The sequence below is a fragment of the Pelecanus crispus genome, chromosome 4 (genome assembly GCF_030463565.1).
Source record: "Pelecanus crispus isolate bPelCri1 chromosome 4, bPelCri1.pri, whole genome shotgun sequence".
Taxonomy (NCBI): Eukaryota; Metazoa; Chordata; class Aves; order Pelecaniformes; family Pelecanidae; genus Pelecanus; species Pelecanus crispus.
Genome location: NC_134646.1, coordinates 5,339,747 through 5,483,925, shown reverse-complemented (window position 1 = coordinate 5,483,925; position 144,179 = coordinate 5,339,747).

The following is a 144,179-nucleotide window of genomic DNA, read 5'->3' as shown; positions in this document are numbered from 1 at the left end:
AACCGGATTCTATAATACAGAAACCGAGCTTGGTATGGTACTACTAAAAAAGCGAAGGTTTCTTATTTTGGCAGCTTCAATAACTTGATGCTTTCCAATCTGCCTTTAGAAAGAAACCGGTGTTGAAGTCAGTGTGTCCAAGCAGCTTGCCTCTTCCAGGCTGCAAGCGCTGATTCAATGACTTGTACGTCAACCACCGCACTGGTACACCAATGAGCTACTCCTATAGCTACGCTAACCCCGTTGCTGTTTGCATCTGCGTACAACTTTTTTATTATTAAAATAAAGTCTTACATGGGGGATTAATTGCCACCACATTCAGACTCTCATTTTAACTGTTATTCACTGCATGCTAATTTGTAGTTACAGCATAATTTCTACCCTTTCCCTACAGTTCCTCATCAATGTACTATTCATCAGCGCTGTTTTCCAGCCAGAATTCAGTTGGGGTAGGCTACAACTGAGTACGTAAAGTAAAGAAGAGCTGTATGTAAATGAAGCAAACATATCTAAAAGTTGTGGAAGATGATATCTATGCAATTTATTTGGCCTTTATTTTAGTTTTGTTTCAAAAAGTTTCCTGCCCTGTCTACTCTGCTAATCGTCTCTGTTAAATTATACAAACCTACCACAGCTACCTTGTTAAATGCTTTCAGTAGGACACCATTTTGCCCTTTCTGGTCTTGACAAATAGCAGACAAACACCAATTAAAATGCTCCTGGTTTATGTTTGAGGGAGAGAAAAATAATTTGAGAGTTTTTTCCATCTGTATTACATTCTGTTTTGTATGCTTTCCAATACAGTTTTTCTAACACCTGTCAAAAATAAAGGAGATTACCTGATCCAGTAGCAGAACAACTCCCTACTTAGTTAAATTGCTTTCACTGAATATGAGGAAATCCCAAAAATATCTTTCCAAAGCAAAGATTTTTGATGAAACTCTTCATTTATGGACTCTTGATTATCCACAAACACCACTGTTCCTTTTTTAAATAACAACCAGGAGCCATAATAATAGCTATTATCTATTTCCACAGTGAGAAAAAATGCTCAAATTAGTTTAATTATGGCTAAACGTTAGAGCTGGGTGATTAGTAATATGGACAAGGAGAAAGAGCATGTCTTTAACAGATGCAGGGTACCTGTGGATTGTGTTTCTTGCCATTTTCATAAACCGGTCCTGTTTGTTTCTCAGTAATGATCTTCTTCAAACTAATGCATGACTTTGAAAGGGTATCATATTTTATTATCAATTTCTTATTAAAGTGTGACAGTCAGTAAACAAGAATGATCAACTGAAAATGGATGACAAATACATTCACCCCAAATTATGAACAAGGAAGAATAAATTCTATTTAAGATGCTGGAAATTTCTTACTTTGAAAGAAGTCCTAGAAGTTATACTTTACAAAATCAAGAAAAATAAATGTGTTCCATTTGTCAAACAGAGACCATAAGAAAGTAGACATTATTTGTCCAAAGATGGGTCCATCTAGGCCAGCAAGAGTCTGGCAGTAGCCAAAAATGGACATTGGGGAAGAGGTGAAGCTTGGAGCAAGCAAACAATTATACTTCCCCCAAATCCATCTCTTGACATTTTGTAGCTTTTTGAAGTCTTTGTATTTTATAACCTTTGGTGGATTTTTCCTTTTGACTTCTGGCAGTTTCTTTTTGATCATCTGCGTGTTTATCATCCAAAAACTTGACAAAACTTGCCAGCTCAGTTCCAAGTTGTGTGAAGATCGGCCTCCCTTTGCTTGTTTTGAACTTGTCCTTAATGCCTTCATTCAGGAAGTGTTCTAGAAGAGATGGGGAATTACTATTTTCACTTCTGCCTGTAACTGTACCATTTCTCTCTCAGTTACTTTCCCTGGCCGAAGAAGTCTTAGGTTGCTTACTTGCTTCTTGTGGAGAAGATGCTCCATAATTTTGATCATCTTTGCTGACTCTCTCTGAACTGTGTCAAGTTTTTAATATATCTTCTTTCTGAGACAGAGAGAGACCAATGCTGCACACCACACTGATGGATCTGGGCACACACTCAGCTTGCACAGTGATCGAAGGAAATTTTCTATTTTGTACATTATTTCATTGCTGGTAATTCTTAGCATTGAATTTGCTTTTTTGACAACTGAATGATGAGCTGACATTTATGGCAATATCTCATTCCCAAGTGGTAATGGTTCATTCAGAGTCTACTATTTTACAGAGAGAATTTTTTCGACCCTGTGTGAATCACTTTGCATACATCTATGCTGAATTCAATCTGCCACGTCCTCTCCCAGTCACCCAGTGTCATAAGGCCATTCTGCAGTTCCTTCCAATAAGCTCTTGTCTTTGCTGCTCTGAAAAACTTGATATTACCAGAAAACTTCTTTTACTTGCTCACATTTTGAGGAACACAGAGCCCAGCCCGGAGCCCAGCAAGAGGATCTCCGCTGGCAGCTGCCCTACACAACAGACCACTTACTCCTCCTCCACTGTTTTCCTGTTGGGAGCAGGAAGGATGTGGCTGCTGCAAATGGGAGGAGGAGAAGCAGAGGCAGGACACTGCCCTTGCTGCTCAGGGCACAGTCCCACAGTCCTAAGCCCCAGCAAGGCAAGACATGGGTCATGTCCTGTGACTCCCCAAGCAGTCCCATTGGAAGGAGTAGGAGACCGGGCTGGAGATAGGGCTGGTGACAAGGGTTATCTACAGTGTAGGTCCAGAGCCCACGTGGGGAAAGCAGGTGGAAAGCCAAGTCTGGAGGAGACAGGGCTGGGCAGAGGGGTCCAGCTCTGGGTGCTCAGACCTGAGCCTTCGTGGAGCTCCCAGCCCCTGGGCAGAGGGTGTGTGGATGGGGGTCCCCAGTGAGGCTTCTTAGGGACGTCAGGGCATGTTAGTGCAGTCGGGATCCTGACAGGCCAAGGCAGTTATTCTTCTACACAAGGAGCTCTTATTCCTTGGCTGTCTAACTTCTTAATGGCATTTTGGCAAGGAATTTTGTCCAAATGCTTTCCGGTTACCCAAGCAGACTGGATCAACTGGCATAAGCTTGGCAGCTCCCTGAAAGAACCCTGAAAAGTTTCTGAAGCACAATTTCTCTTTCCATAAACTATTTTAAGAACTCTTCCCAACACGTATTTACCCATATGAATACTAATTAAATTATTGCATATTATATTTGATGGTATACTAATTATGGTGTCAGACTAATGCATATTGATACATACCAATGATCTTGTCAGGCTTAGTGGTTTCTTTTTGAAGCTTTGAAAGGTCTTGATGTCATTCACACCAGCTGAGGGATTTTTTTATATTACGAAAGCTTTTTTTTTTTACGGTAAAACAATTTCTCACCTAACTATAGCAGCACATCTTGTGAAAATGGCAGATTTAAGTTGGTCACTGTGGTGCAGCCGCAGTGGAGTCAGAGACCGGGGGAACTGCAAGGCCTCTAGCAACCTGCCAGCACGCTGCAGAAACCTAAACTATTTCCTTCCCTCTTCTCTCTCTCTGTATGCCTTTATCTGTGTATTTCAGCAGAATTTTGCCAAATGGGTAAGTATCTATGAAATATTTCCTATGAAACAGCTTTCTGCAATATTACATGGCAGAACTACGTAAACAGCTGAGATCTCTTGACTGAAAGCGTTAAGGCTTGACAATACGATCACCTTTCATCTCTGCTTTGTTTCTCCTTCCTTGTATTTCTTCACTGAATTAGCTGGAGAAACAGCTGACCAGTTAATAATAAACTTTTATAAAATCAGTCAGTCGAACTAAAGAAATAATGGCATAAAACTGCAAATAATTAAGTAAAACCCCCTAATTTTGAGGATCTCTAATACTATCAGATAACAGATTTCATTTCCTCCATTTTACTCAGTCACTACAATAGTGTTTGCAGCTTTTTGCCTGGAATCAGGCTGCTTTAATTTGGTTATGTACATTGGTTCTTATTTAGTAAGAGAAAGCAACACATTGATAATGTTAGTTATAGAAGTGTCACAAAACAAGATGAACAGTGCTCACTGCACCAGAAACTGTAAGGCACAAATAAACTTGCTTTTTAAAGCTCCCTAAACCTCAGAAAAGGTGTATTTATGCATATATCCGAGATCAGTAAACTTGCAGTATTAACAGTGGTAAATCTTAGAGAACTTAGAGAACTCAAAAACATACATACTGGTCTGGCTCACCTATTATTTATATATTTACAAATGTTTTAAGGTAAAAGATATAACTTCATTGAAAAAAACTTAAGTAGAGAGACGTTATTTCTGCTTTACATGAGCACTACAATTGAAACTTGGCCACAAAAACCATATTCCAGCTCCAGATTGATTTTCATTTCCTCTGGAAACTGTCTGAAATAGTATGACCATGTATCTATATCATTCATCAGAAGTGTACTTTCTTATAAAATCTTTCCCTAATGAAAGTAGTCTAAGTAGTCACCATCATTTGGAGGCAAAATATGAAAAATAAAAAACGCCTACATCAGAACCTAGTTGATATTTTTGCATTAGTTTTCATCTTTTTGCATGTTTCAAGATGGCCAAAACTAGTGATGTAATGGGAGAATCAAAATAAGCAGGTTATATAACTCACTTGGTTACAGTACAAAAGCAGCAGAAAGACAGTAGAGCACTCAGGCAGGTTCTGTTTACCTGTATTTACACTTGACCACAGAACTGTTCAGGATTAGAAATGCAAGAAGCACACGCGAAAAAGGAAGATGTACTTGAAACAGGATGAGAACCTTTTCACTTGAGCCAAGCAAATACCACGATTCCTATTAAAACAAATGTCAAACCTTAAGCTGCCATTTTCCGTTCCAAATTTATACCCTCAAATCCCAGTTTCTGCTCACTTCTGGGGACTAGGTATTCTCTTGCCACTGGCTCGTTTCCCCCTTATTACTTCTGTTTTCCTTACATGATTTTACCCACACTTGGGTATGTCTATCACTTCTTAATCCCCTAAAATTTAATCTTGTGTTCTCCAGTTCTTTTCTCTACATATGTGCAGGGCCTCCCTCTAACCACCATGAGCCATGCTTGCTGATTTGTCTATTTAGACCAATTATTTCACCCTTGTATCTTTTCACCCCTCCAATGGCTGCATTCTCTGGCAGCTATGCATTTCAACATACAGGTAGCATTTGCAGAGAAGTCCTTTGTTGATCTTCTGAATTGGACAACAGGATATTTTCTTGCTCTGCACAGCTGAATCCTCAATACTTTCCTGAAGTATATAATGAGGAACAGTAAACACTGATCGCCAAGGTCCTGCATGAACCAATAGGTTCTAACCGCCGTGCCCAGCTATACCATCCCTCTCTGTAATTTTCCTCCGAGACCTCCTCCCCCTGCCCCAGGGGTGTAGCTGCCTGTGTTCAAGGTCTGCTGATGTGGTATAGCTATGTAACTTTGGACCAGACTGTGGAAATAGCTACATTTGCTTCCCCATTCACTGACTCAAGAGTTGCATTTAAGCTTGGGCTGGGCTATGTTGTAGGTATGCCTGTGCCCAGCCCAGTACTTGGCTGATCTTGCCCTTGCCCTTAGACCTGAGCTCTAACCTGAGGTCTTGGGCGTGCCTCAGCACTACGCATTTGTCAGGCAATCACTGGACTGTGGCTGACCCTGGTTACTGTCACCAGACCTGCCCTGCTTGCCTTGCTGTGGTCCTGGGGGATTGCACCCCTTGAAGGACTGCATCCCTCAGCTTCCCCTCTGCTGCCCTCCGAGCAGCCCACTTTTGCTGCTCCTTGAGACTCATCAAGTAGCCAAGGAACCCCTTAGCCAACGGTTCTCTTTGGGGCCATACTGTAGGAGTGCACTTCATTGCTGGAAAGGAAGGCATTCAAGACCAATAAATAGCTTTTACACACCTGGTATTTGTATGAATCAGTGGAAAACTACAGTTGGCTCTAATTCCGTATGGCTTTAAAAAAAAAAGGCAAAATGAGACACTGGAGGGACTTTTTTTAGAAACTCAGGATAAAAAAAAAATTTCTCTGAAATAATCTTCACATCAGTTAGTTACATTTTCTTCTCACCCAGAAGATGGCATTAATGATGTGCATTCTACCTGCATCTGTCTTTGATGACCACAGGGATTAGTAAGCTGTTCCGCCCGTTAACTTTCTGCTACTTTATATTATAACAAATTCACACTTGTGCCAAACAGAAAGTACTCACTTGTCTACCAGCTTCTTTCAAGGTGAAATCCAAGTTGAATAGGAGAGACATATTCTTTGAAAAACTAGCCCTTCTTCTGGAGCACGCTACCATTCTGTAAGCGAGAGAGAGAAGGAGAGAGAACAGAGAAGGGGAGAATGAAAAAGGGAAAAGCAAGGTAGAAAATGGAAGAGGAAGAGAAAGGAAAGTGGGAAATAGCATGTCCTTATATATATTTTAGGCCTCAATTAATACAAAACTGTCTCTAGCTTCTAGATGAACATCTCCTATAATTCTTCCCTAAGCACAAGCTTTAGAGCTATGGCACATCATGTTGATAAGTATCTATGCAACATGCAATTCAGGAGTAAAAATTTCTTTGTAACATACTAATCTGGATCTAATAAAAGACAGTAGTGTAGTTCCACTTAATAAACATCCTTTAAAGCCAACCATAACCCCCTAAATTGTTTTAAATTGCTATGTGCCATTTAGTAAACAGAATTATCAGCCTTCGTTTCAGCCGCTATCTTGGTTGAACACGCTAAGTTGGCAATCACTCATCTGTGCACCATAACATTCTGGAACTCGTTGCTACAGATTTGCTCTTGGCCGATGATGTAAGAAATTGATTCCTCTGTAATCAACATAAAAGTTTAACCAAAAACTATTCATATAGTATGTTACACAGGCTGTAGGGGAGAAAAGTCTAACATCACGATCATTTATGTTACCATTCAGGTGTTAACTGAGCTTTTAAATAAACTTTTCAAGTGTCAGAACATTTTGCTCCAATATTTTTGACATTACAATAGCGTATGATCTGAAATCCTAGCATTCGGTATTTAATAGCTTGGAATTCCTTTAAATCATGATACCTGTGATGAAAGGAAAAAGGATCATCTAAATTCTACTCATTAATTTAGGCATAGAGGTGTCAGGTTATGCTTGCACAAATTTTACTATCCCTTAACATTTCAAATTCTTTGAAGATCCCTAAATCAGGGCTTCTGTTATCTTTTTATTAAAAACAATGGAGATGCAAAGTTGTTGCAAATAATCTACGCCTAAACCTAAGTCTGTTGCTCTTGTATTCAGGTCTTTCTGCTGCTTAAAATTTATCAATAGCAGCTGATTAAACATTTATTATATCACTGAGATCACAACACTACATTCCAAGATCTGTTGGTATTTCCTTGCTAAATCCCAATTTTCAGGGGTTTATTACTCCATTATCTTATATCTCACTGAGGTCTCGTATAATAATAGGGGATTATGTCTGGAACTTAATTAGTTCAATTTTTATTGATAGCACTTATTAGCAGGTCCCCAGTTTCTACTCTACAGCTAGTGAATAAAGAAGATAGAGCCAGGAACTCGAAAGAGAAAACATTTTAAAAACAAAACTCAATCGAATAACATAGAAAATTAATCAGGATATCCTTAAAAAGGCCTGAAGGGTTTTTTTGGGCAAATATGCAAAATGAAGCAGTGATTGCAAATTCCTGTGCTGGTGGGTATCTCTAGAGCCACCGGCAGAAGGTTCACAACTGTCATTTCCTGGCAGAAACGTTAAGGCCAACTGGGATCAGTTCCTCCTGGGGAAAGCAGGCATCACTTCTCAGGAGATGTTATGCACTAAGACTACATATGACATTTGTGATTCTTGTAACAAGCTCGGATTAATCTAAGCCAAAGCAACTGACAGATAAAGAAACATGCATTTGCTTTAAACATACTATTTACTTCTCCATAAAACATGACAACAAATATACGTTGGATCAAAATAAATCCAACTGATCAGACTGACACCTAGAAAATATATAGTCTGCCACGTGAACAGAGCTTTAAAGCTATAAAAGTGACTTTTTTTCTTTTAGCATTGTAAATACTCATACACATTGCCAATAACTAGGGAGCATACCATTCAAAACCTGCTTTAAGTCACAAATGAGAATGAGTTTGGACACAGCCTAAGCCACAGACAGAAGTGAACGGTGTTATCCCATGGAACAATACGACCTGGTTTAGAATGCTATTCCAGGACACGCTTATTCTAGACATTAGTAGGCTTGGTTTGGTCAAAGATGCAGTTTATTGTGGAACAGAGAAATGGTAAACCTACGACAGTGCCAAGGACTCTATGTAGTACTTGCATTTTGTTAGGGTCCTTAATACTTTTGGAGTAAAATACCAATAGTGTTAGGCTATGTTCAGCTTTTCTCAATCTTCAGAGAGCTAAGAATTTTCATCACTCTTCAGAGGGTACCAAATAGGTGCAGTGACTGATGCTGCTTAGACTCCTATGATTCATTCATTATAGCAAAATGCATTAAAGAATGATTACTGCATTTTAGACACTTCCTTTTGCAATTCCCCCCGCTACAGTAATGTTTCAGTTCCTGTATCAGGAGCAAGGATCAAAGCATTCTCCTGAAGATGCTCAAAACAGAAGAAATCAGAACAAAAAAACACATTTCAGAGAAGAAAAATGCACTTACAGTGCAGAATTTCATTACACTAAGGCATATATTTCTTCTTACAAACTGATTAGGAAAAGGATAGAGAGAAAGCATCATTGTTTGTTGGATGAAGAAGCTTATCAGAGACGAGTATAATACAACTTATGAAAAAATAATACAAAATATAGCTTAATGCCCATAGATACTGCACAGCATGCCATGATTGCATTACTTAAAAATGTATAGGGGATTGTCCTCAAAAACCAAATTTTAAACCAAACTACATTATATTAACTCCATTTCAAATTAATTGCAACACACAGGACATCTTAAAAATTCTATATACATGCCAATAACTTCCACTTTTGGATGCTGCTGTAAACAGGAGGGAAAAAAATGCCTCTTTCCCTTAATAAGACTTAGGGATTTCTAAATACAGTACTGAGAGAGAAAAACTGGAAGGAGTCCATAAAAAACCGTAAGTTCTGCATGCAGCACAACATAGGAACAGAATTTATGCAGAATAGCCACAGAGTCGCTTTGTTGTAGTGTTCTACACTCTCACAAAGTAGTTTTTTCTCATTTGAATTTGCAAGTGAATCCTGTATGTTTACATAAGCAAGCACAAACCCACCACTCTTCCCAAAATCAAAGTAAACCCAGCTGCAAATTTCGACCCCACATTGCCATGCACTATTATTCCATCCATCTTACAGCTAAATACTCAGTATCTCCCTGCGAAGGCTATCTGCAGCCTTAGCCTTTTCAAACTGATTTTACTACAAGTCTTTTCCTCAATAGCTACACAAATTATTTTGTACCCTGCTATGCGAAGTAGTTGTGAATTTTCAGATTCTAGCCTTTTCTGTGTGTCTTTTTTATTACAAAATGGAAACATAAGGCTCAGTTTCAAGTGGCTAATTGGCAATATCTTAAAGTGCTGTTAAGAGGTTCAATTGTATGTATAACATCTGATAATCTGTATTTTATTTAAGACTAGAAAGTACTTCAGAAGTCAACAGATGGCAGCAGATATACTTTAGAGAAAAAAAACCCAGTAATTTACTTCTATTTCTTTTACAGGGTTGTCTTGTCCTTTATTGAAATAGAGTTTGAATGTAGGGGCTGGAATGTAATGAAGAAAATTTCACCAGTAGAAAAAGACTAATAGTAGATGGGTTTGCTTTATTCATTAAGATAGTTTCAGTTAATTACAAATGTGTTTCACACAAGACATACATATATCATAATCCAATCGCTATATATAGGCGCAAAACTACGCTTCATACCATATGCTGCAAAAGAAATTGCCTTAGTGAATGGGAACAGCTTCTCCCTCGTACAGCTTCCATACAGCTGAATTATATACTGCAGATGGGGTCACTACTGTTGTAGGATTATACATTGGCATGCAGACTCTAAGTAATTTTGACGATTTAGGTCTCAATTAACCTCAAGAGGATTTTGGTATCCATAAACAATAATAAATCTTAATTACTTCTTTTAATTGGGATAACCACTACCTTGGATAACCAACAGTCTAACAGACTTTGTTGTAGCAAAACAGATGATTTTTACAAGGTAGCTGATTACAGAACTGAGATCAGCAGGTAAGTGGCTCTTCCTCACATGAGCTACTTAGCAAGGCGTGCCCAAAGATATTTCCGAGAAAATGCCTAAGACAAAGGGCAGTCCTCACCAGAAAGATGCTCCTTCTGCTACTTCTTTCCGAAGTAGCTCTATAGTCTCCCTTACCATAAGTGTTTAAATGCAAGGTGTCATTCTCACTGTACTACAACAAGAAGAGAGCTTCAAATGACAACTTGCCACTACACGGGCCTCAGGAGTAAACACAACTGCTCAGTACACCGCTTATTTTGCTTTTGAAGAAGGTAAAAACGCCACACCACTATCTTCCATAACGTGCCAGAGGAGGTATTTGTCCGGGTCAAGTATATGACAGAATAGCAATTCTGACAAATGGAGAGGAAAAAGTAATCCCCCAAACAGGGAGAACAGGTGACAGACGGCTGCTATGCTGTTGCGTGGCGTTATATGGCCGCTCCCTTTGTCCGGTGTTTTCTCTGGCGTGATGCTCTTGAGGTTTATGAGCTACCTGCTCAAATTAGGGGTGGATGGGAGGAAGGGAGGATTTTCAGTTGCCAAATTCTGCACAAGACATGCCATGACACAGAACTGCCCTGTTCCCAACTGTAGTTGGAATTTTTAAATGGGTACAATATACCTGAAAAACCAAATCAAACCTTGCATTTTCAAGCTTGATCATTTACATAGCCCAATACAAACAACTGACATTGTGAGAGACAGCAGACAATGAAGCATTATAAATATCTTCGGATTTGAACAATGAAGATGCTCTACACCTTGTATTAAAAACCAAATCACTAGCTTATAGGGTCTTACACATTTTTCATTTAAGACATGTATATAGAAAAAACGAAGAGTGAGGAAGTTTCAAGATAGTTCTACTGCAGAACATCAAACTCTTTTGTTGAATCTGGCATGGCAATTGTATTGCCTTTAGATCTTTTAGGAGCATCTTTTCAGGAAATGTAAGCAAGTGTTGCTTTATAAATATGCAATCCCCTTTTGCTAATCTAAAAATATCATTTTTTAGAAATTTTTAGAGAGTAATTTAAAGTTTAAATGCAAAGGAGGGATCTTTTGCTTGTCTTATAATGCAAGGACATTACTGATAAAAATATAAAGTATTTATGCTCTTACAGTTATTTCAGACATTTTATCTGATTTTTTTCATAACCACTCCAAATCACAAGCAATTTAAGCTTTTAATATTAATGCTTTAATATAGTAGTTGAAAGAGAACAAACCAGAGCATCACATTGTTTGAGAGACATGTTGCTCCAATGCTAGTTTATTAATCTTAACAGAAAACACCTTTATCAAAAAAATGTGTTTCATTATAAGGGAAGAAAAAAATCAGTATGTTCTTTGAAATGCTCCTTGAATTCGAGGTGTGCTGTGAGCAAAGTATTACATATATTCTCAGCTCATGCATATATTTCCAAATTGCCATCTGGTGTGCATATATTATGCATAGCTATTATTGTTTTAAAATACAAGTTATGAAAGCGAAGTAAAATATATCATAGCTGACAAGTCATTTTTCTCAACAGCTTTTGAACAGGCACGTTTATATTATCTTAATGTCATATTGTAATGTTCAAAAAATAAGATGTACTGCGTGAAAATGAATTAAAGAATAACTAACTTTCAGCCCTTTGTACATGCTTTTGGCATTAGAATATGCAACTGGTTTAGTCCTTTTGCCTGCATGAACTAGACTCAGTTTTGTCATGTTTCAGTTAAAATCAGGACAGCAAATTTATCTGCTCTTGGGGCTGTTGAGGGTTAACTCTACTCTGCATAAGATCGTGACACTTTTTGACTTCGCTTCAGACCTCGCCATGGAATTGCACCCAAAATACCTCACCCTGCTGAGCAGAGCATGCTAATACAGCTACTCTTCAGATCCAAAGCCAGTGCCTACATGCCAATGCGCTGTCTCATGATGACGCAGCACTATGCGGTCACAAACTGAATTTGTAAAAGCAGATTTTAACTTGTGGCAATATTCACATTACTGGAAGCTTGTCTTTATTAATTTATTAGTATTTGAAGATTGTCTACTGGATTCCATTCTATTCCAACAAACTTCTACTCCTTCAACCCTGCTACACAAATGCTGCAGGGAACAGACTGATGCCTACTAGAAATAAGACCCAAGTTAACTACAAAAACCTTTTGAAGCCTTCTCCCTTCTTCTGTTCCGCTGCCGTCTGGTTTTAACAATGAATAAAGTGTTTGGTGGAGGTTTTGACCAATGGAAGAATTTTGTCTGCAGAAAATCTGGATTTTGTGCATACTTACAGCATGAGTAAGGGGCAGATAACGTGAATAAAATTTAAATGACATCAGAACTAATACTTGTCTGAGATTCTCATAAATCCTAGAGGTCATGCTAACTTACATTATTAAGTAATAATAAATCAGGTATTCAGCACTAAGTTAGAAAAACTTCAGCAGTAAGTTCGGAAAAAAAAAGGTTTGTAATCAGAAATTTGCTGCTCCACAGCAGCTCATGAACTAACGGCACAACAATTTTGACAAGAAGGATCCCACAGTTAAAGCAAACTATTAGATCACAATGCCAGAACACAATCTGGCAGCTTAGAAAATGGTCTTGAATATTCTTTTACAAAGTTTTTATTTCTTCTTATGTTTTCATAGAAGATATTTCCAAAGCACAGAATTTTGTGTTTAGGCTGACATGCTGGCTCTATGATGGTGCAACAGAATTCTGTCAGATGCCTTGAATTTTTTTTTGCTTAGGACAAGTCCCTGATTCATACATGTCATACATGAAGACAACTTCAGACTTGTGAAAAGAAGCCCAGCAAACTCCTTCAGGGGAAAGTAATGAAAATTCTGTAATTTTCATTTGCAAGCTCCAGTGTATACAAAACAATCCTGAAATCACCAGTCATTATGAAATAGCTTTACAGCTATGGATGGAAGCACATTACTGGCAATGTAATAACTATACTTAAAACCATCAAGCATAAGGATTTGACAGCTCACCGATTTTCATATACAGATATTGCAAGGTATATAAACAAAACTCCAAATAGTGCTTATCTGGAGATACATTGCCTTTGTTGTTCTAACACTAATCAGATTTTAGCCTCCTACTTCCTACAGCTTCTTGAGGCCTTATACAAACACTCACAAGCAAGTATATGGTCTTACTTTTTACACAAGTTACATCACAAGGAAAACAACCCTCACTTGTTTGTCAAGGCAGCCAGATGCGAGAGGGGGAGCGAGAAACCATGTGTGAATATGAACTGGACACATAACTAAAACTAAATTACAAGACTGTCATCACACTCTTTCATTGTCTGATGCAGTAAGTAAATTATGACAACAGAAATTTTTTAACAGTGAGCAAGGGGTTCTTTAGCTTCTTAAGAAAAAAACATCTTCTGCCTTTTTTACAAAAAACTAATGCTACAAATTCAAGAGACATGAAAATTGGACATGAAAGTAAAATTGACAGAGGACTTACGAGGCAACACTATGTCATATTTTAATGTGAACTGGGAAATTGAAAAACCTACTATTTTGAATCATATCTACATATCCAAATGGTTGGTTTAACTGAAATACATTTGTGAAAAGAAAAATATTAGTATTCTGATCAAAAACGTGCTAAAATACAGTCTAAATTATGATGATGATTGGACAGCTAGTTTGAGCTTTAAAATCTCTAATTCACTGTCACTAAAGAAATACATTATCTAAACCTTGTAAAAAATTTCAGTCTCTCAATTGGTTTCTTCTATTTCATTCCTCTTTTTGAGGTTCAATTGAACATTCACCTGATACTGGGACCTGCCACCCTTCTGTTAACCTTATAATAAAGGTAATACGTATCAAAAAGGCAAAAATATAACTGAATGACTCTCCTCAACTAGATCAACTCGTATCAACTCACTGAACCTTGACCTGATATAAGCTACAAAGCCCTATCAATACTGGTGGGGATTTTTTCTTCTAAGTTTTTGGTAAGGGGCAGAAAAAATTTATGGTGCAAAGTGAACCAAATTCCTACTCACCGAAGATTTAATGTAGTTGAAGGAATTCAAGCTGCTTCAACAGTGCGCATTCACCATCACCCACTGCACACACACAGAGGACATAAGGCTATGATGCGTTTTTAACTTTTTTTGAAGCCAAGTCTTCAATAGTAGAGATACATGTCTTAGGTGCATAGAGACATTACTGATAATATTCAAAACCAAACTGCATTTCATACATACCCCTTTTTATCTTCATTCAATTCTAGTATTCTTTAAAAAAAAAAGAGTAGTTTAACTCTTTTTACAGTATGAGCACTGTGTACCCATTGAGAATGTGCATATAAATACAGATGTGGAAGAGAGAGTAAAACACCATAGCTGAAACTGGTTATCTGGGGAAACATTAAGGCATTTAGCTGTAGCTATTGTTCAAACACAGATTTTGCTGCATACCATTATGCAAAATAAAACTATCATTTTCATTTTAAAATTACAAGGATTAGAGAGAGATTGTAATTAAGGCAATGTTTTGATCTCCCAGTTTCTCATGATCCAAACAAACCAACGCAAAGATTCCCATATGTATTATAGCAGATTCATTTGTGTGTCAGCAGAAAGAAACCTAAGACCAAATGCAGTATCTCAGCCTTTCCTCCATAGCTTTTCTTAAGCTAATAAAACTTCTACGTGTACTAGAAGAAGACGCCAGGCTCTGTACTGGCCTGACAGGGCAGGATCTCAAGAACTATCTCAAGGCTATTATTAATGAGGCTTTCTGATATTAATTTGGATTGTGAGTGTTAATATCATTGTAATTGAACTAGTAATATTTTGCTGTTGGATTTTGATTAGATAGTGAAGACTTTAATTGGGCTAATTCTTGGCTCTGTATACGCCTTGGTCCCTTTTGGCCACATGAGTGTAATGCTTCCTTATGATGGAAAATGGGAAAGGGAGACTATAAAAAAGAAATCTCAATTCAGATAGAGCTTTTACAAGTCCATATTTAGTAGTCTCCTTTCATATCCCTTATTTATTCTTTCCAGTTCTGAAATAAATGGAGATTGACTGTTTTGGTAGGAAAACATTGTCAGATCAGTATGAGCTACAAATAAGTCACAAGAAAACAACAAATGTTCTTTTACAGTATGAAACCTTGACTTCCCCCAAAGGAGTCAAAGCTGAGTTCCATATTTATTTAGATTCAGGTCTGCATTAATGAATATGATCCATATGATGAAGCGATAGTATAATGGCAATGCCCTGGCAACCACAAAAAATACTGAAGAGTGACGTTATCCAAAGTAGCCAGGTCAGCTTCTTTTGAACTTTCAAGTAGCACCTTGAAGTGGGAATTGCTTTGCATTCATTTAGACAAGGAAGTGAAACCCGATTATTACTGGTCACAAATGCTTATTCACTTATCCTGGAGCAAATGATCTCCTGTTGGCAATTAAGAGGTAATTAGCAGTTTCCTGACTAGAATAAACACATCCAGCCAGTAATTTTCCATTCTCAACCTTAGGGCAAGTGAACTATTGCCAGCTGCAGATGTTTAACGCTTTCCAACCTCAAAACAGCCTCAGCCCACAATGCTTTAAGCATGTTAATTCAGGGAATGGGAAGTTTTACATAATACATTAATTTGCTAAAAGACAGCTTATATTTTCTGTAAGTTCTGATTTCATATCCTACAGCAGATTCAGGCATTGAGATTAGCATTCAAGTATGCATGTGAATGAAGCACTACACTCCAGTTGCAGTAGACAAATGCTCATATGAATAATTAGTATTTCTATTTGTTAGTATGGAAACACACAACCTATTCCTGAAGACAGAAGTAAAATGATCAATAAAGGGCAGACATCAGTGTCTGCATCTGGGAATCTCCACTCTCCTGGAACAGAAGATTTTCTATTTCTATTATACCATTAACACAGAGATCATTATTCCTCTAATACCTTGCCAACTGTCATTAAATTAACAGGACACGGCTGAAAATCTCACCTATGATTTCTATTTTCTTCCGCTTACATTTGAGCAATTCACTTATTTAGGGAGCCTCTGCATCAAGGCACAGAGCACAAGCACGTATCAAAGAATAAACAGTTCATGAGCTGCTTAATCGAAGTACCGACTCAAAAATTATTTTGTTAGAGATGCAATCTGGAAAAGTACATTCCACACATTAGAATGTTTCCAAGAAAGATACTGACATTAATATTGAAGTATACAGAACAGTAATAATCAAGAAAACATATGATCTTCATAAGACATTGCTCCAGAAGCATACAAAACAGTGAAAACGCTGTTTTTCCTAAAGTTTGTGGTAAACTTCTAATTAGCATACAGGTCAAGAACTAGTTTCGTAAGACTCCTGCATGCTACCTGTACTACTTCCAACTGGCTGTCAGTACGAAACAACTGCATCCAAAGGCAACCTATCATTTTTTACCTCAAAAATGAACACCTTAACTTGTATTAAAGCAGTTTGTTACGTATCTCCATATATTCAGCATGCAGACTAACCTTTTATTACTGTAGTGTCCTGAATTATTTCAATTAAAAATAGGAAAATGTGGCAGCAATCTGATTTAGGAGAGAAATGTCATTAATCCATTTAACAGCTAAAGTTAATTAGACACAGAATCAGAGGTCATGCACTCTGCAAAGATGGCAAAGTAGTCATGTGATTCAAACAGCAGAAATCAAAAGCTATATTACCATGTTCAGCATGTACAATGAAGCTACTGTGCATTTGATATTAGATGCTTACTTAGTAGTTCTCTTCATGCAGTAGACACACAGTAGCATATCCGTGGGATCATTCCTAGGAACATTTCCCCTACAAATCTGAGATGACTACTGAAGTGGTGTGCAATTCTGCTGGTGCTTATTGTTCCCACTCTTTCCACTTGAGAGGATCAATAAAATGCCTCGGTGACCAGATGACATACAGTGCAAGCACACATAGAAAAAAGAATCTCAGTGGAAGAACTTGTTATGGTAATATTTTCTGGATAAGTTACACTTGCTCACACTGGACAGTAGAGAGTGAAGTTTTGAAGAAACAATCTAGTTGAAAACGAGAGAATGGGGGGTGTGCAGTCTCAGTATACTCATCTTTCTACCGTTCCTCCCATGAAAACCAATGGGATGTTTGTCTAAACAAGGAAATCGAGCCTACATCTGATACTTGTGAAGATCTATCATGCAAGTAGCCTGCTCCAAGTGTTTCAGCACGTTCCTCCCAGAGGAAAGAACAGACCCTCCTTCTGGAAGAGCCGCGTGCAATCTCTGCTTACACCTCTGAACCTCCGCAATCTGCCTGAAACACGAAGGGACTGGGTTAACCGTAGGAGACGAGTGAGTGCCTCTGTACTGCAGCGGTAAGCTACTCAAATAGAAATAACTGACAGTAGATTTTAGAAATCAGAATTTCAGATGTGTAATTCAGACAATATTTTTTAATGAAAAGAGACTCATATACTCAAATGAAACTGTGTAGGAAAATGCAGAGGGCTAAACAGCTACTCTGAAGACACAAACACAATGGGAAAATTTTGAATGACAACAGATGCAGAATTTACTTTTAAGCAATTTTTAACTTTTTGTAATCCTTTGGCATAGAGATTATTCCCCCTTTCCCTCCCCTTCTATTTTAACAAAGCAACAGAGTGTATCAGGAGTACTTTTGATCCCAGGATGGTGGAATGAGTGTGAGAGCGGAAAAAAACTATAGAGTTTTTTAGAGGCTCCTAAGAAATGTTAATGTACTGAGCAGGTATTAGGATTTGAAAAAAAAAGGATAAGATTTTTTTGGTATAAATTATAAATAAGAAATGTTGTCATGACAGAAGAAACCAATTCTTATGTTTAAGTCTCCTTCATTTTCTACTGAGCAGTTCTGTTAAACTTAGCGAACCTTTCACAGCCCATTTATTTTATTGTTAAGCTTATGGCATTTTTTAAAGCAGTGATTCAAACAGCCTTTTAAACTTCCCTAAATAGTGCATCAAGCACATTTCTTAAGATTACCAACCAGTCTCTGATATAAATTAGGTAGTTCTGAAAGTTTATTTCCAATTTCACTCTAAATCAGATTTTTAAGTTTTAGACAGAAAGCTTAAATAAAGCCTATATGGAATCAAGCATGAAGTTAATATGTACACTATATGCTGTGGAGTTGTGTATGGTTTCGGAAATGACCTTGTGAAACTATGCTTAGAAATGAAAATGGTGAAATTTGAGCAAGGAAGGGATCTTAGGAGAAATAAAGACCAGGCTTTAAGGGGGGTAGAGGGAATAGGATGGGGAATCCTCAACCTTTTTTTCTGATAAAAATAATGTAACAAAAAAGAATGCAGTTACCTTGTTTCCCTAGAATAGCTGCTGATACTTAAAATCCCATATACATTAATTGATTTAATAGATTGACTTCAGTATCTGAAGCAGAATTTGCCTTGCATTTCAGCATTCCAGTGAGGAGCACCAAACAGAAATGCATGCGTAACAACTAAAGATTTGCTGCCTACTTGCCTGTTATAAAAGAATCTGCCTGTTCTTTTAGCAGGGAGAAAAATGTTTGTTCCACCTAAGCTAAGTCACATGCCCTACATTTTAGGGAGTGAACACACAGCTAAGCAGGCCCTTGATCCGGAAAGCAGCCAGTAAAAGCATCTGCAGGACCTGCAGCACCAGTGTCTGCTTCCATTTCATAGAACCCATAGCAAATAATGCTGGGAAGGACTTTTATTTCATCTGCTCCAAAGCAAGAACACTGTACATAGCTCATTCCTGGCAGCTGTTTGAACAGGGAAAGTGTGAAATCTTGATAACTTCACACCTATCTGTTCCAGTGCCTTCTTAGTATTAGTGCCATTCTTAGTGCCGTTCTTAGTATTAGAAATAAATTATCAATCTAAATGTTCTTGGCTAGGTTTTTTAAGCCCATTGATTATTTTTCTATCTTTTATGATTAAAAAGAAAGTTTTAAACCTCTCCTCTCCCAACCAATCTTTTATAATTTCAAGTTTTTTATAACCGCTCAGACCTCTAATCTGTAGACTCAGGAGCCCCAAATCTTTTAGTCTTCACTTGGTCACCAAAAAATGCACACTCTGGCCATGTTACTAGAAAGAACTCTTTTCCAACTCTTAAGAGGCATATTTCTGCTACAGTTTGCAGAACTTACCTGTTAGAACAATTTAAGGAACTAGTAAGCAGACGTTGCAAATTTATCAAGGTTTCAGCAGTTAGGTTAGTCTGGTCAGAAATCACAATTAGTTCCATCTGTTCACCTGCACATGGAGCCACCTGGTATGCTAGGTTGTAGCTCCATTTAGCTGCTTTGGAGAAATTCAGTGTGGATTTGAAATTTTACACTTCTGCATTAGCAGAAGAATTGCACAGGAATCTTTAATTTCGGTACATCTTGAATGTCTAAGTTTTGACAAGCTTTTGCCGGGTAGAACTAGCTACAGGAAGCTCAGAAAACAGGCTATACAACAGTCCTGCAGCACCACTCTCTCCTAGCCTGCTTATAAAGGCATGTTTGTTTTTATTGAACCTGAACATTTCCTCATTTGAAAGCTTGCTTAAAGGAAAGTTCCAAGATGTAAAATCTCAAAGGTTCTTTTCACTAAACCATTTGCTACTCTGGCAGCATCTTCCAAATCATGTGTTTATTATGAATTACATCTCTAAATTAAACCAACTACATATCGAATTCACTTCCAAAACTCAGCAATTAATTAGATATGGATTGAGTACTGAGGTCCGTGTGAATTGCTATTTTCTTTTCCTTTTTCAGGAAGCTAATAATAGCACATTTCTTATTACTTTGTGCTCTGATAGAACGTCAGATAGCCAATCATTTCCTCAGTAATGAACAAATATTAGTAGCTGAGCCTGACTTATCAGCTTTCTCTGAATCTTTCATTTATATTTATTTTAGCTTTTAAATACATAATGTGCTTACCTACCACCTCAATTGCTATTAACAAATACAATACAAGCTAGAAAATTACTGCTCAGTTCATTATTTTCTTGCATGTATTTCTCGTTATTTTCAGAACTTTGCCTATAGTAGACATGTTTTAAAAAGCAAACTAACTGCAACCACTTGTATTTGATGAACAGCCATACCAGACTTCCTCTAACCCTCAAACAGTATGTGCTGCTTCAGTAACACTAATGAACACGTACATATGTATTTCATTTTGCATAGCTGCATGCATTAAGGTGAAAGAGAAAATGGTATGGACTGTTCCTTACTATGCTTACCAAGCCTCCTGCCATGACCTGTCTTCAATTTACCTTCACCCTGTCTTAATCTCCTACAGTCCTTGAAATAACTCAAACTCTGGTTTTGGTTTCAGTTTGGTTTGCCCAAATTCAAAAGCATGAAAAATGTGCTAAAGAGCCTATGTTTCTTTATACCAAAGAAGATGAATAGTAGGTACACAGGCTCTTGCAAAGTAAAACCAGAACTTCATGTAGTTTTAAGTGGTGCTTGCAAGAATTTAAAAAAAAAAACAAAAAACCAACCCACAACACTTTTAGGAAATTCTACAACTCTATTAGTAATCCAAAACTGAAGTTGTTCTGGCAGCAACCAGGAAGTAAAATTGAGGCATGAATGGGAAAAGTCACTGATATTTCACACTTCTTGGAAATGTGATTATGATAGAGGAAGCTAGCAGCCAAGCCTGTTAGAGTAAGTATCATAGATCTGGTATTATTTGGGGCAAAATTTAAGTTATGCCTATAAGAAAATTCTCCATAATCCAACTTTTGTTCTCACTAAATCTTATTTCTGCTGGACTTAGGAAACATAAGCAAAGTATTATCCACTGGAAATGTTCTTGTGTGCAGAACCAGCTTTGTTCTCTCAGAGTCTTTCATTTCAATAACTGTTTCATGAACCAGCTACAGCTGGAGGCACTCTGTTATTCCTTGTGTTGCGTTTGATGGACTGGAAGTTAGAAGTGGATAGGAGCATACAGTTTAACATCAAAGCCTGAAACTGCTTGGATTGGAAATATTGGGTTATTCTTCAACAGGAATATAACATCGCACCACATTTGTCCCCTCAGGTTCCAAATTTCTCCGATTCAGTTTTTATGGGCAGAGCCCATCTTTACCTCTTACATTTACAGAGATTAACAAACTGTGTGAAAGCATACTCCCCTATTGTGAATGAAAGACACCAAAACTCCAGAGCACAGGACAGCAGAGTTCAGGGAAGCCTCAGGCATTACGCTGCCCCAGGGAACCTCCAGTGTATTTCCAGCCCAGCTTTGCTGGTTCTTTATTCCACCGCTTTACATTTTTATTTCTTTTTATAGATTGATGAATCCATCTGACAAAATACAAGCATCCTGTTACGACTCACTTTATGTATATTTTATTCTCATTGATTTTTACTTCCTCCTTCATCTTTCTCTTTTCAATGTACCTTCTTTTTAATCTTCATATATCCGTTTTCCTTTCATGACACCTGTCTCTCTCTTTCCGGACATCCACCACTTCTGGCTACTTTGTTTTAGTGCTGGTTTTGTTTTTTTTCCTTCTGTCTGTTAACATTCCTAGATATTGGCTTCTTATGTTTATGACCACTGGTCACAAATTCAGTCATTCAGTTTCTCTTGCTTATCACCAAAGTATTAACGATACTCAAAATTCCAAAATATGTGCTAAGGGAGACTTTCTGTTGCAAGTCAGGCTTTCTCTTTCACCAGACAAAGAGTTCAGTCTGAGTGGGGCTTAGCTCTGACACTCAGCCACTCTTAGACCATACAGAGCTACTTAAACCCTGAGCAATCTGAGCATTTTCCAACTACTTCTGCTCCAGTGCCTTATAGTGTGTCAGCCTTCACCTGCTCTTTTCATTTCTTTTCGTGCTGTACTATCTATTGTAAATGGAAAGGAAGACATAGGGATAAACCAAGAAAAATATTTTGCTAATATGCAGGCTTTTATTATTCTAGGAATCTCTTTACACCCTGTGAACCTGTCCATAACAGGCATCTAGTGGATTATTTATCTGTCTAGCAGAGAGGGATTCATAAATGTTCATAAACATTCACAAATTTTAAAAGTAGTCCTTTTGGGTTATATTTTCTGGATAAGAAATTCACTGTTGTTAAGTGTTTCTAATTCACTCTTAAAGGTGGACATTAATCCTTGGGAAATTCCAATGTCTTCAATTATTCTTGCTTAGAAGCCTGATTCTGCAGCCACTAAAAGTATGACACAATTTATAGTAGACCTTGGTGGCATTTTTTGAAATGGAAGCAACATTGTCCTGAATTTTCTTTCATTTTCCCCTGATGAAAAACCATCTGAATTCCTGCATGTAATTAAGAAATTTGTGCCCGCCTTCACAGATCTAAGCATATATGTATTTTCATTGAATAGCATACAATACATGTTGTTTGGCTTGATGGGAACAATCAGCAGAAGAACGAAAATGGCATGAAAATGCTTCCAAAACCAGCAGAGTTCCAGACATAATAAATCTGTATTTCAGCCCTGATTTGCAACTGGGACATTCATATGTATTAAGCATTTGTTCAGATGTAAACATCTGTAGGCCGTTTTAGATATTTCCACTTGGCTCTGAAATTGGGAATAATATTTATGAGAAAATGATAGCAGGCAAAAGAAGAAATTTGTGCATGTTTTCTAATATTTCCTGCCTGAAAACACGTCATGAGAGAAAGACAATACTAAAATGAAATGTTGATATATCCAATATTAGCAATTTATTCCCAATCTTTCTGCTTTTCCACGTTATGCTATTTTCACTCTGCTTAGGTAAAACAAGATGCTTCAAATATGTAAGTAAGGAAAATGACTACTCTGGGATAATCCAAGAAAATGCATCTGTACTTGTGGTTTCATTCGGTCCACAAATAGGAAACATATTTTCATCTGAGTAGATAATGCCTTTCAGTTAACAGTAAGCGGGAGTTCTCAGGAGTAGTAACAATATTCTATATATCATGAAATTATGTAAAGAGCAAACCAAAACAGATATGAAGAACATTACTAAGAATAAAGTTCTAAATGAACCTTCAAGACCCTGGATTTTTATTTCAAAATTAAGTGCTATGAAATTTTTCTTTGGATTTTCGTTTTAAATCAACACTGAAACCAACACATGGATTTCTGAAAGCTTGTCACAAGAAGTTATTTTGATGAAAACCACCTGCTCAGCTCAGCTTAAACAGCTAATCACTTTGCAGGAGGAAGAAATAAGGGTAAGGATAAGCAGCAAACATGTCAAAATTACACTGGTTTGGATCTCATTTTTATGAATTCTAGCTCATCCAGTACAGAACAGGGATGATACCAAACTGTTGGTTTGACACAATTTGAGTTTTTCGTATTCAGTACTGAGTATCATTTATAATGCCCAAGAAAGCAGCCGGGCTTAAAATTAACAGGTTCTTGCTGGACCCAGAGAATATGCATCAAAAAAATACAGATAATTAAGAGATGGTGAACATTCCAGGTTTCTTGTTGAGTGCTTTTTGTTCAGGACTTTTTTTCAAATCCAATAAGCGATTTAATTGAAAAATAAATAATTATCTTTTATAAATTTCAGCTGTGGGCTCCTGATGGGAGAAGCTGTTATATGAGGCTTAGTGACATGAAACAACTGGCCATAATAATTTTCTGCATCTGTTGGTAGAACTTTTCCTCATTAGGCCTCCCATGTGAGAAATGTCTGTCTTTGTAGATTCCTTACAGCAGTGATGGCTGGTACTAAGTTCTCCTGACATCTTCTGGACTGTTTTATACTAGAAGGTAGCTATTATTATTTAATGCCGCTATGTTTCTTCCCATGACTTAATTGCTCCACACTTTCTAATCTTTGGAAGGCAGAGCTTGAGCTAAGACAAAAAAAAAAAAAAAAGATGTGTTTTGCTCTCTGTGCTTTGCTTATGGAGAGAGAAAAATGAAGCATGCTGAGTTCAAAAACTTTGTATGGGAACACTGAACTGTATTCAATACTGTAAAATGCACTAGAGAAAAAGTCATTCAGTAACACACTTTTTAATTTAGGTATGGAGTTAGAGCTAGGGCATAGGCCCAAGTTCATCATTAATATCAATCCATGTCAGTGGATATCTGAAATATGTTTGACAGAAAATTTTCCCATTGATCTGCCCCTAAAGACAACTCAACCTTGTCTGATAAGCTGGTATCTGATCTCAGTTACAGCTGAATAAATCTGGCTAAGATCTGTTGAAGATGACAATATTACTCTGAATTGCATGGGAATACCTAAGTTTATTCTGCTAGTTCCAAAAAGCAAAATGACACATATAGTTAGCCACTAATTCAGAGGCTGACTGAATAATTTATTTCATACTGATATCTAATATTTTTTGGGTAGTTAGTACTATCGTCTCCCACAAGGCTATGTATTCTGCTTTCCTGTTCAAACGAGTAATCATATGTAGGAAAGAAAACACCGATGATACAACCACTGATAAATAAGCCCATTAGGACAGACTGAGAATGGACACAAGTATCAGCCAAATCTCTCATTCAAAATTAAGTTCTTACTTGAATGAACTGATACTGTAGTCTCCTGGATTTTCAGTGAAAATCTCCTACTTGCAAAAAGTATCTTTGGTTGGTAACCGAGAGCTTGGCTCTGTTTGTGTACGTTTCTATTCCAGTTCCAGGCAGCAAAGTATCTGAGCTTCTAACCTTCCTTTTGCTGTTAAAATGACACTTAATGCACTTCATCTAACTCTTTAATGAGAATTCTCTGAGGACTCTAGGTGCTTTTATCACCGCTGGAGAAGAACAATAATCTCATTTTGAACTATTCATATGACTTGTATTTTCAGTCTTAGAAGTTGATTAAATAATCTTGCACATACATAATATGATACATGATATATTTCATTTTTTCCTCTTTAAGTAATGTGAGGTTGCTCAAATAAGTTGTCCCACTTAAGGTCAAAACCAGATAGCATAACAAACTCTAGCATAACAAAAAAGTGTATTTGGCTGCTTGCAAAGAGCACATCTAGCTAACACAGTCCCAACACAGTCTTAATTCTGTGTATTTACAGTAACTATTTCTAAAGACATTGTTTTCAGGCAAATTATGCCAGGCTAACTCACAATGAGTAGTGCTTCCTTCCAGAAATACAGGTAAATATTCCTGTATTCCTGAGTATTCCTCACGCATCCTCACGATGACAAATGTGACCTGAGACTCTGATCCTCAACAGACAATTTGAGCACACTAAATCACTGATGTGAGTGGGGCCTCACAAGGACGCAGTCACCTTTTAACATTAGGGCTTTACTGAGTTAATGGCTTTATGGTTACAAAAAGAATCCCTTTATTCCATAAAATCCTTACCAGTAAAAAGGAAAGCAGACTGTCCTAAATCAGCAGGGGTTGCCATCTGTTCCAAAGATTGAGAGTATCATGGAGAGAGAGTAACTTTAATTTCTAAGTATTGCTTACTGTGACCAAAGTTGCAAACTATGTTCAGAAGCACCGAGTAGCAATCTATTAATTGGTAATATAGCAGTAATTGAAGAGAATGTATTACTAGAGAACTAAAGATTGAAACAACACATTTTGTGACCAGAAGGAATTACATTATATCTGCAGTGTAAATATTATTGCATGTGAGCATTTTATCCTTACAGGAATGGTCATTCACTTGCACAGATCTTTGTCTTCTTTGTACCCATGGATGATATTAATCTGAAGCTTGATGATAGCACTGAAAGAACCAAACTAACATCAGGGCATCAGCACCTGAAGGACTATGCACTTACTTGAGGAAGAGGTATGCCTTGGGTCAAAGAATGGATGATTTAAATAGACCAAATATCCAGGCGAGGCAGTGGCTTTCCTCGGTCACAAAGCAGGTCGGTGCAATCTGAGAACACAGGTGTCCTGACACGGGCAGTCATATTATGCACTCTACCAGTTCTACCTAGCTCGTCTTTATTCATTTGAGATTTAGTTATGTCAGACCTCCAGCTGTTTTTCATATTTCTCCCAAAATGCAGTTAAGTCGGAGAGTTGACCTTGTGATAGCTAATTATTTTTAGTTGGCACCTATGTGCTAGGAAGCATAAAGACATGCAATATAATTCATGCATTTCTTCCTGAAATACACAGTTTACTAGGCTGAAAGAAAACTGATAAACTGTTTTATTTAGTATGAGCATTATATGAGGGTATAGATGCTATAATATGGATTTCTTTTCTGGTGTAAAATGCGGGGGGTTGGGGTGGGCGTAAGATAAAAGGCAATCAGACAGATTACTGTCCTTAGTGTGGGGGTATAGTGCGCTTTATTCCCCATATCATTTTTTCACTGACAGACTCCTGTTTCCCAAAAGGTTTGATTAGGCTTTTAATTAACTTGAGCTGGAGGTGATGTGACCTCTAATTAAGTTTAACTTTCTTTCTGCTGGCAGTATTATAAGGAACATATTCAAATGAGACTCACAGATCAACAAACGCAAGCAAGTTAGCAACTAATAATGAAGATTGTCAATAGATGTGGAAAAGGGTTAAAAAGCCCTAAGTTTTTAGTCTTAAAATTAATCTGGTTTTTTGAGCAGAAATTACTGAGGCAAATTCCCATCATGTATGCATGGCAGTACTCTGTCCAAATCACTGCAACTCCCCAATTAATATCAGCTAAGTAGCTGGCCTGCTACTAAATAATACAGTGATGTCTCATGATGCAATTTCATTCATTTTGTATCTGCCTGCCTATATCCATTTGTTTTCTTTTAATCCTTAAAATGGGTATGAATTTTAAAAACACACATGAGAAATTTTAATCTGCAAGGCACTGAATCAGAGGCAGAAGAGGAAGAATGAGAGATCCTCTTCTACTGGAAGTTTTAAAACTGTTGTCACTGCAGGTACCTGACAGCCAAGTGAAGCTGACACCTGCTTCACAGGCTACGAAAGTTGTACCATTCACTAAGGTATTTCTTCCTGTCAGGTATTTTTATGGTGGTTATTATTATTTGCTCTCTAACAGCGCAACCAGGTAGACATCCCAGGTAATATGAAGTTCCCATGATTCTCAGCACTGTATAATGATTGACAATTTATACCCTAACAAGTTTAAAATCTAGATGGATGTTACTTCTCAATGAGACAGAAGGAACAAAATAGTATTTTCATGGGTGATGAAGATTGACTTTTCCAGGACCACAAATGAAGCCTGTGGCAGTTCCAGAAAAAGAACTTTGAAATTTTACAGGAAAGGATGAATTCTGAAGTATGAGATTATCCTTCCTTTTCTAATCTCTATTTAACAAGCCCCTGAGTTGTTTCAGGCAGGAAGAATGTTTTTTAAAAGCTTATCTACAATTAAGAGGTCGCTATTTCACAGTTGATGCCAATGTTGCTACAATAACTTCCTTGATGAATGTTCTTTTGAGTGTGATGTAGGAGGTGAGTGAAATTAAAGAAAAAATTATTAAAAAAATGTGGGCATTTTTCAGATTCTTTCAGAACTTAAATATTTCTTTTTTCCTTAAGAATTTTACTTGTACTGATTGCATGGACAAATGGTTTCCCTGGAAAAAGTATTGCAAAGGACTGATGTATTTTCAAAGTCAAGTTGCTATCTATGCGAAATTCTACAAAATGTTTGGTAGGAAAGGTTCACAGTTTTTTGTTTGTGGTTCCTGCACAGCAGTTAAACTCTCTCTTCAGTTAAACTCCTACAGAATTCTTTCAATTTTTTTATTACAAAGGAGGAAAATTAAGTTACCCTTATAATATGAAACTTAGCAAAATTATATAGAAGGCAGAATGACATGTGAGAAGCACAATTTTATTCAGCTTATTTTGTCTTTTTTTTTTTTCCTATTTGTCTCTCCTGTTGTTGGGATTAACATCTGCCTTACTATACCACCTGGAGAATCAGCATCTTGAGTGCTACCTGTAGTTTCAGGTCTTTTGGAAGGCTACCCTTTAATTAGCGCACTAGAGAACTGTGAAACTATGTTCTGCAGCTATTGGGGGGCCGAAATGGGACTGTGATTTGACTACAGCGTCAGTGTCTGTTCTACAGATTATTTCTGGGTACCTTTTAATATTTGTGTTCTTGTGGCTGTTGCTATAACTTGCAACTGACTGCTTTTTCCTGAATGCCTTACTTAATAGGAATTTCCCAGGTGATGGAAAAGCTTAAGAGAATTACTCAAGGATGTCAGCAGTTGGTGGCAAGGATCTGCTTCTTCCAGTCTTTTTTTTTTTCCCCTGCTTTGATTTACATGTTAATTAAAGTAGGGATGTTAGATGAGGGTCTGTCTGTGAGATCTAAATTAGCTCAATTAAATGCGTCATCTTTTTCATCAAGCTAAGCAGATGTTACCATAAAGAAAGAAAAAGAATGGTATGTTCACTCCTGCAAGTTGACTGCATTTGGGGTTTGAATCTTCACACCTGCTGTCAGTGTGGCCACCTTGTAATGGCCCACAGACTGACTGTTCACAAACTGGCAACAACAGCGTAGCCCAAGAGGGATTTGCACGGCATGAGCAATACTACAATAGAGGTATGGAGTAAGCAGGGTTAAAAAGACCTCAGAATCACAGAATCATAGAAACACAGAATCATTTAGTTTGGAAAAGACCCTTAGGATCATCAAGTCCAACCATAAACCTAACACTGCCAAGTCCACCACTAAACCATGTCCCTAAGTGCCACGTCTACATGTTTTTAAATACCTCCAGGGATGGGGACTCCACCACCTCTCTGGGCAGCCTGTTCCAATGCTTGACTACTCTTTCTGTGAAGAAATTTCTCCTAATATTCAATCTAAACCTCCCCTGGCACAGCTTGAGCCCATTTCCTCTCATCCTGTCACTTGCTATTTGGGATAAGAGCCCAACACCCACCTCACTACGCCCTCCTTTTAAGCAGTTGTAGAGAGCAATAAAGTCTCCCCTCAGCCTCCTCTTCTCCAGGCTAAACAATTCCAGTTCTCTCAGCCGCTCCTCATAAGACCTGTGCTCTAGACCCTTACCTTATTCCCCCATTATTTAAAATTAAAAGTTTTCTCAGTAAGTCTTGAAAGATGTGTCACAGTTTCAAAGCAAAACTTTGGAAATATTTACATAGGTTCTTCATGAAGAATTTTTGGCACATTGAAGCCTTGGAGCTACCTTTGAAAGAAGACAGTTTGAAGGAAAAAAAAAAAAATCTCCTTCCTACAAGGTGCCCAACAGGTGACTGGGAACAGCACTATCTGGAAAAGAGGCTGGAAGTAATTTTGTAGTTAAAAAAAAAGGTGGGTAGTCCTAATAGGCTGGAATGGGAAGGAGAAGATCACTCTTTCTGAGGCAGTAAAAAAGGGAAAGCAAATGGAGACATTTTAAAAGGAGTGACCAATCAAAGTAACAGACCTGGTGAAGGAAGGCCTGAGAAATAGAAATTAATGCTACTATAAGTGTCTATGTAATTTAAGAGTGGAGAGAGCTTATGGATTAAATTGGTATTTCTGCAAAGTTATTGAGTTGTATATAGTTATCACTGGTCCTTTCTTACCCTGGGTCATAAAAGACCAATAGAATAACATTAGTCCTTTGGGACTTCAATTTATTGGGTATGTCTCACCAATTTAACAACTGTTTAGCAGGTGAGAAAACGATCTTATCTTGGGCACAACAAAAGGAGTCATTAACTTAAACTGCCAGTGGAAAAAGAAGTTCTATTTATAAAGTTGGACATGTTTGGTTGATTTAATTTGCATTCTGTATTTATGAACTCTTCTATTTTGGAGCTACTTTTAGTAAGTTAGTAAAACAAGAATGTTATTATGTCAATAATAATAATAATTTCTCTGCCACTGAAAAAGCAGCGATCAAAACAAAACGACAATTCCTAAAGCACAGCTTGTTGTATAAAATGTTAAATCTAATCTGATCATATTTACATAATGTTGGAATTTCATTAATCATAAAAAAATTTGAAAGCTTGCCTTTTAACAATTACCCCACCATACCTGGCAACATAATTTAGCTAGGGCTACATTTTCTTGCTTCAAGAAGATGCTATTTTTACTACTTCCCTGTTTTTCTAAATGCTTTCTGCCATAACATTTGACTCCTGGTTATTCAGAATAAACTATTGTGCATTGAATTATTTTTCTTTTTTGCAGAATGTACATTTGTTGTCTAGACAGCTGCAATGTACAGACCTGCATTATGGAGACGAAATGTAAATAGAATTCTTTCTGTCTTTCAAAATAATTTCAGAGTTCAAGAACATGGAAAATATTTTGTCATTTAATGGAGTTACTTTGCTTGTGTCATGTCTCATTTTGCTTGCTAACGTAGTGCGCTGCTGAATGTTGTAGCACAAAGTATTTAAAATGTCACTTATATTTGTAAGCTGACTGTTTCTTTTTAGAATGAAACAGAAGTGGTATCTATTGATACCTTTGATTAAACATTCAAGAATGTCTTGGGGATAAATCTTGCTAACCTATAACAAAGTTCTATGCTTTTGCACAGAAAGTGAAAGGGAAATTGGATTTTTGGAAAGGAAACTTCAAGTACGCTCAAATAGATGAAAAATTAATTTTGTTTTAAAGGCTAATGTGCATGGGCAAGCAATGAAAATTAAAGATTCATGCTAGCTGTAACCATTTTACAGTGAAGAAAATTTCATTGCCTCTAAAAAAGAACACACTACAAATTCATAAGTATTGCATTTTTTGGCCTTGATTTTATGAATTCCCTAAAATGCTTTGGAGCAACCTTTAGAAAAATAAATAAAACCAGGACACTATTATATGAATAGACTTGTGCATAATACCACTTGATGCCACTGAAAAAGCAGCTACTGAAACAAAAATACACATCCTAAAGCACAGCTTGTTGCAAAGATATTGGCATAAAATATAAAGTCTAGCATTTTAACTCTTACAAGTAGACGCATAAAGACGACTTTAATGATCTAAAAAATGAGACCTGGTATTTACTCTTTGTTCCCAGTAAGCTTTTCCTTCTTTTTTTCTGAACTATTCTAATGTCAAAGTTTTTCCAATAAAATTTCATACCACCATAGGAAATTTGAATGTCATCCATTTGTTCTGTAAATTAGCGCACTATTATGCGACTACTCACTAGAACTCACTAGGGTCTTGATGGTATTATGGACCATTTACATATGCATGATTTGCTTGTAATACTTAACTGTTTTGGATAGCAGGTGATAAGTTCCTCAGTTTCATTTCCTGAAAACTTGATGTCTGCTACAAGTTTTGCCATTACTTGGGGAACTGCAGTAACTCCAGCAGTGGATAGTGTTCTGTCAGCACTGAACATTTAGTAGCTGAAGGAGTGTTGAGAATTTGTATTCAGGGTCTTTTGCAATCACATTTCAAAAAATTTGCTCTTTCTGCTAGAAATGTTCTACAAAATTGACAGAGAGTCTCAGAGAACAGCCTTGACAGCACCTCATTCAAAACCTCAGGGGTTTCATCCTTCTGTGGCAGAACCATTACTTCCTTATGCAGGCAACGTATGCCCAAAATGCCATGGAATAACCACAGGAAATAATTTCCCTTCCCACCATCTTTCTCTAGCCTGAGTCCTTAGGTTGTTTGTTTTGTCTTTCTATGGTACCCCTGGTTCTTCTGAAGCAAACCCGGATTGCAGTGCTCTCTAGTTCTGCAGAACCAGCACGCAGAGGCCTGGCAAGCCAAATTGAAAACACAAGTGAGAAACAGACTTGGACAAGTATAGAGCAAATGAGGCTTCAGCAGCTGATTAGTGCAAATTGGCTAACAGTCCCTTCTTTCTTAGTACACATTGAGCAGGTTAGAAATGTAACTAGAAAACAAGTCAAATCAAGATCTGTGAATACAGACAAAAAAATTCTCTCTTGATGTAATCGTTGCAGAAAGTAGGTATCTAAAGTATTCAACAGTGTACTTTACAACAGTATTTTTTAGCTACCGTAGCTTTTGGATTAGCGATCTGTTTTTTATGTTTCTGGGTTTATAAATTGAAAAATTATTTGTGAAACTAAAATAATGGAAAACTTATTCCAGTTCTTCTTTACAGTTAAAAAGAAGCTAATCAGCTCAACATGCCAAAACATCTGAATTCTAGTGATGCTATACTAAATCAGATAAATGCATCTACTTTATAGTTAATTAGGGAAAATAAAAATACAATGAATCGGTGAAATCATTGAAAGAAGGAATTAGTTTCCAGTAGCTTTAGAAAGGCACCTTGTCTTTTTAAACAAATGGGAACAAATTTGCTGCCTCACAACAAAAATGTTGGTCTACATTCTTTCCCAGTTAATTTAAAACGTTAAAAGACTTGACTGAGAGTTAAAAGAGGAGGGAGAGAGACCTACAAAAGACATTTTGGGATTTATGTGTTGCAGTGCTCTCTAGAGGCCCTTTTATTCTCCACTGGCTATAGAGGGAGTCCAGGGAAAGCAGACTGCTGATTTAAACATCTCAGTTAGGGGCCTCCAATTACATGGGAAGAGGAAAGGAAAAAAAAAGTGAAAGAAATTTGTAACGGGGAAATTACATATCCAGTTACTTTGTTGAAGAGTCTGTAAGTTGTACCGATTTCTTTTCTCACGTGAAAACACTGCAAAATTTTAAAAATTGGCATCAAAACTTATAAGTGTTGTTTCAGCAGAACAACGGGGGTGAAACAGTAGGCTATTTAATTTTTCTAAAAATTAGAAAGATAATTTTCCTTTCAATTCCATTCTTCCTCAGTCATGAAAAAGGTAGTTTAATTATTTCAGATGCCATTCTGGTACTATTAAACGTTATTTCAGATGCCATTCTGGTGTTATTAAATACTTAATATTTTTTTTTCCTTGAAACAGTGCGCTGTGCATGCAGTACGGTTAATATTTTTGCTGCAAGTAAATCACACTCCATAAACTGTATACTTCTGTGCTCTTTCCTTGTGCTTATAACCTGTAGTGGCTTGCTATATGGCTTCTTGCTGTTTTCAGCCACGAAAAGATGAGCTACTTGAGTTTTAGGACATGCACTTGCATTCTGAGCTAACTTTCTAAAGGTCAAATGCTAATTTTGTTCTAGTATTTAGGAACTGGTGTCACAGGCTTGAGATGGCTGGCAGGTGAGCATGTGGTATGAAAATAACGACAGGCTTGTCAAAGAGTACAATTGAAATGAAACATTAATAAGCCTGTCTTTAGTCAGCAAGAGCACCCGGACCAAGTAATCCCCTTCTATTAGTGTCCAAAGCTGACTGTTAATTGTTTGTACTTAAATAAATTTTGCTATAGTGATAATGTTTTTGTTGTGTTAATCTAAGGTTTTTAAGATAGAGTAAGAATTTTAGGTAGTAAATGTCTGCAGATTATCAGCCCATAATATACAGTGTTACTGTAACATCAGTTTTAATTTGTGATGGCTGCATTCTAACTGCAGCTCAACAAAGCATGAGTGTGAAGTGAATCTTACTATTTCTCTTTGTGGTGACAAAAATATTAATATTTAAGATGAGAGAGAACTGGCTAAGAAGTCTATCCTAACTAAAAGAAAGTTTCTTTTGACTAAAAGCTAACAGCCTGTGATTGTTTCCAACTCCCCACTTCTGAGCCAAGAGAATATTGGGTGTGCGCTCCTATAGGCTCCATCAAGAACCATCACTCCATATTGTCACGTTATTTACTTTTCCTTTCCTTCTTAGAAATGTGGCAGTTAGCAAGCTACTTAAGGAGTCTACCCCTCCCAGGGATGGATGCCTGGCTTTGTTAACATTGAAATGATTGTTTTTCCTCACCTTTTTTTTTTTTTTTTTTCTTAAACAGTATATAGGTTGGGTCTCTGCAAACACTTGGCAGAGCGCAGAGGAGCAGAGGGGGAGATGCTGTCCAACTGTTCTCACTATGATCGCAGTTAATAAAGCTTCTGTTTGACCTGTCCTAAATTAGGCTTGTTACACACTTGGAGTCCCCAGATCCCGTCTCTCACCTACTTTTATACAGCTGTGTTGTTCTGTAATCACAAATGCAAAGAAACCCAAACTTCTGATAACAGTGCCACATCTTTTCTGCACATTTTTCCTTCAATTCCTAGGTCTTTACCAGCTGGAGATAGTAAAGCATGTTTGTCTGCTGCCAGCTTGGTTTCCACCAGGAGCCAGGAAAGTGCTTAAGTGCTATACTTTGCAGAACTACCCGCCTCTTCTAATTTCTGCAATTGTTCTTCTATTTGTCTAAAAACTTTGAAGCACAGACAGAATTACATTTCTTACAAAAACTGTAAGATGCCAGTAAGCCTTCTTCGTATCTCTAGATTTGCACATTTTACTACCTTTGAAAATTCACCCAGCTGAGTGTAAAACAATCCAGCGTGCTGCGGCTCAACAATGCATGCTGTAGTTTCAAAGTGCATCTCAGATCTTCTCGTGTTTACGCATTTTCATTTCTAAATCCATGTCTGCTGAGACATCATAAAAATATTTTCCTGTTTACTACTGGAAGTTATTTTTGCCTTCTACTCTTGTCTGTCCAAGTCTGGGGCGATGCAGCTAGTCGGCGTACTATTAAGACAGGGAAGGGAGAAACTGGCATTTTGACAGCTGCCTCGGGTCCCTCAGACTTGATCCAAGTTGACACTTCATATAGCAGTAGAGGCTTTGTGTACACTGCCACTTTCTTCGTTCATACGAAATGTTTTATCCAGGTGGAAAACAAAAAGCATACTCCTCTATTGTTTTCTCAGCAAAACAGATGTCCGCTCCGTTTCATTGTTCAGAGTATGCCACTTTTCTAGTTTAGAACAGTGCTTGTATTAACTTCCGTTTTGTTTTCTCCTTTGCATTCATGAAGCAGCAATTTTTATTTTTTTAAAAAAATCTTATAATCCAGATGTAAACACCTCAGGCTTTTAATGTCCAGTTAATCCTATTGACAGCAACAGGCAGAATTTAGCAGCATGAGAGGAAAATCCATTTTGCATCACCATTTATTACTAGGAAATCCTGTCCTGTTCCTGATTTGTGACAATGAAAAATCCTCTTTTGAGGGCATTGCTTGACTTCCGATTTAATGTAAATAAATCTTTGTCTAAAAATCCCCCAAGCCCTGTTTTGTTTAAACAGTATCATCTATTAACATCAGGGTTATTAATAGGTTGCTTTTGAATATGTAAAAACAGATATTTAGAATTCGCTTTTGTCTGTTTCAACTTCTTCATCACATAATTGTTTTAAAAGCTCTGTGAAAAAAAACCTGCTCACTGGAAGAGTACTACTACCACTTTTGTCCCCTTATTATGCTTCATTTCTGAGACAAAGCAAAATGATTGTAAACTTCTTTCACCAATGGCACTGTTTTCCAGTGTTGTTTCCAATTTGGGTAGCTAGTTCTTAGTATCTGAAGCAGTCACAAGTGTGATTAAACATAAGTAATGAGCAAAGATTAGTGCTCGAGTGAAACTCCCAACTATGCACAGTTCATGTTTTTACTTAATCACAATTTATTTAGGACAGAATCCATGTCCTATGGAAAGGTTTTAATGGATTAAATTTGACCTCAAGGGGTTTAGGTAGCATCAATCCTGTCCTTTTTCCCCCCAAAAAGCAAACTAAGACAGAAATCAGTTTGCAGTATAAATTTCCCTACCTTTTCTAATACAAACAATTTGCTTTCAGAACTTCATGAAAAAAATAACACAACTTCATTAGAAAAATAGCTGTTATGAAAATGTGAAATGTGAGCGGAGGGAAAATGTTTTCCTAAGTAAATCTGGACACTGCACGTGAGTCTGATCAAACCACAACTAACGAAACTAGTCTTCATTTCAGTGCTGAATTTGTAATGTAAGAATGCAAGGAAAGATGCGGGTCAAATCGTATTGTTCATTAGACCCGTGAATCTAGTTTGAAAAAGCACATAACCTTCTGAGGGCACAGAGCTCCTTACCCGTGCAAAGGTCTCCAGTCGTGCCTCGGATGCAGAGGCCACCAGTGCACTCAGGCGTTCAGGACAGCAGCCCCTCTGTGTCCATGGCGTTGCGTACACCTGAGGGGCTGGTACATGGGGAAGCATGTTAGCTGTGCTAGGGAAACTGTGATTAGCAGACACGCGTGCACACACACACACATAATCTAAAAATAGCTTACTTCAGATAATTTCAACCATTTTATGCGAGTAGTTATTTTAAACAAGCTGAGACTGAATTAGTCCGAGCCAAAAAGGCTTAGCCTTTTGGCTGAACGTGCAGCAGATTTGGAGAACTGTTTCTTATACATGTATCTAATACACACACAAACACATGTATACGTACATTCACATGTACGTATCTATATAAACACACACACCCCTATATGTTTATGCATGTATTTGTACACACACACACACACCCCCCGACAAAGGAAAGAAGCAGTTTTCCAAAGCTGCTGCACGTTCAACCAAGAAGCTGAGCCTTTTTGGACAAGGCTAATTCAGTGAGACACTGTGTGAGGCCGCAAATTTATCTTTAAATTTAGTCTGCCCAATAGCATGTATTGTGGGCAGAAAGAAATACTTTCACAATGGGATCATTTAGATTATGTTAGGATATTGGTGAATGTAAACACCAGTATGTACTCATACATAAAATTAGAGACTAGCATATCAGCTCTTGGTAATACTTCAGTGAGATCCAAAATAACTACTCAAGCCCAAACTTTACCATAAACTTTTAACAGCAAGTTAGCAGAAATAGTTATCAACTTTAATATTAAAGTTTTGTTTTCTTGTTGGGTGGAAAAAATAGCATAGGACATGTTAGTATATCTAAATCATCTTCATAGTCCTGTTTTTAAATTGTGTGTCCAAACTGAGCTACACCTCTCACTTTGGCACCTGGTAAAACCTAAGCAGGAAAAATGAAGGTTTTCTCTCAGATAGGAAAGACTAGATTAGGTATCATGTACTTCTTCATACGGATGGATAAATCTACACATATCAGCAGAAGAAAGGCAACTTCTCTGGCAGCTAAAAGAATAACCTTTCCAGTGAAAGGGTTTGGATTGGGAATTCTATTTCTATCCTTCATTTTTTCAAAGATTAAACATATAAGCATTTTATTAAACCTTTCTCAGCTAGGGAAAGCAGCATTAAGGTAAAACCTCCTGACCCTTCCTCTGTAGTTTTCTAAGACCACTAGATTTTGAAACAACTGTTTGCACACCTGAATGCTTAGCTGCTTAACATACTTAGTCCTCAAGTATACATTGCTGCTGTAATGACTGATAATAGGAAGATCTCGTTTCCTTATAATCTTTAACACATTACATAGTGATCCATAGCACCAATAAATGTGGATATCTTTTCAAGAAATTCCCACCCTTTTTTGACCATTGCTGCAGATGATCCCTATCTTGAACAGTTGTCCAGTGGATGCAGCACTACTGCAGTCATGTGCCGTTTGGGCCACAACTAACTAACTAAACAGCTTTTGCTGGAACAAGTTGGGAGATCCTTCTTCAGACGTGCAGTGAGCTGACAGAAGAGCTCACAAGGCACAAATGGAAGTTTTTCACATTTCAGTCATGAAAAGACAATATGGTAACTCATGGGAAATATGGAGATTTTAAATAGAATTTAAATTTTATATCAATGGAGACTATATGAGGCTAACCCAGGATTCCCCTAAGCAGAAGTAGCTGTTTTCAGTTATATGTTGTCGCTACTCTTCAAAGGTAAGAGGAACCAATTTACAGAGAGGAATAAAGTGTATCAGAAGCCCATTTAACTAGTGTACAGTAGGCAGACAGGAATAACTGCAGAAATTTGTTACAGGGAAAAATAGTTCATGTTACATCAGAATTCAGGGGTTTTTTCTTAATCTTTTGTCTGAAGAGATTTCCCCTTTCTCTGCTTGTACAACGTACATAGGATATTATTTTCTGGATGGAAAACCTCTGCATCATAAAAGCAAGGGCAATCCTCTCTCATGGTATTTTAAAAAATGATTAGATCTCAAGGGAACAGAGACACATTGGACGATTATTGTATGTAGGAAATTGATGTTTCATCTTGAGCCTTAATGGGGAAGCTTCCATCTTCTTCTGGTCAGTTAACTTCAGCTGAATATTATTAGTTGCACACAGTATTGACCTTAAAATGAATCTCCAAGACAGTAAAAAGCATGTCCACTTAAGAATGTCTAAACAGCAGATGAACGACAATCATCCTTTTTGATCTCAAGAGACTGTCATAATTTTTTGTAACAAAAGGCTATTTGTGTATCTTCTTAACGTGTTAATGTGCTCTTTCAAGAGAGAAGCTGTGGGGTAAGGAGCAGGTAAGACAAAGGTGACTTAGAAGATAAAGACTTGGATAATAGACAGAGAAGATGAAAGTAAAAGATAGGCCATGCAATGTCTTTTATCTATTCAAGATCAAGGGGGTTTTACCAGATTAGCATGAAAAGAAGCCTATGCCTCCTACATCATGTAGCAGCAGGCTGTGTTAGGCAATCCTAAACTTCAGAAAGGTTACTGCAATACAGTTCTACAGTGTAGACATGCTTTAAATATTTGTGTTGCTTGAGACTGCTAATTCCTAAGATTTATTTCTCTTTACATACCATTGCATTAGATTTACTTTTTATCAGCTGAAGGAGAGAAATACATAGAAGGAACTCAGAAAATGCTATCAAATAAGTTGCTAAGACATCATTCAGCAAGGTGTTTCAAGATGTTGAGGTAGAGGACTAATTTTGCACTCTACGAAGAATCTGAGTTAAGTGTTTCTGTTCTTGAAGGCTTAAGACGACACTCTTCGGGCCAACGGATGTTTAGGTGGGCTGCTTAAAAGCTGTCAGTGCAACAGCTAGCTAGGAGGTCATTCATGCCCTTACAGCATCCCACGTATCAGTGAAAACTGAAGACTGGGTCTTAAGATGCAAAGTTTAAATCCTTTCTTCTGCTCGTTTGCATAGTGTCAAAGGCTAAGATCTTTGAGGGGAGAAATTAATGTTTTTATATTCGTTGAATGGTATAGGTTTCAATATATATTAAATATTTTAAGTATTTTAAAATATTTTACTATTTTAAATGTCAATATGTATACGAATTCACATTGAATACACTCAAACAAAATACAGCAATGTAGGGGAAACTCTAACCATGAGGGGTCTTTATCTACGTGAGATTATGTAATTACTTTTAATGACCAATATTTGGAGTAATTACCATTTAGGTATTTCATTTTTTATACAGAGAGATACTTTATTTGAACACAGACGTGTAGCAGCAAACGAGGTAGTCAGAATCTTCCTCAACTGTCACAAAATTTTTTCACTGTACTTATTTATTTTAAATTACCTCAACTTCCTAAGGCTCTGTTCAAAGAGATAGCCTTCTGGTTAAATTCTGATATTTTAGTAGCTTATACAGGGGAAAAAAAGCTCATCTTTTTTTTCCCTTAGGTGAAATCATTGCCTTATAAAAATATATTCTTTTAAAGTGCTTGTATTATTCTTAAGCCAGTGAAAGCCAGCTCATCTGCAATCATTTAGTAAGGTACAATGATCATTTCCAAATTTCCTTGTGGGGAAATCATGCTATAATCATGGCTTCAAGGCAGAAAGATCTGGCCCTACCATATAACAGGCTGAAATTTTTAAGCTACTGTTACATCTAACATCCAATATCTTGATTTAAATAGATCAGCTGAAGAACAATTTATCACGTGACTCCACAAGTTTTTAAACTGCTTGTTTCCTCTCCATGCTGTAGCTTTATATTGAACTTCTAGCATGAATTTACCACTGTCAGCTGTATTCACTCCTTTTTCTTCTTGTACTGGGGCCGCTTTATCAGCACGCTTCTTCACAAATAAGCACTTCTAAAAATAATACATGGGCCGCTAAGCTTACTCTTTGGTATACTAAATATACTGAGCTGCTCAGATGCCTCCATGTAAGACATCTTGTTATTTCAGATTATCCTTATAGTTTATTCCTGAACGATATTGTTATAGTCATACAGTCGTGTAATTAACATAGAAGATAATTCATCGGTATTATAGTAATGAAGTCACTACTGATCTATACAGGGAGGGATATTTGACCAGGCACTAATTATAACAGGGAGGTGACATGACCTGTGAAATGTTGTCAAATAGTATATATTTATCAAACCCACAGAGAAATAATTCTCAGTGGACTTTCATGCATTTTCACCTCTGTGTTCCACAATTTTTTTTTTTTTTTTTTAGTTAAAAGCCAAGAGATTACTTGGGAGTTGACAGATGCAGTTTAAAAACCTTGACTGAATTTGAGCAAAAGCTTTGACAAAAGCTTCAACAAACCAGTCATCACTTTTTAACTTTTTATCAACTAACTTCATTGTCAACTGCGTACTCTCTGACTCCTACTGTGGAACTCATTCCCAAAACACAATGTAGAGGCCAGAAGTACAAATAGATACTTAAAAACTGTAGTAAATTAATTGAGAATGATTCCATCAGTAGCTTTTATACAAGTTGATCTGGTTGTAACTCTTGGTCATCTGTTTTGTTGCTGGAAGCTAGGACTTTTATCAGGAAAAGGTTCCCTTTATATACGTCTTTTACAGTCTTTTTAAACATCTGCCTCCAGCTGCTATGGCAGATACATACTGGGCTATACAGCTACTTGATATGATTCAGAATGACCTTTGTTCAAATTAATTTTCACAATAACTCTTAGATTTATGATCAATGTGCTCCTCTAGTCTCCTGTGAGGTCACTTGTTTTACAATTTTGATTCTGTTATTTTATTTAATCTCATGTTATATTTTAGTTTTCACAACTGGGCTTTGCAGTGGTATCACATTTCACCTTCTCCCCTAGGCCTGGTCTTTGTCATAAGGATTACAGTTTTGTAGCTATACAAGCCAGCATGGTTTTTATTAAAACCAGCTGTAGCATCATTATCAGGAATTTCTTAAACAGTAAGTTATACCAAAACATTTTTGTTTCCTCTTCTAAGTTTTTCTATCCATATCCATACAGGCAAACTAAATTTTAGCTGATCAGGAAATTTCAACATTGAAAGTGGTTTCTTCTTCTACATTCCTAAATCCATGGTTAACCCTTCTTGCTTGTTACCAGTTTATCTGGTCAGTGAATACTTCCAGCTTCATAATGTCAGCTCACTGATAAAACCTTCCCCTGCAAAATGCTTACCTTTGTGTCAGATAGTGGTAAACATCTTCCTGGGAGAGCCTACACAAAGAAAGTTCCTGCTGCTGAAGTAGGAGGACTTTGTGAGGCTCCATAATGTATCAGGTCCAGACTTCCAGGTAGCCATGACCAACTTATCGTTATCTGAAAATAAAATTTCAATTTGAAGTCTTATTATTATCATTCTTTCTATTATAAAGAACAAAACCAACTCTAGATATAGAAAGCATTGGGTAACATTTACTTCCCTCAAACTGAAAACTGTGCTCTGCCATATGATCTGCATCCACCTGACTACGAGAGGGGCCTTGCAGTCAACATTCCTCCTTAAAAACAGAATTTGCCTGAAACACTTGCTTGAATCCTACCTTAAATCCTTCAGCTTGACAGTTATATAGAGAGCTCTCTATACCATTCAGCTGCCAAGACAGCCTTACTGCTTAGAACCGTGACTAGATGAAACACAAACCCCTTTTTCAATATGCCACCCAGATTGCTGGTTTTGGTTTTATGACATTCATGCTTCTCATTCTCTTTTTCCAGCGCCTTCTTTCAGACCTCACTATTGCAGATCCTCATCAAAGTCACTTCTGTGTTCCCTCTTTGACATAGTCTTATGACAGGAGAGGCTTTTCCCACTTTATGACAACTTAATAATACAAACTGTGAACCCAGAAGAGCTTGTCTGTGTTTTCTGAAATATTCACTGGCACTCAATATGTTCAGTATTTAAGATCTGGTATCACAGATAAAACATTCAAAACAATCTGGCTAAGAGACTGAAAATGGTTAATAAACATCGTGTTTAAAATGTACTTTACAAGATACTTTAAAATCACCTTTCCTACTTGAAGCAACTAATTCATTATGCAATAAAAGCCAAAAGCACTTTTTTTCAGAAGCAATTTACTATTTAGTATATGAAATAAAAACAACAGGATTAGAATTACTGTTAATTTTTAGAAGACCCTATATCTGAATGATCAATTCCTTTGAAAAATTCTAATATAACTATTGAACAAAAAAGTATGATTTGGTGCCAGTTTCCAGTGGATGCATAAGCTACGCTAGACCTACACTTATGAAAATCTCCCTTAATCAGGCTTGGAGTGTTACTGTTTGCTGTGTTTCATGGAGAACGCTTACAGAGTTCAGCTAGGTTAGCTTACAAAAATATCAGCCCAAACAGGTGATAGTGAAACGCTCACGCATAGTCTCAATTCAGTGTCATATTGCTATTTAATGAGACACAATTAAAGACAAGAATCTGTAAAAGAGAGATAAACTGCTGCAATGTAAAGCTTGCCTGAACAGTCAGCTGTAAGAAACAAACAGGGCATTTACTTGCTTTACTTTTTTTTCAGTTTTCCAGTCATCATAATGCAAATATATATGAGCTTAAGGTTTTCATGCAGAAGTAGTTATCCTGTCAAACATCATGCTTGTAGAAAACAAAAATAAGTTGTTAATAACTTAATAACCCCTAATATTTCTGAATGAGAATTTTCCTAAGCCAAGTGTCTCAATCATGTCTAAGTACTCGAAATGTAACAGAAGTGTTCGTTACTATAAATACATCTCCTTCAACTTGGGGAGAAAGGAGATGAAGTACGAACACAGTTGTAATGCACCAGTTCTACTGATGGTGGTTTGGTTTTGTACCCTTCTATTGCAACCAAACGTCATTTGCAAAGCACTAATTCAGGCTTTTCCTTTGAAGTAGCTGTCGAGTCTTCTGATTGGGTTCATTAAGTTCTGTATTTTAGAAAGCATCAAGATGTTTCAAGCAGGCTACTATTGAAATTAAATGTGCATATGCAGCTACAGATACTTTGTGTAAACACAGTTCCAGTCCTTTTATTGTCAGCTTTATCCTTCACGCTTTTCATGGAAAATACTGGGTTTCACGTACATTTGTGGAGTGTCTAACACAAATTATTCTTGGTTGATTCCCATGAGCTATTGTAATACAGTTAATATATTGAATAATTCCTTGGCAGTATTTTCATTAAGACATCTGTGTATGAAATTGCATTTGTCTGTAGAAAGTAAGCTAAATATTATGAAGTGCAAACAAGCAGAATGAGGTCTTGCCAAGTGGGTGAGTTTTGGCTCATTCGTGTGAGATCCTTCATGCTATTTTCACCTTTTCTGGAAGCAAATCTATTGTAATCCAAATGATCTTACTTGTAACACTGACAGAATGATAGTTGCCTCCTTCGATCAGTAAACAAGCACAATGAACTACAGAAACATTAACAAGAATCTGTGGGCCACTCCACTCTCTGAACCAAAGACTACTGAATGGGTTTTTTTGTTTGCTTGCTTTAAAATAATTTATGTAATGCTGAAATATTTAAACTCTAATTAAGGAATATAGAGACATTCACTGGGGGAGGCAAAGAAATACTGTTGAGAGAAAAAGCTGTTGTAGGAAACAGGGAAACTTGTGGAAAGTGAAGCAAGCCATTCATTGCTATTATATGCAATTTATCTCTATGAAGCATATAGATGCACAACAGTTTTTGATGTAATCGTAGTACCCAGTTCAGCAATTAGGGAGCTAACAGAGTTAACAAGCAATGTATAAGGAAGCAGGAGACATACAGATGAGCTGCTAGTACCAGACATGGGGTAGAGGAGCGTGGAATCACAGGCAGGGAGAGGACTCCCAGCTCCAAGCCTGAACACCGAGATGAAGGAAGAGTTGATGTGCACACTTCAACGAAGGTGTGACCATTCTAGGGAAGGAGGAGCGGTGGGGAAAAGAGTTTGCTGGATACACATTGTAACATCTGGCTTGGGAAACAAGTGTGATCTGGACGAGCAGTTATCTTGAGAAGTCTCCCTCACAGCCCTGAGGAAAGCTCATTTTTGTTTGTAAACACATGCTCAGAAGTCTGATGTCTGTCTGCAGCCAGCACTGTTTATCCACATGGACTGAGGAGTAAGTCTTGTACGACCTTATGTAGCTATTATACTCTTTAGATAAAGGATGGCAAAGATTGCAAATGAGGTAATACCCTTATCAACCACGCTCTCCCACAGGCAAGACTCCGGTATGAAAAGGTGCACCCCGAATACGAGCACGTAACTGCATATTGTGTCATCAGAGAAAGAAGAGACTGAGCAATAACGGCAATTGTGCTCTACTTCTGTAGCCAAGAGTATATCCAGGATCCACAAATTCACCTATAAAATGTAATTCAATTTTCCAGGGAAAATCAGCTCTGTGACCTAGACAGTAATAAACAGCACACTGCGCACGCGTTAGCCCAATGTACAACAGTTAAGGCTGTAATAAATTTTGCACTTAAAGAGAAACTGAGTCTACTGCTTCTCATTAATGATTCAGACTTCATGCTGGAGGCTGCCATTTGTGGGGGCCTTTTTTCTTTTTCTTTCTTTTTAATATATAGAAGTGTAGTAAGAGGCAGAGCTTTGTGCAGCACTGAATTTCATTATCACCAGTGCTTTGCAGTTCTGAAGTGCTCAGGGCTGTTGCATCTATTCGCTGGGGATCCAGAGCAACAGCAGCAGAGTAGCTCTACCCCAAAAACCCAGTTGTGCTCGATACATTCCCTTCCTCTTGCTCACTGTGAGATGCTACGGTATTTGTACAAGAAAAATAAAACATGGTGTCGCTTCAAGGACCACTACCTGCCGCTCTCTGCTCTCTGGTATGTGTATTGTAATATCCAGAGAGGTTTGCTGCCAGTAGGAAATGGCTCCAATAACGGGGCGTCACCTGTGGAGAGGAGAAGCCCAGATGTACAGGCTGCTTTGCAACTTACACTCTACTGAACTGTGATTTCCACTTAGGTAGTGATCCTTTCTACTGGACATAAATCTGTTTTAATAAGCAAGGAGCAATCAATCAATCACACAAACTCTTAAGCAAGGAAATTTAATATTTGAGGGAGAAAAAATCATCCTATCTACTCTCGTAATGCCGAGTCTAATCATCTGGGCACTCTTTCCATCTACCAGGAATGGTGATCATTTTTCAGATTTTATGGAAAGGAAGAGGATGCATAAGCTTATATGGGGCAGATTTATTCCAGTAAGAGACACTTCTGTCTATTTTTTCCTGTGCCTACTTCTATATTGCGTCAAACACTTTTATATAAACTTAAGTAGGTGAAAATTAACACTGACTTCATAGGACTACTCAGAAATGTAAACTCCATTTATACTTGCTGCACAGATCTGTAAATATTAAATAGATAGTAAACAATATAATTAAAAATTTCAAGATGAAAACAAAACCCCAAATCATCCTGTATTCCCCCCCCCCGCCCTTAAATCATAGTGATCTTGGATGAAATGATAAGTGAAAAGATTTGTGATTTATCGGTAAGTCTTTAAGATATACCCCATAAAAATGCTACAGTTGTTCACATGATATTTACTTAGCTAGTAATAGTATTTCATAGATATAGCCTGTAACTAGAAATGGAGCAATTCTCATGTAGGCAATCCTCTTTGAAATATATTATTCTGCCTATTTCCAGAAGCAATGGAAATTTCAATACGCAAAGTCAATTTACCTAAACAAGCTCAAAGGACAGGACCTTGCAGGTGAATTAAAACCCTCTCTTTGTGTTTCAAAATTCAAAGGGACAAACTGATGTTTCATAGACTAGCCCACCAGTGCAAATGATTTTCTGCATTGTTGATTCTTGGCTAAGAAAGCCTGAAAGGAGAACTCTGACTCTCGGCGTTTAACCGGCTTCTGGGTCTGTGCAGCTCACTATTAACAACATAAAGCTGCAAAAAAATGGAACTTGAAAGGAGAAAAGGAAAAAGCATTCCCAAATGTTTTTGAAGCTACGCATTTCTAAAAGCCAGTGAAAATCCATCTTATGGATCCACATGACAGCAGATCAGTTTTATCCAGTCAGAGCACATGGTGTTTGGTATTCATTAATGATTTTATGACAAATCGGATATATTTTCATCTGCAGGTATAAATACATCACTGAAGGTTTCATTTCTCAAAAAAAGCATATAGTGCATGAGGATCTAAAATTTAAGTTTGATTTATTTTTCAGCAAGCCTTTGTGCATTTCATTTAAAATGCATTCATATTTGAAATGACAGCTCAGGAAAGAAGCAGCACCTTCAGCTGTCTTTGTCGACAGTCTGATCTTATACCAGAGTGCTCAGTTTTTATGTTAGTTTAATCCTGCATCCTCCAAACACATTATACTTACTTAATCTCTTACGAAGGCCTCACTGCTTTTAAACTCAGCACATGGTGAGCAGTCGGTAGAACTGGTCATCTTGTATCAGGTTAAGCTCAGGATAGTTTTAACACAGAAAGAAATGGGATGTGAGGGCTCATGATTGTCACAGTGCTAGCACAGTGTAACAACTACTTTCCTGTTGGTTCATTACTCATCATCCTTGGCAAGTGACACTGGTGCTGCCTCATGAAGTGAGCAAATGTATGGCCTGGGCTAACGTTGTGGAGGGACTACATGGAGAACCAGCGCACAGGGTATAGCAGAAGGCTCTGTAGCCTGTGCTCTCCCAGCACTCTGAGCATATCTGCACAGCAGATATTTTCAGATTAAATAGGACACGTAGATTTAAATGGCACTGAATTGTACATAAAATCAAGGATCTCCTGAATACATTAAATAAAATAAATAATTTAAACCCCAGTGCTGCTGGTTTTTGTGTGGGCAGGAAGGGAATAAGAGAGGGCAATCATACCGGGGAGCTGCCTGCTGTGTTGTGTGCGAGAATATTTGATATCGAAGCCAGACTTTTACCATAAGAGTTTTGTCTTGTTTGATGTCTAAGGATAGGATGGAGTGGATGCTCAGTTCCATTAGTAGCACAATCACTGTAGTTTACTCATCCAAAGGCACCTGTTTTCCCCATCTGAGGGAGAAATTCGTCTCAGTGTCATGCAAAGTAGCACTTTTCTGAGTTGATTATTTGAAGATATTACCCTTTACTTTGTTGTTGGTTAAGCCTCCTGTTGTGATAGTAGTTACTTTTATTCCAAGATACAATATTTATGCATTTTTCCCTTTTTACATAAACCTGTCCTCACTTGCATGGCCAAATGTGACCCAAGCCACACCTAAGACCAATCCTTCCTGGACTAATTCAGAAGGTGGAATCTTCCTTTAAAATTTTCCATCAGCAAGACCCAACAGAGGAAACAAATGTATTAAGCAAGCTGACACACTCTAGTATTTCTTCTAGTTTTTGTTTGCTCAGGAGAGTAGATTATTCACCAGCTAGAACTCTGGAATGCTCTTGGTAATAAATCTTGCATGACACAGATGACAGACACATCTCCATAGTCATAAAAACACAAGACATGATCACAGACAATTCAATAAGCCTCCTGATTATTACGTTTCCAGATAACATTACTATATTTACACTGTCTTGAAGTACTGGACTTTGATGTGAACATAAATGTATTACCTAGTCAGCTCTATCTTCTTTCATAGACAGTCAGAACACTCCATAAACCTGCCTGGCAATATGCTAACATGACAAATACGTTTGGACTCTAGAGCACTTCCTCTACCTGCATTTGAAGGTTTTACTTGCAGAGCTTAGGCTACTGGAGATTGAGGAATCTGATCATGAGAGTACTGTTTAAAGACAATGAAGACACATGCTCAAGGAACAAAAATGCTGGCCTTGTTTCTTAGTTTCTTCATCAATTTATACTACATTTTGTTACATAGTTAATACATGATAGTTGATAACATAGCATATGGCCCCAGATGCATTACTTCTGATCTTAATTATGCTATTGTTTTTAAGACAAGTAAGAGGAAGAATATGCTGTGGATCGTTCAAGAGTAATTTTCCCAAACAGAAAAAGGTGAGTATAGGAGACACACAGGTCTTGCTGGAAAATTCAACAACTAGGTGACCAAAATTACATTCTCAGTGGTTATGACCATCCAGATGGATCTCTCAGTGGTATGTGAGAGTAATGGTGTGGCAAAAGGGAGCCTTAAAAGGGGGGACACAAGTAGCTTGTTCTTCATAATGGTTTTTGGAAGGGAAAGTTGTAAAAGAGAAACAGTCAGTTAACAAAATACACAAGGAAGAGAACAGTTAAGCTTAGTTTTACAACACTTATTCAAGTGGCAAATCCTTATTCATTTGAATACTGTCACTGAATTCACATGTGAATAAAGATACAGAATGTTAGAAATCTGAACTCCTAGCTTTCCTGTTAAATACTTACATAGAGAACTACTTACTACTTGTTAAAATCAGCTTATAAGGTACTTATATATTAGATATACTTATATCAAGCACTGTTAAACAAGCCAGAATCTGCATTTGAAGAGTTACACAGGTGTTTAATTCATTTTTGAACCTCACAAGTAAAATTACAGAGGCTGTTATGATAATGGCAACAGAACAAGAAAAGAGAGATTATATCCTAAATTCTTAAAATTACAGGTTTAGTTGTTCCTCCAAAGTTGCTTCACTGTAGCTACACCGGTCTAAAGGATGTAGGAGAGACAAAGCTTGTAGATGAAGGTAATGTCTATTAGACCAGATAATACAACTGAAAAAATCAGACAAGTCCTTCTTCAAGTCTGAAATAAAAAGAGCAGACTTCAGAGCTAAATGCAAGTCCAGTCCCACTCTAAAAGTTTAGTTGTGTGCGTTATCAGCCGGCCTACCCTTAACAGGAAAGCTTATAACCCCCCAACGAAGCTGGAACAAGCTGTCTTGTCCCATCCTTCTGTGAAATATTTACTACAAAGAAACTAGATAAGCAAAAATATTGAAAGATATTTATGATTTGCATAACAATCAAATAGTGTAGGCCTCTTAACAGGCATTTCATTATTTTTCAGTATTCTTTTTAAAGTTTTAACTACAGCACTCTTTGCAGCAATGTGTAACATACAAAAATGCAGATTCCCAAGTTCTGTAGTTTCTGATTCTTTCCTGCAATAACACTATCTGGTAGCTTAGCTATATACAGTGGCTAAAGTCACAAAGCAGGCATTACTGACCTTCAGCAGTGAAACCAAACATTTACAAACAACAGGAAGCATCTCAGCACCCCAGGCCACGTGCAATCAGATAAGCTACACCTTCTGTTATACCTTTCCTTTAGTATTCCTTAGAAGAAAGAAACTATGTCCCCTTATGGTATCCTCATATTGACTGCTAGGCTAAACTCTATTACAAAACTGTGCCCATTGAAAAAAGTTCAGTAAAACCATTTAACAGCAGGAACTTCAAACCCTGTTCATTTTCCTTATATTAGTTAAAATAAAAAAATCCACCAGGGATACCTGTCAATCACTGCTTGTCTATGAACTCCTCAAAGCCAAAAAGGTGAAAGAAAATTTTTGCATTGTCCTTTAACTGGAGGGCTGTTACATAGTTCCATCAACAAATGTATAGTTATGCATACACAAATAGACACTACATATTCATCAACATAATTGAATGAGAAATAATAGACAAAATAAGTATTTTTCCATCCTAGACACATTAGAAGAACTCTGACAAGTAGCAGCCTGTATTTATGCACATTCCCTCTGCAAGTTTAAAAATGTGAAGCTGGAGACTTCTTTATAAACTTGTGCTTATTTCTATTCTGTTTTTCCTGGTTTATATGAATAGTTTCTACCTCAAACAAGTTTGTTTGTCTAATTTATGTTTTAATGAAACTTCAAGCTACCTTCGCAGTCTCTTTTTTATGTTTTCGGTTTAGCCCAGAATCCTGCCTAACCTGACATACTGCCACAGAGAGTATCAATGGCTATGAGTCACATTTTGGTCTGAGAAAAAAGTAACACAAACCATCCTCTTAGCAGCTTTAAAAGATTCAAAACTGTAATTTTAAAGGTGAGAAAAGGATAAGTATGCTTTACTGATGTTTAAGATGACAACTAAAATGCCCACTTTTCTGGGTATAGGGTGTAAAGATTTTGTGAATGGTAAATTTGTAGGCCATCCGTGCCTATTTTTTTTGGTCAAACCTTAGCAAAAATGTCCTTTGAAGATGAGATGTTAATTCTAAAAAGCTGGAAGGATGGAATCATACTTAGATTTCAAACACTGTGATAGTAAATACAAGATAAAGCTGCTGTTAGGCACCTTTAGGAAGTAATCAGCACAACAGTGTGATCAAAAGTGGAGACCACTGGCTTAAATACCGTGACTATTATGTCAAATTAATTTTAATACACTCAGACTGAGGAGCAGGACTTGGCTCGATGTACAAAGTCTAACGTCTGTCCTTACGAGGGTTCCACCTGCTGCCATTGCCAAATACCACTTCAGAACAGAGAGGGGCTTTTGTTGTTTTCATCGTTTTGGTTTTGTTTCCCAATTACAAACATGATTTGCAAAATGAACAGAAATCTGGAAGGGATTTAAGGATTTAAAACAGGCTTCCCAAAGGCATTTGGCAGCACTATGCCAGGGCGAGTTCAGTGTGAGAAAATCAGTCTAAATTAAAATTCTTATCTGGTCTTATCCAAAAGATAGACAATGGTTGCTGAAGCTACACTTCCAGGATGATATCCTGCAGAAAGCAATTTAGGTTATTAGCACAGAGAGGACAGAAGAGCAATTTTCCAGCCTATACAGTTAATCAATAGGAAGCTCTCACTTCCTCTGGAGGGAAGGGGGAATTGTGCTTAAAGGACAACGATTCCTAAGTTGGCTTGAAAACTTTATAGTGGCACAAAATAGGCATCTGAGAATGGAAAAAATTGAAGAGGAGAGCTAGAGATAATTTATACCATGGGCTCAGGTGCCCAAGGATATTGAGGAAGCTGTCAAGGCCTACTGCGTATGCCAAAAATGAAGGCCAAATTCATAAAGCTAATCCACACTGCTGACATCGCAAAACCAAATGCCTAACACAGAGACTTGTTTAGGATTAATGGGAATGTATATGTATTTGCTCTAAACTCTTATCCCAACTCCTTCAACATAGTCTTAGAAAAAGAAAATACACTTAAACAGATGATCATGCCATTCAAATCTGTTTATCTAGACGTATCAGACACAGTAATGCCTATCTGCGGGCCACCGTTTAAGAAGCAGTTTACTGTGAAATATGGGTTTAGACATAGGACCTCTAGTTTGTTATCCCCTTTCCCAATAGGCTGGTAGAAAATGGTGTCAAAATAATAAAGTGCTTATAAAGGTGGCAGTGGAATGAGACAACAATCTGTATTCAGCTCTGCAAAATTGTAAGATGGCACCAGTGAAGCATGGGTTGATACCTGGTGACATTTTATTTAACTGAAAACAAGATGAGCTGGTTTTGACTGGGACAGAGTTAATTTTCTTCACAGTAGCTACTATGGGGCCGTGTTTGGCATTTGTGCTGGAAACAGTGTTGGTAACACAGGGATGTTTTAGATATTGCTGAGCAGGGCTTATGCAGAGTCAAGGACTTTGCTGCTGCTCACCCCACCAGCGAGCAGGCTGGGGGGGCACAAGGAGTTGGGAGGGGACACAGCCAGGACAGCTGACCCCAACTGACCCCAGGGATATTCCATGCCATATGACATCATGCTCAGCAGATAAAGCTGGGGGTTAGAAGGAAGCAGGGGACATTCGGAGTGATGGCATTTTGTCTTCTCATATAGCTGTAATATAAGCAGGGCACGATGGAGCCCTGCTTTCCTGGAGATGGCTGAGCACCCACCTGCAGAGGGGAAGTAGCTAATGAATTCCTTGTTTTGCTTTGCTTGCGTGTGTGGCTTTTGCTTTACCTATTAAACTGTCTTTATCTCAACCCAGGAGTTTTCTCATTTCTACTCTTCCGATTCTCTCCCCCACCCTGCCAGGGAGGAGTGAGCAAGCAGCTGGGTGGGGCTTAGTTGCCAGCTGGGGTTAAACCCCAACACAAGATTACTGGCACTGAATAGAAGTGGATGTCAGAGTCATGGAGGAGCTGCAGAAATACAGGGATGTGGATAAGGCCGAACAAAAGTATTATTCAGTGTCCCAGAAGACACCAGCTTGGCTAGAAAATGACACTGAACACATCTATGGTGAGAATGTGTGACTGTAACATGCAATTTTGTCTCAAAAGACCTTTGCTTCAGGTTTATGAGGCTGTCATCCCCAATGGACATCTGCTCAAGAAAACTACAGCTCCACAATGAAAGGCAGTGGTAATGGCTACCAAAAGTGAGGGAAGTAGCAGTCAGGCAGCACTAATTACTGTCCAATTAAACAGAGGTACAGAACATTAACATCAGAAAGGAGACTATCAAGTCCAAAAGCCAGTGCAAATCACCAAGAATATTTATTTTACATTGTTCAGCATTTTGCTTATTAGGCTAGCTCTAAGTACGTAACATTTACTGTCATATGGTTTGAGATTTATTATGAAAAGTGACTTTTAATTAGCAATTCAGAGGCAGTGGGAACTCAGAAGCTCACTATAGTAGACCAACTGCAAGCCCCTTGTCTCAGAGAGTATGTCTTTGTTGTCAACCACCACCTATATTCTTGGTCCCCTTATTGTGCACATTTGCTCTGCAGTAACTCGGTTTCCTCAAAAGCAAAACCTCCATGTGTTTCTGGGAAAATTTCCCTTAAGGCCCCCCAGTAAACCAGCTGGACAGCTTCCAGAGAAGGAGCCAGGAAGCAGAGCTGATGGGAAGCGTCCCCTCAGCAGGCCTGCCGGGGCTGGGCAGCCGGCGTGTCCCCGCGCTCCTCGGCCCAGGCGGGTGATGTGCAGCACCCGCAGCTCCCACGGACGGGGGGTCTCACCCTCAGAAGGCAGGGTGGGCAACACCACACCGAGTTTCTCTGCCTCTGCCGCTCCATCTGGTCTATCCCAGCTGGATAGCACTGGCTTCTTTTTATGTTTTTAATTTTACTTTTGCTGAAAAAGTGTGGGGTTTTTTTTTGTTGCTAACATCATCCTCAATAAAAGAAAAACAGAAACTGAATATTAGAAACCATATTTTACAAGTTCTATTTTATAAGCATAAGTGATATGCAGAGCTAGTTTTACTTTCTTACATGAGCCCCTGGCTGAGCACATTTAACCCTTTGCATATGAGGAAGCTTCTTGATTTTAACAGCATTAATAACTGTCTAATGGCACACATCAGTTGTACAAAAGTATTTAAATCTGAACTGTCTGAAAAGAAAGTATTAGTGAGACAAAACATTGTCTTTATTACAAATTAGTTTTTGTAGCTTTGCTAGACAATTCTTGGCCCTGTTAATTACACTAGAAAGTACCTCTTTATGCTATTCTGTGACGGCAAACTGTGGGTTTTTTGAATAATCAAACTAAGGAAGACAGAAAAAGAATACTGTATTAATGGAAAATGATGAATGATCTTGTTAAAATTGATGCACTTTTTACAGAAATTGAATTAAGCTACTGTTACCCTGTCTGATTTTCTTTAATGCTGTACAATCTGGTAAGTACCCCATTTCTCTTTTTTTTGTGTGTTGAATAATCCATGGCCATGTATATAAAAATAACTTGGCATAAAAATAACTAAGTATATTTCTTACTGACATTTGTATAAAAATGTTTAACCTAAGAGTGATGTTATAATTGCTTCCTATCATAGCAAGTGTCTAGTTTTCCTAGTCTCCACTGAAAATCCGATCAATGAATAAACATAAATGTAAATATAAATATAACTTATTTATTTACTGATATTTCTGTGTCGAAATTCTATATTCTGGAGATTGTTTTATTTATGAGAATTTGACTTTTATGTTATAGGCTAAGATGCTGATGTTTGTTATCTCTAGGCCCAGTTTAACTGAATCCTAAAAACAATTTAGAAACAACTTCATTTACTGTCTTGGCCTGCACGCCTCATGGTGCCTCAAAAAATTCACAAGATTTTAAAAGTCAAATAAATAGGCTTAATTTATATTCTATCCACTAATCAGGTCACAGCAGAAGAGTGATACAATGTGGGATTCTCAGTAATTAGTTATAAATAGGGTATTTTTACCTTTTCATGTTTCTAATGATTAAAGAAAAAAAGGAATTGTCAGCCTTGAAAAAGTAGATATACTTGGATTTAGCTGTACCGTTGTCCCAGATGTCCTGCACTGTACTATTCTGTCTTCCAAGATAAAACTGTTTAAAACCCAATACAGTCAGAGGATATCTGAAATGACTTGTAAGCAGCCTGTTACCTTTGTGCTTAACAGTCCAAGCACTATGAAAAGTAGAGAACTGAAATTCTGGATTTAAACTATCCTATAAGCAATTATCTAGTAGTACTAGCAGCAGCAGCAGTTGCTGTTGTAGCACTGTGGTACTTGTAGTAGCAGCAGTAGTAGTACTTACCTCTTTGGAACCTTAGAGACAAGGTAAGGAGATGAAATCTCAATTAGGAACCCTTATAAAACTGAATCTATGATGTCTGAAAGTTTGTATCATAGATCCATCCTTTCATATGCTGTAGACTTCTCTGTTGGCAGAGAACCAACTCCACTATTTATCTTTACCTGTCCATGTTTCCTTGCTAGGATTGCCTTGGTACGCAATGTACCTCACAAAGTGATGGGATAGCGTAAAGATTTCAAATTCAGGATCATTTAAGAAAAGACTTCACAAAACCCTCATCAAATTCTTCAGAAATTATGGTTTTGATCCGTGAGGTGCAAATACACACCCCCAACTCCTCTCTTGACCACAGATGTAGAGGACTTAAGGACTCCTTCTGTCACTGAATTGAATTACAGCTTCCATCAAATCCTAGATGCAGTTTTAGACAGATTACATTTTTTGCAAGGATTCATCTATAATAATAGGAACTGCCATGTTGCTATTTTTCCATTCTCTCTTCCATGCAATTGTCAGTCAAATTATTGCTTTATGTAAAAAGTTACAGCCATTATATTCAAATATAATTTAAAGCTTATGCTAGGTGTCATGATGTGACATCAGAACCACTCTCAAAGCTACAATAAACTCTTTTGTCAGTGCTATTCTTATGAAGTCTGTTTTTCATTGGGTTTCTAATTTACTCACAAGTGTGTAACCAAACTTCAGATGCATTTGTGCATAAATATAATTAAAACATGGTTATTTTACATTAAGAAATTAGTAATGTAATGAATTGAAGGTCAGAGCAATCATGTGCATTTTTACTTGGTTTGTACTTATAATTCTAAGTATCTGTGCACGTACTATTTCCTTACTGCTCTGGCACACTGGCTTACAAAATTTCCATTATTCCCCATTTTCAATTTCAAATCCTATTCTAATAGGTTATTGTAGCATGTCTATTCCCACTACTGGGAAACTGCCAAATATTTAAAGCATAAAAGGCTTTTTATATGGAGTAAAACTCTTGTCTGTCTAGGTCCATAATACTTCCTGTGTTGCAATCTCTTTCAATTTATCTTTTCTTATATATCCAAAATCTGAATTCATTCTCAAAGGAAGTCTCTTTAGACCCCTAATTTAAAAAGGTACACTAGACACATGATTTCAGGAGTTTCTAAAACCTAAGTGAAAACTGGAAGAATCCAAAATGTATCACTTAAAACCAAAAAACAAACCCAAAAATCTTTAGCTTACGCACTTTTTTTACAGTTACAGTACATGGCTCTGAAGCAAGCTGTACATTTTTCTTCTGGTACATACCACATAATTTGTCCAGCTGTCTAAATTAAGTTAGAATTATGCTTGCAGGTAAATATTTATACCTATACATTTACATATCAAAATAATAGTTCCCACAATGTTGTTTCAAAGTCTAGAGCTACGGTTTCTGAACAAAAATGTTTCGTAACGTAATGTGGTAATTGTAAAAAGCTAATTTTCTTCTAAATGTTAGAGCAGTATTAATGGATGAAATCTTTTGGATGGACAACTGGATTAAAAAACAGACAAATAAGTCAACTTTTTTCTTCTACACAGCAAAATGTCCACTCCTAAGACTGCTTACATGGAAATGGTATAAGAAAATTTTACATAGTGAATTTGTAGAAGTGTAGCACACCCTGCTCAAATATATGCATATAACTAATATAAGAACATTATATACTAAATATTAATCTATTCAATATAGAATACATTTTAGAGTAAGTTGAATATATTTTCCTGTTAAATAAATCTATTTCCTCTTGTAATTTCTTCTGAAATTCAATGCTGCTCAAAGTTTCTTCTAAAAAATGTTTCTGTTTCATCAAACTGGACTGTATTTGGCTGCAAAAACATAATTATAGATTTTCTGGGAAATTTATAGGCATGTAGGTGGCAACTAGGGCCTGAAGCTTGATCAATAGTAAAGACTGTAGTAAACAGGAAAATCCCCATTGCCTCTCCTTTTAAATAAGTTTGTATGTGTGTGTCTTCCCTATCTGTTCTTCCTTCTCTTAGCCCTTCCAATCCTTTCTGTTCTTCTGATCCTTATTTGAATTTAGGTGTTGCATGTTTGATTTATTTCGGATCATTCATTCTGTTTTCAGCAGGATATTTATCTTTCAGGTTTTTCTCTGACAACAAATATAAGAAAATGTGATAGTGATGAACTTCATGAGGAAAAGTGGTTTCTATTTACATTAACAGCACATTACGGGTGGAAAAAATAAGGGAAAGGAAAACCCTGCTTTTTGAACAATTCAAAGCAGGTTGTTTGTTAACATTGACATTGATGTAAACCAGAAGGGTAATGCTGACATTATATAATCTGTTCTCTGCTCTAAGCAGCAGAGAGCCATTGTGCATGTCTCATTGTACTCCCCAAGAGAAAACTCAACCACAGAGGAGTGCCCTATGCACAGCAGTATGCCAGAATACTCTATATTTTCTTTCTTATCAAAGAAACCTAGAAATAGAACATATTCCTTAGGAAAACAAGACAATTGGACTTTTTTTGGTGGGGGGTAGAGAAGTAAGGCAATAGGACCTAGTCCAAAACTCCAATACAAATATCAATTATCATGTGACACTTGGTCCACAGAACCAGAGACTGGCTGAGGTTGGAAGGCACCCCTGGAGGTCATGTTGTCCAGCCCCCTGCTCACGCAGGGTCACCCACAGCAGCTGCCCAGGGCCAGATCCAGATGGCTTTTGAATACCTCCAAGGATGGAGACTGCACAACCTCTCTGGGCAACCTCTGCCAGTGCTCGGTAAACCTCACAGTGAAAAAGTGTTTCCTGATGCTCAGAGGGAACCTCCCGTGTTCCAGTTCATGCCCATTGCCTCTGGTCCTGGCACTGGGCACCACTGAAAAGAATCTGACTCCATCTTCTTTATAGACTCCCTTCAGGTATTTATATATATTGATAAGATCCCCCATTTTTTGCAATCAGTAGTTGGATCTACACAAACACTTCTTTGGGATTTTTTGGGGGGGTTTTGTTTGGGTTTGTTTTTTTTTTTTTTCTTTTTTTAAGGAGCATGGGACATTTGAGAGCTGGCCTAATCCTCCTTTATGTGTATTAATGGATTGATTGAATAGGGATGCATGGTCTGAGGGGGACTGCCAGAGTTACCCTGCTTCAGTTTCAGTATAGTTCCTGTACATTTGATAATTACCAAGTGAATCACGAAGCCCACATGTTTTAATCAAGACAGACTGTTAATTTAGTCTCCTCACGCTGTGTTACTTTGCAGGTTTAAAGGTTAGTGCAATAAACTGACTTGTAAGTTCAGTTTCTTTTACTAGAACTACTAGGTCATTTTTCTCCCAGTTCACCTAAAAAATACAATTCCTGAAAATACATGTCCAGTTTTTCACACTGGTGGTAATAAAACACTAGAACAATTTGTCCAGGGAACTTGGGAACTTTTCATCCTTGTAGATATTTAGAACTTGACTAGACAAGGCTGTAAGCAGTCTGACCTACCTGGCTCTGCTTTGAGCATGAGGTTGGACTACATGACCTCTAGAGAGCCAACCTCCATTTTTCTGTTTTTTTGTGGTTTGATTCTATCACACCTCATATCATCAAGAAATCCCTCGTGTTAGAAAGAAAGATGGTAATAACTAATATACAATTATCATGTTGTGAGTTTCTAGGTACCTATATTGCCTTCTACATTAGCACCAGAAAAAGAACAGATGTTCACGTTATCACAGCTGGAAGTTGTGTTGCTCACCAAACAACAAAAACCAAAGTCAGTATACTACAATCCTTAATGTATAATACAAATAAAGCATTACAGAAGTAATAATTGTTTAGAATCTAAATATGATGTTAAATTTTTACTGCAGTCCAGAACAGCAAATGCTACAGCAACACCATTTTTAAGGTGTGCAAGCAGTCCAGTTACCAGAGGCCCTGCTACCTGACTTTTTTGCCCTACACAGCCTGAAAGAGAGGTATATTGTTACTAGTGCAAATAACACAGATTTATAGCTACATGTTTTAATCTTAGGAGCTTTAGCATGGATATAAATGCATAAATAGGTCTAACTAGAGCAACTTACTAGCACTTTTTTAAGGCAGAGGTGGTTTCAAGACAGGAAAGGCACAGTTGTCAAGAACAAGGCATTTTAATAATAATTTAAAAATAATAGGAAAAGGAAACAAAGCATTTGTTCAAAATGTTTCACCTTCCACAAGAACTAGGCCTTCTCTCTGCTTTGCTCCCCCAGCAAACAACAAACACATATTCAAAAATCATTCCTTTTAATCTGCCTTTAAATTCTGAACTATAAGAATGCACAATCTGTAAAACACAGAGGGAAACAGATTTACTCTTAAAAGTTAATTTAATTCTAGTAAACCATCCATTCCATCTGTCAGCAGGAATATAGTGTTCTGTGATACCACAAAAACGTGTAAAAAGTGAAATATGCTCTTGAAAATTACATTAAGCTGATGCTTGAAAGGTGAAATTCCCTCCATCTGTGTGGGATGCTTGACTAATCAGGCTCTGTGGTACCTACTCCAAACCCAGACTGAAAGTACAGAGCTTTGTAAGTGACCTGCCCACTGTGAAAAGGTCTGAATTCACAGACAGATGAATCCTGCTGATCCTTTTTTGGAGCATGCACTTTACCAAGTAGTGCAGAGGAAGAGACTGGAGCTTGGTCTGGTGCTCCATTTTGCAACCATAATGACAATGCATGTTTACTGGCAATGAAATCCACTTGGTTGCTTCTCTTGAACACTCACTGACGAGTTGAACCTAGTACATGACACAAACCTTTCCTTTCTAAGAGGTCCCAACTCATGGCCAGGGACAAGCCACTGGAGGACCTTATGTCCACCCTCTGACGATGCTGCAGGACAGGACTCCCACCTTGACTTCACTGGGAAGGAAACAGCTTTAAGTGCACCTGTGGTATATTCTAGTGCACACAAGGCAACTCCAAACTATAAAAGCAAGTGGATTTAACACCTAAAAAGAACCATTGCCAAGTGTTAAATTGCTAGTTCAGATACGCCTGCTGTACTCTCTCACATTAATCTCTGTAGAGGCCATTTTGGCAGCGTGTAGAAAATGCAGCTATTCAGTTGTGTTCCCACGAGCAACTTTATTAATAGGTAGTTAATTCAATAGTTAGGTAGGTAAAATTAATGCTGAATGGAATGGTTTGGGGTTTGGTGTTTTCTGATAAAAACTTAATAAATAAAGAACATAACTAATTCCAATTCTTGTAAACTTGGTAGAGATCAAACAAGAGAGATTTTCTGTTGGCTATTGGAGGTATCTTGTCAGTGAACAACCTAAACCCAGAATACACTTTACTTATACAAAGGATCACGCTACAGTGTGTATGAATGTCTTTCCAGTGTGCATAAAACAACGTGTTAGTTACTTGCTTCTGAAATTCAGACAAGGAGAATTCATCAGATTACAGTTTTGCCTGCAGCTCGTGTTATGGCCAATGACTGATATTTGTACTGAAAATGGACAAATTACTTTCTACACTGAACAGGAATGTGATGGTTATGTAACACATAGTTTATACATGGTTTCATCCAATCCACATCTTCCAACAGTATACAATTGTTTGGTAAGATTTTTAAAAAGCTATGAAATAATTTTTAGAAGTAATAAAAACCATCCTGCAAGATTTTCAGCCTATTATTGTTCTACATTAGTGGTCCTATGCCTCAGTATGTGTGTCACCATGATTTGTGCTAGACACATCCTCCTTGAAAAATCTGTAATCCTAGTGGTTAAGAAAAACTGAGTTCATAAATTGGGAACTTGACTACAGAGAGATTTGGGTAAGATTTCTAAACCCAAGTGATTTAACACTCTTACCCCACTGCTTTCCAAGTATCTAAATGTCTTTTGCAAATGGAACTTAACAACATTAAAACACTAATTTCTCAAAAGTATCATGGGAATTACAAAATAAGGAGCTAAACTCAGATCTCCTGCAACTCAATCAGTTCTCTATCAACCCAATGTTTGCTAGTGAATGAGAACCAATTGATGAAAGAAACCAGCACTTATGAATATAACTACAATGAGGAGAAATATAAGGATTAAATAAATCATAGATAAGTGAAAACTAGATCACTTCTGAAATTTTTTTTTATCTAAAAGTTCTAGTAGCAACTGAAATAAAGAAATAGAAGTTTACACTGTTTCTTACTTTGTATGAACTGTTTCATTGATTGCAGGGCTCTAGAAATGAAAAATTAGTTTGTTCACTGTAACACTTCCAATGAATCATCTTTAAGGTGACACTGTGCTATTATACTACAAAGTCATGTAGCAGAGAAACATAATGACCTCTCTTGTAATCTTAAGAGTTTTCAATGGAGTATCCTCATACAGCAGTAATTTGATATTTTGCAGTTTTAAAATATAATTGAAAACATTTTTATTGGATACATTCTCATTACATAGCCACACAGCCTTCATTTGATAAAGCTGTTTAACAGCAGACTGAAAATGAATGATCAGTTAGAAGGGAAAAAAACACTGATTAAAAAGGGGAAATAAAAAGCTTGGAAAAATTTTAATCACTAAATTTTGAGATAATGACATTGCTCTTCAAGGTATTCTGTTTTTTTTCTTTGCCAGCATTCAAAACTCTATTTCATTAAATGCTTCACTGCAACCTTGCAAGGTTTTCCTAAAATTTAACCTGGCAATTCACTGAACCCACACTGAAATAGCAGCACTGTCTCCCTTGCCCTATGTGCTACCAGCTTTCCCCTTTTCCTTATCTGTTTTCATTCACTAACAGCTCATTTGATACCACAGCCTTCATGTCTGTTCTGAGCAGCGTTATGAAGTACTTACAAACACCAAGTAAAAGTTTAGCTGTCTTTCTGTTTTGACAGTCTTCGCACCTCTTACCTCTCTTTGTAATTCTTCTTCATGCTTTTCAGCTTTCCTGTTAGACAAAAGACCTGGCACTACTTTTATGCCTCAAACTCACATGAATGACGTGGAAGTTAGGTGTTCTGTAATTAAGGATGATGTGCATTGCAAATTCAAGAAATTGGCCTAATGTCATAAGAGCCAGCTGGATTCGGCAACTGGTTATGTACTATGATCCATTTACCTAACATCAAATAGAACAGAATTATGCCACTAATTCAAAATAGCAAGCTCCTAAACTGCATATTTTCTAGTAGAATAACAAACTACCATAGATAAGAACCCCACAAGAGGGATAAAAAAATAAACAGATTAGGAGACCCATCATGCTTCATTTTTTTATCCTAAACTGTTTCTAGGTCAAGACTTTCTTTTCCACACTAAAGCAAGTCATGCAAATTTTGAATTCTTGTTTTGCTAATCTCCAGACTCTCAATCTCCCTCGATTTTGTTAATTCATTTCAGCAGTTCCCAAGAGACCATTCTGATTTCCAGAAGCGTGCTCTTATACTGATTGATTCAGAGACAATAGACAGAAAAGGTATAAAACCAAACAGCTTATAATAGAAAAGTAACTTTCGTTGCTGTAATTAAGGACAACCTTCTCTCACTTAGCAATAAACTACATTTAGATTTTGTCAGTAATTGGCAAACAAACGAGCAAACAAAATCTACACATTTTTCTCTTGAAGTTTCATGTCTTATGTTTTAGAATACCTCTATCTGTCTTACTTGATTCAGTGATAATGAACAGATTGAGGGTGCTGGGAAGCAGAAGAAAACCAACATTTATCAAATAGAAATTCTTCTGCTTATTTGAACAACAGAAATGTAGACAATGCCTCAGTCTTGGCTTCAAGTTTAGTTTAGTTCTTTTACGATACATATAACTTTCTCTGATGCACTTCTCATTTTCCTCTTATTCCCCAAAATTATTGTAGTCACCCACTGCCATTTCACTCCTCCGTGATCTAAATGTTTCTGCTTTGTACTCCTTTTTCATTTGACCTATGTGTATTTTTTCCTTCACTTCTTTCTTCACTATGGTGTCATGGCTCAGACTGGGACTCTACAGAGGTCTTCAGAAATGCCTTATCAGTGTGTATCCCTCCCAATTTCATTAATGGACACAAGTCAAATATCAATTTTCCTATTATATTTCTTTCTGATGTTTCAAATAGTGAAGAATATACTTCAATTTATCTAGTTATTTCAGCTTTTGAAGCGGAAAAAGTCATATGAAATAATTAATGATGACTATCTTTGAAATTACAAAAACCAAGATGCATTATGTTCTAACAAGGTTTGGGGTTTTTTTTTTTCTTTCTTTTTTTTAATGGTTCATCTAAGGGAGGAGAAATAAAGTAATAACATTAGCTAGCTATAGAAAGCACAGCACTGGAGGATACAACTGCACAAATATCATACAATGGTCTCCATCCTGAGTGCTTCACATGACCTTTCAGAATATGTGGATGAATTTAGACTTGTAATCAAGACAACAGATCAGAACTCCCTACTTAAATAACATCTGTGACATTTTTATGGAGGGTTACTACTGACTCATTTAAGTATTTGCTGAGAACAGACATTTGCCAAAACAGCCAGATTCTAGATTTCACTTATACACCAGGGTTCCTGGAGATCCTAAGGCAGTAGATGATGCCTCAAATGTTACCGAAATCTGTATCTCATTATGTCACACGTAATTTTAACAATTCTCTGGAAAGGAAATAATGAAGGATTCAGAAACAGCCTCAAGGAAATGGAATATAATAATAACATAGTATGGATCTTGAAATCCTGTGTTTGAGAAAGAGAATTCATGTCATAATTCTAAGAAGCAATATCTGGTATCCACCTTCACCAAATCACTGATCTGTGATTTTTTTTTTTTTTTGGTTAAAGATTTTTGCTAATACAGGAATACATTTGAATATAAGAAAACAGGGGGAAACAAGGAAAAGATAAAGCAGAAGAGGGCAAAAAAGCCTTTGGTACTTACTGAAAGAAAAAAGAGAAAGTATGACAGAAGTAGATTTAAACTTTGAAAAAAACTGATTTTTAAACTGTATTTTGCTGACTAATTCTCTTGGCAACAGCCTTCCAGGAAATACTGTTGACATAAACTAACAGATGAGAATAAGCTATCTGAGCAGTCTGCAACTGCTCCTCTGATGGCTTTGATGCAACAGGTCAGTATGAGGAGGAAGATGGCAACTGAAATAACATCTAGAGGCCACATGAAACAGTAATGAAAGATGATGATTGCTAAGGAAGATTTAAGAGATTTCCACCAGAGATTTCCACCTCTATTTAACAATCTTAAGAATGAATCAGTTATTAAAAACCTATGTGTGGTTCCTATTTTGTTTCCACAGTGTAAAATGACTTGCTGCAATGCCCTCAAACTAATTATAGGCCAGTTAAGGAAAAGCATTTTTGGCCAAGGTTAATTAAAATTATCTTATCCAAGGCATGCCAAACTTGTCAAAAGGAACAAGTACGATATATTTTCTCTATGCATATACAATTTATATGCAGTTCTTTACATGAGGAACAATGCTAACGTTGCTCATGCAGATTAGACTCATTGCCCATGAGTAAATCTACTGTGCATTCCTAAGAACTGCAATACGCTCCACTCATTGATCAACACTGTTGCAGATAATGTGTGTTCAATGAGTACATACTGTGTCAAATTTATAGTGATGGGTTGAGTATAGAATTATCCAGCAATTGTGGATGTCTGGTAAATTCACATGATTAGATAATATAAGAAAAGTGGTAGCCTAATACCCAACAGTTGGGGATGTCAATCTACCATCTTCTTTCTGTGCAATTGGTGCAAACACCTTTTTAGGAAGATTCACAATTAAAAATAAGTTTACTTCTGTTAATTCGGGGGGTGGGGGGGTGGGGGGTGGATCTCTGTAATATTCCAAGAAATGTGTTTAAGCTTCGGAATCTTGGCCTATAAAATGTTCATAGCTCAAATCAAATACTTCTCATATCACACTCAAAATTATCTGATAGTATTAATTAAGTCTTGGTCTTCTAATAATTTCTTTTGCTTTAATGTTCACATACTGAGTAATTAATTTTAAAGTATGGCCCCATTTCCATATGAATTTATTCATTGGCCCTACAGAGTCAAAAAACCCAGAAGTGGATCATTATTACTGACACATATAACATCTGTTTGTTTCACACGTAGATTTGACTGTGGTATTTTTCAAAGATATACCTGTAGCATTCTACAAGTAATATTTTATATTGCTATGGGAAGTTTAATTAGATGCCTTCCCATATGGTTACAGACTTCAGATATGACTACTGTGTACTGTTTAAATTAACAAGAAAGCTGCAAGTGTTGCAATTTTTTATTCAATAAAAGTTATCCTACTCCAATAATTGTAAAAAATCCGTAATATCTGAATTCTGTGTTTGAGATCCTTAATACCAATCTTACTGGCCATGCTAATGCATCTAAATAGATTTCTATCAAATTCAATCCTTATCTAATTTCTCTCATGCCACTGAGCTTTCCTAACAACACTTCTTTTGATTAGTGCCATAAAAATTACAGTAGCATGAATCATATTCATAATAGCACACATTCCTAGCTAAAATCTTCAAAAGTATTTTGATGGAATGTGTATAGCTAGTTCTTTTGGCTCTTATGAAAATCCAATTCGTCATATTCAGCTATAGTCATAGTCTAAAGTTTTTGTATTTTGTAACATTCACAAATACTACATGCTTACCCAGTTTATATGATTAAGAAAAATACACTTGCTAGGTATCTCTCTTTATCAAATACTTCCAACACTAACGAAATTTCTCCAGTGCTCTTCAAAGAAAAAAACAGTCTGTTGGCAAACATCAGGCAGTTCTACCATTGCTAAAAAACAAACTGAATGGAAGGGAGACATGGGAGAAACATCCCATCTTGCCCATGACAGAATTAATTGTAATCTGAGTATTATTAGTAATATTTCTTCACCTCAAGTTACAAAGATAGTTCTTAGGAACACAGTGGTAGAATATATCACATTGTTTCATAAGTTGCACAAAGTTTCCAAAGGGTAGATATTCCTGCAATCCATGTAAGTTTTGGATAAAGGAGAATTTCTATCTAACATAAGGACACATTCTGAGCTGGTGCAAGATATATCCCTTATACAAAGCAAGTATTTCTGTAACTCTTCTTTAAATCACTGCCAACCACTCAGTAGAATTACAGAAAACATTTTGCTTAATTTTTTTTACATAGCAAGCAAAAAAAAAAATCAAGATACTTTCTCAACTACAACACCCCTCAGAAATTCTTGTTTGAGTATGACATTCATAAAAAATCACTCATGTAAGAGCTCAGTTTTAAGTCTGAGGGACTTTTTTTTAGACTACTGGAGAAGCCCTACAGATGCCACATGAGAGATGTCCCAGAAACCTGCATGTAAATATCTTTAGAGCTGAGCTCTCTGAGCTGGTGAAATTATGTGGACTTGCCCTTGACGTCAGCCCAGAAAGAGCCAATGCTTGAGCTTCAAGATTAGACTGGCAAGCAAAAGCTGTGCTACAATGGAAGACGTGGCCTTTCTCACTGGAAAAAGAGATTTTAAATGACTCACCTTCAAGACCCAGCCAATGCACCAGTGACCCTTACACACCTAGCACTTGTTATGAGAAGAGTAAAGATGCACGGTGTTAGGAACGAGGGCATGTATCAGATGACCTCGCAGCTGATACTGTGCACCAAAAGTGCTCATATCCTGACCCATATCGTAAGACTTGACTGAGGGCTGTGGAAGACCCACCATGCAATAACTGCCACATGGTAGCCTCTCACTTGTTTTGTGAGGAAGAGGCTTCTTTGCTTGACACTTCTCCAGCATTTGCTAATACCAGCACCATACCTTTGGCTTTTTTCTAAACTGAAGATTGGCTCATGAGTGTTTCCTAAATGGCTGGTAGCTCATAATTAGGGTCACTTTCATGTTAGGCTTTCAGAAAAATTCTCAAGAGAATCAACAATGGGAGACGAGAAAGAACTCAGAGCTTATCTCCTTCCTTCTGCTTACTTTCAAGATCTGTATGCATATGTTCATACTCTTATAGGTGCATTTTAGTGTATGAATGAGATGCATACTTGAGGTATTTTGATGAATAAATTGATAATTGTTTTAGGGAATGAAAATCTCCTATTGTACTGAATAAACCAATACATGTGCATGCACCCATATTTGTAATACAGTATCATACAGTACTTTTATTCAGTAAAATTACTTTTACTGTACCTGCTTCTAATTTCTATCCTTAAATCTAGAGATAGCTACAGAAATTAACTGATTCAGTGGACACAACAAAGCATTTCAATCTGCAGCATTAATTTATCAGCATAACCACTGCTGAAATCCAGCTTGGTTATCCTTTCTTTCCAAAGATATATTAAAAAAAATATATATATATATAAACACATAAATTTTCTAAATGTACTCACCCTGATTTTCCCCTCTGAGATATTTCAAACAATACTCTCTCCCTTTTCAAAAGTTATCTTAGTAAATGCAGGAAGTGAAAGATGCAGAATATTTTAAAAGACTTTATCTGAATTCAGAGAATATTGCTGAGTTTTTAGAAGAAATCATTAAGACGACAGCTTATTCAATTCTGGGGTATTTTCTGTTTAGAAAAAAGAAATCCTCGCGACATGAGGTGACAGCGGTCCTGTTGCAGCATTGTCAGTATACTTTCAACAACAGCTTTATGGATATATGTTCTTCTTGCAGCTTCTACTTTCCATTACTGTGCACTGTTTGCCTCCCTAATCTGCTGCAAGGGAGAGAAGACGCAGTGACAAATGGTACATACCACCATAAATGTAACCAGAGGCTGACAAGGATACTCTTTGAAGGCACTAGTATACTTTTTCCATAGAGATAAGGTCTTAGTATACAATACAATGTCCTCCTCTCTGTGCAGGTCTGTGATGTTCAATAAATAAGAAGGCGAATTTTCCCAGTCAGAGACATAAAAATAGTATGTTGCACCTATGCAAGGAGCAAATGATTTTTTGAAAAATTGGGCTCTTAAATTGTATTATGTGTAACAATTCTTACCATCATAGTTCATCCATCCAGATAAAATGGTACCTATTTCCTCTTTAAATGTCAAATATGTAATATATATTTTGAAATAGAAAGGATACCTTAGGGTACATGCTAATGTACTCCCTTCAATTACATTTTATGATTATGACCTTTATTCCAACAATAATTTAATGTTTTAATTAAATTTGCAACCATTTTCATTGCTGCAAGATGTCCTTCATCTCTCTGTACTGTAATTTAATGAAGTGATTTTCAATCACAATCAGCAATATCTAATAATAAATTTTAATACCATTTTTCAGGAGTCTAAGAGGACCTTTCATGTTTTAAAACAAACTTTGTATCAGTGCCATGGCAAGAAATAATTCCATCCTTTACTGTAACCAAAGAATACACATTTTAAGTTTTGTCAGCCAGCTCTTGAGATACGGAATATTAAATATTTCTTCCAAAAAAGAGTTCTAAAAAAGGTCCTTAATTAAGAAAGAGAGGAAAAAAAGGAATTAAACCATTCCAAATGCGATAGCACCTTGGAAAAGAATGTCTATTGGTAATGACACTGTCTCTTAATTTTGATTTATTACACGTTCCTTATTAAAAATCAAAATCTGGATGCAGGTTACTGACTTCAGTGTTCATATACTTTTAATACTTCAAATTTTCAGAAATTAATTTGCTGGGGAAATACCCATTGACATTTGAAATAATTATAATGTTTGAACATTTTGTGACACTATTATGATACATCTTACCACAGACATTCATGAAAGGAGTGACTTGTACAATGCAGAAGACTTCTGGAAATGGACTACAGCAGAACAGATAACTGAAGCAAAAGGATCAATATTAGGATAATAGATATCCAAAGTAATGTTGATGCACTGAACCAAACAAAATGTTTTTACAAGAAAACATAAATATTCTCTTGAAAAGCCATAAAGACAGAGAATACCATAGCTATGACTTGATTATTTCAGTTGTTCTGGGAATTGAAAGACGAATCTTAATCAGCTGTGTTTATGAGAACTACAGCTGACTGGGAATTTCTCTGCAAGGCATTATTTGGTCACCCAAACTTTTAAAATAGATCTGAAGCAACCATGTTATTTGACAGTCTCCTCTTACAATGAAAGGCTTACTGTTGCATCAATTCATACTCAATCTGATATATTCTAGGATGAAATGGCTTTCAAAAATGGTGAGAGAGTCTTTCATCTCTAGAATACATTACTTGTACACCTTCCAGAAATTTCCAAAATGGCTAGTTTCTTTTGGAAACATCAGTCTAGCATTTATTCTTCACAGCAATTTCTAACAGACTTCGTTCTTCTTGTTTTGACAAAGAAGATTTTTTTTCGAACAGGCTCATGCTCCCTACAATAATAGGAAAAAGGTGTATAGGAAAGGGGAAAAGAGAAAAGAACACTAGGAAAAAAAAGGTCAGAATATGTAATTTGGAAGAATAAGATAAACTACTACTATATCTTCTCTATATAACCGCAGCAACTCATTAATTCTGCACATTTTTGCATACAAGTGGGTAAGCAGAGCAGAAGAAATGGAAAAACCGTTAAGTCATCATCTTAGGAAAAAATAAACAGTTTTTTGGTCTTTCTTGCACATAAAGCTTCTTGGAAGCACGTAACGGTCTTCCCTCCTTTTTGTGGTATTTTCTGAAAAATGCATGCAGGGATAAAAACAAGTGACAATGTTTAGAAGCTCAGCTCTTTTTTAACTAGGAAAATACATTGCCTTGATAATAAAAAGTCACGTGAAAAGTAAAATATTCAGAACACCTAAATATGAGGAAATGTTGACAGGGTCTGATAACACCAGTTTTTAAACAACAGTCAGAATGCCAGTGCTGAAGCCAGACCTTACAAAAGGTAGTTTCAGTTCCACCTAGTTCTATATATTAGGGCACAGGAAGAGATCTAGGCTTGGGCCTGTAGATGGGTTCAGGCTTGGTAGTGGTCAAAATCACCTGAAAGCAGCTAAATTAAAGACTTGTAGCAGTTTGCATTAGTAAGATTAAAGATGAAGGTTTTCTGAAGCATGGCAGAGAACTGAAGTGCTGAATGGAAATGAGTTTCCCCAGAAGGGAAGGTCTAAAGCAGGAATGCAATGGTACATGTGGTGATGGTAAAAAAATCTGCATTGTAGTGAAGATGAACAGAACTGAAGCAGAACCTCTCTACTGATAAAAAAGTCGGAAGAGATGCCAAGCAGTAACAACTGGATTTGGAGAAAATACAATGAGCCTTGTAATGCAATGAGCCCTGTATGATGCCAAGTAGGTTTTTTTTCCTGCATTCTTTTAAGACTTATGTAGAACAAAAGTACCTTCTACCATGGATCTCTCATATGCCTGTATCTTAGAAGGCAGTAAGTAAATTTTATTAGTTACATCAGTGTAATTTGAGTTTGCACAACAATGATATGCTACGTGAACCTCTGGTGTGAATTTATACAAATAGACCTAGCTGGGTACTAAGTCAGAAGGCTAGAAATTACTTAATTCAGTCCTATCTTCTGCAGACCAAAAGCAATCAGGAACATATCTAAACAGAGTCATCACTTTCTGAACGTTCTCTATTCATCTGATGCGGTCATTGGTTTCAGTGCAATTATTATTTCCAGCCATAACTTTGTAATGAACGAGCAGGATTAATTGCTGTTGTGCTCTAACAGTTTCAACTATGCTCAAAATTCTCTCCTGTCCCTTGGCAGAAGTTGAATTGTCTTGCTTTCAAATGGTTTTGAGGTGCATCTGTATTTGTTACCAAACCTTCTTCACAGACAATTCAATCTGTTTACCAACAGTTCCCCCCCCGCCTCTTCTGCTGCTTCTTAATTTTAAAATGTATATAGTGCTCAGTGTGAGACTCCTTTAGTTAAGAACTTCAGTGACTGATTTACTGACTCTGTCTAACCTGAGCTGCTTGTCTTTTCTCTCTCTAATTTCATGAGATACAAGTCCCATTTTTGACAAAACAGAGCATGAAATATTTCTGGACAGACTCAAACAGTAGTTTGCCTGGCCGTGTGCTTAATTTAATTTTTTCTTCCTGCAAACAGTAGACATTATTTTTGTCCTAATGGTAGGTTTTATTTTTTATTTATGCTGGCTCTCGTTGTGAAATCCTCCAGACAAGTATTTACATAAGACAAAAACTGATTCTCAGAAAATATATCAGAAATGCCCATGTAAGGAGAATACATTATCTAGTGTATAAAAAAGATAAAATGCATTAACTACTTTATATCAGTGAAGCACAGGGAAGCTGTTTGTATGGAAATATGCAGCACACTTGTTGAAGTATTCATTCATCAGACACTGAATTAAATACAGCTCAAAGAGAGAAACTGAGTCACTGAGGCACCCAGCTTCTGCAGGTTTCTACAGAACAGGTAAGGTTCACAACACTAACAGAGTCATCAGACTTCTCACACAACATTCAAGATTATACAGGATTTATGCCCCCCTTTCATTTACTTTTGATTCTGCTCTCACACTTTAGCAATATGTTTACTGACCATAACTTGGGCTATAATAGTGCTTTCCCTTTCTAAATCTAACTCAACAGTTGGTTTGGTCACTGGACTTGCCACAAATTTGAATGCAATACCCACTTTCAAATAGTATTCTGGCAATCAAGCTATTGTATTTAAAGCAACCATCTATATCTGTCGGTTTAGAATGAGTAACTGACCTCTATACCAAAAGCCTCATTTAGCAAAATCATCAGTAGTTCTTGAAAAGTTCAATTTCAATAAATACAGAACAAAAGAAATAAGCCTGACTCCTGCTAGGATGCTGATTGCTGAGAAACAGCCTTAATGGTTTTATTTAGTTGTTGATGTGTGATTTAGAAGGTGGGTAAAAATACTCCACAATATTTACCATTAAAGGCCTTATCTACAATATAGTTCCACACCTCAGTTTTTCCATATCTGAAATGGTAAGAGTTGGGACAGTTTAGAGTATTCCATCCCCTGGGTGAGCTAAAATGATCAGAACATCTGCTTTAGAGAGTACAGAGATGACTACAAGTTGTGAGAAACTTCTGGGCAGGTCTCCCACAGCTGCGATGGGATCTTCTACTTTCTCTTGAACTCTGGCCATAAATATAGATGTTATTGTCTGAGATTAAATCAGAAGCAGAAACACCCTTTCACACCTTGTCACGACCCAAACTGGACTGTCCAGAGAGGCTCGTGGAGGTTCTGTGATTCCCTTGGGCTAAATTAAGGTGAAACGACACCAAATGACCAATTAAACACTTTATTGGCAGTAAACACCAACCTGAACTTGGAAAGCACCACGATATGCAGGGGATAAGGGGGACCCTCCCGTGGAGTCACGAGGTTCAGAACAGACCCCCTTGCTTTCTGAACGCCTTTCCAGAGAGGAGTCAGGTGCGGCTGGGTCCAGTCTTAACCTCAGACTTGGTCAATGGTTTATGTGGATAAGGAGGCAACCCGAACCAGGAAAGCACCACGATAAGCAACGTGGGTTCTAATCCAAATACTTATAAAAGGGAAGGGAAGAGGAGAGAGGGCTCACCACCCCTGGATCCCGCGATGCTGACACCAAACGCGGCACCCTCCGGCGCTGGGTGCTGCTCCCGGGGCTCTGGCGGCAGCAGCAGGGGGTCCTCCCATGGTGGGGTGCACCCGTGGCCCCTCGAAGTTGTGCCTGTTATAGGCCAGGCCCTGCCTCTCGTCACGCCCCCCCCCCCCCCCCCCCCCCCCCCCCGGCTTGTTCCAAAATGTTCTCCAGCTTCTGCGCAGGCGCCGTGGCGCAGGGCGGGGAGGGGGGCACGAGGGCTCTTTTGGGCGGCGGGAGGCCCCCTCCTCACACGGACCCTGCGGGACCATCGGCCCTTGGAAAATGAGCTTTACAAAATGCATGAGATGGCCGTGGCGGTATACAGGTGATACAGAGGTACATTCCCAGAAAACAAATTCTTTAACTTGCAATTATAAAATGTAAACAGTGCTTTTATCTGCTGGTGTAAAGGAGGCTGCAGGTAAAGAAAGTGTTTCGGAACTGCGTTAACAGTAAAAAATGGTAAAAACACCATACAGCTGTCTCTCCAGAAAAGTTTATTCTAAATGAAAATGCCAGGAGTCTTTGTAGCTGACTTCAGAATAGTGACATCTCAAATTGGTGTTCTCAACACATAGCAACACCACCGACTTGCCTTCACCCTGATTGCTTACGCTGAATTTAGCAAAAGATCATCTGTGACGGAGTTCAGGGTTTCACTAAGCAGCCCCTGGGAGCCATGCCCATTTTGAGATTGTTTGTATAGCATGGCTGTGCATATCCTTGTGACAGGCTCCCCTGAAGACAAATTCGTAGCAGGGGCTTAATGACATGCAGACAATTTTAAGAGTTTAATAATAGCCTTTTCCAACTCTCTGACTCTTAGTAAGAGACAGATCTATTAGGATAGCAGAAGGAAGACGCAGCAAAGGAAGTGGTATCTTTTTCTCCCCTATTGTAGAGCTTGTATAGCAATTTTTATGATCCTGTTAAAGGCATGAGGGCCTGGATGTAGGACAAATGAAATCACTGTCTTGTCAGGGAATGCTCTTTCTCTTCTTCTTGGTGTGGTGTGGCCCCTTTTGAAGAAATGTAGCTTAAAAATCAGTTGGGGTTCTCATTAGCCAGTTTGGTATATGGAATTTAGCACACAATAGATAAAAATACTGAAATGACAGTTAAGTAGGGGTCTATCATGAACTGATCATTTCTGTGCAAAGTTTCATGTAAATGTTAGTTTCAAGTCACACTTATCAAATTATTTTTCTTTTCCCTAAACAGAAAACCAGATTTGAGCAGGGAATTTCAAGTCTTTCACCATAAAACACCGTAAACCCCAAATCCCTGAAATGTTAAATGTATTTGGTTTGCAGTGACATCAAAATCTAGGATAGAGGTGCGGGGGCTATACCAAATATGCGTTTTTTTAATGTTTAAACTTGCTTTTAAAGCATATGCCGGTATATCAGAAATTCTTAATTAAACATTGCTGTGCTGATGCACAAGCATTATTACTGCCAGAACAGTAGAACTGTTTCAACTATATCAAACATTATAGAAATGAAGAAGATCCACAGATACAGAAGATCCACAAAATGTGTTTCTTTTGCACATAACAGTCTCCATTACTCGTACATAATCAGCAAACCTGGTCAGTGTTGCATTTATCCAACAGTTATTGCCAAGGAGCAAGAAGGACATTTTGAAAGATTGAACTTCATGCTCAAGAATCATGCTCACAGTCTGCCTTCTGCTCTAAGTCAAGTTTTTACACTAGGCACTTCTGTGTTACCCGTCACAATTAAGGTCAAGCTAATTAATTTAGAGCATCTATATAAACACTTTATGACAATCAAATGAATACTAAATGAGTTTGTCATGATTAATATTATTACTATAATATCAGAACAATTAAACATGATGGGGCATTATTTTAAGACTTGGTCCAGTTTAGATCTACTTCACAGTATAAGACCATGTGCTTCCAAGCTAAAAATACAGTTGATCAGTAGAAGCAATGCATTTCATGAGGAGTGGTACTTAAACTATTAGATACTTAAAATAACAAAAAGTGTCTGAAGCTCAGTTATTTTTCTGCTTTTATAGTAACCTCTTTTTAACAGATAAACTTGGAAATCCTAATCTCAGTCCCTTCTTGTACAGTTTTCTTACAAATGAAACTTACTTATTAATTTTGGTAGAGTTGCTTCTCACCTAAATGGGCGTAGAATAAAGTTCATGGTTTGCATTTAAGGTTGCATTCATACTGAAACAGAATTAGCTTATTTTCTCCTTTATCTGCTTTGGAAAAATCTGTGGGACAGATTTTCATCTCTTGCACTTTTGAACTACTGCTGTTGATATTGAGGGAAATATTGAGAATAAAACCTATTGTTTCTGAACTGTGATGATGAAGCAATTACACTCTCAGCCCCACCAAATTTTAATTAGGATAGTGGTATTGGAGTCTGTAATAATAACTTGTTGTTGGCATCAAACAATAAAAAGATCAATTAATTTGGTTTATCGTCTTCCTCTGTTTTACCATAGGTAAAGTAAAAGAACAGCTTTGGGCTATCATTAATGTTAAACACTTGATGGAATGTTTTAAAACTAACCAACTTTAAGTTCAATCATTTCTTTTCCTTGATGTACTGGATGACCTAAAACTTCATTTTCACAGTAGGAAATTACAGCTTTTTTTGAAGCATGGGTGCATTTTTTACTATAATGCTTTCTCTGCCCATTTACATGCATTTTAAGTAATTTCATTTTTCTACATTTTCAGGGCAGTGGCTGTTTGAATCACACTTTTCCAAGACAGCTTCTTTTTACAGCATGTCTTGCTTTTATACGACATCTGACATTCTAGAAGAAAAGGTATCCTACATATGTATTACCAAGACATATTTTTGTCTGAGAACTGTTGAACTCTTCCTTCACTTTTTTCTCTTCTGAGCAATAGTAAAATCTCCACTTTTCTGTAGATCCACAATTTACAGTATTTAATTAATACTTTATATTAGACCAATGACGATAATGACATATATTCTCTTCCTTCCATCATATTTCTATACAAAGTTAATACAGGTTTAGGAATTTTAGGGATTGAAAGAACCTTTATGATTGTAGTCTGACCTATGTAAAACATCAGAAAGACTCCCTTTCAGTAACTGCTGCATCAAGTGCAGAAGGTATTGGAATTTGATCGTATCTTCTAGAAAAAACCTTTTGATTTAAAATTTTTTATAAGAAACTCACTACATCATTTGGTAATTTTTTACTAACGGCTAATTACTCCAGGGGTAGAGCCTGTATCCTACGTCTAGTCTGAATACATTGGACTTCAGCTTCCAGCCACTAAATCTGCCTTTTACTTCCAGAACAAAGAACTGCCTGGTAGTGCAGACTGTTCCCAGTGTAGGCAATCTGATCAAACCCCTTGATCAACCCTCAAGTTTCAAACAAAATTGATTGCATTTGTGACTGAACTTCCTTTACAATAAAGTAGATTTTCCAGACCTTTACTCAATGATTAGGCCTATTTTGTGCCCTTCCTAACTTTTCAATAAACATTTTTCAGGAAGCCAGAGTGATATTCCAAAATGATATTCCAGTCATACTAATGAGATTATTCTGCTCTCTACTCCAGCTTAGAGATTCTGGCAATCTTTTTAGCTACCTCTGGGAAAGTGTGATCTACCATGACTCCACAAAGGCACTGCTTTTCAAACCTGCCCTGTAAATGGGATGTACAGTCTAATTCCTAGATGCGTGACCTTACCAATGTGGAAGTAACTTAATGAACTTATTCTCCCCATTCATCCAGACTGGGATCTGTCTGATGTGAATCAGATGGCAATCTGAGTAACCCAGCATTTCAGATCATCCCCGACATTGGCATCTTTAGTTGGTTAGTTCAGGGCCACGAGAAGTATGCTCCTCATTAGCATGCCCTTGCTCATCATGATGGCAATTTGTGCCCTGTTCTGGAGGGCCTACCTTTTCCCATCCAGGGTACAGCAAATTTGCACATAAAATGAGATTTAATTTCTGAAAGGGTTCATTGCAATAAAATAAAAACGGGTAGATGTGGCACTTTGGGACATGGTTTAGTCTAGTCTACCCTTGATTGGTTTAGTGTGGACTTGGCAGTGTAGGTCAATGGTTGGACTGGATGATCTTAAAGGTCTTTTCCAACCTAAACAATTCTATGATTCTACAATTGAGGAATTTTGCAATTGCAACCAGACTGTATGCAAGTCATTATACTTGACATTGATTGAAAATATAACTCTAATAGTTTTGATGTGTTATTTTAAAGAATTAACTTCAAAGAAGACTTTTCAACATTTTTGATAACCAGAGATATTTTATGCCTTACTTTTTAAAAACAGATTTAGTAAAACCAGCGATGTCTAAAACACTTGCTAGAAATCTGTCTGCAAAGTATTGGTACTGATGCCAATATCCATGCACAAAACTGAAAGTGTATCTTTTTCTGTTTCTGCCAACAAGCTATTTTTCAGACAAAATTCCATTTTTTTTGTCCCATAAAACATAATAGAATTTTATAAGAAATTCAGACTGGGAAATAAAAAAGTGTTCCTACTGAGAGTGCAGATAATTTCCAATATTTTGTTTTACTGCTGAGTAAGTTAGCAAAATAGCATTCTTAGTGTACATTGCAAATATGAGATTATTATTTTACTTAACAGATTTTTTTTCTCATTGTCCTGGTTTCGGCTGGGATAGAGTTAATTTTCTTCCTAGCAGCAGGCATAGTGCTGTGTTTTGGATTTAGTAGGAGAAGAATGTTGATAACAGGCTGATGTTTTTAGTTGTTGCTGAGTACTGCTTATGCTAGTCAAGGACTTTTTCAGCTTCCCATGCTCTGCCAGGCGCACAAGAAACTGGGAGGGGGCACAGCCAGAATAGTTGATCCAAACTGACCAAAGGGCTATTCCATACCATATGACGTCATGCTCAGTATATAAACTGGGGGGGGTTGGCCGGGGAGCAGCGATCGCTGCTCGGGAACTGTCTGGGTATCGGTCGGCGGGTGGTGAGCAATTGCATTGTGCATCACTTGCTTCGTGTATCATTATTATTATTATCATTATTATACTGTTACTATTAGCATTACTATTTTACTTTATTTCAATTATTAAACTGTTCTTATCTCAGCCCAGGAGTGTTTCTCACTCTTACTCCTCCAATTCTCTTCCCCATCCCATCGGGGTAGGGGGAGTGAGCGAGCGGCTGCGTGGTGCTTAGTTGCTGGCTGGGGCTAAACCACGACAGTCCTTTTTGGCGCCCAACGTGGGGCACGAGATAACAACAGATTAATCAGAGTGTATTAAGGAGTCTGTTAACAGTTGCCGGTCACGATATTAGTTCTTCTGATCTGCACCATGTTCTTTTTTTTGCAGCACGCGTTAAAGCTTGCTGTCAGTTTGTGTAGTGTGCTATGCTCTGCAGTGATTCATGATCTTTTGCTTGGGAGGTTCCTTATCAAAGCCCTGACCTTGAGCATTCTTTGGTATTTGGGTTTCATACAGAAGTCACTACTGTACTTCGGGTACTACCTCATAGAGAGAGTTAGCAATTATACTTCTTACTCTGAGAGGCTTGTTGTGGAGGAAATACAGAATGGCACCTTTGCTGCTTTCTTCTATGATGTTTCCTCCTTCATTACAACAACTTTCCTGTATCTTGAACACCCCTGGGCAGTTAAGATACTTCTATTGATAATTCTTGGGAATGTTGTTTCCATTTTGATAAAGGTCAGTAAGCAGTTTAAAAATACCATCCAGAGATCTACCCCAAGGCTGGATAGTTATGAGTGGCAGGGTGTGTGGGATTGTATGCGCAAGTACCTAGGGCAGTGGGGACCTCCAGTGTTTTGGAACTTTACCCCTGAACAAGTGCAGAATCCTGAAGAACTAGTAAAGTATTTGGAAGAAGTATGTTCTCACCCTGGCAACTCCAAAGAGACACAACTCATTGCAACATGCTGGGGACTGGCCCATGCTTATAGAGCCCTGTTTAACACTATTCAGTACCCTCAAGGGAAAGAGAAGGTCTCTGGATCTGATGACAAAACAACAGGCACTGTGGCTACTCCAACCACAGCCACAAGCACTGCAGCTACTCCAACACCCACCACAGGTACTGCAGCCACTCCAACCCCAGTGGCAGGCACTGCGGCTAAACCAGAGAACCAACCTGCACCGGTATCAGTTGCCCCTATACAGAAGAAGAAATACACGAGGAAATCAGTTCGTTTAGTAAGGGATGAAGATGAACCAGGGCCATCACGAGAACCAGAGGAGGAAGAACCCATAAATGAGATGGTGACCACCCGATCCCTATCCCTGAGTGAGCTGCGAGATATGCGAAAAGATTTCGGTCGTCATCCAGGCGAGCACATCATCACCTGGCTGCTCCGATGCTGGGATAACGGGGCCAGTAGCCTGGATTTAGAGGGTAGGGAAGCCAAGCAGCTGGGATCCCTTTCCAGGGAAGGGGGCATTGACAAAGCAATTGGAAAAGGGGCAAAACCGCTCAGCCTCTGGAGGCGACTTCTGTCAAGCGTGAAGGAAAGGTATCCCTTCAAGGAGGATGTTTTATACCGCCCAAGCAAATGGACCACTGTAGAGAAAGGTATCCAGTACCTGAGGGAATTAGGCGTGCTGGAGGTGATTTACAGTGACCTGAATGATGAGCGGTTAACCAAAGACCCAGATGAAGTCAGGTGCACACAATCCATGTGGCGGAAGGTGGTACGGAGCGCACCAGCATCGTATTCCAACTCGTTGGCAATACTAGCCTGGAAAGACGACGAGGCACCAACGGTGGATGAAGTGGCTAGACAACTCCGGGACTACGAAGAAAAGCTCTCTTCCTCCCTACGGGCCTGTGTCTCGGCTGTGGAAAAACTGTCTGAAAAAATATGCCAAGAGTTCCAACAACTCAGAGAGGATCTGTCCTACTCCCCACCTGCACGGACCAGTGTCTCAGCCATTAGGAGTCAACGTCCCTATGCTCAAGAGAGAGGATATAGAGGATACACACCACGGGGCACCCTGTGGTTTTACCTGCGTGATTATGGAGAGGACATGAGAAAGTGGGATGGAAAACCCACCTCAACCTTAGAGGCACGGGTGCGTGAGTTGCAAGGAAAAACTATTAGAAAAGGCGGTTCTCCCAGGAAAATTGCAGCTCCAGTTTCCAGTGAGCAGTTCCCGAGACAGAGTAAGAGGGCTAATTTTACTTCCGACCTTGATCAGGGGACTTTTGATTCACATTTACAGGAAGTGAACAACGAATACTGTGACCAGTGTTAGAGGGGCCCTGCCTCCAGCCAGGTGGAGGAAAGGGACAACCGGGTTTACTGGACTGTGTGGATTCGATGGCCTGGAACGTCAGACCCACAGGAGTATAAGGCTCTAGTGGACACTGGTGCACAGTGCACGCTAATGCCATCAAACTATAGAGGGGCAGAACCCATTTGTATTTCTGGAGTGACAGGGGGATCCCAACAGCTAACTGTACTGGAAGCTGAAGTGAGCCTAACTGGGAATGAGTGGCAAAAGCACCCCATTGTGACTGGCCCAGATGCTCCGTGCATCCTTGGCATAGACTACCTCAGGAGAGGGTATTTCAAGGACCCAAAAGGGTACCGGTGGGCTTTTGGTATAGCTGCCTTGGAGACAGAGGAAATTAAACAGTTGTCCACCTTGCCCGGTCTCTCAGAGGACCCTTCGATTGTAGGGTTGCTGAAGGTTGAGGAACAACACGTGCCGATTGCTACCACAACTGTGCACAGGCGGCAATATCGCACCAACCGAGACTCCCTGATTCCCATCCATAACCTGATTCGTCGACTGGAGAGCCAGGGAGTGATCAGCAAGACTCGCTCACCCTTTAACAGTCCCATATGGCCAGTGCGAAAGTCTAATGGGGAGTGGAGACTAACAGTGGACTATCGTGGCCTGAACGAAGTTACACCGCCGCTGAGTGCTGCCGTGCCAGACATGCTAGAACTTCAATATGAACTGGAGTCAAAGGCAGCTAAGTGGTATGCCACAATTGATATTGCTAATGCATTTTTCTCCATCCCTTTGGCAGCAGAGTGCAGACCCCAGTTTGCTTTTACCTGGAGGGGTGTTCAGTACACCTGGAACCGACTGCCCCAGGGGTGGAAGCACAGCCCCACCATTTGCCATGGACTGATCCAGACAGCACTGGAACAGGGTGAAGCTCCAGAACATCTGCAGTACATTGATGACATCATTGTGTGGGGCAATACAGCAGAAGAAGTTTTTGAGAAGGGAAAGAAAATAGTCCAAATCCTTCTGAAGGCTGGTTTTGCCATAAAACAGAGTAAGGTCAAGGGGCCTGCACAGGAGATCCAGTTTTTAGGAATAAAATGGCAAGATGGACGTCGTCAGATCCCAATGGATGTGATCAACAAAATAACAGCTATGTCCCCACCAACTAGCAAAAAGGAAACACAAGCTTTCTTAGGTGTTGTGGGGTTTTGGAGAATGCATATTCCAAATTACAGCCAGATCGTAAGCCCTCTCTATCAAGTGACCCGGAAGAAGAACGAATTCAAATGGGGCCCTGAGCAACAACAAGCCTTTGAACAAATTAAACGTGAGATAGTTCATGCAGTAGCCCTTGGGCCAGTCCGGGCAGGGCAGGATATTAAAAATGTGCTCTACACCGCAGCCGGGGAGAATGGCCCTACCTGGAGCCTCTGGCAGAAAGCACCAGGGGAGACTCGAGGTCGACCCCTAGGGTTTTGGAGTCGGGGATACAGAGGATCCGAAGCCCGCTACACTCCAACTGAGAAAGAGATACTGGCAGCATATGAAGGGGTTCGAGCTGCTTCAGAAGTGGTTGGTACTGAAGCACAGCTCCTGCTGGCACCCCGACTGCCGGTGTTGGGCTGGATGTTCAAAGGGAGGGTCCCCTCTACACATCATGCAACTGATGCTACATGGAGTAAGTGGGTTGCATTGATCACACAACGGGCTCGAATAGGAAACCCCAGTCGCCCAGGAATCTTGGAAGTGATCATGGACTGGCCAGAAGGAAAAAACATTAGAATATCACCAGAGGAGGAGGTGACACGTGCTGAAGAGGCCCCACTGTATAATAAATTGCCAGAAAATGAAAAGCAATATGCCCTGTTCACTGATGGGTCCTGTCATCTCGTGGGAAAGCATCGGAGGTGGAAAGCTGCTGTATGGAGTCCTATACGACAAGTCGCAGAAACTGCTGAAGGAGAAGGGGAGTCGAGTCAGTTTGCAGAGGTGAAAGCCATCCAGCTGGCTTTAGATATTGCTGAAAGAGAAAAGTGGCCAGTCCTTTATCTCTATACTGACTCATGGATGGTGGCAAATGCCCTGTGGGGGTGGCTGCAGCAATGGAAGCAGAGCAACTGGCAGCGCAGAGGCAAACCAATCTGGGCTGCCGCATTGTGGCAAGATATTGCTGCCCGGGTAGAGAACCTGGTTGTAAAAGTTCGTCATGTAGATGCTCATGTACCTAAGAGTCGGGCCACTGAAGAACATCAAAACAACCAGCAAGTAGATCAGGCTGCTAAGATTGAAGTGGCTCAGGTGGATTTGGACTGGCAACATAAGGGTGAATTATTTATAGCTCGGTGGGCCCATGATGCCTCAGGCCATCAAGGAAGGGATGCAACGTATAAATGGGCTCGTGATCGAGGGGTGGACTTAACTATGGACAGTATTGCACAGGTTATTCATGAGTGTGAAACATGCGCTGCAATCAAGCAAGCCAAGCAGTTCAAGCCCCTTGGGTATAGTGAACGATGGCTGAAATATAAATATGGGGAGGCCTGGCAGGTTGATTACATCACGCTCCCACAGACCCGCCAGGGCAAGCGCTATGTGCTCACCATGGTGGAAGCAACCACTGGATGGCTGGAAACATATCCCGTGCCCCATGCCACCGCCCGGAACACCATCCTGGGCCTTGAAAAGCAAGTCCTGTGGCGACATGGCACCCCAGAAAGAATTGAGTCAGACAACGGGACTCATTTCCGAAACAACCTCATAGACACCTGGGCCAAAGAGCATGGCATTGAGTGGGTGTATCACATCCCTTACCATGCACCAGCCTCCGGGAAAATTGAGCGATACAATGGATTGTTAAAGACTACCCTGAGAGCAATGGGTGGTGGGACGTTTAAACATTGGGATACGCATTTAGCAAAAGCCACCTGGTTAGTCAACACCAGGGGATCTGCCAATCGAGCTGGCCCTGCCCAATCAAAACTTTTACGTACTGTAGAAGGAGATAAAGTTCCTGTAGTGCACATGAAAAATATGCTGGGGAAGACAGTCTGGGTTACTTCCCCCTCTGGCAAAGGCAAACCCATTCGTGGGATTGCTTTTGCTCAAGGACCTGGGTGCACTTGGTGGGTGATGCGAAAGGATGGGGAAGCCCAATGTGTACCTCAAGGGAATTTGATTTTGGGTGAAAATAGCCAATGAACTGAATTGTATAATATTAATTGCTTTATAATACTGTATGTTATCTCTTAACTATATGTTATCTCTTAACTGCATGTTAATATAATAATATAGTAGGTTAATATTAAGTATATAATACTATATATTATGATTGCTATATGCCGCATCAATGGTATTGCAGTAAGAATTGCCCAGCCTAAGGAAAATGAACTTTGATGAAACCATGTTGGAATGAGAACTGACTTCAGCATGCAACAGTCCAACACTGCACACCACCTCTCCTGCTCTGAAAGACTGTGATGACAGATGGAACCCAAAGTCATGGGCTAAATGAACTCAATGGACATTTTAGAGGGATGGGCCATAGACGAAGGGAATGATATCTGTGTGTATATCAAGATAGGGAAAGGGGTGGTGATTAATTGGAACACATTGGAAAGGGGAGGGCCTGTGCATGACGTAGATGGTATAGAATAAGGGGTGGATACTGTCCTGGTTTCGGCTGGGATAGAGTTAATTTTCTTCCTAGCAGCAGGCATAGTGCTGTGTTTTGGATTTAGTAGGAGAAGAATGTTGATAACAGGCTGATGTTTTTAGTTGTTGCTGAGTACTGCTTATGCTAGTCAAGGACTTTTTCAGCTTCCCATGCTCTGCCAGGCGCACAAGAAACTGGGAGGGGGCACAGCCAGAATAGTTGATCCAAACTGACCAAAGGGCTATTCCATACCATATGACGTCATGCTCAGTATATAAACTGGGGGGGGTTGGCCGGGGAGCAGCGATCGCTGCTCGGGAACTGTCTGGGTATCGGTCGGCGGGTGGTGAGCAATTGCATTGTGCATCACTTGCTTCGTGTATCATTATTATTATTATCATTATTATACTGTTACTATTAGCATTACTATTTTACTTTATTTCAATTATTAAACTGTTCTTATCTCAGCCCAGGAGTGTTTCTCACTCTTACTCCTCCAATTCTCTTCCCCATCCCATCGGGGTAGGGGGAGTGAGCGAGCGGCTGCGTGGTGCTTAGTTGCTGGCTGGGGCTAAACCACGACACTCATATAATGGATTTCTCTTAAATGCAACATAACTAAGTCATTCTAAGTTATACTGTAGCCATTATTTCTTCAGATTTTGACAACTGTTTTTCCAGCAGCTCAAAGTAATATTTTTAAATACCATTCTGGTGTCTTTTTCTAAAGAGCAGCTTTATTCTTTCAGACAGGTACAAGGTTAGTGTAGCCTGCTTGAATGGCAGATGGCCAGCAGCAAAGGTTTTACCTCCTGGCATGACGATAAGGGAGCATACTGCTATAAAATTGAGTTTGCTACTATTAATAATCATAATCTACTGATTGATTTATAAACTCCAGCTGAATTTTTAAAATCTGTTTCATGCATTACTTAACACAATGTATCAGGAGACACAACATACTACACATCAGATATTTTTTTACACAACTGAAATGATCACTGCTATGCTTTTTCTTTGCATTGCTGGACTTTTACACAAATCAGCCAACATAAGCAGAAGACCAGACACCCAGTTTCAAAGCAACCTTCGCTTTTGTCTCCACCACAGAGTTTTACTGTCAATCTATCAACGTATGCCTTCACATGTATTTGTGCACCCAAATCCCTAACGTTTGTGAAAATTCTTTGCAGCTTCATTTTTAGAGCTGGACATTTAAGTAGATAGCGTGTGAAAACTTGATATCCAAACTTATCATAGATTAGGTTAGTGCTGGGGATACTAAATTCAAATGCTTCAGAGTGGGTTCAAAAGAAATTAAGTTTCCCTGTGCTGCTCAGGGTAACTCTCAAGTTTTCAGAAGTCTTCATGGCCATCCTATAGAATCAATGGAAATGATATCTTTAGTACAGAACAAGTTATGGAATAAAGCTTTCCATTAAATCATTCAGGACTTAGAGAGTAATTTTTGAGAAATATCCTAAGAATTCTTTCATGCCCTTTATGGGACTTAGTTGGGTAACAAAAACGTATGTATGTGTATCTCTGCCAAAGATGTCCATCTCCTTCCGGTATAACTAGTTTTCAGTTCTACCTCTTCCCGCTCCCTCTTCTGCAGTTCCCAGGCACTGAATTCTTATTAGTACACCATGCTTAAAACATATATGATGATTTAGCTTTGGAAAACCTCTATTTTGATTCAAGACATTTCCTCCTGACGTATCACAATCAACCAAACCAAATAATAGCTCAGAGTTCTCTATTACTACTGATCACTACTTGTATTACTATATAATGTAATACCTAAAACTTTACCTTGTCTTCACACAGTGTCATTCCCTGAATTTGTGGTTGAAAAATTATAAACAGTATGTACGACCACAGGAACTGTAATTGATTTTATACATTTAACAATAACTAATCCTGTATCCCAGATCAGCACTAAGCAATGGATAGCCACTATTTCTTTACAAATGAAAATGAATTAAAGTCTTTTGCTTTTTTATATTCTCAGGAGTTAATTCCCATTTTTAAGTTATTATTTATTATTATATCAATTGTTTTAAGCAGTTCAGCAATGCCAAACGAACATGAGAGATGCTGCCTTTTGTTGCAGGGTTTTGGGGAGGCTCTGATTTTGTGTTTTGGGGTTTTTTTTTTCATTTTAATGGTGTAATCAAACACTTCTTTAACACCTTAGAAAGTCTTGCTTACCACGGTACCATGGCGAGCTCTTTTCTGCTTTAGGAGAGCCAAATTCAACTTGAATTCAGAATAGCCTACATAGTAGTATTGTGGGCAGTAGCAGCATCCTTTGAAAATGACATTTCTCCTTTACAGAACGCTAAAGGGCTAAAGGATTATGAATGACACATATCCGTGTATTCATGCATATAGGTCCCTTTCCTCATCAGTAGCCTCTATGCAACTCCCTGCACACACCCTATTTCAAACAAATGTACTGTATCTATAAGGAATCTGTGCCTAGGTTGATAAAAATCAGAATATGAAGGAACACATACGCTGCCTAGGCAATATGCAGCTTATACTACATATTGGTTTCTGAGCTATAAAAAGCCTTTTGCCAGGTATTTTCTGCTCTAGCTCTCACATGCTCTCTGTCTGCTATGTATAAAAGTCAGCTATTGCTTCTCTTAGCCACCTTTACAGAAAACTGAAAACTATGAAAAATATCAAAGTTCTTAAGAAGACTCCCTTAAGTACACTCAGTACAACTTAGACAGTGCATAGAAACCATTTTATCTTTGATTAAATCACGTTTTCTGTTAGGGATGCTTGTAAAACTACTTTCTACATGATTGGGAAGTATGACTATCTGACACTCCTACCTGGCAGTAGGAACTTCTTCTAGCATACACCTGTGACTATGAAAATTGATTTCAAATAGCATTGCTTTCAGTCAAATATGTTAGTGCTTTGTATTAAAGAATGACTTGCCAACAACAAAAGTTACGTATTTGCCAGACAGGATGATGAGAATGTGCAGACTGCACCTAATTACCAACCAGTAGCATTAACTCATTGGGCTGGGCTACAAAGTGATGGAATAGACTTGGGTGAAAGTAGTGCTGATCAAGATACCTATAGAGGTTCTTGATGTTGGTCAAAAATTAATTTTACAGTCACCTGCTACAGGGATGAGTTAAAGCATTTGCACCCTTTTATATTATCATTAATTTTTACTAGACCCAAAATATAAAACTGCGAGCAATATTTTCCAAGTAAAGTTTTTTGTTCCAGATGTTAAGTTTTGCATCACATTCCACAATTTTGTTATTGAGGTACTCATCTATAGCTACTGTAATAACAAAACCTTTTCTGAAACACTACATGGAAATATGCTAGTTTATTCCTCACATCCTTATTTTACTGGAAACATGTTCTAGAAGTCAGTTGGGGTTGAGTTTTCAATTCAAGTATTTATATCTTCTTGACTTGCTTCCTGCATTGTTTTAGATAAGAACGAGGTACGTATATTTTGATGACCACAAGAAAAGGGGTTAGTGACTCTTTCAAAGGTTGATTTGGAGAAATACAAACATCCCCTGATATTATCTCTACATATTTGGTACTTGGCTTGTCAGAGTACACAGCAAATGAGGGATCACATTTATCAAAGACATCATTCCTCCTACCCACTCAAGAATGGAATATCATTGAATGCATGGGTTTTTAAGAAATTTGTGGAATCTTCTTGGTTTAGCCCTCCTAAAAAGATTCAGCAGAACTTAAAAAATTCTTAGTTCTTCTACATGCAGAGGAGAAGAGCCATGCAATTTTTCTCAAGGTCATGCAAGGTTTTAGATTTTTTATAGAACTCCACTGATTTTTGCCTAAATGTACACAATCTCATGAACTCCAAGGAGAAGTGAAATCCCTGAACTGGATGTGGATGGATGCTGGGGGACTACTAAAGAGAAGGCATATTTTTCTTAGTTTGCCACAGAGAGCTGCTGATGACCACTGCTGGTGAGAGGACACTGGATGAGATGAACCTTTGATCTGATCCAGTTTTGCTGTTCTCAAGAAGTTCCCAAAATAGATACATGGATATGAAAGTGTTTTTCAAACAGCATGTTCCAGGTGATGTAAAAATTAACAACTTTAAATGAGTAACTTCTCAGATGAAATGTCACAATAAGCTAAAACAGTAGGTAAGACCTCCATATTTGTAGACAAATATGACCGTACCTTTTTTCCATGAAAAATATATCTAACAATGCTATAATCTCTCATGGTATTCCAGGAGACAATCCGTATGTGTTTCTAAGATAAAATCAAAATTGAATTGAAATCTTGTCTTTTAGAGTTGCAAGTTTCACTCTATTTTCACTAGTTCATGTCATCTGGTCATTATTAATTTATCTATCTCAGTATGAATGAATCAAATGCTACTTAAAGGACACTTAAAGCCTTGCTTTTAAAAACATGGTGTTATACCATTCCAAGGATTTCAGTGTAGACACTAACTCCTTTATCTCTCTCCTGTTTCTAAAGTTTTTAGAATGGCAGGACTACTTTCTGCACAATATTCGTACTCTCAAAACGTTACTGCTCCTCCAGCCTTGTATTTGAGAAACAGAATCTTGTTTCTCCTCTCTGCAGATACCTGCTTAGTGTGGCCCTTTAAATTCCTTGGGTTTATCCCAGGTTTCCCTCAGTTCTTTTTGCTTGTTAAAAATACCTTCATTTAGGAGAAAAAAATTGAACAAGTCAAAAGCTATTACACATTTTTGTCCTTTCATATTCCCACAATGGGGTAGATGTGGACAACACTAAGTGGCTGTGAATTAGTTCTGAATTCACTACGTAGTCACAGAAATCTGAATCTCATCTGAGGCTGAGCTATGTTTGCCTTCATGCCATTTATCACTGGCTCGTACTTTATCTATTTTATCATTTATCTCCAGGTGTATCACTTGTACGTCATTATTTCCTAAGTCACTACCCAGGCTTAAATATGCTATCTCATTTCAGATAAACTAGACTCTCTGTTTTGCCAGTTGCCCACCCTCAATTACCAAATAAATGAAAGAGCTTTCTTCTGCCAATTCTCTTTGATTTGAATTTATTGGTACATTTTATCAAGCAAATAGAGCATGCACTAATTGGGTCTCACAATTCTGCTCTCTGCTCTGCTGAGCCACGTGGTCTTGCTGTGGAGGTACCCCAGCTGGCTGCATGTTGTTCTGCATCTTTGCACTGTCATATGCATGGCTTTTTTCTCCTATTGTGCTGTTGTATCTCCGATATACATTATCATGGTATAAAACAGAGTATGTTATGTGTAAGACAGAGGGGACTGGACCTCTAGAAATTTTGATTGGATGCTTAACACAAGAATCTTGCATCAAAGATAAAAATATTTTTTTCCTATATACATATAAGAAATACTCTAAAAGAGCACGATCCTGCAACATACAGCTTCCAAAACCTCCGAAGTCAAATTCCAAATGCTCATATTTTCAATAAGCCCAAATTCTTATTTTACAGTAATACCTACCACAAAACTGCCGTTAGTTTCAACAACTTCTGAGACTGATAGGTTTTCATCGTATTTTAAATAAAACTGAAACACTGTCCTTTAATTTTGCCTCTCGAGTTCTAGGAGTAAAAAAATATGATGCTACACATAAAAAAAATTACATTCAACTATCAGTCACACATCATTCTTTCTCAAGTTGCTATTATATTATAGAATCATAGAATCATAGAATATCTCAAGTTGGAAGGGACCCATAAGGATCATCAAGTCCAAATCCCTGCTCCTCACTGGACTGCCTAAAGCTAAACCGTATGACTATGAGCATCATTCAGATGCTCCTTGAATTCTGACAGGTGTGGTGCCTATTATATTGTATTATATATTATATTATATTATATTATATTATATTATATATTTTAAAATGTAAGTTGCAACAATGTATACTAGGGGCTAATCTCTAAGTCTGGCACGTTTGTCACATTTGGTATTAGCGTTCCTCTGATTTATTGTAAGAAGTATTTGGTAGAAGTTTTCCACCAAAATTTAAATGCAAAGTTACAGATTCCAGTAAAGCTTATTCTTAGCAGTTATTTCTATTATTGAAATTCATATTCTTCTAAAGCACTGAGTGCCCTGACCTAGTCTGTTTTTCAAGGAATCTGTAGAATGCTCTGTATTACTTATAAAATGTAATTAAATTCCTTTCAATTTATCAATTTGTGGTGGCTTAAAAGAACATGTTATAATCCACCTTATTGCTTTTGTTGCATGCTCTCTATTTACATTTTTGTGTAAAATCTCATTATTCAGACTGCTGATTGAATAACTTTGAAGTCTGTTGTGTCTTATTAGCAATGCCACTCATTATGCAGGGTATGATGACTAATGGAAAGCCTTTGCCTCACAGCTCTAGGAGATACAGATTTTCTTATCATAAGCTAGTGTTCAGACATTAAATGATTATAGAAGTAATAATAATTAATGAAAAATTTAATTACAATTCCCTTTCAAGGATTGTCACCAGTTTGCTTTTATTCAGGCTTTGTTATCATGTTGTATGTAGATGTTTCCTTCCAAATGTACATAGTTGCAAATGACAAATAAGAACAGTTTAAAAAAATAATACATTTATATGAGTGACACAAAGTTAACATTGGTGAGAAACCTCTGAGAAAGGTTTCAAAAATCTACTCTGTGGCAGCTGCATTTGCCAGTTCTTTGGACTGCCACTACAGCTATGTTCCCTAACCCTCAGATCCATATAGTCCAGTTACCTCAGAAAACGTCAGCAACTGAATGCAGCTATCAGTAAACTGTCAAGGAAGAGCTCTTTAGAGTGAAAGCCATGGTATACAGTTAGGTAAAAGAGAGGACCCCTTATCTCTTCATGGGACATCTGGCAATAATTGTTCTGAGCAACTGACTGCAATTCAAAAAGTAACATCATCACCCTTTATAGTGGTCTTTGGATCAACAAGATAGATCTGCATCCCAAGAACACATTTAGCTTCATTACTTTAATAATTGTTTCAATCTCTACAAACAATAATGTTTCAGATAGCCTCAAGATACAGAAAACATTGGTTTTGCTCATTAGAAAATATAATAGGATATTTTGCTCTTCCTACATGGAAAAATACATCCCCACAAGGTGATCCATACACAAGTGCTAACAAAGAAAAAAACCCAGAATTAAAGACATCTATGTATGTTCTTGAACAGAAATCATGAATATGATTTCTCCATACCAGATAAATATGGATTTCAGTGGGGATGCAACATACGCTCCTGAAAAAAACATAATGATTTTCTTTTCCTAACAGGTCAGCCATAACTTCCCTATCCATCAAGTTTGTATCAGATTATGAAAATAAGGGTTTCCACCTGAGTTTCGCAGCATTCCGTCGATTAGTCAGTGTTTCAGCTCTGTGAGTGAAAGTATTCAATTTTGCTAAAATATGTCTAGTTTACATCATTAAAGGATAAGGATATATAGCTCCTCCTTAACGAAATAGGTGATTTCAAGTTTGTTTCTGTTGTTTGTTACATATTGAAGTTTTTGATTAATAGCTATCTCACACATTAAACATTTAGAAAATGCGCCAGCCAGCCCTCTACAAAAAAATGTATCATTAAATGTTTTTAAAAATCATGCTCCTTAGCAGAATTTGTATACTTGTGGTTTATGAACTATTTCTAAAGTTAAAATGAAAAACAGTATTAAGTTGTCAAAGAAAAATTAAAGACCTACTTAAAAGCCACTGAGCTAAAAGAGGCTATTTTTAGTTTAAAGGAAGTACATATGTATCATGCTCTGTACCACACTTTAATCATTACCCTCATCAGGATGACAGGTGATGCCAGGATAATAAATAAAGTCTCTGATTAGAAATAAAATTGCTATGACAGAATTTAAAGGCCATAAAGTCTTCCGATTCCCCTCCTCTCTGTCATTTACATACATTCTTCCTCCTCCTCCACAATAAACTGTCTATTCATTCAAATTCAAGGATACACCGTAGGGAAGAATCAGTAAACATCAGCATCAGAAAACAAACCAAACCAAAATAAAATACACAGCTGTCAATATAAAATTTTCTAGCCATAAAGTGAGCCTAAGGAGAAGTAATAACTGTACTGTTGACAGCGTACACAATAATGCCTTTTGTCCATATCAGTTGCTTTTGGGTTTTGTTTTACCAAAATAATGAAGAAATGAGATACCCGCTCTGTGTTACAGATCCAGATTCTAAATCAGGAAATACAATAATAACTTAAAACACACACTGCAGATTCACTTCTTAGTTGTAAAGGAGAACAGTCCTGCTACTATACTAGTACTGTAGCCAGAAAAGTAACTAGACACTTACGTCCCATTTCCAGGAAGCAAAACGCAATTTCAGGGACATTCTAGTAGTAGCAAGTCCGAACAAATGTGTCTCAAATTATGCTTCTGTGGCCATGTTGTTTATGAATTAACTACACTACAAGTATCAATAACTGCACTTTGAACAGTCACGTGCTATTTAATTAACTAACAATAACCCTTGTTTACATGCAAATTGAATACTCATTGCAGAAATAATTTAATTTGAAGTGTTACCATGTTATCTGTATTGATTTGACTAACAGCCTTAACTTTGTATTACATTAGTCCTTGCCATCTAAATTAACATCAGTAGGATTTGATATAACCGCAACACATAGACTACTGCAGCAGCTCAGTACAAAGCCCACCTTCTTCTTTAAACTGCAGTTAGTGAAACTACTTCTTCAACGTCTCAGGTTCTGTCTTCAGGAAACACAAATATGAAAGTCTCAATGAGTTAGACAAGATTTAAAACGTATTGGGTATCTTCCATCTAAGGTGTGGGCTTTTCCAGCTATACTGCACAGTTGCTTTGCATATTAACTACATTTACAGCCCTTTGCAAATGCATTTAAAGATTACTCTTATCCCCAGTCTAGGGATGGAGAACCAAAATTATGTGCCCCACTGATCACTGTCAGAATAACGACAAAACCACAGAAATTAAGTCCTTCTACCGCATGCTAACCACTGAAATGCATCAAAGCCAGTGACAAACAAGGATGCATGACGGTCTTCCTGAGTACTCAGCCAAGCTGCAGCATGGTAGCCTGGAAGAATTGTTTTAATGACTTCCGTGGTAAGATCTGTTTGCATCGTTTCATTTCACTAATACAGACTCCTATAATCTCTGAAGCAAATCTCTCTTAAAATAATTGTCTTCCCTCTCAGTGTTTCTTACAGTACCCTCCTCTCTCCTGAGTATTTATGCAACAAATGACCTGAGGGGCAGAAGAAAGCAGAGATTTTCCAATGCCCTCATTCTTTTCTGCCTGGATGACATTTGTGCCAGCAAAGCATGGCCTGTAATAGAGAAGAGGGTCTTACTTATTCAGCTGCATTTTATCCCTCCTGCTTCATCGAGCTTAGTTCCAGAGAATTCAACCTGATCTTCAAATGCTCTCTCAAATGCTCACCAAGTCACTGTGCAACTTTCCTCCATTCTACAGTTTTCATAGGCATAAAAATCAGTAGTATTTATTAGAACACCTAGAGCTGCATGACTCTGTCTGGTTTTGTTGCTCGGGTACTTTATATTTAAAGTGCTGTAGTTGACTTCAGTGCAGAGGTTGTACTTTTCCTGGCAATGGCATTCTACAGCCATATATATATATATATATAGCTATAATGGTATTATTTCCAATAGTTACCCTATTTTTCCATTTCTTAACACCACTCTGCTATTATACTTAAACTTTTATAGCTTAAACTGTTAAATTAGTATCTTCAGCATTTCTACATGCCTCAGAAAAATAGCTCTTGTAACTGTATACCCAATAGTGTCACCTACCAGAATCCAGCGTAATGATTTCAGTGTGGTTCCCTGACTTGTTTGTTGTTCTTTTCCTGTTACATTTACTTATTCTACAGCTATACAGCAAAACTTTATTATTACCCTCTCTCATAATGTCTTGAATCTAGGCATACAGTCCAAAAATGGATCGTGTTTCTTCTTTTCATGGCATACTCGTTAGAATGTAATTTGCTGTCCACTGCTGGGAAGAACATTAACACTTAATAACTTGTCCAGTCCTTTTAATAGCTTTGAACTATGGGAGATACAGATTTGATTTATATGAATTTGTTGACTGCTGAGAAAAACTGAATTACTGCCTTTAATACATACGAATTACAACTGAAGTGGAATTAAGGGAAGAGTCAAAGTTGGACATAATGCCACTGTCCTTTGTGTTCTATTATTTGATTTAATTTTGTACTTGATGCCTAGAGTCAGGAACCTAACATGGCTGCAGATGATTCAGTGGCTTTTGTGCAACTGATTGGGTTAATACCACCTCTATTTCTTTATTTCAATAAATGAGGTTAAAACAATTCCATTTTGTAGCCAAGCTGCTGCAAAAAGACTTTGTCAAATAGCAGCAGATATTCCTAGGCAACTAATTAAGAGCCAGTACCTTTCCACAAAGGTGTACTTGGCCACAGATGTGTCATTTTGTGCACTGTTGACTGCGTTTATTTGCTATGACTTTGCAGCCTTTTATTAGAAAGACATTTTACTTTTCAAACTCCATCCACTTTAAATTAGTGGAGAGCAGGTCTCTGAAACTTGGAATGTTGCCCAGAGAGAACACAATGCACAAAGCTGTAAGTTGTTCAAGAAAAGATACCAGAACTTAGAATATGTTCTTGATGAAGCTGTAAACTTCAACTGGTAGACTTATCAAAATAAGACTCTATCCTCCTGCTTAGTGATGAGTGGGGTGAATACCACTTCCATCTGTTGTATTGTACAGAAATAAAATAAACTTCAAAGAGAAAGCTCTTAACCTGTTTGTTTTTGCTGAAATGAAAATACCAATTCAGCAACTCGTATTTTGGAAACAAGTCTCCAGTAGTCATAATATTTTTCAGATGCCAGATGGCCTGCTCTCCTGGTCTGCCATCAGAATAACTAAATGCTTGTGTTTCTTAATGTATCGTTTTAGGGTAGAAAATGAGTATGTTACATCATTAAAATGAGAAGCCCTGAGATGAAACCTCAGTCCTGAACTCAGGGACAATTCTGCCATTGACTTCAGCAATGTTGTATTTTCATCACTGCTGTATCCCAGAGGTGAAAATATGTCTGTTTAATTTTGAAGATGACATTTCAAGACAGATAGATTGTTCCCTCATATTGTTGTTTCAATATACAATCCTTAGGACAGTAAACAATAACATGTTAGAAGTGGCAAAATCTAAATCTTTTTTTGGCTATTATTTTGGGTGACATTTTACAATGCCTTTTTGTTTGGGGTTTTTTTCATCTGTAAAAATACATACTGCATTCCTTATATTTATGGGTTAGTACATATACAACATATAATTGTTAGCCTGTAAAAAACAGGTGCTTTAAAAGCTTCCTGAAACAAAAGTTAATGTCAAATGTTTCTTTAACGACTTCTTGGAAGTGAGTTATCATAACCCGCTCGGGTGACAAAATGTAGTGTTTTGGATGTGGTTACAAATATACAGAGATTTCACCTAAACTTTAAGGTCCCTAAAGACCACTGCAATGAAAACCAATGTCCAAGTTCCATAGGTAGTCAAGAGAGTAGGACAGAGATGCCTTTAGAAAACTGCTTGAAGTAACTGCTGTCTGCCTACCTTGGGAACCTAAACTTAAAAGCTGAAGCCCCCCCTTTTTATAGGATATCAAAACCATATGAATGGACTGTAAAGATACTAGAAGTATTTACCATAGAAAATTCACTAAATTCCTAGAGTTTAAGAATGATAAAGCTAGGTACCTACATTAGTTAGATGGGATCTTTCTTCAGGATCGTACCTTTGGAAAAATGGTTTGCAAGCTCTGCCATTTTTCCTCTTCTGAAAATTAATGTTACTAACAGTAACCGCTAAATGGGTAAGAGCTTATGGTGGTACATTACTAATTTGTTTAGGTAGTGCCAAGCCCACCTGCCTGTGATGTTATTTCACTGACTTAAATGGATACAGCTTTCCCCCACCTTATAGATGACACAAAGAATGTGTAAAAGTATTACTAGATCAGAATGGTCTTCCCAATTATTCCGATCAGTAAGTTGACTGGAGTTAGGCGTGTTTGGACTGACAGCGTGTGACATGTACCAAAACACAAAGACGTCCATCAGATTAATGTTGGTAGAACAACATTAATCATTATACAGGGCATGCATTTGAAAAATGTACGCACCTGACACTAAACTCATTCAAAACAATGAGCGTTTTCCTGCTGACTCCAAAAGGACCGGAATCTGGATTTATCAACTGTACAATGAACTCTTGTCATTTTAACCTATTCTTCCAGCTAATAAGAGAGTATTAGACAACTATTGTCCACATTTTATTGTTGTGCTACACTGATACTGTCTGGGTTGTCATGCTGATGCAGCATTGAAGATGAGCTGAAGAGTGACTCTGTTGTATATTTATAAAGAATTCTGTGGCTAACTTTGCTCTAAATTGGGCATGTAATGAATGCATTACTGCAAAGCAGGGAAATAAAACCTATTATAGGCTAGAAATGAATCATCGCAATGGCAAATCATTTTCTAAGCTGCAGTATTTTCTCTGTTATTGCTTTGCTTTAAACTTTGGTGAAAAGCAATTACTTTATTCTTTCTCTTTACTTTTATTACTGGTGATTCTTATGCTAATTTTCCCCTCTATATTTGATTTGATTTTGAAAAGCTTTTTGGAATTTAAGTTTAAATTGAATCGGTGATACTGCCCTGCCATCTTCACCTCCTACCTTTCTTCTCTCCATCCCCCACTCTGCGATCTGAAGAATTCTTAAGAAACAAACAGAGCAAACTCAAAGCTATCACATTTTAAACTGTTTCTTGTTCTAGATAAATGAGACAAGTCAGTGTCCTCAAAACATCAGAATAATAAAAGTAATTTTTTTTTTCAATTCTTTTCTTCTTTAGTGTTAAAGCTCATTATCAGTTTAATAGTTTGAAGAAACAAAAGTTCCCTGCATTTGGAAAAATTTACCTATGTGAATTTTTCTCCTTGAAGAATAGCACATCTCCTGCATTTAACTGAAAGTGTGTTCACTTGTGGTGCCTTTGTTGTTCTATGCCAGTTGCTTAGGTCAGTATAAAACATGTAAATGTTTTCCTTGCAGTGAAATTAGTAAAGAGAATGTGCTACTTTTCAGATTCATCAAGAATGTCTTCAAGTAAACAAAAAATAAAAATCTGAAATCAGAAAATGTACAATTCTAGCCACAAGCCTAGAGGTGATTTTTCAACCATTCATTTTTTTCTTGGACTTAACCATTTCATAAAAAAACATGTATTCATTATCAAAAGTCACTAATGGGGCACAGAACTACTGAAGATTTACTTTGCCCATTATTTATAACATGACATACAGTGTGAGGATTCATATGGCTTAGCACTTTTAGATGAAAGGTTACAACCCATGAGACTGAAAGGTGGTCTTAATATTTAAATGCTGAGGCTTTGTGTTATTTTTTCTTTTGTATTCAATGAATTTGAATCAAATTTCAAGACTAAAACCCACATGATTTTGATCAGCCCTTCCTTTTAAAGTCTACTCCCAGAATGCATTTAAATGAATAAAAAATTGTGAACAATGATATACTATTGCTTATAGCTTTAAAAACAATATGCATGAAAGTACCAATTTTAGTTTTAAATCTTACAGCTGTCAAGACTGTTCAAAGTATCCTGTCACCAAAATATTCCATCTCCTGAAAGTCAAATTAGGAACAGACCACTATGCTTAACTGAACTCTCCTCTTTGACCTAGATTCCCAGGCCCTTCCCTTGCACCTAACTGAAGAGCATAAATTAAGGACAGAGTTCTCCAAGGTCCCCTCTGTTGTCTCTAAGTGCACATCTAGAAAATGATCTGTATTGTGATCTTTGCAATAGTTATACTTAGGTGAGATTAAACCTCAGCTTGCTTTAAAACTAATTAATTGCAGAATTGGGAGAGCTGCCAGCAGTTAACACATTTGCCTTCTTTCCTTGCTTTTATGAGAGACTATGCCTCCAAAACTGGTGTTGCTCATGTAAGGTACAGCTCCAGCATGGCATCTTTGGCCACTCAAGTTTCTGGAAAAGTAAAAGATGCTCAGGGAAATTGTATCCATCACTGGTGATCTTGTGTATATAGAGAGAATGCCTGCTAGAGAGCTACTCTAAGTGCATTCTTACTTGCTGCGCTTTCCATGTATCTTTTGCATCACTTTTACAGTTGATCCCATAGAAAGATTAAAGATTACGCCAACTTGTTAAATGCTCGGCTGTATTTAAATAACTACCAAGGCTAGAAAGGCTCTATTTCAGTGTGCAAGTGTGATGAAGAATAATGTTGCTACAAAGGCTTTTGCGTATTTCCTGAAAAGTCATTGCAATGCAGTTGCTTTCCTGGATGAAGTCTGCATAATATACCTACAAAGACTGCAAGGGTGTTCTCAATTTCCTTGCTTCAGGAAGATCAAATGACACAGAACCAGAAATGGAAATTATACTTTTCCTAATATCGTGTCAAACTTGGAGGCAGTATTTTCTAAAAACCATAAAATGTTACAAGGAAGCAATGAAATACTTTCCTGTAGGCTTGAGGGCAATCTTTTATGTAAGCAAATACAAAAATGTCCTAAAAAAAAAAAAAACCAAACCAGAATTTGAAAAAGGCTCCTTGTTTTTCTGCTCCTCCCTGAACTCTGGCCTGGGACACCATGTACTGTCTATGCTTGTAATGTCAGTGAACACTGAGCTTTCATTCAATTTATTTTGGAAAATTTAGGACAAAAGAAAAAATCAGATCTCTTGCGTAGGCCTCAGGCAATTGTGTGTACTTTATTTCAGCACAGACCTCGCAGGTTAGCTGGAAAATTACAGGAACAATGATTGTCTCATGGTCACAAAGAAGGCAGTGCTACATCTTTTCATTCTTATTCTGATGGAGCTTAGGTGAATTACAAATATAAAAAAATCTGTTAGAATTATTTATCTAAAAAAGCCTAAGAACATAGGCAAAGCTTTATTTTTTTATGTGTTTGAAAGCTCAGAAAATACGGCTATAGCTAGGCAATTACCATGGCGAAAAAGAGAAATATGTATTTAAAATTTCAAGAACTACTGTCAATTAAAAATCAGAGAGTTTTTTTTGTTTATATTAACAGAAATTTCTTTAAAACGTTTGCTTAAAGATTAAATAAAAGACATTATGACTGGCAATGAGCTATGGGATGAGTGAGTTGCAATAGGTATCCATTCTGGCCACTGATTTAATAAAAAGGTAAGCTAACACCTAAGAATCCTAGTAACAGCTTATTTTCATAAAAACTCTGCAGCACTAATGACTTATGTTCTAATAAAAGGCTATATTTATTGCATAATCCAGCTAATTAAACATGTAGTTTTCCATGAAACAGGTTTTTAAAATGTATGTATTTATCTCTGAGTAATGTTGGAAACTTGTTTAAATGCTGAAATAACTGAAGTATAGCAAAAGTACCCTTTTAATATCCCAAATTTAGCTTTGTTCTTATGATTTGGATGAATGAGAGTAGTTCTTTTTGTTACGTTTTTCGAATGCTAAACCACCACTTTCAGGTTGTTTTTCAAGAGTTTGAATAGAAGTAGTACTGTAATTCTTATTTGCAGTTTCACCACTGGATAAACTCTCATAAAATTATCAGAGTCTTGATTAATGTCTGTCACTGTGGTGGGCGGCACAGAGTTTTTATTCTATTTACGGCTGTGTTGCAAAAGATGCATTCCTTTTGACTGGGTAAGACTTCTGTTAATCATATGGCAAAAAGTGAAAAGAGAGATCTGTCAGAGGAGCTGAGGGTTCAGGAAAGCCATGTGCCCAGTTTCTGGAAGGCGACCTGGGTAGTGGAAGTCCAAGTTGTTCAAGAAAGCTGACCATCGTCTGTAACTGATTCCACATCAAATACTGTTTTTAGAAAATCCAAGGAAGGAGGAAGACTAAATTAGTGAGTGCTTTCATGATTTTGTGCCAATTTAAAGCTTCGCAATTTTTGCCCATCAGCTGTTGGACATTAGCTTTCCATTTGTTGCTTCTGGTTTGTGCCTTCTTTATTCTGCATTCACTCTTCACAGTTTTTTATGGAGTTTTACCTACTTCTTAATAGCTGAGATCACAACTGAGATAGGCCTAGTAAATTCCAGTTACTGCATCTGAGGCCAACAATAGTATTGAGCTTTTGTTGTTTGTCTGGAGTTTCTGCTGTCATTCTTTAGACCAGTGGAGACATTCAAGGTGCTGACTGACATCAGAAGAAACCATGGAACTCTTTTTATTAGCTTTATTTTTCCTTGTTCTGACTAAAATTAGAAGCACTAAAACTACAGCTAACTTTCTGAGATGATACCATCACATATGGTTTAGGAGATCCTTGTGACATAAAACCAGAGACTTCAATTTTTCTGAGTTGTTCTAAGCAGCTGGATTAATAGAATGTTGTAACTGAAGGGTTTTATTTTGTGCATAGCATTTTAGTCTAAAGAGCCATTATTAACATTTCATTCTGAAGAAGCAATTATTCTACCATAGATGGGTGAGCAGATTGGAGAACAAGGTCCTTTCTAATTTGATTGCACATGATGTACTCTGTGATTATGTTTTGTTCAGCAAAGCATTCAACCAGGCATTAATAAGAATTCCTACTTGGTTTTAGATCCTAACTAAGAGTGCAGTCTTACTTCGAAATTTTAGAGGAACTTCACCTGTACAAAATGAGAAGCACTCTTGTGTCATTTCCAGTGGCGTGGAATTACATTTAGACTCATAATTTGCATTGTATTGCAAGTCGTGCCCTTATTAAGGTATACAGGATTAGAGGTGCGTACCTCTTGTTAGTGGTATCCACAGAACGGAATCCTCTCGCTCCCCTTCTCTCTCCTTCCCTCTCTGTCTCTCTCCCTCTCCTTACCCCGTAAGTCAAGAAGTCCCCCACAGTTAAGAGTCAGAGGTGAACAAATTTTGCTTTGCTGCACCAATAGAGTATGCCAGTGAGCATTCACTTTGCTGTACTTCCCTTTAGCTATTACAAGAAACAAAATCCTTTCCTAGAAAAAGCTTTCTGAAGAGTCTCAAGACATTTTTATGTATCATTTGAACAGATTTTCAGAATGACTAGGAGAATACTTAGAATCTTGGGGAAACAGTTGTTAACTACTGGCCAGTAAAATAGAATTTTAAAAGGCACATAATACATACGTGTGCATTTTTTTAATATATGACATTTAATCTTGCACATTGTGGATGGTACATGGAATAACTAAATCCCAACTTGCCTTGCCTTATAATTGAGTCATAGTTTTAGAAAATAGTAAAATCATTTAAATATGTTATTCTGACTCGATATGATGTTTCAGAAGATGATTTATCACTGAGAATTAAGCAGCAGTGCCGCAGTCCTTCAAGGACAAATGTATTTAATTCACATAAACCTACTGAAACCATGTTTAAAGTTACACAAAAGCAGGCATTGTAGCAGGTAAGGAGTTAATGTGTAAAATATTAATAGCCCTAAAGTTTCTTTCTGTCAACAACGTATAGGCTATCCTTTTGAAACCTTTCAATTGTAAATAGTAGTTCTGACATGAAGGGTAATTTAGACTAGGCATCATGCACCGTCTCTTCTTTTCCTTGGACTTTAAGTCTTTGAATGCTAGGGGCTGTACAAGTAGAACAGAGAGAGACTACAGGAGAAATTTTCAAAGGCATAAAGAGTTCCTAAGGACCTAGCTGCTATTCAGAATCAATGAGAGCTGGACACCTAATTAGCATGGGTACTTTGAAAATCTCCCACTACTTCTCTTCTATGCAAGTTCCTTGCTATAGAAACAGTACTGAACTAAAAGTCTAATTGGGAAACACTGTGCTGACTGTGACTAGGACACAGAGGTGAGGAAGTGGATTAACTGCATATTTCAAGACAAAAACTTTGTCTCAGACATGTTTATTGCACTTGCTGGTTGACATCAAAATCAAAATCTTCACCAGCGTGCAAACACTTAATTGTCTTTGTCTCCTTCAATTTCAAGATATGGACCCTGAAGATGTCTCGTCTTTGGAAATTAGGGTGTTCTTTTTCAGCAATATTACTTTGTTTTATTGCATGTTGTTTTGATGTTATTCTTGTTTGCATTAAATAATATAAAGGAATGTATGTGTGTTTAAAGGGCACTACATATTCAGCTTGATTGTGCTATGCCTGATAAAGGGTTTTTTTGATAGGCAAAAACTGTGTCTGATCTCCTTTTACAAGGTAACCGTTACAAGTAAATGGATAAACATTGCCTTCCCACCACCCTCCCTACTCTCTCAAGTTTGAACCAAGACCAAGGAATGACTGGCAAGCCAGAAAATTGCATCTTCATTAACTTCCAAAATGTAAACTGAAGTGCTAGCTAAAATTATTGTACCTTGGAAGACGGAAGTTGAGGACAGGAGAATGGAGAACTTCAGTTTTTATCACAGACATTCTGGTGGGACCTGTTGTATGTGTACCTATGTTACTGTATTATCTACATTCATAAACCAATTTTCTTCAGAGTTTTAGATATGACTGGCCTTGGAACACTCATTTTTCATGTTCGTTGCTATTTTCCTAACCATTATCCTATGCTATTTCATAAATGCCATTCTACTGAATTATTATAATCCAATACATATTGCATGCCACCTAAGTAAGTTTGGCCCACCGTAGTCATTAATCTATTTCAGTCTAACATTTTAAGTCTTTTTCATTTTCAAAGTCAGGTGCTCCCTTACTGGGGCTCGGAGTTTTCAAATGACTTATAGGGTTGGTGAGAGATGATCTTTGTATAACCACTTATAATTACAGAAAATATTTTATTTCCATTACTTCCTCCTCTCTTGATAAATGAGGATCAGCAGGATCACGTGACACTAATAAAAGGAAGCTTATCCAAACAGTATATCATTTTTACATGTGCTTTGAGAAAGAACTCCATTTTCTCCCTTTGGGAGACCCTTTACTTGAGAGATCAGGATAAAACTGATCTAATCAGAAAGGGTCAGTTCAAGGTCTCTTTAACTGTAGGTCTCATTATCATAGCTCGCAGAGTTACGTAGGATTTCAATAGTACCCAGGTTTTAAAGCTTTCCTTTAGACACCGAGATGGTGTTCATAGATACTCTGTGGCATAACAAAGTTATACTTGTATTTAACTAGTGAAAATCATAAGGTCTTAAGAGAAGAAGGTATGTCCATTTTGCTGTATCAGACGTTTAGTTATTCTTGAACCTTAGGTTGTTCATGCTTTCTTTGTGCCCTTCTTTAGAACAATATTCTATGATCATTGTGGTTGCTAGAAAAAAACCTTCTAAAAGAAGAGGCAGTTGAAGTTAAAAATAGATAAGGCACATGGACTACAGAAGACTGGATTAAAAGGTTACTAATGCTCATGTGCAAATGGGCTATTTCAGAAAAGAAATGGGAGTGGTCACAGTGATGTATACCATGCAGAGCAAAAGTCTATTACAGAACAGACTTAACTGGAACCTGTGGGAAGATGGTAACTCTTATGCAAATTATTAGACAATTAAGATTGTTTTGAAAAGAAAGACAAAAACCACAGAGACGTGTATGACAGGATGCAAACGAAGAATTCAAGTAGTAAATGTCAATACTAGGTAAGTCCCTGGCAAGTAGCAGACTGGCTTCGTGGAGGCTTCTGTGAAGGCTTTGAAGCTAAACAGGCAGGCTTAGCTGATGCGGACGCAGCAACACTGTACTAGCAACTGCTGACAGATGTACTGGTAGCTGAGAGCAGAGAGTGGGATTTAGATCTCCTTGGCAATAGGTATTTTTTATGCCAGAAACAATTTTGATCTTTCATCCAAGAGAAACCTTACTTCTTTCCTTTAAATATCCTTCTGATTTTTGTCATTCTGCCAGCTGATTCAAAGTCTTTGGCTTTGTGCCTCGATATGACACATTTTCAACTTGCCCAAAAAAACCAGCTTATATTCAGCCATTTTGGCAAATTTCTATTATAATCAAGCAAGAAAATCAAGGTCCCACTTGATATTTGCAACTGGTTTTAATCAACGTATTAAGACTCTGATATTGATAAATTGGCCAGAAATCACTCAAACAGTAACTACTGCTACACTACCACTGTAATAATTAGTTCAATGACAAGAATTACTGTGATGCAGCATGATAATTTTCCCTTTGTCTTTGCAAAAAGAAAACAAAATAGATAATACACAAACTTTCATTAAATAACTGTATGCTTTAAAATATTTTTGGTTTACATTGGGTGAAACCAATCCTTTCTGTCATCGCTCAAGTATTAAATAAATAATACCGCATTAGGATGCCTAGTCTTGCAGAAGAGGGGTCATCCTGGGACTTATTCCCATCTTCCAGCTAATAATCTCCCTTGTTTTAAGTCAGGGTTTTAAAATCTGATAGTTAACTTATTTCTGTAACCCTTCTTACTATTATCTTCATTCAGACATGCCGACAAATAAACAAGAGAGAAAAAAAATGGGCATTATGACAGATTTATACCTATAGGACTGAATTGTTGCCATGATGATGGATGATTCATATACTTTTTCACAAAACTTCCTCTTACCTTCTTTCTCATAGAAAAGATTAAAAAGATAAAAATATCAGGACCCTAATCCAGCATGGATTTGTTAATTTCTTTAACTTAGAATGGATTTTTCACGCCAGGAGTCATAGTACCGATGCTAACCTTACATCTTTCAATGCATACAACTAAATGTACACTGTTAAACAGGTAAATACATCAATGTTGTCTGACCTTTTGGATGCAATAAAACTGTTTTAAAGAATAATTGAAATGAAGAGAGTACCAGCTTGCCAATAAACTGATTTTCCTTTTTAACAGCAAGATTTAATATGTGGAATTTGGAGGGAAATACTTGTAGATCTCAGCATTTCCGGCACAAGCATGGTTCTGATTCATGTAACTCTCACATTTTAGAAGATGCCTACTACTGAGTGAAATTATACCACCGATGCATTATCATCACTGAGCCTTCAGGGCAGGTTTCAATGTCTTATTTGTCTTACCAAAGGACAGCAGAGTTTTGATAGGTGAATTCAGTTAGGAATTACTTGTCATGGTGATATGCAGCTAGATTTAATTTCTCATAGTTTTATTACAGCCTTTTGCAGCTAGATTCCTTTTATCGTAGTTTTGTATGCGGTTACATTTTGCTTTGTAAGCTGGGTGGTAGTTGAGTATATTCTCCTCAATCCATTAATATAATGATACTGCTGCTTCTCCCACTTCACATTAGTGGGGAAAAAGAAGTCTAGCATGTGCGCTCTCAGCAATACAATAGATTTTTAATGAGTCTAATTTAAGAATATTTCTCACCAGGAAGAAGAAGAAAAAAAAATTGAACTGCTTTGTAAAAGTTCTGTTCCTTAAAAAAAAATTGAGTACAAGAACTGCATCATTAAAACAGCGAACACATGAAAACTACATCCAAAAGTGCAGAAGACCAGATCTGGATCCATTTTGAATTACACCAAGTGTTTATTTAGCCAAGGCACTTTAGCAGCTGCCGTTAGAGATAAACATCTATCAGACTGACATGTGGAAAGTTCTCTATTTCACACAGTGCTTGCCATTAGATGTTTAGCTTTAGAGTGAGACTAGAAGAGGTAGTATCTGTCACATCTTTATCCTGAGCTGGTTTGAGGATCTGCACCATGCTACTATATGACCCAATTTTTCAGAACATGCCAGCTGGCAAATCTCAATCTCCTTGAATTTGCTAATATTAGTGATTAATTCTTAAATGTAAAACTGCTCAGGTCATCAAGAACTAAGCTTTTTCAGTAGAGGACAAATAAAGAGAATTAAAATGCTTTCCTTTTTGATACTTGCATTTGGATTTTGATATTCTAAGAGAAGGAAACACTGATCTCTAATAAGTCATGCACAGTGACAACAACTTGTAACTTGGATGCTAATAAACAGCTTGTCATTATTCAAGTTTCCCCTCTTCCTCCGCTCTTACTGAAAACATCATTTACAGGAGATAAACCAGGATTCTTTCCAGTATACATTTCAATGAAGTCACTAATAGTTTGGAGGAATCTACTGAATGCTTTCTTGTATGCTGGTAAGAAGACATTTATTCATCCAAAAGATCTAACTCCTGTAAACTGTTCTACTAAGGCTTATAAGCATTAGTTAAGATAATAAGGCTCCTCTCTGATGAAAGGATGCACTCGTAAAATCTTGCCTATACAAGGGCTTAATGAGTATGCAGAGTTGTTATTGCATAGGGCAAATTTAAATTCACGTCCAAAATACGTATTTAGCAATGAAAGAATGCTTTCTCGGTAGCAAACCCTATTTCATTAAACATTTAAATTTTATTCCAAAGTAAGACTCATTCTTTCATTAAATAAATCATTCATTTAACAGCATGGGAATAATGAGGTATTTTCAAATATCCTGTGAAATACCTACACCCATTTGCATCTGAGTTTTTTGGGTTTCAATGCTACCACTCATGGAATAGTTAAAAGCATGACTACTTAGGCATGCTCAGATGACAACTGTGAAGGCAACATAAAATTGACATAATTTTTCTTTGCAGTTCACTTGGAGAAGAAACCTCTGTTAGAGGTCATACTTCTCTATTCCTACCTTCTAAATAATAGATGTTACAGTTGGACATTTTTTATTAAACTTAAATATAAGTTAAAAATAGGAATGAATATTTAACAAATTTATCTAAGGCCAGGGTGGATTCAATTGTTCATAATACTCTGAACCAGTACAAGCCCAGAGCCTACATATCTCCAAAAGCACTGTCAAGCAAACATTAAACTCCATCTTTATGAGCTGTTTAGTGAGAAAAAAAAACAATGCACATTCTTTAGCCTTAGAGCAACGATCATAAAAATTCTCAAGGACTCTAAGAATGCATAATTGTACAGGAAAAAGACAGGAAATATGCATTTTCAATCCATTAATTTACCTTTATGATGTGAGGCAGTGGTCTAGGTCCAACAAGGCAGGTAGGTGTGGTACTTAAGGAAGCAGAAGAGAAATAAATCGAGAAGAAAGATTTTCTGCAATTGGCAATCCCTATAGAGAAGACAATGCTTCATTTGTGAATTAATAAGCAAATTAACTGATGTAATGCATGTGGAAATGTGTTGGAGTAGTGTAAACAACCGAGGAAATTGCAGAGCAAACACACTGCCACTATTGTGAAAGCTGTATCAGAGATAAACCATTTATAGTGTACCCTGCACCCCCTCCAGAGAAAGAAAAAAAGAAAGAAAAACTTAGGCACCCTGCACTTTTCAGATCTTGATACCAAACCTACTGAAATTCATGAGTCACTGACTTTAACTGGTTTTGAATCAGGCCCGTAAGGGGGAAAAATTTTTCCATGAGAATATTCACTACCATTCAAGCACTTTCAACATTTACCTTGACAGACGGTGTAACCCAACCAATTATTCATGCAATGTTGTACATGAATAATTATCAGTTTACGATGGCACTGCTCTGACCTCCAATAATTATGCTGATGAAGTGTCAGCAAGCAGACCTTGTCACTCATTTGCCAACCCTATCTGCTGGTTGGTGAATAAGAGTTTTGTTTACTGTTCCTTGAGTTCCTAGTGAACTACAGAGCATATCTACAGCATCAGAAACCACTTTGGCTCCTAATGGGTTGCAATTAAAGCCGTGCCAACATAGTATACAGATTAAGGGCCTGATCCTGCAATATGATTAGTGCCAGCAGATGCTGGACCCTGAAGAAATGCTGGTAATGTTGTCATGCAGGGTAGCAAATTAAAACTTTACCAAACTTTTGCTAATTCAAGAAGCTGTACTACATCTTGATGCAGCTCCAGTTTCTCAGCTTCAACCAATTTAATTCTGAACGTACTTTTTATCGCAACATTTTGTATTCATCTGTTTTGAACATGACCCTATGTATCACTTGCAGTAATGCTATACACTTACTTTTTGATTTGTTTAACCCTTAGTATATATTTCAGGAGTTTTTACTGCCAGTGGTCCTGGGTCTTCCCAATGCTAGCCTCAAGCATATAATAAACTCTTACTTCTACCATGTCATTTCTTGAATGTTCTTATTCACATACCACATTTGTTGCAGCAATGGCCTGTGAGCTGGATTACAATTCTTGGGTCATAATGTCTCAGCAGAGCAAAACCAGCCTCAAATCACCCACTGAAAACATGGAAAATCTTCTTGTACCAGTAGGAGATATATAAATCTCCTGAAGAGATAGGTTATCTCTTGTGGATTCTATGCTTGAAACAAAGTTATGTGCCTAGGACTTTCTGAGGTGCTAAAACATAAACATAGTGAGGAGAAAGCAGAATACCACTCCACCATGTTTTTCTCTGGCACATCATAAAGGAAAGCCACACAGCTTTGCACATGGAACAGCAGGACACTCTCTACAGACTCTCCTCCCATGAAAAAAGTTTCTACTGTTTGTGAATTTCAAAGGGAATCAACTTAAACAATCACAAAGAAGAAAGTATTCACTGAAACTATCAGCAGCGTACCTTCCGAATATCAAGCAGATGCCTCCTAGCACCGGTTACAAATTCCCTTCTGCCCCTTTGACTGTCCCTACTATGATCCCTCGCTATTATTACCTAGGAGAAACATTGGCAAAATATGGGTGCGTTATTTCATGCTGTGAGTCACTGAAACGTGTCTACTGTGTCCTCTCCCAACAGAAGCTGTTGGATTCACCTTGTGACTCCCACAACAGGAAGCAAGGAAACGGGACTTTCACTACCTAGAGAGAGTGCTTTTTGCCAGTTACCATTAACACTTATATGGCCAGGTATGACATGTAGTCTCTGTATTGTGGAGAAAGGGGTAACATCATTGTTATTATTCACCTTAATCTTTACTCTCTTTAATTTCTCCAAACTTCTTCAGACTAGCAGAGATGCAATTTATGGCTGGTAATTTTAATGTACCCTATGATAATGGAAGGCAAAGATAGCTGTTACATTAATAAGCCTGAGCTTGAACAACTTATCTGCCATAGACACCAAGTGTGCTGCAGCTGGTGCTTTTTCAATGCCTTGCCTCTGGCAGTGAGCCACTTCACAGCACAGAATCAGTGGGAAACTTCACCTCTCTGATTTTGAAAATGTGTACCTGAGGAAGCCAAATATGATGAAAGTAGCAGGAAAACCTCATGAAGAGTAGATTATACAACTAGAAGTCATTTAGAAGTAAATGTTATTTTGTTGGCAGAACTAGATGAGAAATCTTTCCTTTAGAGTATGAATGAGAGAAAGCTAACTGTGAAGCTGAAATGGTTAAGTCAAGTGCATCCTTGACTTCTGCAACACTTACACATCAGTTTACATGTTTCCTGAAGTGGGTATGTAAAAATGTGCCTGTTTGCTTTCATGAGTCTTTTAGTTCTTAGGTAGAGAATCTCTATGAATTACACACTTAATGACTGTCATCTTGCTCAGGATAGTGTGATCGTTTATATATGCCTCTCATTTAATGCAACTGTAGCTAAAAATTCAGGGGAGAAATTAAAAATTTTCCACTAGTGGATTTGCAACAGGGATGCTTGCTTTAAATTGTCCTTATTCCACACATTTTCATGATTCAGCTGCACCAAGCATATATAATGTCAACTGATCTATTTGTTAAGCACTTTTTTTCCACAGGAAAATACTTAGGTAGCAGATAAGCAACATACTATCTGTGACTCTGTATAAGCACATCAGGAATCTAACTGAATCATATTATGGCTCTCTTGCAGTGTATACAGCCAAGTTTCCTTCACATAAGAACAGAAGACTGGTGTGTGGCCAGAACATGTGTTCTGGTGATGGGAACTGGTAGGTGCTCTCAGGTCCTCAACTGAAGACATTTCAAACTAAGGCTGTACTCTTCTAACCCAAACCATAAAGTAAATACCACAGAATTTCTCCACCAGTTGATTCAGCCAGGCTCTCATTGCCAAGAAATGTTTCCCCATGACATTTTTTATTCACATGGTAATATTAGAGTAATATCAGTGTATGTTTTGCTACTGTATAAAGGAATATAAGTAGTTCATTCTGTAGACACCTTAAAGCTTGGCTTAGAAAAGCATTAGCAAATCCACTTTGGGAACATTTTTTTAGTGAAGGAAGAGAGACTTCATTAGCTAATACATAACATTATGCATACTATGCGCAGAGTAAAACTCTACCATCAGGCTTCACATTTTGTAAGAAAATTTTGACACAGTCAGCAAAACCTATACTGTGCACAATCTGACATATTGTCCCTTTCTGATCACCCCTAAAAAATGTGCGATATTTAATAAGAATGGTTGAAATTTCATTTGGATTCATCTGAAGCGGTAGCTGTACTGGATTCAAACATGATTTAAAGTGAAACTTGTAGTTCCCAAATTCCACCTTTTAGATAGTGTGAAGCAGTATTACAAAGTTTAACAGTTGAACAGAAGGTATCTTTGGCACCCTGAGTATTTCTCCTTCCAGTATTTTTGTCATTCTCAATTATTAGCACAGAGGTACTTCTAATGCATAATATATTTAAATACTTTTAAACGTTACTTACTGTAACTCTTTTCTTGGTTAGCTTTTGGTTATGTAGTAAAGGACAGGAACGTTTCTGGACCACTTTGATCCCTTCAAACACTACTGGTTTGAAACACCACATGAGCCTTCTGATCCATTCATTTCAGGTAATATTGTCCCCTCTGACTGTTTACTTGCCAGAATATTGTATTCAGCTTTACCTTTTATATTTCACACTGTAATATCAGAGAACAATTTTTTATTTGTACTTGGGTTGTAAAAGTGTATAGACATCGTATTGTTTGATATTACTTTCTCCTCATATTTCCAAGAAGTCTCAGCTTCCTAGCACCGAGTACATTACTTTTGAAGCTCAATGTACCTGCTAACAATCTCTTATTTCAAAGCTTAAATTTCCAGTCATATAACTCTAATTAATCTGCATTTTTTTCCAGTGCTATCCATCTGCAGATTATGAAAGCTGAGAGCTCTGATAGAGGATGAAAGCTTTCATAGTATTTATTTATATCTGCATGGATATAATTTTTGGGCATCTTTACTGAGAATACCAGCAAAGTTGCATTTGAGTTGCAAGCAAAGCTCTAAGACTGAATATTGTAGGGCTGTAGAGTTATTTAGCACTGCTATCCCTAATCTGTGTGATGCGGGAAGGTATCCTCTTAAGAATGGTCACCTTAATCTTTCTAACAGCAAAACTATTTAAAAATACTACTTGCCATTTTGTGGATTTTAGGATCTAAGTTTACACTGATCAGCATTTGCCCGTAAGAAGTACACATCTGGGAAAATGTCAAGGTAAATCACAATACACAAAGAAATGGCAACTTCCCACAGATAAGAATTTAAGATCACGACTCTCCTGTTAGAAAATATTACTGGTTGATTTCCCTTCTGAAAAATCTATGTATTCACTTTTCCTTAGAACAATTCCCAGGCAAATAACTCATTGATATGTCAGATTTGATACGTCAAGTCTGTCAGCACTGCTCACGTGACATACTCACCTAGTAAAATTCATTGGTATGAGGAAACAGTTTTCAAATTTTCTACATAGTCCTTCTGATACTTTAAAGATTTGCAGGGAAAGAGTGGTTACTCATATAATATTGTTTAAAAAAAGAACACAGAAAGTTGTAAGAAGTATTCACTTGCCTACTTTAAGAATAAAGGGAAAACTTGCAGTTTAACCGTCTCAGCAAAACCCTGTGATCTTTTCTGGCTTTGCTTTCTTCAGTGAACCATAGAGAAATATTAAGAGCACACAGAGTATTTCTGAGAGGCCATAGGAACTTCTTATTCCCCCTTAGGATCTAGTTACATTTATAGAAAGTCAACTACAGAAGTCAATAAAAAGCACCCAGTGCTCAGAAACCAAAAAGAATTTTTTTTTTTCTGAATTCCTTCTATTTTTACTTTTTCAATGAGAAATCAAAAGGGAAGTACATTGCTTTGTCCCTTAGAGTTATCACATTCCATAATTTTAAGGGAAATAATTTATTTAAGTCACTGAATGAGCAAAGGGATGATGAATCAATCAAACCTTTTCAAAACAACACTACCAATATATTGTTGACTTAGGCCTTGTTTTCAGTACAAAATGCAGCCTGAAGAAACTTAGTTTTTAAAGAAAAACTAGTAATGAAACACAAGTCCATGATGTGAAGCTTTACTCCAGTGGTTTGAAACTTTACTGATTTTGTGCCTATGAAATAAATATAATTCATGTAGGTCCACATTTTAAATTCTGCCTGTCAAACTGTAATGTTAGTCTGGCCTCTGGTTTTGGACTTATAAGTCTGGTAAGGAAATGCTGTGGTATGGAAGAAAACTGCTACACAGTTAAATTAGCAATTTCATAAGCTGGAAATGTTTACCATGTATGCATATTAATATTCCTCAATGCCTCTTTGACTGTTCTGTGAAGGATAAAGTCTTAAAGCCATTAGAAAATTGGTTTCTCTACTCGGAACCTGGAAATATGCAAGGAAAGGCCTCATCAGAGTTCTTGGAAAACTTCATCCAGCCTGAGTAACCTGTGATCTGGGAGGAATTCTGCTCAAACTGGGCATCCCTTTTCTGTGCTGGTGGTGCACTCTGAGCTACTGATACAACTGCAGAATATCAGAACTGCTCAATGGAACTGGAAGGAGAATCAAGAGTTTCAGAGAATTCACCTGTATCACTCCTTCAAAGAAAGCACTGAGGAATTCCTCTGTTTCTACTGAGCATACTGTCTGAAGACTTAAAAAATGTCCAGAAAGGAATGAAGACCTGAAACCATCTGTGAATAATATTCTGATTTCCAAGCCCCTGTGAGACCTCTGTATGACTACATTTTAGGAGTCTTTTTTGAAGGCCACTTTTTGGCTACAACATCTTGTAGCGCCCTCAGTCTCAAACAATATTTATTATTTGTATAGCATCTCAAAAAGCAGATCCTGCTTCAACTACCAGTGAAATGCAAAAATAGGTAAGTCTGCATTGTTGGCTGCACCAGCAGAAATTGCTCTACATATTGAACCATTTCATATCTAAATATAATTTTATCATACATATTTACCTTGGCTGTTGGTGAGCACACTATCTGCTATCTATTTGCTCTATACCACAATGGATTGGGCCAATGAGAACGATGTCATATTGTAGCTCAATAAATATATCTAAATTAGTACTTTTAATTGTATTAAGATAAATTAAGGTAAACTGCAACCAGACTTGTGATAATCAGGATTTAATTCTTGAAGAAAAGAGACTTTGCACTTTCTAGGAGTAGTGTACATACAGTCTTTCAAGGAGTGATAAAGTCAGAAAATCTGCCATAATTCTTACTGCAGTTTATGCAGAATAAGCTCAAGTGCTCATACTGGTCTTTCAGATATAAAACGCAAGACAAATGGAAGACATAAAAACAATTCTAGAATAACACGAAAGAACAGAATTCTTAAAACATTTTCTGTGTCTATAAAATGCATATACTTTCATAAAGTGACACAATAACATCTACAGAAACAATAAAAATAGTTACTCCTGTTAATTAGATGAGAGTGACATAAATGCAAACAAGTTTGGGGTTTTTTTTCTTTTAAATTCATCTGTAGGTCTTCTGTAGCATACAAGAAATGATGTATAGCCAAAGGGAGCATTTTTTTTCTTTCTTTTCTATGCTGCTCACCATGGAAATACCAAATATTTCAAATGGTTGTCTGTTATTGCAGTTGAAAGAGCAATAATCTTTGCTAGATCATTTTCAAGACAGCAATAAAGCTCCATTAGGAATATTTCAAAATGCAATATTGATATACTGTCAGTGATTTTAATTTTATAACAAGCATTTTTTTGCATTTGCATCATCAGCGTCATTTGCAATTGCTAATGTAGCTTGTTCACAAATTAATACAAAATTGACTATTTGCTTCCAGCTAACTACCCAGATAATATGCAGCATATCATGAAGCACGTAAGTCATCCTTTGATGTGGAAGATATTTAAAAATATTTTGATAATTTCTATTCATCTGCAAAAAAGGGTTAACAACTTTAGGATATATTCCATTGTATCAGGGTAAGAAATCATGGAAATATGTATATCCTCATAAAATCACTCTCTCTAAATGCTGGAATTAAAAGGTTTGAAAATGTATCCAAGCTATTAGTAGCTCCTTTTGTAACTTTGACAATGGCTTGATATGCAACTGAGTTGTAATTTTTGAAAGTATATCAGAATAAGCAAGATAAAATTGGAAAGACATTTTCAGGCTGAACATTACTTATGCTTTTTTCCCACTATTTGAAAAATAATCAAAAGAAACTGATCATGTATGTGCTTAAGTTCATGACACAACATATCAACTGGAGAATAAATCACAATAAGGAATCAAAGACCAGTTATCCAAATGAAAATTCAGATCTAAAAATGTATCATAGTAGAAAGCAGAAATAGACACGGATGCCATTGAGTGGTAAATACTGTTTTGCAGATAACTGATTTCATATTCTGATTTCAAGAAATGAAATTATCCCACTCCAAATTTGGCCACTTTCTCTGGAGTAAGTACTGATTTCTCAGAAAACTGTAACCGTTAACGACCACTGGATGCTGACAAGAGCTTTTTCTTTACAAGGAACTTTGAGAAGAAGTTCAGATGAATGTGTGTGTGCTCATATAAGTAAATCTTTTAATATTCTTTTCTTAAAGCCAAGTTGTTCTAATATTTCAGCATTGTGAATTAATTTATTCATTCCTATCTCAGATGCAACATCCTGAGAAATATTTACCATGGATGAATAGATTTGGACACCAAACATAGTCTTCCATGACCTTCATTAAAGTGAGACTTAATTTCAACGCTTCATTAAATAAAGTATTGATTCACTGATAATTTTAATACAATTTGAGAATATCTGTGTACCCAAACATTGCCAGTTCAACATACTATATGATTTTTAAGACATAAATCTATGCCTTCTTGTCTTTTGAGTTATAGAGGAAAGGGTGAATTTGCTAATGTGTGTCAGACAAATGGTGCATCTAGTAACTGATTGTCCTCTTGGCAAAGTCTGCTATCAGGGGAAAAGAACTGTAACATGCAGAGCATTAGACATAAGCAGGAAATAGCACAAACCAAAGCTCAATTACTCCACCAATAGTTCCAGTAAACTTTTTGTAGTTTAGATACCGCAAAGTATAATTTCATGTCTGCCAAGTCCTTATTAAAGAGAACAGGAAGTAACAACAGGCTGCTCACTTACCTGAGTGATGGATTATCCTGTGTTGGCTACAACACTTGCTATTGAGTCCACAGCTTTGCTTCTGTCTATCTTGAAGAGGTATAAATGTCCCTTCTAAGTCCTATGATCCACTATCAAGGCCTGTATAGGGCATAAAGAAAGAAGGATGATGACTTCCTTGATGGAGGCTCATCATCTACCTCTAAGCAACCTGTGAAATGCTAGTAGAGAAGGAATTTCTTCTTGCTCCCTGCCCCTCAATAGGGAATTAGCTTCTACTCTTAAAAATTATAGTATGTGCCTTATTTCAGTTTACATAGCTTCAAATGTTAATTATTGGTCATAAAATTGACCTTTTAAAAACTGCATGTAAGTATTTCATACTATGAACTTCTGCATCTTTGATTTAAACAGATGGACTCTGAGCTATATAGTATCCTATTTATTTTTAAATGTTATAGCCTTAGTTTTGAAAATTTCAGTCTTATATTTAAGGATAAAATGTGTGTATCTATGTCTATACCAGTATCAATGGCATAAGAGCAGCAGGTTAGCATTTAGCTAACAGAGTCATTTTGTCTAGACTCCCACCGTAGTTAAGTCTGATGCATGCAAATTACAAATACACTGCTGCTCTGAATCGTCTCTGATATTGTTCCCAAACCATAAAACGTTATCCGAGCACTACTAGAGTGCTCCACAGCTCTTTTAAGTCCTGTCTATACAAAAATAATTTATTGCTGAACTGGCAACTGCCATACTGAGCAGATCACAGGGCCTCCTAGTGTGATCTAAGTTGATATGGCTATTTGCATGCCACTATGCATGTGTTTTCATATGGAGATGGACGGCAGGATCCTCCTCTCTGAAGTCAGCAAATCTGTACTAACAGTAACTGTAACATCCTCACAGCAGACCAGGCGTTGGCTCTTAACATAGTTAGTTTCTCCTTACATGGTTTATTTGTTGAAGGCTCAGTAACTCTAATACCTTCTGAAAATGAAAATGCACATCTAGGCATAATAGAACAACTCAAACATTGTCATTATAGCTGAGATGCCATATTCAGCAAGATCAATGTTCATATTAAGATGTTTGTTAATGAAACACCTAGACATATGGCTAATTTATGCTTCTCAAACAACTCCTGTAGGCTAGCTACTGTGACTGTCATAAAATATATGGTTGTCCAATTTATCCAGCTAGATTAAAATCGTGAGCTCATACCACTTCAATGACAGCTTTATACTTACTCTATTGGTCTGCACAGCAAAGATAGAAAATGCAATTTCACTAAGTCTCTTATTTAATTAAATAAAGGAAAAAGAAAAACAAGTAGAGCTGTTATAAGAGTATCAATCCCACTTGACTTACAGAACTTCAATGATAAGTCAAATTCAGTGCTAAGCACATCGGAACTTGGTAAACCATTGAAAGAATCAAATCGACTGACTGGTGTCCCAGTGAGCACGTTAATCTACATGAACTCTCCTGTTGAATGTGCCCTGCTCAACCCTCCATAAAATATTATTTTTCCTAGTATAAGACACCTAAGCAATTTTTATAATTAGAAGTATTTTTAATAATCTTTTCCTCAGCTAGAAGACCTACAGTCAAATTGTCAGCTTTAATCTTATTTTGGTAGCAGGCATCTTCTTAAAAAAGATTCTACCTACACTGATAGAGCACTAAATTTGTTTCTGTTAGAGAAGTAGGGAGTCTATACTGAAAGCAAAAGTGACTAAGCTGTTTTTTGTTACAGGTCTTTAGTTTTCCCCTGATACCTAATTCATAGATTCAGCAAACACATAGATGCCAGTAATGAACACAGAGAAATCACAGCCTAGAGAAGACTGGAGAAGAGTATTTACGGTGGGTGAAGAAAGCCAAGTAAAACCTTAACTCAGTCACGCTGGCTCATTAGTAAAATATTTCAAGGGAGTATCTCACTGTAGCAACTCTCAGAACATTTACTCCAGATGTTCCTCCAGTGTCCCAGTGTAGCTGTATTTGGGCCATTATTTCTACCTCAGCATTCTCTTGCAAAGACTCTTTTCCATTGCTCTACACAGTTGATGGGCATTGCTAGAGTTCCTATGATCTGTCCTCTAGGTAACGGCTGGTCAGAGGCAGGCAACCCAGAAGCAAAATATGGCCAAATGAGGTTGCCTCTGTAGACTTAGGCAGAGGTGGAGCATGGTTATGAGTGAATGACACTAACAGGCTGCAGGCTATTTTCAGGTGGCACGCTGTCACCACCTTTGCTCTTTTCCCTCACTAGAGACAAAGGGTTCACTGAAGAGGATAAAAAGAAATGAAATTTTGCATGTTCTGATACAAAGATCTCCAAACCCTGAGCAGCACTGGTATATTCTGCATTATAATGACAGAGAATTTGTATTTCGTAGTTCAGAAACCATGGGAGCCCCAAGCAGAGGCAACTCACTCCCATCAGGGAAAGCCCTAAAAAATCTTGCTGAAACTCTGAAGGGCATTAACAATTCTTAATGGCAGAAATTTGAGCTCTGTGACTATGGGACAGCACCACATTTTCTATCTAGCCAGTCCATCTGGATGCTGATGTTTCTCAAAGTACAGTTTCCCAGTGATGGAACTGTCCACCTGCTCCGGAGTCAGGGATACTGGAGGGGAAAAAAAAGGAAAAAAAAAAGAAAAAAGAGTAAAGACTTTCAAGACTCCAGCTTCAAAGGAAAGAGTGTGGATTAGAATGTGGTCATTTTGGGATAAGCTGCCCAGAATTATAGATTTTGGGAACAATCTGCCTGCTCAGTGACATTGGTATTCTTGTCAGCTTCTCTGCCAATAGCAGCAGGAAAGCTGACAAGAATACCAATGAAGCTGCAGGGTCTGCTTCATTACGTGTTTTGGTGTTTTTAAAATGAAAATCTACCTGCTCTCAGTTAATAGGAAAATTTGAAATTGCAACTTTAAGCAGATCTAGACCAAAATCAAAATTAGGAAAAATCTAAATTTTCTATGAAACAGTAATCCTGTTTCTTCTGTTGGCTTTATTATTCACATCAAAAAGATCTGTGGAAACAGCAAGAACAAATTTTCATTTCATCCTGCCATAGGGCTAGGTAGAGTTGCAAGTTTCCAAGTCATGTTCTTGTCCGCATGCTAAACAGAACAGAGTTTATCAGTATCAACAAGAAATCACCTTCAGAAGCAAAAGAAAATGAACTGATAAATAATACCTACTCCTAAAATAGGAGCTCGCTGCATAAACATGTCTGTAACATTTCACATTTAGAGGGTAAACAATTTGTCTGCTTGTTTTGAATGATGTTATACTTGGCTTTTGCTCTTATTTAGTATGAGTGATAAATACAGAGATAACATTCATAAAGCCTGTAATGTGCATTCTGTTTTAGTTTTATTTTCCCCGCCCCAGTCATTAATTCCACTGATATTTTTTCAGATTTATTTTACAAGCTAATTCTAAGCGTTCTTTAATGACAGTTTAATTTCTTGAACTGTAGTACCCCGTTTTTATCTGGCCAAATGCCAGAATACATTTAAACTTTCTGAAGTTGAACTACATATTAATTTAGTACTGGTATATAATCTTGTTGATACCTGTTGTCATTTACATTAGAATTTCTTTCATCTTTTCATCAATTAGTATTGGTATCAGTAGAATATTAACATGAAGTATTATCATATGGGCACATATTTTGCTTCAGAGCCCCTGCAACTTGCCCAACCTACATAGCTTTTTACAAGATCGCCAACAGGTATATGCCTGACTTCAGAAATGTCTCCTCAACGAATTTCAAAATTCTACTCTCAGAATGCTGAAATGCTAAATAGCTTTAATTTAAATAACCTGAACATAGTATTTGCATCCTGTGCTTCCAGGTAATGGAAGGCTGAAAATTCATGGAGCACTGCCGTTGGTCCTAGGGTATGGAGATGAGGCTTTGCCACTAGGTGAACACACAACCTGCACAAAGAACTGTAGCGGTGGCAAAGAGCTAGCCTGAGTCGCAGCCGTCTAGTCCTCCTGCAGGGAGATGTAGCTCTGCCTCGCTTCCCACCCCGGGCTTCACAATCACAGTATAGTACTTCAGGGAACTTAAAAAATTGCTTTGAAAAAAATACTCCTAGAAGTGAAAAGAATCTAAAATGTAGGATTTACAGATGTGTTACTTACGCTGTGGGGTTTTTATTTATTGCATCAACAATTTTGCTTGCAGAGACACAGGCAGATGATTATCTTTAAAAGGAATTATGATGTCCTATTTGTAGCAGGTTGAGTTTCATCATAAAAAAATCAATTTTCTCATGTTGCCTCAAGCTTGAATAGCCAATGCCATCTTAAAGAAAATAATTCCAAATGGGTAACTCTACAGCAATTAGTTTTTGTAAGCTTCACAAACCTGGATCTCCAGAGATTTGTTAAGAGGGTGGTACTGATGCAAGTCCTTCAAGTTGGTGTGATCAAGAAAAACATTTTAAATCATTCTTTTGTATTACATATAGTATTTTTTTATATTAACTGTTTGGTGTTTTATAGAATTATCACCTAAGAAGAAACTTTTATATGACTTTCGTTATTTTTCTGAGTCTATTCTTCTTCTATTGAAATCAATGCCTAAAGTCCCACTGACCTTAGAGCACTTGGCAAGCAAACCTGTAAGTGGAATTAATATGATTAGTAATCACTGTCATGATTTTATCAACCCATTAAATTGGTAATTTCTCCAATTATGTTAATCTGGTACGTGGCTGAAATTTTAACTTACTCCACATTGGAAATGCCTCCTTAAAAGTTTTTACTTATTTAATAGATTGCCCCTCCTTTTCTTCTGAAGCTCTTTGTCCAAGTGTTCATTGTGCCCTTGTGTCATAGCAATCTCACTGTGAATATATAACTTATACACAATATATAATTTATACACAGTATTTCCGAGATCAATAGAGGATTTGGCAGGAAACAAAAATAAATAAACCCAAATAATTCCAAATAGAAAAGTTATCAATTAACTACTTGAACAACTACATTGTTGGACTAAAATTATCACATGCATTTTAGGTAAGTTTCACACTTTTTGGGGGGTTTTTTGTCTTTATACTAGGGAAAAGAAATTCAATACACAATTTCAGTTTTATTACCTTTATACTGTTCCCATCAAATAAATCTAGCTATGTGAAGGTCTTTCTCTGTTTTTTAAAAAGATCATTCTTGAAATGAAACTTTCTTTTCATTTCAGTGCAACATATCCTGTTTTAATAAAGAATTTTGCTCCCTATTGAGAGTATTTTGACAAAACAATACAATTGCTTTTGTTTTCCATTTAATTTACCACTGGATCAATAGAGTTAGACATAACTACTTTTGGTATTAAAACTCTCAAATTCTAAGCAAAATGGAGGTTAAATAGTAAACAAAATATTTCATTGGCATTGATCTGAAAAGCAGACTGACAATATTGCTAAAAAATCATCAGCTGCCATATATAAATCTCACCAAACTGACAAGAGATGGATTTGATTATTTTGCTTTGAAAGGGTCATTCCTTTCAAGCCGCAAGAGTTTATCAATTTATAAAGGATTAAATGAACCATATTTTCTTTCAGTTCCTGTCACAACTCTTTTTTGTGATTATCCAGGCTTGATCAGGTTATGAGAGTGACTGATTATTTTGTTCTCTATTTTAGGCAACATCAAATTTACAGAATTTATGACCCATGCTAGATCATTTGTGATATAAAGATTACAAGTAACCTGAACTTACTTAATGTACTGTGTTACACTGCCAAAAAGTACAGCTACTCATAATGCCTCGTGTATGAAAAAATGCCCAAATAACATTCTCCTTTTAGGCAATATTCACCAAAATTACAGTAACATTTATTTCTTTAAGTGAACAAGAATTTTTATGTACATTGTAGCTAACAAAAATATTGGCTTCTTTACCTGATTTTTTTTTCCCCTTTTTCTCTTGCTCCAAGAAAAATATGAGTAGGCCAGCTCTTTAGGTAACATTGATTGCTCTATTTCAATCACTAATTGCATACACTTTTAATTGAAAGAGAAAAGGGAACGCTAAGAATTTCCAAAACATCACACCTTATAAACCTCTGCATGGAAACTGGTAAAAGACAAACTTTCTCTAAAAAGCACCTTTCAATGGGTCATTATTTGGATTCCCACATCCTCAAAACCTTAAAACTGTGGTTGTACTTTGACTGCTGATATCCTTATCAACGGATCAAGCTGACACCCAGCCACAGTAGATCAATACCTCTGCTGTGCTGGTGTCTAAACTCTCCAGGAATGACTTAGAATTCTCTGCGTGGTGCCCAGAAGGCATAAATTCCTCCCTAGAACCAATGTTCTTTCTGCAGCTTTGACAGCCAGAATAAAGGCAAGAATCTGTGGCAAGCCAGGAGACAGCAACAATGGTGGGATGGTAACTAAAATCCAGTTTATTGTGCAGATGTGGTTCAGCCTTCAGACTGCTGCTCATCTCATTGATGAATTCCTGCAGTGCGGTTTTCTTGGAGCTCACAAGGCTGTGAAAATGTGTGGTGGACTGTTGTGTGATGGTGTGTCTGTAAGTATGAGGAGAAATCACACCTGAATACCACAATAAGTAAAAGAAAGCTAATGAAATTAAATATGAATACTGCTTTTTAAACTACTTTGATCTGTCCCTTGTAACTTAACTACATCATAAAAAACCAAGCAGGCAAACAAAAATTAAAGTAAATGTTGTAACATATCAGCCTGTGACTGTCTCAGAAAACTTACATATTAGGGAATTTAACAATAAAGTTGGTTTCAGTTAATTATCTAAGCCAACAGTCCATTTATGGGATTTATCATGTTTGTTGACCCACAATATTTTGTGTTCAGAGATCAGTTAGAACTGTTTATTAGGATTAGGGTTTCCAAGAGTAGAAGAATCTGCGTTGCCACTTAGCTGTCATCTATTTGAAGCTAGCTTCAGGATGAGTAATGGCTTTAAACTGTTTACAGCTATAAAACAGCAGCATAAATGCCACATTCCCAAGTAATGACATGTTGTTGTCCAAAGAACAGCAGAAAAATTCTCTCATATAAAGCCTCACATTTGTTGTCCATTGAACTACAACACTAACTAGTTTTGGAGAGTTGCCACCAGACTTCAGTGATGATCTGGGGCAAGCAAAAAGCTGCTATACAGCTGTATCAACTATGCAGCTGATTCAGATCATAGAAAGGTTCTTCAATAGGTATTTCAAAAAGGCTGTGTTTTACTAATACTTGTTGAAATGAAACATCTGTTACTTGGAAATGAGGGGTCCAGCTGAAAATAACCTTCTACTGGCATTTTGAGGCAGCTGGTCATTGGTAACGTAAAGATAGTTATCAACTACTTTAATGTTCTTCCTTCCTCCCTTACCTCATATGGTACAGCAATGCTAGGGACCAGGCCCCATTTTCTAAGCATTTATGACAATTAAGACTCGCAACCAAAATCTCCTTCTCAAGAGGTAATGATAATCTCTGGGTACTACGCACCATTTCCAAATATTGTTAAAAATAGGTATTTTATTAACTGTACTTAGAACTGGACTCAACTTCCACCACATTGTGGAAACTTTGATGTCCCATTAGAAGTTAAAATGCATTACAAATTGGGTCCATAAAGCAATGGTTTCATGCATAGATATGTTAGAAAAGCTCTCTTGAGTTATACATCCATTTGCCAGTAAATGAAGAACAACTTTGTATTTTATCATCTGTCAGTTGGTATCTATGTCACCTATCATGATATGTCACCGGTAAATCGGTATTACCTACCAATAACAGAGTTGTGTCCTTTTCCCTCAGCTAGTGTGTCTGGTGTTAATTAATATTTTTATTTTTTTTGGTCAGGTTACTGCATCATTTGGTGCAAGGTACTGCATTGCTCTCCTGTGTGCCTGTTAAGACCATAAATGAAGACGTACAGCTATGGTGTCATATGTGCAGTGAGAAGCAGGAAGATACAGAGTAAAATTAATCTGTTTTTTATTATTGGAATCATGAATAATAACAATGGTAGGTTCAAAAGGTGTACCTATAAACTTTGTTTAAGGTACTAATGGCCTTTTTAATTTCTTTTCATTATTTGAAATTATTGTTTGTGACTCTTCTTCCTGATTTAGACCAGGCTTGCTGAAGAAATATTTCTAAAAAAGACTGGGACAGCTTACCACCATTGTTACTATGAACACTGTCTTATAAATTCAAAATTCAAATGGTTTCTCTAGCCCACTTTCTAGATAAATAAAAGTATTTTTGCTGTGTGGACAGTTATCAGTATTTGTGGTCACTTGTCTGAATTAAATCTTTGGATTACACTTGGTCATTACAGAAGAAAAATATGTTGTGCAGTTAAAAATACTTCTTAGTACCAAATGAATTTAAGTTTTTTGAAAGATCAGCTGAGAACCATGTAACAATAAAGTAATCATGAACTAATCCTATTTTTTATGTATGCTCAAACACTAATGGTGTATTCCCATTTCTGCATTGCTCTTCTGCCACGTGCTGTTGGCTGGAGTAATGGCTAAATTAAACCATTTGGAAGTTCCTCTTGAATATTTAACAAACCCATTGGCTTGAGATTTCAGAAATCTGTGGAACTCAATAATGCCTGAGATATCCTTGACACACCAGCATCCCCACTGTACAGACAAATAAAAAGTCTTAATGGAGGGTACAGAGGGAATACAGAACAAACCTGGGAAAGCCAGTAATACTGGATATATCTTTCTCTCACAGAATCTACTCTCTCCTTCAGAGGTGCCTTGGCTATAAATTTAAAGCTGTGTGAGCATAATAACTTGCAATAATCACTTGGCTTGTACAGTTCACCCTCACTGCTGTCCAAGACAGGGGAGCTCAGATTTCAGCCAGCTATGAGCTGAAGGATGAAAATTCCTCGTCTTGCAGCAACAGGGAACCAACACCAGATGTCATAATCACAGCTTTATCTACTACTTTGAAGAACTTCATGCCGTGTCTTCTATACTTTCAGCAATATTGCAACTGCCTTGCAAAATACTTAGAGCAGAACCTGTGGCACAAATGGCTTTGGTCATAATTCATCATACCAAGATGTATTCTAAAGGCTAGAGCATTAAAAAGAGAGAGAAGGGAAGTGAATGGCACGTACACTCCCCTGCTGACTTCAGCTCCTGTTCACAGCCTGGTAGGAGAGGGTAGTAGCATTGTCCAAGGAGTTTCTGACTTCAAACACATTTAGCATAGTACCTTCCTCCTTTCATTTCCCAGACTGGGACAGCAGAATTTCACTTATGGAAAACCTGAAGCAAGTTTATTTTGAAGTGCATTGTTTTGACCAAAATGTTCTCATCACTGTACAGCTGTATGCCTTATAGCTGATATGCAAATGTGGTTTCGTTCACCCAGTAATTCCTCCTTGTGCGTAGTAGCAGGTAGAACCAATAGTAGCAGATAGAACCTTCCCTTGTAAAATTTCTCTTGGTTTGCAATTCTCAGGTAGTGCTTGGCTAGATTACTGTTCTCCCTGTTTACCAACAGGTTTTGGAAGCAAGCTTCTTTCTCATTAGAGTTTAGGACTTGCCTCAAAAAAATTATATGAGCAAACTATTATCTGGATATGTTGAAAATGTGACCAAGGCCCCATAAAGTCTACACATCTGGTTTACATTATGATGGAATTAATCTTGCTATAGCAGTTCAGAGCAACCTTAGTGACATTACTCCTGTGGTCCCCTTTACAAGATGAAACAAAAAACCATAAGAGATATCTGCAAAAATGTTTGCTTTTCTCAAACTGTTTACCACTGACATTCTAGTCTTGAAACTCCTATTCAAGCAAAACCACTCCTCTTAAACTGTTTTTTATTTCTTCACATACTCTTTGTATCTTATTTTCATTTTCCTGTATCATTGGAACAGCTTCAGATCTCCACTACTACCGTTTTGTCCAGTACTAGCAAGTTGCTCGTTTATAAAAATTCCACTGCAGCTGTTCAAACTGTCCTTTACTTAAACTGAAATAAAAGATGTTATGCTACAAAAAGTAGTTTCAGTTACACTTTTACTTTATTTTTATGCACTAGACTATTGACAGGAATTCAGTCTAATAAGAGTCAGCTCAGTTAAAAGAAGAACTTTACCAGCAATTTAATTTGCCTCTTATTTAGAGCTTTATAGCCTCCTCTTTTTTGATTTGGATCCCTTATAGCCATTCTAAGCATATTTGTGTCAATATTTCAAAGTTTCCTGTATTCTAAAAGCTACCGATGCAGCTGATGTTTTATAACATATGTTAGCAACTCATCAATTTTTTATAAGTATTTCCAGTAGTCTACTCCCATCACTCCACAAGTAATTATCTGCCTGAAGCCACCATCCAGAACCTTGCTATTTTAATGCATGGGTCAGCAAGACTTTCCTCCTTGGCTGAAAATTCTTTTTTTTTTTTAATTGGATTTTAATTTTTTGCTTAGTCACCCAAGAGCAGGACTTTCTTAATAGCCATTTTGAATAGCAAGTAAAAAATTACAATATTGGAATACTTGCTAAATAATGTTTCAGCTGCACATTTACCAACATGGCTCAATGCAGTAGGTAAAAGTTGTAGGTACTCAAAAAAAAAAAGGGCGTACTTTTTTATTGTAAGACTGTTCTCTGAAATTACTGAATCAAAACAGAAAAAGAGAATGAATTACTCTCAGAAAACCTTCTTTTGCACCATATATGCAAAATGGTATGCAAAAGATAATAGTATTGCTGCGAAATATTTCATTTCAGGAGCTGCATACTTGCAAGTCCCATTCACCCAGTAACGAAAATTCACTATGGTTTCTAAAATTTATGGCTGATAATTTTTAATGGATTTTGTGTTCAACGAAAGGGGGAAAAGAGCTATTTTGGATCTCAGTGAAGAAAAAATAATCATTAGACTTGAAAATTACAGTTGTCTCAATCATCATGACTGGCCTAAAAATGCCAGGTAGTCATCAACATAAACACAATTTTTTTGTGCTTAAAAATACTACTTTGCTGGGCTTTCTAAAGCTGGAGAAGGTCAACCAGCAAGGGAAAAAGATGAAAAGGAAAAAGATGAAAAGGAAAAAGATGAAAAGGAAAAAGATGAAAAGGAAAAAAAGGAAAAAGGAAAAAAAGGAAAAAGGAAAAAAAGGAAAAAGGAAAAAAAAGGAAAAAGGAAAAAAAAGGAAAAAGGAAAAAGAAAAAAAAGGAAAAAGAAAAAAAGGAAAAAGGGAAAAAAAAGGAAAAAGGAAAAAAAAGGAAAAAGGAAAAAAAAAGGAAAAAGGAAAAAGGAAAAAGGAAAAAGGAAAACCGAAGAATTGCCAAGGAAGATTAAATGAAGGTTTGATAGTTATGCTCATATCAAATAAATAAATAAAACCCCAACAAATTTCAAGTTTTAGCTTTAGGAAAAAGGAATGTGAGTGATCATATCTCAAACAAATCTGAAGGGTATCTTCTCCCAAGTAGCTAGCGATAGGACGAGAGGAAATGGGCTCAAGCTGCACCAGGGGAGGTTTAGGCTGGAAATTAGGAAAAATTTCTTTACGGAAAGGGTGGTCAAGCATTGGAACAGGCTGCCCAGAGAGGTGGTGGAGTCCCCATCCCTGGAAGTGTTCAAAAAACGGGTAGATGTGGCACTTCGGGATATGGTTTAGTCTAGTCTACCCTTGATTGGTTTAGGTGGGCTTGGTAGTGTAGGTTAATGGTTGGACTGGATGATCTTAAAGGTCTTTTCCAACCTAGACGATTCTATGAATTCTATGAATTCTATGTTCAGAGTGAACAAGGGCTAAATATGACATTCTAGTATGATATTCTGGCAGAAAAGGAAGTTAATATTTACCTTGTACAAGTAAGCAGAAAATAAGTGAATGGCAATAAGAAGGTGATTTTATCTTTTTTGGCATTAATGTTACTAATATGCAAAACTACATGTAGATATAATGTTTATATACCAGCAAAATGTGGAAGTTAGACATGATGCAGAAAAAAAACTTTCTTCAAGAACTAGTGAAAGAAAAAAAGGCAGAGACTTACAGACTTTAAATTATTCTGATTATAAAAAAGAATACCCCAAAAGTACTTCATTGCAGTGTCCCTTTGGGATGAGAAGAAGTTCCAGAATTGAGAAAACATAGGAAGAACCAATAGCTGAGGCCAGAAAATTCAAATACAAAATAAAGGACACTGTTTTAATAGCACTTACGATTAACTGCAGGAAAAAACCACACAGTACTAAGGACTATAGTAAATTCACCATTTTTGATGGCTTTAAGTCAAGCCTAGATATCTTTCTGTAAGAGATGCATGTAAACCTAAAGGCCTCAGCTTTCATGTACAGATAACTAACTGAAACAGAGGTCCATGCTGTGTAAGTAGCCGAAGCAGATTCCACCAGAGTCCCTGCTAGCTTTAAACTTCATGAACCAGATGAAGTCTCCAGTTTTATATTCCTCTAGAATATTTACAAACTTGAATTGAATTTTCAATTAACAATCAAGGTTATATGCTGTATACCACAACTTGTTTTTTAAAAGTTAAATAATTCAGGCACCATTCAAGAATATGCTTCATTTCAGGCAAATTTGAACATCCCAATACTTACCTATTCCATCAACTGCTTGACCTTCACATGTTACTGTCATGCTTAAATTTAAGTATGTATTTATGAACAACTGATTATTCAAAGTGATAAACTGTATAAACTGTACATAGAGGATTAAGTTGACAACAACATAAATGGACCCAGCTTGTATTGAAACAGGTAGGAAGGCAAATCTTAGAAAAAAATGTATTAATGCTATTTGGACAATAAAAGAAAATGCCTTAAAAATATTTGAGATTGCCAGATTTCAATGATAGTGTGAAGTTGTCCTTTTGAGTGTTACTAGAAACATACTTTAAATTTCGAAACTACTAACCCTGTGTACAGGGATATAGAAGGTGTATTTTCACTGAGTTTGCTTAATAGAATTTTATGTTGCATTAGGTAATAGAATAGCTATCTAGACTGGAGTAACTTTGCTTCTAGTGAGGTGATAAATGAAACTGTGACACTGGCAGTATCTATCTGCATAACAGTAACTTCTCGAAACACTTAGTCATTTTAAAAACATTTTTTTAACCTAAGACTTATCTAGTCAGAGAAGGGAAACAATATTCTAAGACCTAGTTGACCACTTAAAAATATAATCAGCTAATTGTAAAACAATACAGGTCACACAGAATAGCTTTTATGAACTTAAATATGTGAAATAATGACAAACAAACTGGTAAAAAAATGTTTGTTCATGGATACTTGATGGACAGCAAACAGGAGCTTCATTTATCCATTAAATCCTCCACTGCCAATTAGTCCATACAGGTCTTGTTAAAAGGAACAAGCTTCAGAGAAAATAAAAATCATGAAAAAGAGATCACTGAAGGAACATGCATTGCAAACAGTGAAAGAGAAGGAGGCTCATGGTTGGCATTGGCAAATGGAAATAAGAAAAATCAGCATAAGTCTGGAATTTATTTCTCTTGGACAAAAGAGCAGCAAACCAGCTTAGTGCTTGTTCAGAGAGGAACAGTAAAGCAGAACTGCTTTGTTCACTTTTAAATAACTAAGAAGCCATTTTTATTTCTTCTGCACAGGTTTCTATAGACGAGCACAAAAATATTGTTACTCTTCACAGTCCGTACAGAAGTAACTTTTTACTTCTGATCTCCACTAACTCAACTCTCTGTAAGTTAGTATTTTTTGCTTTTAAAAAAAGTGTGTGAACATGCATCCACTTTCCTGCATCTTTTCTTTTCACTTTTTCTTTTTTTTAAATCTGATTTAAACACCACTACCTGGAAATCCTAGCATTTCCCACCAGTTCTAGGTTGCATGAACATATGTGTAAGACCTGGTCGTGTTTTATGCATCTTCTTGGTACTTTTTAAAATCATAAGTTTAGGTACATGATGATTTTGAAATATGAATGCTCCAGTGAATGTTTGATATACATTAAAGACAGCTCAATTAAACTCACATTTTAATGGAATGCTATGGTTGTACACAAAGCATTAACAGAATGCTGCCTAAATGCATTCTGAGTAGCGCTGTCACACAAGGGCACAACAATGGTACAATTTATGAAAGATGTTGCTGCCATTTTGTAGAGTTGTATTTCAAACCAAATTATGGAAACATTTTAATGAATAGAGATAACCGCTGGGTTTCTTACTCCTCACAAAAAAAAAAAAAGAGAGAGAGAGAGAGAGAGAGAAAATCCTTTTAAAAACCAATTTTGATCCTTAGCTGATTGGACAGTAATTTTTTTCATGTATTTCCTTCTTCAAAGTTAAAGGAAAGAACTCTTCATTTTGACCAGATGGAAATATGTATCACCACATGGATTGAACAAGTGGTGATATGAAATTTAAATCCAGAGTAACCAATTAGGGAATGGCCTAAACCAAAACCCTTCAACTTAGGGAACATACTCTTTTTTTTTTTTTTTTTTTAAATGTTGAAGATTATTCCAATTTCCATCTTCTCCAGTAATTGTTTGTACAAAACATTTGGAAGAAAGTATTTTTCCATTTTGTTTATCCACCTATCCAGCATATTTATGGAGTTAATTTTACCCTAAATGTCTTTCTGTATGAAACATACAATCCACACTGAAATGTGATTTATAGACATTGAGAACACAACTGTAGTGCAGGTAACACAATGTATCGATCTGTTCTATTAATTACTATCTTTATAAACTGGGTTTCTGTCTTTTGCCAACATAACAAGACATGCCACATTCTGCTGTGGATTTTGTGGGTATTATTCACATTATAACTTCAGCTACAATGAATGTAAAACTTTGGATGAATTTGGGGTTTTTTGGAACTGCTTTAATACTGTTAGGACAGTAAAATAAAGTACAAACTGTATACAGTGCATCCAAGTGCCCAGTCTGTTCGAATAAAAGCTATCTATGATTATAAGGAAAAGCCACACCTTTAAAACTCTCAAATAATTCCTCCAGATTCAAAGTGCAAAAACAACTCAAAAGACAGAAGGTAATGTACAATTGAGATGAATCTCTATTATGATAACAAAAAGAAAAGTAATCCAAGTAAACCTACCTACTTGCCCCTACTGTATTTCAAGGAGTTTAAGATTGAAGCTGTTGTGATTATAACATATAGGTACATCCACTTCCCCCAAATCCCAGAGGGCAATCCCATACTAAAGATGGAAACTTTTCTTGATTGTATAACACCATATGCTAAAATCCAAGAAAAATAAGCCAAAAAATCCCTGCATTGCTATGACACATTAATAAAAAAAACCAAAACCTGTTTTCTCGTCAGTAGATCTTAGGTCATTTTAAATTGCTCATTAGAAATTAATGGTATTCAAAAAAAAGAAACCTTCATGAAGCCTAAGGCTAATCTAGCTGCATAAATATATCATGATTGCTATTTTAGAACCCTTACATCTGATTCCTGGCTTAGGAATGGCAGATAACTATCTAACTGTTTTTTATGATTCAAGTGGTCAATATAAACAATATTCTCAGTTAATATGGCCATTTCTATGTGGTCTTGAACTTTCTAAAAGAGACTATTGCTTTTGCTCATATATAAACGCATCTACAGCCAGAGGAATCAGATGAGCTCATTAAGTGAGCGTACGTGCAGATGTCAGAACTCTTTACTCTGGACATCCACCCCTCTTTATACCAGCAGCAGGAAGAGAATGCCGCCACAATTAGCTGCCACTATGCCCCTGGGAGATCTCCCAATATCAGTGATGTTGTGACGACCCTAGGAACAGGAATTATTTGCTTCCATGTATTAATTTTGATGCTGGCTGAGAATACCTTGACACATTTTCATGTAAAACCACAGTAGTAATATGCTTGACTTGCATAAATCTGGAAACCATATATACTTTCATGCATATATAATCATGTTTTAATGACAACTATTAAAATTTGCAAGGTATGAATGCAAGATTAGTATGTGTGGCATTTTATTGTGTCATCTTTCTGAAGATGTATTTTCTGGTTAAATTATTTCATTTATATCAAGCCCTCTGAGCTTACTGTGACCTCACTTTCAGCCAGTCAGCAAAAACAAGACACAAAGAAGCTTTGCACAGCAGATTTCTCTTTTCACTTAACTGCTTACAAAGCCATCATTCAAAGATTGTTTGGGAAACAGTTGTCTGACTGACTAAAATTGAAAGGAGGATTTTTCAGGAATAGGAGGGAGGAGGAACACCACAACATGCAGTTGCAGCAGGGAAGAGATGGAGTGGCTTCTGAGACACACCAATGCCTATGGTATTGTTTGCAGACCAACAGACAACCGACCTTATTTAAAGAATTAAAACCAAAATTTCAAATGACTGCTGGTATGATTGGTGTTTTGATTAACGTAAGTAGATTTGCTGACAGTAATACAAATTAATCCTTTCATAGAATCCATAGATCTGAAAGCATTTTACAAAGTAAGCAGCATCTTTATCAATACTTCATAAATAGGGTAACCGTGGCACGAGATAATGAAATACTTATGTTATTCAGTAGTGTCCTGGTTTCGGCTGGGATAGAGTTAATTTTCTTCCTAACAGCAGGCATAGTGCTGTGTTTTGGATTTAGTAGGAGAAGAATGTTGATAACAGGCTGATGTTTTTAGTTGTTGCTGAGTACTGCTTATGCTAGTCAAGGACTTTTTCAGCTTCCCATGCTCTGCCAGGCGCACAAGAAACTGGGAGGGGGCACAGCCAGAATAGTTGATCCAAACTGACCAAAGGGCTATTCCATACCATATGACGTCATGCTCAGTATAGAAACTGGGGGGGTTGGCCGGGGAGGGGCGATCGCTGCTCGGGAACTGTCTGGGTATCGGTCGGCGGGTGGTGAGCAATTGCATTGTGCATCACTTGCTTCGTGTATCATTATTATTATTATCATTATTATACTGTTACTATTAGCATTACTATTTTACTTTATTTCAATTATTAAACTGTTCTTATCTCAGCCCAGGAGTGTTTCTCACTCTTACTCCTCCAATTCTCTCCCCCATCCCATCGGGGTAGGGGGAGTGAGCGAGCGGCTGCGTGGTGCTTAGTTGCTGGCTGGGGCTAAACCACGACAGTCCTTTTTGGCGCCCAACGTGGGGCTTGAGATAACAACAGATTAATCAGAGTGTATTAAGGAGTCTGTTAACAGTTGCCGGTCACGATATTAGTTCTTCTGATCTGCACCATGTTCTTTTTTTTGCAGCACGCGTTAAAGCTTGCTGTCAGTTTGTGTAGTGTGCTATGCTCTGCAGTGATTCATGATCTTTTGCTTGGGAGGCTCCTTATCAAAGCCCTGACCTTGAGCATTCTTTGGTATTTGGGTTTCATACAGAAGTCACTACTGTACTTCGGGTACTACCTCATAGAGAGAGTTAGCAATTATACTTCTTACTCTGAGAGGCTTGTTGTGGAGGAAATACAGAATGGCACCTTTGCTGCTTTCTTCTATGATGTTTCCTCCTTCATTACAACAACTTTCCTGTATCTTGAACACCCCTGGGCAGTTAAGATACTTCTATTGATAATTCTTGGGAATGTTGTTTCCATTTTGATAAAGGTCAGTAAGCAGTTTAAAAATACCATCCAGAGATCTACCCCAAGGCTGGATAGTTATGAGTGGCAGGGTGTGTGGGAACGTATGCGCAAGTACCTAGGGCAGTGGGGACCTCCAGTGTTTTGGAACTTCACCCCTGAACAAGTGCAGAATCCTGAAGAATTAGTAAAGTATTTGGAAGAAGTATGTTGTCACCCTGGTAGCTCCAGAGAGACACAAATCATTGCAACATGCTGGGGACTGGCCCATGCCTATCGAGCCGTGGTCAACGCTAATCAGTACCCTCAAAAGAAAGAGAAGGTCTCTGGATCTGATGACAAAACAACAAGCACTGTGGCTACTCAAACCCCCACTACAGGCCCTGCGGCTACTCCAACCCCCACTACAGGCCTTGCAGCTACTCAAACCCCTGCCCCAGGCACTGTGGCTACTCCAGCCACAGCCATGAGCACTGCGGCTACTCAAACCCCAGTGACAGACACTGTGGCTAAACCAGAGAACCAACCTGCGCCGGTATCAGTTGCCCCTATACAGAAGAAAAAATACACGAGGAAATCAGTTCGTTTAGTAAGGGATGAAGATGAACCAGGGCCATCACGAGAACCAGAGGAGGAAGAACCCATAAATGAGATGGTGACCACCCGATCCCTATCCCTGAGTGAGCTGCGAGATATGCGAAAAGATTTCGGTCGTCATCCAGGCGAGCACATCATCACCTGGCTGCTCCGATGCTGGGATAACGGGGCCAGTAGCCTGGATTTAGAGGGTAGGGAAGCCAAGCAGCTGGGATCCCTTTCCAGGGAAGGGGGCATTGACAAAGCAATTGGAAAAGGGGCAAAACCGCTCAGCCTCTGGAGGCGACTTCTGTCAAGCGTGAAGGAAAGGTATCCCTTCAAGGAGGATGTTTTATACCGCCCAAGCAAATGGACCACCGTAGAGAAAGGTATCCAGTACCTGAGGGAATTAGGCGTGCTGGAGGTGATTTACAGTGACCTGAATGATGAGCGGTTAACCAAAGACCCAGATGAAGTCAGGTGCACACAATCCATGTGGCGGAAGGTGGTACGGAGCGCACCAGCATCGTATTCCAACTCGTTGGCAATACTAGCCTGGAAAGACGACGAGGCACCAACGGTGGATGAAGTGGCTAGACAACTCCGGGACTACGAAGAAAAGCTCTCTTCCTCCCTACGGGCCTGTGTCTCGGCTGTGGAAAAACTGTCTGAAAAAATATGCCAAGAGTTCCAACAACTCAGAGAGGATCTGTCCTACTCCCCACCTGCACGGACCAGTGTCTCAGCCATTAGGAGTCAACGTCCCTATGCTCAAGAGAGAGGATATAGAGGATACACACCACGGGGCACCCTGTGGTTTTACCTGCGTGATTATGGAGAGGACATGAGAAAGTGGGATGGAAAACCCACCTCAACCTTAGAGGCACGGGTGCGTGAGTTGCAAGGAAAAACTATTAGAAAAGGCGGTTCTCCCAGGAAAATTGCAGCTCCAGTTTCCAGTGAGCAGTTCCCGAGACAGAGTAAGAGGGCTAATTTTACTTCCGACCTTGATCAGGGAACTTTTGATTCACATTTACAGGAAGTGAACAACGAATACTGTGACCAGTGTTAGAGGGGCCCTGCCTCCAGCCAGGTGGAGGAAAGGGACAACCGGGTTTACTGGACTGTGTGGATTCGATGGCCTGGAACGTCAGACCCACAGGAGTATAAGGCTCTAGTGGACACTGGTGCACAGTGCACGCTAATGCCATCAAACTATAGAGGGGCAGAACCCATTTGTATTTCTGGAGTGACAGGGGGATCCCAACAGCTCACTGTACTGGAAGCTGAAGTGAGCCTAACTGGGAATGAGTGGCAAAAGCACCCCATTGTGACTGGCCCAGATGCTCCGTGCATCCTTGGCATAGACTACCTCAGGAGAGGGTATTTCAAGGACCCAAAAGGGTACCGGTGGGCTTTTGGTATAGCTGCTTTGGAGACAGAGGAAATTAAACAGTTGTCCACCTTGCCCGGTCTCTCAGAGGACCCTTCGATTGTAGGGTTGCTGAAGGTTGAGGAACAACAGGTGCCGATTGCTACCACAACTGTGCACAGGCGGCAATATCGCACCAACCGAGACTCCCTGATTCCCATCCATAACCTGATTCGTCGACTGGAGAGCCAGGGAGTGATCAGCAAGACTCGCTCACCCTTTAACAGTCCCATATGGCCAGTGCGAAAGTCTAATGGGGAGTGGAGACTAACAGTGGACTATCGTGGCCTGAACGAAGTTACACCGCCGCTGAGTGCTGCCGTGCCAGACATGCTAGAACTTCAATATGAACTGGAGTCAAAGGCAGCTAAGTGGTATGCCACAATTGATATTGCTAATGCATTTTTCTCCATCCCTTTGGCAGCAGAGTGCAGACCCCAGTTTGCTTTTACCTGGAGGGGTGTTCAGTACACCTGGAACCGACTGCCCCAGGGGTGGAAGCACAGCCCCACCATTTGCCATGGACTGATCCAGACAGCACTGGAACAGGGTGAAGCTCCAGAACATCTGCAGTACATTGATGACATCATTGTGTGGGGCAATACAGCAGAAGAAGTTTTTGAGAAGGGAAAGAAAATAGTCCAAATCCTTCTGAAGGCTGGTTTTGCCATAAAACAGAGTAAGGTCAAGGGGCCTGCACAGGAGATCCAGTTTTTAGGAATAAAATGGCAAGATGGACGTCGTCAGATCCCAATGGATGTGATCAACAAAATAACAGCTATGTCCCCACCAACTAGCAAAAAGGAAACACAAGCTTTCTTAGGCGTTGTGGGGTTTTGGAGAATGCATATTCCAAATTACAGCCAGATCGTAAGCCCTCTCTATCAAGTGACCCGGAAGAAGAACGAATTCAAATGGGGCCCTGAGCAACAACAAGCCTTTGAACAAATTAAACGTGAGATAGTTCATGCAGTAGCCCTTGGGCCAGTCCGGGCAGGGCAGGATATTAAAAATGTGCTCTACACCGCAGCCGGGGAGAATGGCCCTACCTGGAGCCTCTGGCAGAAAGCACCAGGGGAGACTCGAGGTCGACCCCGAGGGTTTTGGAGTCGGGGATACAGAGGATCCGAAGCCCGCTATACTCCAACTGAGAAGGAGATACTGGCAGCATATGAAGGGGTTCGAGCTGCTTCAGAAGTGGTTGGTACTGAAGCACAGCTCCTGCTGGCACCCCGACTGCCGGTGTTGGGCTGGATGTTCAAAGGGAGGGTCCCCTCTACACATCATGCAACTGATGCTACATGGAGTAAGTGGGTTGCATTGATCACACAACGGGCTCGAATAGGAAACCCCAGTCGCCCAGGAATCTTGGAAGTGATCATGGACTGGCCAGAAGGAAAAAACATTAGAATATCACCAGAGGAGGAGGTGACACGTGCCGAAGAGGCCCCACTGTATAATAAATTGCCAGAAAATGAAAAGCAATATGCCCTGTTCACTGATGGGTCCTGTCGTCTCGTGGGAAAGCATCGGAGGTGGAAAGCTGCTGTATGGAGTCCTATACGACAAGTCGCAGAAACTGCTGAAGGAGAAGGGGAGTCGAGTCAGTTTGCAGAGGTGAAAGCCATCCAGCTGGCTTTAGATATTGCTGAAAGAGAAAAGTGGCCAGTCCTTTATCTCTATACTGACTCATGGATGGTGGCAAATGCCCTGTGGGGGTGGCTGCAGCAATGGAAGCAGAGCAACTGGCAGCGCAGAGGCAAACCAATCTGGGCTGCCGCATTGTGGCAAGATATTGCTGCCCGGGTAGAGAACCTGGTTGTAAAAGTTCGTCATGTAGATGCTCATGTACCTAAGAGTCGGGCCACTGAAGAACATCAAAACAACCAGCAAGTAGATCAGGCTGCTAAGATTGAAGTGGCTCAGGTGGATTTGGACTGGCAACATAAGGGTGAATTATTTATAGCTCGGTGGGCCCATGACGCCTCAGGCCATCAAGGAAGGGATGCAACGTATAAATGGGCTCGTGATCGAGGGGTGGACTTAACTATGGACAGTATTGCACAGGTTATTCATGAGTGTGAAACATGCGCTGCAATCAAGCAAGCCAAGCAGTTCAAGCCCCTTGGGTATAGTGAACGATGGCTAAAATATAAATATGGGGAGGCCTGGCAGATTGATTACATCACGCTCCCACAGACCCGCCAGGGCAAGCGCTATGTGCTCACCATGGTGGAAGCAACCACTGGATGGCTGGAAACATATCCCGTGCCCCATGCCACCGCCCGGAACACCATCCTGGGCCTTGAAAAGCAAGTCCTGTGGCGACATGGCACCCCAGAAAGAATTGAGTCAGACAACGGGACTCATTTCCGAAACAACCTCATAGACACCTGGGCCAAAGAGCACGGCATTGAGTGGGTGTATCACATCCCCTACCATGCACCAGCCTCCGGGAAAATTGAGCGATACAATGGATTGTTAAAGACTACCCTGAGAGCAATGGGTGGTGGGACGTTTAAACATTGGGATACGCATTTAGCAAAAGCCACCTGGTTAGTCAACACCAGGGGATCTGCCAATCGAGCTGGCCCTGCCCAATCAAAACTTTTACGTACTGTAGAAGGAGATAAAGTTCCTGTAGTGCACATGAAAAATATGCTGGGGAAGACAGTCTGGGTTACTTCCCCCTCTGGCAAAGGCAAACCCATTCGTGGGATTGCTTTTGCTCAAGGACCTGGGTGCACTTGGTGGGTGATGCGAAAGGATGGGGAAGCCCAATGTGTACCTCAAGGGAATTTGATTTTGGGTGAAAATAGCCAATGAACTGAATTGTATAATATTAATTGCTTTATAATACTGTATGTTATCTCTTAACTATATGTTATCTCTTAACTGCATGTTAATATAATAATATAGTAGGTTAATATTAAGTATATAATACTATATATTATGATTGCTATATGCCGCATCAATGGTATTGCAGTAAGAATTGCCCAGCCTAAGGAAAATGAACTTTGATGAAACCATGTTGGAATGAGAACTGACTTCAGCATGCAACAGTCCAACACTGCACACCACCTCTCCTGCTCTGAAAGACTGTGATGACAGATGGAACCCAAAGTCATGGGCTAAATGAACTCAATGGACATTTTAGAGGGATGGGCCATAGACGAAGGGAATGATATCTGTGTGTATATCAAGATAGGGAAAGGGGTGGTGATTAATTGGAACACATTGGAAAGGGGAGGGCCTGTGCATGACGTAGATGGTATAGAATAAGGGGTGGATACTGTCCTGGTTTCGGCTGGGATAGAGTTAATTTTCTTCCTAACAGCAGGCATAGTGCTGTGTTTTGGATTTAGTAGGAGAAGAATGTTGATAACAGGCTGATGTTTTTAGTTGTTGCTGAGTACTGCTTATGCTAGTCAAGGACTTTTTCAGCTTCCCATGCTCTGCCAGGCGCACAAGAAACTGGGAGGGGGCACAGCCAGAATAGTTGATCCAAACTGACCAAAGGGCTATTCCATACCATATGACGTCATGCTCAGTATAGAAACTGGGGGGGTTGGCCGGGGAGGGGCGATCGCTGCTCGGGAACTGTCTGGGTATCGGTCGGCGGGTGGTGAGCAATTGCATTGTGCATCACTTGCTTCGTGTATCATTATTATTATTATCATTATTATACTGTTACTATTAGCATTACTATTTTACTTTATTTCAATTATTAAACTGTTCTTATCTCAGCCCAGGAGTGTTTCTCACTCTTACTCCTCCAATTCTCTCCCCCATCCCATCGGGGTAGGGGGAGTGAGCGAGCGGCTGCGTGGTGCTTAGTTGCTGGCTGGGGCTAAACCACGACAAGTAGGCCAATAATAGACTTCAAAATAAAAGTTAAAGTCTGTACACCCTATATAAGTGATGAATTAATGGGCTTTCTCCTTTAAAGAGATTAAAATGACAAAATTTAGAAAGGTTTTATTTATCTATCTATGGTTTTTTTTTTTCTTGGAGTACATGTTCAACTAGATGCAGAAGGCAATCAGGAGTTTTCTCACTGAAAACAGGCCAAGATTCAGGAACAAAAGACAGCTGAAAGGCGAGTGTGTGTCTGGGAAAGAATTGGAGCACCCTGTTCTCTGCAGCGATCAGCTAAACAGACAGGCTGCCAGAACAAGAACACACCGGGTTTGCATTTGGGGGATGTCCTGGTTTTGGCTGGGATAGAGTTAATTTTCTTCCTAGTAGCAGGCATAGTGCTGTGTTTTGGATTTAGTAGGAGAAGAATGTTGATAACACACTGATGGTTTAGTTGTTGCTGAGTACTGCTTATGCTAGTCAAGGACTTTTCAGCTTCCCATGCTCTGCCAGGTGCACAAGAAGCTGGGAGGGGGCACGGCCAGAATAGTTGATCCAAACTGACCAAAGGGCTATTCCATACCATATGACATCATGTTCAGTATAGAAACTGGGGGGGGTTGGCCGGGGAGCAGTGATCGCTGCTCGGGAACTGGCTGGGTATCAGTCAGCAGGTGGTGAGCAATTGCATCGTGCATCACTTGCTTTGTATATTATTATTATTATTATTATTATTATCATTATTATTATATTGCTATTATTATCATTACCATTTTACTTTATTTCAATTATTAAACTGTTCTTATCTCAACCCAGGAGTGTTTCTCACTCTTACTCCTCCAATTCTCTTCCCCATCCCATCGGGGCAGGGGGAGTGAGCGAGCGGCTGCGTGGTGCTGAGTTGCTGGCTGGGGCTAAACCACAACAGGGGAACAGGATCAAGTTATGCTGTCTTTGAAGCAGAAGCTGCTGTGAATTTGTGCTTTGCAAAGCTGCTGCAAGAACAGCTCAGTCTTGCTCTATCCTGTGCCTGAGTTACACCTGCAAGCCAGATTTGAGCTCATAAGCACACTGAAGCAGAACCCACTCTTTTACACAGAATACCATTAAAATACTTCTTATATTTAATAATTACTTTTTAAAGCTCACAAACTCTTGACCTGTATCTAACCTAATAGCAAATCCTCTTCAGGTCTTGATATTCTGTTAAACCAGTTGCTCTTGTGGAAAAGACTCTGACAATAATATCAAAGAAATGACCTTTTTTCACCCATTTGCCAAGCTAATTTGTCACTGAGAGCTCTGCAAATCAGGCTGTATCAATCACATTACACTACAATACATCATACAATGTACTAAGGCATGAATGATGTAACCTAAGATTAGATGTCATAACCATACATATTACTAAGATATTTGAGAAGTCAAAAGACCACATTCTTATCTGACATAATCGACATAGCTTGATTGGCTTCCTTTGGGGAGAAAATACAAGATAGCATGTGCTTAAGCTGCCAACATTACACCATTACATTTGATCATGTATCACTGACTGTATCAGCACATTGATCATGTAACATGAGCAGATGCAACACATATCCCTCTATGGATATTTGACCAGCCATGGAAAATCATCTCCTGGAAAAGCAGCTGGTGGAAACTGATCTAGACAAAACTGAAATGGTGCTGTTTGGAAAAGGAAATGTTTCAAAACTTTTCCCAAAGTTTACAGTTTCTATTTGTTAATCTAGTACATATGTCTGGGTCTTGTTGGGTCTCTCCTAAACCTGGACATTCATATATCATCAATCTCCAAAATGGGCCTTTGTTCTTCCATTTTATTAGTTTAATTCTCCCTAAGGAAGGTTTCCCATAGCAGTCTTTGTATTTGTCATCACCTGTCTTTGTGTTCAAATCAAGAAGACACAGTGTAACTTTAATACTAACTACAGTCCCGTGCCTGTGCTACATATATAGATAAGTTGAAGGCATTCCATACAGCATGGCAATACAACAACTTAATTGGAAAAAAAAAGCAGCACCTTTTCCGTAAGCTCCCCCTTCTCCCTGCTCAACCCTCCACCCAAAGAACAAGACTGCAAACCTGAAGCCAAAAACCTTGAAGTATGTCTCCAGAAACCATGATGTGAATTATGTTCAAAATTTGGTTCACAAAACTAGAACCAATTATGAGGAAGTTGGGATGGTTTTTAAAAATGCCTGTCTGGCTTTCAGACTCAAAAGTCTGTCTCATTTGCTCCTAAATAAGAATTTAGGGCATAATAATAACACTGAGCAAATGACAGATACAACCTTTTGGACAGATACAACCTTTTGAGCAAAGGTAATGTTTTAACTAATTTGGTTCCTGCACCATAAGAATTTCAAAAGTGTGGCAGTACGATTTTTTCATTAATGCAATTTTTTTAGGCTGTTCCTCATCATAAACTTAAGGGAAATGACATAGTAAGTCTCACAAAATTCAGGGCCATGTTTTCCTGAGAGAGCATTCAATGAGTAGCTCATTGCTGTTCCATCCGAATAGTCACACCAACAGATAGGCTGCTCAGAAGTTTTCTGGTGCCATCGTTTGTAAGATTGTCATTATGACACTTGACTTAACTCATGTGCTGTCAGACAATTTAGCCATTAAAGTCTGAATCATTGCTAACTCTGGTAGAAATCAGTTTTACTGTAGATTGATTACTTCAGAATAAACATCTTTCTCCAGGAGAAATTGTAAAGACATTTATTCAGGTTTGGGTAAGAAGTCAGAGTTATTAAGAACAAAAAAATTTAATTTCATAACACCAATGATAGTAAAAGAATAAATACCTAACACCTCCCACATATACCAAAACCCGCTACAGACAGAAAATAATGCTGAAATCATTACAATGCTATCATTCTCAAAATCTGTGTCATCACCTGGATGGCCATAAACCAAAAATGAGATATACAGAGGCTCTAAAAAGATATGGACAGGATAAATGAGAGTAAATGATTTATCCTCTCATAACATAAGGCACCACTCATAGAAACTGATCAAAGGAAGTATCTTCCTTGCAACTTATTATTAACAGTGGAACTTATTGTCTGCAGCTTCATGAAATCAATGACATTCATAAGGATAACAAGAGTATCTAGTAGCAAGCTATACAGAGAAAATAGAGCCTCATAATTTAGAGTCTGGAGGAAAACTTTTCCTGAGACAGGTTACTGCACAGCCTCGTCATGCAAAGGCCTTGCCCCTTCCTCTGACGCAGCTGGTACTTGCAGGTATAAACACACTGGACTGCATGGATCTGTTCCATCCAGGTGAGGCTTACATCTACTAAGAGGCACCAAGTGTCAGCCTAGGTGCAACACTACACCACTGTGGTTTTTCCCATTACCAAAGCCAGCTACTCAGATAGCTACAGTCTTGTACACGGCTGCACCACACCTTTTTGCTGTTTAGCTCTCATTGAGAGCCAAGGAGCCTGGAAGTGACCCACATCTTTTAGTGTCCAACCAGTTTCGAATGCGGAACTTGACCTCACAAACACAATGACTGACAACGGTCCATCAAAAACCTTTAAGGTGCAATTCCTCATTTTGTTTTTCAGGTTAATGCAACAAAAGCGAACAATCAAGAGAAATATAATTCAGAATGTCAACAGCTGTCACTACTTCAAGCTCAGCTAAACCGCAACTTTATATTCAATATTCTGTGAGTTTCTCATTCAATATTCTGTGAATCTCTGGGTCTTTTCTGTCAATCATTAGATTAGATTAGATTGAGATTTAGAAAAAGACACATTAACTCTGATTTTTACAAGGTTTGACCCAGTATTACTACAGAAAGTCTACATGTAAGAAGAAAGTAAAAGGTAGCAGTAATAGTCTATCTGTCACCAAAATCAAAGAAGTAAGTTTAAAAAAATAAAAAAAATTAGCAGTCTTTAATGCCTTTTATAACCAAAGATTAATCCCAAACTGATAGACAGGTGTAAATAGTATTATTTATAAGTGACTTTTAAAGAACTATTTCTTAAATGTATCCTTTTATGATCAAAATGTCCATTTTACAAATTTCTTTACATGTACTTCATAATATTTTGGCATATCTTCAGGGCACATTTATGAGCTAATGTAAATTTCATTGATTTACATTACATCTATATTTAAGATCACTGTAGTCCTAATGACCTTACAAAGATTTTACGAAAATTCTTACAGAAAAGGTGACTTTTTAAATGAGGGGTCACAATGTCTTATCAAAAATCCTTATTATTTTCTAGACACATTTTGATTTAACAAAGTGGCATATTATAAAGCTTTATTGAATAGTAACCCACTGAAAAAAAACCCAAAACAAAACAGAAAACTGCTAATTATTCCTTCTAAACAGCAAAATACTCAGCCAGCTAGGCCTTTCTCACAAAGTCACAGCTGGCTGCTCTGACATTCCTCAACTGCCCGGATCAGGGACATACCCAAAATATTGCACAATCCCCTTATTCTGAGGTATTTAAATTCCCTTTTTCTGATGCAGGAATGAAAGAATGAAATGCTTACATTTTACCCCATCATGGAGTCAGGAAACATCCCAAGTCTGAATTATGTGGTGATATGCTGAGCCACAGACATAGCCTTAGGGAGTCTCTTTCTACTTACAGCCTTACAGTTACAAGAAGTTTTCAGATATTAATGTCATTTAGGCATTAGCATCAATATTGTTCAAAAGAAGTATATTCCTTCCAGTTGTTCTCTGTTTTGGGATTTAGGTGCCTCAGCAATCCACAGGTAATGCCTGTCTAAGACTCACTTACTCCCGCTTCTAAGATTAGTAGGTGTATGACACTATATTTTCTACAACAGATTGCAATCTACATGCATCTTGAGGTTATATCTTGTGAAACTGCTATTTGTAACCCTTATATCCACAGGCAGAAAACCAGGGCAACATTTTCAGAGAGTGGTGTATAACACTGATATCTTTTTTTGTCTTATCTGTATTACTGCTCTCAGAAAACACTTGTGGATCATGACATCAATGTCTAGTTGTGCAAGCGTTTCTATCTTTAGTTTTCTGCAGAACAAAACTTACAGCAGGTGATAGCTGCTGCATCTCCTTTTTACAATTTAACAGCACATAACAAGGATAAAGTTTGACTCTGCCAGCTATTTTATTTGCTGGTTTGTAATTTTGTTTTCATTTTCCAGAAACCTGTTCTATTGAGAATTATGGTGTTAAGTGGTTGCATACTTAGATGACAGAAACTGACACCTCTACTTCACTGTAACATAATGTCAGATATTACTACACCAGTTATACCAGATCCATAAAAAATAATTTAATACAGACCATCCTGAGTTAGCTCACACCAACATCTATTAAGACTACCTTGGGGGATTGAGAATAAGCTTAGGAAGCTTATCTTTGTTGTTAGTTTTACCTTTTCCTCAGGGGAGAAATAAATACACAGATAAACAGTCACAGTTATGACCATACTTCAGAAGGTTCCATTAACAATTTTGAAACTCAATGTAATTGTGTATTATACTGGAAAAACTTGCTCAGCTAAGTGATTAAGTTGTACACAGGAACATATGATCTCTATTTCCACAAATTCCTAAAGCATTGTAGCTGTGCCCATCAAGAAGTGAGCACAGTTCCTTGTATTAATATTCAAACATCAACACCTAACAAGTATAAAATGCATCTGTGCTGAATATGAGATGGTCTTAATAAAATTCATCATGAACAACATTTTCAAAGCAGATATATTCTGCTTTCTCCTTAGTTAATAGCACTTCTCTAAACAGTAAGTTATAAATTACCATTTCATGCATGTATATTTAAGCTAGAACAC